This window comes from Anopheles coustani, chromosome 2 (genome assembly GCF_943734705.1).
Source record: "Anopheles coustani chromosome 2, idAnoCousDA_361_x.2, whole genome shotgun sequence".
Taxonomy (NCBI): Eukaryota; Metazoa; Arthropoda; class Insecta; order Diptera; family Culicidae; genus Anopheles; species Anopheles coustani.
In genome coordinates, this window is record NC_071289.1 from 15435104 (window position 1) to 15579282 (window position 144179).

Genomic DNA, 144179 nt, shown 5'->3' on the forward strand with positions numbered 1-144179 from the left:
TTACGGCTTATACAACTTTCATCGTGCAACGGGAGGGAAACATCCTAAATGTGTACCTGATATGAATTGCATTATCTCTTCTTTTTGACTTACACAGCATGGTGAATAAGGTGTATGAAAAAATACCGGCACAACTATATTCCGCTACAATTTGCTAATCCGTGGGGCTTGAAAGTTTATCTACGCCAAGCCGACGGCGGTTGCTACGGGTAACAATTATGGCTTCCAGTGCCTCCGTTGTACCGATGTGCAAATATCTACCGACTGCGAGCGAAAGCGGTAAACAACCCGAACCATTCGTAAAACACCGTACCGCGCTGCAACTGCAACATCGTAAACTTCCTCATACCCGTTTACATCGAATAAAGCAAGCTTAACAACCAATGCCCACTCGCCCGTTCGTTCCGTTTTGCTACTACTTTTTTTTCTCGCTCTACACACCTCACTGCAGATCCCATCAAGTGTACATCCACAGCGAATGATTACAAGCAACCACCGCCTAGTCCTAGGTCCAGCCAGCAAGTCAACAGTACGGCATCAAAGTAAGCCGTGTGAGGTTTCGAGCAAATGAGTGAGAGCGAGCGCGAGTGGTGAGAATGAACATGTCTTGGGCGAGTGAATGGGTGAATGAGAGGAGATTTAGCAGCACTGCAAGATCGTCAAGATCGTGTGGAAAATATCCACTGCATCGAAGGGGTTCCCTCGTAGTCGGAAAAATGAAACCGGTAAAATATGGTATCTCTGCAGTGTTTCCCGCAATTTTAGTAACCGCCAGATGCCATCCACAAGGCGGAAAGTAAGTACGCGTCATCCGAAAAGGGCTCATAAAGCAGACAAGGTGTGCACAGCGGGACGCACCACGACTGACGATGGACGACGACGACGACGACGACGATGTGGCGATGTGCTTGGAGTTGGGTTGCAGGAAGTGTATCTCGCATTAAGCACACCACTTTTAATCTCATCCCATACGAGCGCCGGAAGGAATAATTCGAGACACGGGTGGACTTTTTTCGACAGACTCGTTCCACGCGACTGCACTAACACCAAGCCACACACACACACACAGACACTTGTTCCGTTATGAAATCACCATCTTTATTACAAGCTCCATTCTCCATCCGGTCCGGCTTCGACCGTTGGTTGAAAACGGGTGAAATCCCATTTTCCAACACCATACCGAACACTTTCCGTTGGGTCTCGCTTCTTGAAATTTGCGACTGGAAGATTTAAACAAAATACAGAAAAAAGAGCCACACTGAACATCAAGTCAACTGTTGGATGTTTCATCGTGCTCAGGTAACACCCGGTAACGCATGTTTTCCCATCTGTTTTTCCAAACCACTTGCGACGTCCTCCCATTGGTAAGAAAAACAGATTGTGAGCATTTTGTGGACCTTTGAAAGGTTCACTTGCCAAGTATTTCACTCTTTTTTATTAATTTAAGTCCACTTCCAGCCAGGATCCTTCACGCGCGCATTTTAAGAGGATTATGAATTTGAAAGGATTTCTGCTTTTCAAATGCCGTTTTACGCTACACGACGCATATCCGAGGGAAGATCCAGCGCGATCCGCTCAGGCTAGGGCCCTTTCAAGTGGAAAACTGAAATGAATAAAAATTAGAGATTACTGCAGGCTGCAAGCGAGTATGAATTATCAACCACGAAGTCAAACTCGGGGCCAACATTTTAGAGATTAAAAACAACACTCGAGCAAATAGTAGTAAATTCCCTTTTCAATACTCCTGCAGCCCTTGTTAGTGAGAGACATCATGAAGAGAAGTTTACAAATGGTTTGTTTGACATTATTGCGTTTCAAAAAATGTATACTTTACCCAAACTTGTTTTTTGTTTATTCTCTTATCTAATGTAACGAAAAGGTCATGTAGATACGGTCCCTTTGGTTTGGGATCGTTTTTGAACACGTTTGGACTTACTCTTCCTACCGATGGGACATTTTTGGTGACCCTTTCCTGCGATAACCTTTCTCGGTGCAAAAATAGTTTCTTTATGACGTGGCAAGCCGAACAACAATTGGAGCTCCAATGCAGACGGTACAGTACAGATGAAAATCAGAGCAAAACAAAAAAAAACAGAACAACAGAACAACAGAGTCATAATGAAACATATTTTATTTTCAAGTGAACCTTCTCGCTTCGGATCGGCCTGTTGGATGGTAGTGTTTGCTCGGATTCGTACATTCACTCGCTCGTTCAGTGAAAAAAACGAGAAGCATTAAAACCGAAAAGTTTCTTATTTCATTAGAACCACTAACCCTTGACGGTTCACATTGAGGGTTGTTTTGGAAGCTAGCTTTTGCTTACGCTCGCCCCAGGCGATACCAATCGACGAACATTGTGTCCCTCTTTCTCCAGTGAAAAACGTACTTTCACATACTGACGAAAAATGGGGGAATAAAAACGAACCAGCGCACCAAAAAAGGTAAGGAAACACCACGGACCTCCATTAGAGTCACAATAGATACGACACCTTGGCGCTTAACATGCACAATGTAACGTGACATAAAAACCGGTTCCGCATCGTTCGGACGGTTTCCCAAACCCCCGTTTGCCACACTCGGTTAATGTCGAATAATATGGCATTGGCGGGGGCAGTAAAACAGAGGAAATTAATACACCACCCTCCGGATGGGGTTGCCGGAAACGTCGGAAACGAATCCGAAGATAAGACACGTCGTTATAGACGCGCCCGGTCGGATATATGAGGAAGTTCTATGGGGTTTGCTCTAAAACATTGTCAAACGCCCCAGGACACATCCTCTGGTTCTGCGTCTGTTCTAATGTGTTGTCTGTTGTTGCCAAATGACAATCACTTGTGTCCGAGAGGCGGACGAGCAAACACCGACACTCACTCGGCAAGCACTTTAACTCGCAATGCTGAATGTTTCCGTGACGTAAAGTCACCGTCTCCACCGTTATCGTTAGTTGCCCATCTCTTAGCGTAAGTGTTATGCGAGCGAGTCCACTTCACCTGGCACCGGCAGTGACTGTGGAAGTGGTTCGTTTTGTGGACAGGGGCTAAAAGGTCACATCCACCAATGCGGAAGGTGGGAAAAATAAAACCTCCCAAGCCCCACCCGGTCAATTCCGATTGCGTCCGTAATCGTCCGGTTCGCTTATCGGTTGGTTTGTTTGGGGGTGGAAAGAGGGGAGTGGATTTAGGAGGAGTAAAAGTCAGGAAACAAACACACCGTTACCTCCTTCTTCGACCACTTTCCTCTTCCCCCCCCCCCTCCCTGCCTCATTCAAACATGCTCGTTTGGGCACGAACATTCCTGACTCACCTGTTTGTCCAATGTTTCTTACCCTTTGGGGATGGGTAAGAGAGTAGGCTTGGGGAGGGTGGGCTAACGCCATCCTCCCATAAAAACCCATGTTGCCCATTTTTACGGTCCTCATTAAACGGTGATTAGTCGTGTGCGGGTGTATCGGTGTGAGAGAATCCAAATTTTCCCCCATCCGTGAGCTTTTCGGTGTTGATTCGAAGGGAAACATAAAAAAACAGAGGTGGAAAGAAAATTTCGAAATCACGGCCCCTTAACCACCCCCAACACTACAAAAAATACACAAGACCGACACAAGAGAACCATGGTCGGAAGAGGAAGACGGGGGACGATAAAAAGGCGCGGCGCGTATCGTATCCCTAATTCCTTCCGTTACACACTACGAAAAAAGAAAACCGGTGGTAAAAGATAATCCTTTTCTGTACTCCATCCCTTGGCGGGCTGTTGGGAGGATATCCCTATTTGCTGAACGGGGGTTTCATTTTGGAACCCTTCCCGTTTCGGGTGGGAAGCACCGTAAAAATGGAAAATCCAACCCAACAAGATCCCGCAGCAAATGTGATGTGATTTCATTAGTTTGTAAACGCTCCACGGACCACGGAAGCCGGCTACCCAACAATTTGCCACCTTCGTACACTGTTTTGTACCCTCCCCGTCCGGAGGCTAATGCCACTCCATCTCCCATTTTCCCGAACGGGGGGACAGTATTCCGGGCGAAGACACTCGACAGTCAAGTACAGATACAGTAACGTTGGTTTCACCGACCTCGGCGACGATGGGCAGAAAGGGAGGGGAGGAGCGGTAATTAAAATTGCATTTGCGCTTACGAAATCAGCACATGTTAATTAAAATTTCTCCTTCAATTATTCGATTGCAGCCCAAACACAATGCCGGTGCAACCAGGTACGGGACGTCCGTTCCTTCGTATGATTGCCGGAGGCTACCCGTGTCTTCCTTATCTTCCACGTGAAGACACCTCGTTGCTGTTGTTCGGTCGCACAGTAACACCGATTGTTGCACGTGCAGCAAGTGGAAACGAAACGCAAAAAGGAAAAGAAAAAGTGCCGTAGCTCCGGATTCTCAAGAAATCGAACAAGGTCAGGAACGTGGAGCTCACCCGGTAAGTGGGTGGCAATTAAAAGGAGCTGGAAGAAAAAGGACATGATGCGATGGCACTGCCGGAGTGGAGAAAAATCAATGCAACTACTATGTAACAAATGAATTCGAACACGTACCAGCCAGTATGGGTGTGGCAAGCGGAGTGCCCGAATGGCTCCAACCGTACGCCATGTAATCTCATCCAAGGAACTATGATTGGATTTTCCGTTTCATGTTCCGTTCGGCGGAAATGGGGTGGAAATGAGGTTCAATCAAACAAATAATTGCAGCAAGACGGGCACGTTGTGCAAAGTAGCTTTCACTGGCAGGATCTTTACACACATTTGTCAACATAATCTAAATTGCTTTCTTCAAAGATCGTTAGGTTTTCATCATGCTACTGACTTCTGCAGTTTTAAATATAAAGAGGAATTGAAGTTTTGAAACAGTCTGCATTTGTTGTTATTTTACACATTCACGAAACATTCTAGTTGTGTTAGTACAATCCATCTACTAAAAATAAGTTTATGTTTAGTATAGCCAGGGCAAACGCCAGTAAATAATATCCTATGAAACAATTCTGAAACAGTAATCAAACATGAATTAAAACAGTAATATTGCTGAATATCATGGTCTTTTTACTAAGAATGATGTGTCTAAATAAACCTTCCTAAGTTATGGTTAACACCCCAAACTAATGTTCAAATCACAAAATCAGTATCACACGATTACGATTCGTTTTTTGTACATAATAGCTTGACAAACTTAAAAGAAATTGTATAACTCGGCCATAGTCCTTTTTTTCTCCTTTCGCATTGCTGTTTTTATTATTTTATTGATTTTTTAAAAATGCACATTTCTGTAGCATACCTTATAGAATGATGATTCTATTGATGATCCGATTCCGGTTGATTTTATATATTCTCCTCTGGTTCCGATAAATATTTGAATATTCATTTCAAAGCTTATTTTCCATAACATAGATACCAAAACCAACGTTCTCCCAGAAATTATCTACCCTTTCCTTCGATTTCGATTCAGCCTCCGGTTCCTGTTCAAACGAAACGGATTGATCCTAAAATCTTAAACAATCATTGTGGGCCTCGGGATGCGAAAAACACGAAAACGTGGTTATACTTTCCGATACACTCCCGGACACGCCTTCTAGAAAAACGTGATGCTTTTCCAGAAATCATTAATTATTAAATAAATTAATTGCATTTGCCGACCAGGCCTCAGTAGAACACTTTCAACTTTAGGGCTTCGTTAGTAGCTAATTACATTCGCAAATTCTATCGCTTCCATTTATTAGCGTTCACCAGCGGAAAGACAGGGGCAGAGAGGGATGTAAATGAAGGGTTTCTTTAACCCGTCCAACGATTCCAATCCTATACCGAGGTACGACCGCGCGTTTGTCTTATCACAAAAGTTCTGTTTCCCGAAAAAAACGTAAACCATAAAGGCGCAACCAACAGTGGAACAATTTGTGGAAAACCAAAAAAACACCCATGACCAGCTTGTGCTTTGCCTTCTGGGAACGCTTCATCAGCACCGCGCATCAAAAGGAGCAAGCTGGCAAATCTTGAATATAAATGCAAATTTGCCTTCATAATGAAAGATAAATCGAAATACAACTGCACTAATTGCATCTTGCATACTAAACATCAGCAGCAGGTGTTGCTACGTTAAAGTGCACTAAATAGTGCACACCACACGCCATTCCATCCCGACCCCTCCGGCTGGTACCGTCTTTTCATTCCTCATGAACCCAGGAAAAAGAAACTGCAGCAAAACGTTACCCCAGTGGATGCAACACACACACACACAAGGGAAAAAATAAACCACCTTCTTGCACAGCGGGAAAACAGAAGAACCGGAAAAGAAAGCAACCTGACGGGAGAAACTTCGCTTCGCAAATGTGAAAATGAGACTGCCAGCAGAAGGCCAACTTATGGAACCGCGGTGCAACGATGCAACTGGAACTGCACCGAAACAGCAACGCATCAAGAAGAGGGAAACATAAAAGGACAACCTCGCCAACTGGAAGCATTCACGGCTAAGAACACACCTTGCCGAGGACTAGTGGTGGGGGGGTTGAGGGCGTATGGTACAATTTCAAATTAAACTTTCTCGTTTAATAATATAACAATTTTTATTCCGCATTCCCACACGCTTTGAGCCTTCCACGACACACTTTTCCACTTCAGTTTTGTTCTGGTTTGTTCCGTAGTTTTGGGTTTTTCCGTAACCTCTCGCCTTTGCACTAGATTCCCATTTTTCGTGCTTCAAAAACGTTGAAATGCTCCGTTGCTATTTGTTTGGCATTTCCTTTTTTTTCTTTCATGCATTTCACCAACCCCCTGATGTGTACCATTTATTTTCAGTAACTTTTGTTTTTAACTTTCCATCGCAAATGCCGACTCAGGTCCCGTGGCCAACCGTCGGCTGCCCCCATCGTCACCGTCATCGAGTGTTTGTTCTGCTAGTTGTTCTGCGTGCGTCCGGTACGTTTCAATTCATTACGCTTTCGCAAAACCCGAACTCTCTCCAGCCGTAGCATTCTTCCGGTGTGGCACGACGGAAGTGCAGCAGACTACGGGCTTCCTTCCCGATTGAATCACACGATCTGTACCCCCTAATAGACACAAACACACACCGAAACACTTCCACTCAGCTACGATCTCGGGTTTCACGTGAGATTTTCAATCTGATGATAATCATTTCATTACAACCAGCAGTTACGTCTCGTTCAGATCCTTTTGGTATAATCCGCTAAATAGGAGAAACCGGGGCTATATAAACCATAGTTTACAAAGATTGGTAGATTTCAAATTCCAGTTGTAGTAGGGAAATGTAGATAGGCAATTATATATTTTGTTTTAAACAATCAACAAAAGTTGAAAGTTGAAGGACACGTTAAAATTTATATTGTTGCCTTATATTTTTGTTTTATTATGAATTATTTGTTTTTCACTTTGAATCCGAAAAAATGCTAAGATTATTGACATAAAAAAAACAATACGTAAAAGTTTGCACACATCAAAGAGTTTGTTTTCACAAAGTGTACAGATCAAGTTGTGATTGAAATACAATTTTCATTAATCCTGTTAAATAATTGTAGTTGAGTAGAGTAAGAACAAATGATACACTAATCGGTTCATAAATTCTTCTCCAGTAGCTTTAATGTCAGATAATGTTTTGATCTGATTTTTTTTTTATTTTTATGAGATGATTTCAAATAATGTAATTTGGAAAAAAATAAAATTGATATCATGTTCTTAAAGTAACGTAGTTTTGTGATATATTTTTTAAATTAACAGTAGTGCTCGCATGACGGGATGCAAATAGACAACCTAGTACCTATTGCCCCTACTTTCTCTAACACCAACCGTATGTTGCATGTCCTAGCGTAGTTTCAACCAGTGCCGGTGTGTGTGTGCTATGCTGCAAAAGCATCGGTAGAAGGAGGAAACTTTTTCTTTTATTTTAACAATTCGTCCGAAGCGGAGATGCTCCTCGCGATGGTGGCATTAGCATCATTACTGTTATTATTATTATTATCTTTGTTTTTATTATTATTTCCACCATTATTGCCACCATTTGCAATGTGTTTTTATTTTGCCTTTGCACTCCACCCGGTTAAAAACCCTTCCGTGTTGCGTTATTACTTTTTACATTATGTGTTTGTGCTTTCAGCTCTCATGGTTCCAAGCGGTACCGTTGGTCTTCCTGCCCCAAACTTTATGCCCTGCTGCATATTGTTAGCATCCGCGGAACGCGAACGGAGCGGACAGAAAACTTTTCCTCGCCCGGCTGTAGTTGACTAAAACTTTGCAACCCTGTTGTTTTTTTTTCCTTTTTGCGCAACCCCTTTTTCCATTCCGATGCACCCTTGTGTCACTTTTGCATTGTCGGATTTCTTTCTCACCTAACAAAACACAGAAAAAGGAAAAAAGCAATGGCCCCGCGTCCTCTGCACGCGAACGACGTTCGATTCAATTACTATTTTATGCATTTCAATTTACTTAATTTTCCATTTTGACTCCTTTCGGTGCCCTGGTTTCAAATGTCACCGGACCGTCAGCCAGGACTGTTTTCCCACCTCAATTCGTTTTTTGTTTTTATATTTTTTCCTCGAAACACCATAGTTTGGATGGTTTTATTTTAAACTTTACAATGACAAACGACTCCCATTGCCCGATAGCTTCGTTCGTCTTGAGGATCCGTTGTTGGATGAAAGCTACTCGAGCTCACAGGTGGAGGAAGTTTTTACAAGCAAGTATTTTTGAAAAACAAAAAATGCAGCATTCATTTTGTTGGCAATGAGTTTCGTAATAAGTTTACCCTGGTGCTGTTTATTTTCCATTTTTCTGGCTTTACGCTGAATTTTTCATTCTTAATCTCTCGCCTGCAGAGCGAACGACGCGGACGGTTTATTGTGGCTGACTGGGAATGCGTTTTCCCGTTGGGTGCAGAAAATAAAATCCGCTTGCAGGACCGCGGTTTAAAGCGTAGCTAGAAGAAAAATAAATTAATAACCCCCTTCAGCCCAATTTCATCCCGACGACGGGGCAGGACCTTACCAGCGCCCGACCGGAGTGCTTACTAATTAGCCCAATTAGTTCGTTACTTAATTACGATTCCCGCCAATGTGACCTGCGAGCGTCAATTAATGTGCATCAATGGTTTGGAGTTCATGGGTTGCGCGCGGGGAAAGAAATCAAGTGGGAAAATGGCGATAAAATGAAACCTGTGAAGCATGAGCTTGCACTGTATGGTGCGGCCGCGGCCGATGCAACTGTAAGCCACTGTTGCATATAACTTTGTTTACTTTATTTTCACAGTTATTGTTATTTTCTGCGAATACCCTTTTTTGTCCACTACAGCTACAAGGGCCCTTGTCGATAAAATGTGGTTTATTTTACCGTCAAATTCAAATGCAATGCCTTTCAGAAGCGGTTATGGTCCAGTTCAAACTCAAATTCATACGTTATATGTTAATGAAAGTCAACAATGTTGGTTAGTTTTTATTCGAATGGTCGTACAAGTTTGAAAAAAAATATTTATTAAATGAATCATTCAACTAATTTTTTGCACAGGTTGTTAGACGCAAACGTGCTTTGATTTTTTTCATTTCAGAAACTTTTAAACTAATGTAAATGCGATACTAAAACGATATTTTGTTTTCATAATGTTCTTATTTTCTAACAATAAATTTAAAAAAATATGGTCAAGCATGAAAGTCACAAACAATTGAAATCCAAACTTGTGTTTTGGATTATTATCTTAATTTATCACTAAATATTTTGCTACTTGAATATTTATTCACGGACTTCCGATAATCTTTCAGGATTAGTATATTAACGTAACAGAATCCAAAAATTTTCGGAACAATCACACGTAGAATTTAAAGCGTCACAGTTACACCAGTCTCAAAACTCTTCTTACATAAAATTACCATAAAAATACCACCTGAAATATACCTATACTGTGACGTGTTGCAACAAATTACCGATAAACAAATGTCATTAGCTGATTGATGGAAGCGATTAGAACGCAAACGCAGACATGTCCACACAGTTTTCCAAATTGATATGGAATAACACGGTACTAAGACAAACCCCAAAGGAGCCTCCTACCACGTGGTGGCAAATGAAAAAAAGACGAACATAACAACGACCCAACCCGCAGTCGCTTCACTGCATCCCGGCACACAATTGGTTTGTGCTTGATTACTCGCACTTTGGTTGATTTATTGCGCCGACTTTATGACCGACGACAAAGATGATTCCGGTCGCCATCTTTAAAGCCGATCGCATCGGATAATCGATGCAATTCGATTTGATGTAATCCGACCGGGCTCGCCGTGGGCATTGATTTATGTTTGCTTAGAAACTGAACACTTTGAGGTAAATACTGGAGTTTTGTTTTTTTCTTTTTTGCTATCCTGCTTTCCTGATCTCGGTCGTTGATTTCTTTGCAAACAAACCGTAGTAACGAATTTTGTTCGAAAAGTAAATACGCTTTCGTTTACCTTCGACGGAAACACACGGAATGTCCTCGAATCGCAGTGAGGAATTGGAAAAAAACGTCCCCGATAAATTCTATCATCACAAACAATCGATGCCGGACACTTTTGCACCGGTCCGGCGACAATAGATCACTTCTTACGCCGCCCTTTGGGGGCGGATAAGCTACGGCCATCGATTTCGTTGCCAGCGGGTCGAACGGAACCGAGCAGGAAAAACAAAAACAAAAATAAAAGCTTAGGAAAAACTCGTCGCAATGTGTCGATTGTTGATTTTTATGATATTTTTATAACATCTCTTCGCCATTCGGTACCGGCCTACAAGAGACGACACTGATCCGTCAGGAAAGCCATCCTCTAATCAACGGGACCCAGGGCAGGAGGGTTTGGGAGAGGGAAGGAGGGGAGGGGAGATACGACGATCGCGACAAGAGGAACCAATTTTCTTTCACTGCCACTGGAAAACAAGCGTAGATATTCATGTGCCAAAGTCGCATCTCTTATGCCCACGAAAACCGAATTCGTACGACAAACTTTTCAGTGCCGCTTTCCGATCTCGGTTCGATTCGATAAAAAGAAAATGCGCAGCGTGTGGCAGCGGGTGGGGAAAACCTGTCAAACGGGGACGCAGGCGCTGGGCAGGAAAAAGGCAACAAATCAATTGGAATATTTTAGTGCGCTTTTTTATGATTTGTTTATTTAATTTGTAGCTTCCGGATTCTCGTTTCCCCCCACATTCTTCATATACTTCTTCGTCCCATTTTTCTCTCTCTCTCTCGCTCGCTCCCCCTCGGGGTGCCAGATGCTTTTCATAAGGACCACGGATGGTGTCAAGCTTTCATTCGTTCGGTTCTTGGGAAAACTGTTTTTTTTTCTCTGCTCATTTTCTGATCGTTGTGGAAACTCATTTGTCGACAAATCAGCATTCGTTCGAATGGTGGTCGCGGTAGTGGCGCTTATTGATTTGTTTTTAATTTGAGCTCCCGCGAACTGAACGGCGAAGGAAAAGTTTTACGAATCATTAGGAACGCAATGGGCGAAGGTTTCTTAAACTCCTTTTATGGTTTTCTTTTCTCGTTGCTAAACTGCTACTCGCCGTTTTTCATCTATCTACCGTGTCGGTCTTTTTCAACATTCAATTTAATTATAAAAGGTTTCCTGAAGCTTTCTTTTTGTTTCCATAACATCTTAAGATAGAAATGTGCCCAACTTTAATTGCATGAAGTAAAACAGCAACAGGTACTGGTGAAGTACTCGGTAAAGAATAAACTTATTAACAAATTGTTACAAAACCATGCATAATTGTATATTCGAATCATGAAAACCAACATTTTCATATTCGACCTCCCAGTTTAGTTGTAGAAATGAAAGCTTATAGGTATTGACAATAATATGAGAACTGTAATTTTACCGGAATGATGAAGATATTTCTGATTAGACATTCGAATAAGATCACTTTCCATTCCAAACAATTAAGGCATTATATTCCAAACATTCGTGACAAAAAAGGACGAAAAACAAGGCCAACCGTGAGTAAATTAAATAGTTCAACCGCAGATAACTGGGAGTCTACTGTATTTGAAAAATCGAATGATTCTACTGGGTGCAGTTCCTATCTAAGGAACGGCACGGTGGGTTCAACCTATGCATACCTTGGGATATTCCACATTTGGTAAAATTGATGAATTAAGTGAAATGTATATCCTTATCCTACTTATTCTAAATGATCTCATATTAATTGCTACAACCAATGGTACAGAATCCAAATATGAGCAGTCGTTTGCTTCGAAAAGATCTTGTTCGGCCACATCAAATATAAACGCAGTCGCAGAAAACGCTCATTCCTCGAAGAAGTGTCAAATGAAACGCATTGCGTTTTTTGGTACTGTTTTGTTTGGATCGTTTAATCTTATGAAAATTGTTTTGGTTTAAACAGTTCAAAATAACAAGTGGTCCCGGTTGCCCCGAATTGCGCTCGGCATTGCTGTGATACGATGCAGAAAATGAGCTTCTTCAACATGGCGGAAGCAACCAGTTCTGCGACAGCGCCGGAGACGCCGGGCAAGCGACAATTCGTTAAAGTAAACGAATCGGTGTTTGTCAGCGAAATCAAAAAGCGGCCAATCTTGTACAACGTTATGCACAAGGACTACAAGCGTATCACAGTGCGCAACGAAGCCTGGCATGCGGTGGCAATGGTGATGAAGCTGTCCGTGCCGGAGTGCAAGAAACGGTGGCGTAGCATGCGGGATGCTTTCCAGAAGAATATGCGCAACAAGGGCGAGGAGGAACGCAAATCCTGGGTACACTACAGGTTGCTCGAGTTTCTGCTTCCTTTCTACCAGACCGGGTTCCCAAAACGGTAAGGAAAACAATGGGCGAGAAGTGGCAAGAGTATACTGACCACCACGATTCCTCCTTTGCAGGCGGCACAAATCAAGCGTAGATTATAGCGAGTACAATGAGAACAGTAACGATTTCGATTACTTGGGACTGGACAACGAACTGGATCTGTACGGCGACGAGCCGGTAACGGTTTCCTACGTCACCGAAGATGGCAAAGAGCTGTTTCAGATCTTGCACAGGCCCAACGATTCGGAGCTTCCGGAAAGTGTCGTGGCTGAGGACGAGGAAGAGCAGGATGATTTGGATGAAATCGAATCTGAGGGCCTATTGCCTACCAGTTTATTGCGACCGCAGCACGGACCGTCGCTTACCGAGGAACACCAGCAGAACGGTGAGCTACCAGTACCTCCCAGCAGCGAAAGTTACCTGGTAACTAGCGAAGAAGAGGATGTGAGCGAATCGGAATCCATACTTTACGAGGAACGGCTCAATTCTACGATGCTTGACTTTTACAAGCCAGGAGAGGTTGAAAGCGTCGACGGTGAAATGTGGAAAAAAATATCCGACAACATCCAGGAGGCTCCAAAGGAGTGCTACGAATCGGCTGCGGAAACGATCGAGTGCACAGATCAATGTCTTTCAAGGCGCGCCCGAAAACGACCGAAACTGAAACCGGAAGTAAGTCGAAGCCTTGCGCTTGAGAAGTGCGAAGCATACTCTACGATGCATACTGTGGCGGAACCCAACCGGATAGAATCGACCGAATCCGTAGCAGCATCCCCTGCCCCACCAACACTACCTGCTGCACCTTCGCCTCCACAGCGCGAGGAGGAATCGCGCAGTCAGGGGAGCAAAGAAATGGACGCTCGGCTCGGCATCACCGATCCGGACGAGCGGTTTCTTATGTCCTGTGCGCCGATCTTGCGCCGGTTACCAAACAAGAAAAACCTAATCGCCCGACTCCGGATACAGCAACTCTTGTACGAGCTCGAATACGACGAGAAATACGACAGCGGAACGTAGGTGTATGATATATAGGATAATTGTTTCTGTTTCCCGGGAAATAAGAAAGCTCGGTAGCTTCTATGAGATTGATACGCTTAATATTCAAAAATCAATTTTTATCTAAATCTGTAACTATTTTTTAAGCTTTCAAATTAAAAACGAAAAACATAATCGCCCCAAAGTGAATCGTTCTCTTGTACATGATTGTAGTCCGAAGTAGAGAAGTGAGAGATTGGTGGCGGTTCTATCATTACACATACATTCCTCTTACATTGTGGCAATCTATTTAATGATAAAATTTGTAATAAAATTAGTAAAATGTTTAATGTGATACCAAAATTGAATATTTGCTTGAGTTCGTATTCGAATCTATCATAAATTTATTTCCCAACAGATCAGTTGGGTTGGAGTTTTCAGTGGGAGTGCTACAATGTTTCCAACGCCGGTTCATCAGTCACGCTTTCGATTTTATTTTATGAGTTATATTATTTTAGTATGAGTGCAATGAATTGAAAATACAAAACGATCGTCCGATCGAACATACGTTTGCTTATGGGATGGAGAAAGAAAGGACCTGTGATTATCGCAGATTCGCACCTTCCTTAAGACTGACTGGTAAGACTGGCCATCAGAAACTCCATTTTGTTGTGGAAGTTTTTACCCTCCATCTTGTCGAAGCGAACCTGCAAATGTAAAAAAATAAAATATGCGTAAGCAATCGTTTAAAGGTAGGATTGTTTCCCGTCTCTTACCTCCTTGAAATGTCCGCCGAGATGCTCCCAATGGCGTCCCTGGACGAGGGAGCCCGGGAAGAAGTCCTTCGCCGGACTTTGGGCAATGAAAACTTTCACATCGATCTGCGAATCACAGCGAACTTGGACCGCAATCAAACGGTCACTGTTCGGTGAAGCCAGCACGCAGGAGGATGCATTCCCGAGCGGTTCGACGGCGCCGATACCGAGGTGGCTGCTGCTGGAAAGGATCTGCCAGGCCATACACTTGGCCAGGTTCTGCAGGCACACGATCTGGTGCTGGCTGATCTGGCAGAGGATCAAATCGCGCAATTCCTGCGGCTCGTACGACATGTGCATGATGCGCCCATCGCGGCAGATACACTTGAGCGATCGTTCCTTCACGTGGATCACGAGCGAGGTGCGCAGGTTAGCGTCGTAGCCGTGCGAAGTGATGTTAATCTTGACGCACGACATCGTCGGGCTGTTCATTGCGTTCCAGTGGGAGGTGATCATCGGATCCTTCACATCCCGTGCCACCGTATCGAGCACGTACTGGGTGCGACGGCGCGTGAAAATGTGCTGCGCCTGAGCGATGATCTGCTCGAGCAGGGTTTGTGATTTCGTCATCTCTAGCAGCTCGTGCCGATCGAATGCGGACGGACCGGCAAGCATACGCTTTTTGCTTGGCCCCAGCGGCCCACTGGCCGGGTGGGGGAACGGGTGGTGCGTGTTTTTGTGGTGAAATTCCCGCAACAGCTGATGCAGACTGTGCTCGAGCACGTGATCGTGGTCCTTGATCGGGACGGAGCTGTTGTTGGAATCGGAAGACGTCGAGTGGCACAAGCTGATGATGAGCTGGATGCCGGGAAGCAGTGTCGCCCGTATCTGGTTACCAACGACAACGTGTGGAATTGGCGCCTGCAGCTGAACAGCTTCACGAGCCAACTGGTTGAACAGTTCCTTGCAGAACAGCACATTCTGGGCGTACTCGAGCGTTTGCTGCCATGCACCGGCCTGCGGTACGAGCTGCGTTGAACCCATCATATTCACGATGGCGGTACAGAGATCCTCCTGGTCCTTCTGGGTGATCACCTTAATGAACGCAACACCCTGCAGCTCGGTCGGGACGTTTACGCGCAGCGCGGAGTTGATCTTCGGGCACGCAACCGTACCGGCAGCTCCGGCACCGGAAGGACTCGCCGGCGGGGAACCCGACTCTTCATCTTCCGCCTTCGTTACCTCAAACATGCCCGGGTGCATAAATTTGGAACCCGCCGTCCGGTAGCTCAAATCTCCAATGATCGTATTGGAAACTTTCTTTAACCTCCAATTGCGGCGCAAACGGAGCAGCTCGATATGAAAGTCGGACGAGTTGCTCCGATTTACACCCTGGTCGCTTTGGGCCGCCTTCAGTCGCTCGACGCCGCTCTGCAGAATGTTTGCGGCACTTGCGAGCGCCTTTTTCCGTGCGTACACCAGTACCATCTGCTTCACCTCGGGTGGTTCCTGCGGGATCGGATCCAGCACCATGAAGCGTTTCTCCTTCGCGATGTTCAACACGTCAGATAGGACGCACACCTCGGTTAGGGCTTCCTTTAGCTTGTTGCGCACGGAATCCCACGGCCAAAGGCTCGACTGGAACTGTTCTTTCGGATCCTTCGATTCTTCCTCTTTTTTCTCGTCCTCTTTCTTGATCGACTGCTGGAGCAGATCGATATCGCTGGAGGTTTTGCTGAAGTCTATCTTGGTGGCACATTTGGCCAGATGCTCCGATAGCGTTGGTGGCCTGGGAAAGAGGAAGCTCGATAAGTCACAGTTTTCAACAGCGAAAGGTCAGCCGGCCGCAAGAAGCAGGGGCCTTCTACTTACAGCTGGTAAATCTCCGTGCCATCGTAGGCTATCTCCTGGATTTGGTTTTCTATCGGTGCCTCGACACTAATGTTCGCCGATAGCGACATTTTATGGGCTTTCCGGATGTTTTATTTCACTAAAAAGGATGATATTTTACGACCTATTGAAAACACTTTCAAACGACACGAAATTGTTTTGTGTACAGTAGAGTGGTAAACATTCACTCGACCAAGCTACTTACATATTTCTACAAATGATGTATAGACCTTGAACCCACCATTAGTTCCATCGGATAAAAATCCACCTAGTACAATTGTTATCCGATTAATGAAACATACAAAAATCATTTATAAAAATTGTGAATCTCATGCAATATATTTTAGAATAAAATAAAACGTTTAGTATGAACAAAATTGGCCCTAGGAGATCCATCTGTTAATGGCTTTTTAGATAGTTCCGGACCTCTGACATAATTCCTTTCTCATGAACGATGGATTCACCGCATCTTTTTTCAGCATTCTTGATCATTCCTGTTCGAACATTCGATGCTGTCGCAAGTGTCGTACGCAGTGCAAGAATTGGTTATTCAGTGTACCCCAAACGATAGCTCCCAGAAATAGGCTAATTATAGCCAGAAAATAGTGCCATTGCTTTGTGATCCAGCAAAAGTGAACTCATATTCATCGGTGATACGTAAAACTCCTACATCATTGCCGGCGCAGAGAAGACAGTGCGTGAAGAAATCATCTTGTACGCCGCTACCTTCCGCCATTTTTGTTGGCTGTGTGCATTATCGATTTTTCACATCCGTGCTCCGGTTACCGTTTGGCTGCTACTGCTGCTACCACCGAAAAGCATCCACTGTTTCATCGTCGGTCGGCGTTTTGCACGTATAAGTGCAGCAAAAATCTTTCGCCTCGAGAGCCCCGTTTTCTGTGCCGTTTCCGCATCTCCGACGACATCGAACGTTCGCTACCACTCCACACCAACCCTCCCCACAAGCCGCCTACGAGAATCGCCCACACACGACGTCGACGGTAACCATTTCCATCACCAAAAAGCAAAACTCTAGTTTTTGTCTTCGTTCGAAACGCCACTAAAAAACGAACCGTATCCAACCACCCCCGTATGATTTTCTACCTAAAATGACCCCGACCGTCCCCTCAAGAAAAGGCAGAAAAAAGTGCTCCTGCTGCAGCGCGATACAAGCGCTAGTTGATTTTTCAAACGGAAAACAGAGTATTTTATCAGCAACACCCTCAAAACGAGCGTGCCGCACACATGACCCAACATGAAACCGAGAGTCGTTGCAAAAGTGTGATCATGTAATATTTCACGCTATTATTTTCGACCGTTTTGGAGGAGGTCGCTCCCAATAATATCTATTTTTTAACCCGTACGTGATTTCTGGTGCGCAAGCGCCTTTGTTCAAGGAGGAAAATCAAATAGCTTTCATCTTCGCTATGCATCGCCACAGTGTGCAAACCTTTTTCATTTTTCTTACGTTAATCTTTCATGTGCTGCTCCTACAACTGCCACCGCTCTTTCCGTTTCTTTTATCGCGTTTTTTGTTGAACTTACACTTTTCTCGCACATCTGCGAGTTCGGAAAGAGAAACACTGCTTGCTTGGATGATGGATCAAAAATGGGCACGTTAGTCAACAACGAATGGGTCGTTAAAATCGTGACTAAATCTATCAACGACTTATGGTCGAAGGCTACCGACCCTAAACAGCTCTGATCGCGGTTTGGCCATTTTAAAAGACACACTCATGGTTCTTCGAACACAGCATGACGTCGGTGGGTTTCACTGAACACCCATATTCTGTTGCACATGCACATAATGAGTGTGCTGCTGCTTACAAATTGTATCTGAACAGACTTAGCTCCTTAAATGACTTTGATGTGCCGGCGTACGTCGTGTTAGCAGTTCATATCCATATTTGCTGAGCTGATATTCTGTTGCACAAGATTTCTTGATACATGACAAAATGGGCTGTGCGAAATAGAAAACAAAGTCACCAAATGCACCACATCACGATCCGTCACTACGCTGCGCTTTTTCTTCGAATGTTCGAATTCTTCCTACTACGCTACGCTTCAATGTTTTGCTTCAAATGCTTTCCCCGGACCCGGTCGATCCCACGGCTGGCAAGCAGGCTAGAAAGACCTTCTGCATCACTTCTCGACCACTGGCAGCAGCAGGATCGTTTTGAACTTCGAACAAAAAAACTACAGTTGCATCAAAGTAGACCACCATCCTCCTTCACTATCTCCGCATCCCAGCGCTACTTTGTTTCGTTTCTTCGTGTGTGGTTTTATACGATGTGTACATTTTTGATCGGTTTCTTCTTTTATTTGTTTTGTTCATCGAGTTTATTTCCGTATCTTTTTCGACCTTCTGGTCGAACGTCGCGACAGACACACTACCATCCCCACCTGCTGCTCTCCAACGACACACCAACGTTTACAAATTGCATGTGATATGTTCAGTTTGCACACAAAGTACATCTTCCCCCGTAGACCGAGCAAACGAGAATCATCGACATCTCACGGCTGAACTGAAATTCTTAAGCCAAGCGCAAAACATCTTCTCAGCATCACCAAATCCTGCTGCCTACAAAAAAAAACTCCTAATAATAATCACCTTCAGTCGCTGCTGGCGCTGCTGTTGTATCTCTCGCGCACTCTATCTTCTACCTGCCTGTCGCCCTGTACGAACGTATCGTCAAAAAGAAATCATCTAATCGATCGAATTAGATCGGCTGCAAGCAAGCAACAATTAGGACAAACATGATCAGCTTTTACCGTCCGACGAGAAGCTACAACAGCGGCTATTCACTACTAATGCGAACGCGCTCTATCTATCTCTCTCTTCAACGCATACTCTTCATTTTTGTTCCGACGTATTTTTCTTCGCATCCTAAAAAACGCATCCCGCTCAAGGACGAAAACAGTAGTAGCGCGTGTTTATAGTTCTACGCTTCAGTTCTTCGTATATTCTTCATCGTCCGTTGTTTGGATAATTCAACCCATCCCTTTACCTTCCCCTACGATTTCCAGCCTCCCTATTAAATGTTCACACGATTTTCGAATGCATCCGAGAGTATATTTGCATGCAAATTGAATTTCATCTTTCTTGATCTGTTGAAATTAAAATGTTTCGATTTGCAAAATTTCCTTTACCAAGGGATCAGTTATAGTAACAATGTAGATTCACTCGTGGAAAAAACATTCTGCATGTTTTGAAAAGAACAGGGTTGCAGTGTCTTATTCGTACAATCGTAGTTATTTCGCCGGCAGAGGACTATCAATCAACATTATCAATATCTTGCTGGATACTATAAAACTGACCATTTCGTAACTGAAAACATTTCATACAAGCATGCAATTTACAACATATAGAAAAGAAAAGGTTCTCCAATCCACATCAAAGTTTGTACGAATTTGACACAATCACAAAACCTTCTGAGTTTTTACACTCATTACTTTATTGTCAAGTCGTTGTGCACATGCGCAAAAGAACAACTCGTATTCCCAGTAAAGCTTTGCCGTTTATCTCTTCCTTTTTCCATGTCCTAGTTAGCAACTGCTTCGGATTTTGTTTATATTTGCCCATCTTTCCTCATCATCGTTCACCTTCTGGGCTCTATTCGAAACAGTAAGAATTGCAGCAACTGTAAATGCGTGTTCGTTTCTGTTTGCTGAGGTCCATTAGTCCCCATTTAACTTTACCCTCCCACCGTTGTTTGTGCCCCCTACGCGTCAGCGTCAGTAAGAGCCATTTTTTGAACATTTGACACATCTCCTCCACCACCACCAACCAACAAACCAAAACCAACTCTCAGCCCTTAGCATTGTTCTACAAGTAATCTATTTCGCTACGAACCACTATTCTGATCAATTTCACAGTCAAACACGTCGAAGAACTACTACTGCGCTACTACTCTCCTCCTACACATCCCACTCGTCGACGCATGGGGATTATTCGCACGCAACGACGACCGTAATCATCCCCGCCAACGCGGTCACCTGCGCCAACCGGTGACATTTTAGGGATTGAGAGCGAGCAAGAGCGTCCTCGAGCGGCTTCTCGACTACTACGACTCCTTCGACAACGCAACTGCTTCGAAAGCTGCACCAGCGCGCGCGCCTTCTTCGATCTGTGCGTAAGCAAATAGCGACACTCCTAGAGATCATATAGTGGGCAATCCTGTGTGTTTGTTGGGGTAAAAGAGAGAGATAGAGAGCGAGAGAGCGATAGTGGGCGAGGTGGTGTGATAAAAAACAATCCTGTTTGATTTGATTTGAGCAGCCACAACAACAACAACAACAACAGCGGTTACCACACAGACGACCTCTGCGCGAAAGCATAATGGGCGATCAGAAGGGTACACGTGTCTACGTCGGCAACCTCACCGATAAAGTGAAGAAGGAGGATCTCGAGGGCGAATTCACCAAGTACGGTAAATTGAACTCTGTCTGGGTAGCTTTCAATCCACCAGGTTTCGCATTCATCGAGTTCGAAAACAAGGATGAGGCGGAAACGGCCTGCGACAATCTGAACGGGCAGGATATCCTTGGCTCGAAGCTACGTGTCGAAATCTCGAAGGGACGCCGCAATCCGCGGGGTGCCACACGGGGCTTCCGTGGGCCGCCCGGTCGGAATGGTGGCAGCGGAAGCAGCGGAGCCGGCGGTAGTAGCGGTAGCTTCCGGAACGGCTCGCGTGGCGGTTTCCGTGATGGGGGAGGCTCGAGCTATCGCAGCGGCAGTGGAGGTGGTGGTAGCGGCGGTGGAGGCAGCTTCCGTGGGGGAAGCCGCAGCTCCGGCCGCTTCGACGGTGGTTACGGTAGCAGCGGTGGTGGTGGCGGCGGCGGCGGTCGCTCCACTGGCGGTGGCTACAGTCGTGATGGTGGTGGACGCGACGGAGGTTATGGCAGCAGCAGCGGAAGCTTTGGTGGTGGCGGCGGCGGTGGTAGCTACGGTGGTGGCCGCAGCAGTGGTGGTGGCGGTGGTGGTCGCTTCCGGTCGCGGTCACCGGTCGGTGCTCGCGGGCGATACTAAACTGTCGTATCGGATCGAACACGCGGCTGACCGAGCTCAAACGGCGAATGTGTAGAGCCGGAACCGTGTTCCCCCATACTTCTTCCTACGGTCAGTTTTGTAATGCAGAAACTGTGTCTGCAAACCGCGTGACGACGAGAGAGTAATGGCGAGTTTTTTGTCGATGAAAGTGTCTATTTCAGTGTAGCATTTAAGAAACAAATCAGACAACCAACAACCAAATGTAAATTTCTTGGTCATCGATAGCATCTCTCCCGTTCCTCTGAGGCACGGTATTTTCATTTTAGAGTGTAAGACAAAGGGTTTAATGCCCACCAAAACGATCAAACCGGTATCGTGCTTAATTTTAGGTCGGAAAACTTGATTATAATTATTTATGACGAGTGCGAATTCATATGAGCAGATAACCCAACCCAATCATCGATCAGAAAAGTCCCACACAAAACTCCATCACAAAAGAGGTCTGTGACCAACGATATCTTGTTTACCCTTATTTGGTAACGAGGAAAACATGCGCCCGATTTGGCCCGATGTAGGGAACTTTTCAATACCAGTCTCGAAATCTAATTCCTATTAATTTAGAACCCTGAGTAAAAGGAGGTCACATTTTCTAAAAATACATTAAAATAGCTTTTAAGTATCCAGTTCGAACTCCATTCATTTGTTTCGGGTTGAAAAGGTCGTTAAATCCCCTAGGAAAGGAATATCATTGTCACTCAGCGCTTGAAAAATTACATAATTATTAGTATATGATTCTGTTGAGGGATATTTTATCCGCAATCAGTCAACTTTTTTCCTACCAATGAATTAAATAGATTGATCGCGGGTGAGTGTTTCGTTTAAAGAAATCCTGTTGTGAACGAGAGCCAAAAATCGTTGTAGTAGTCGTTAAGGCACATTTAGGGAGAGAGAGATATTTGCAAACATCTAGGCACAAACAACCATACCCCAAAAGCAACGTATTTAAGCGATACAACGAGGTATCCCTTCCCACTTTACTTGAACTAGTTTGAGTTGCACTGTAAAGGGCCAATGAATTCATGAAATGTGTCTCGAATGCTTTTAAACCTCCTAGTGCTGGAGGTATTTTTTGTTTGATTTTCTTTCTTTACGATACAAACAAGCACACAAACCTGGCCAGCAATAATATGTGGTAATTAATAAAGTCCTTATGATGGGAAAATGTAGACAAGTGCTAGCTTTTACATTGATGACGCGGTCGGCGATCATCAAGGGCAGTTGTGTGTGTGTACGACGAAGATAGCATGCCCGACTGGTGATCTCATATGTAGGGTCGAAGGGAAAACAACCTGTTATCTGTGTCTCTAAACCAAAAGGGTATTTATGGCTTAAAACCCTGAATTGTATGAGGGTGGTCCTTCTTCCTTCTGCAGTATAATAAAATTTTAAATAACTCTGAAGAAAAATGAGTGGGCTTTTATTTACATATGTTTTATTTCTCTAGAATCGTATCCTGAATATCTAAACATGCTGCGCTACGATGCATAGCTATTTTTTGGCCAGCAAAAGGTTCTAAATTGAATGGAGTTCCATTCACATCCTCATTACTAATACTCAATATATTCAATGGTGTTTTTGGAAATTCTAAGATACAGCAGAGGCTTTGCATAACATTGCGGATATTTGTACACTTTACTTAAAGCGCCTCGACAATCAACTAATGTTGACTTCCTAAAATGTTTTCTACCTGTATTTGAGTGATGCCAACATTTTTTTAATTTTCTACGATTCTCTTAACACTTTTAACTTAAAATATTTTATCTTGTCCGAAACTACGAAAGAAACAGAACATTCAAAAAATGACTTGTAGTTCCCCAGTTATCACACAGATGGCGTTGCGGACATTTGAAAAGATTTTCGATGTTTAATTCAGTTGCACCTGAAACAGTTGGTCGTCACGTGGCTTCAACATATCGGAGTAGTAAAAGTTCGTTTATACTTTTTTCGTTTTTATAGAATTTTGTCTGTTAAGCTAAGTAACAAATTGATAGCAAGTGAACGTTGTGAATTTTCAGAAACACTTGGAATGAAGTGATGCAATTATGTATTCTACCGAGCTTGTTATATATTCATCAAATCACAAAGATATTTTTGTTCAACGAATTGCTACAATGCCATATTTCAAAAGGTGTTTTATAAAATATCGTTGAGAAACGAAATTTCATTTTCGTTTTCACTCGCCCTGTAATCGCACCTTAATGTCCTATTACAAGAAACCTGTTCTCCTACCAGAACCTTTGGCGTCACGGATGACCTCATTTGAACCTACCTGACGACCGACCGTGCCTTCCCGCCGCCGCCGTCATCATCCTCCTCGCCGTAGAAAAGGACACCGCACACATAATAAGTAAACAGGCGATGCGTTTCTCGCACTGATGCGCAGGCGGACAGACGACCCTCTGTTCCATTCTTAAGGGCTTTTCCCATTCCTTTCCAGTCGTTCGTTGTGTTTGTCTGGGGCCCCAAATAAAGGTATGCTTTCATTATAGTGACACATAAACGACCCGCGCGAGCTGCCGGTCAGCATCGTGTGGTTTATGCTTTCAATGCAATTAAGGAAAAATGAATGAGCAATCCCCCGTATTTGTTTCTTGCTCGCGCCTCACCGGAAATAAGATACGTTTAATTAGCTTGGCACCCAACAACTGCGGATCGTCAATTTGAAATATAAAAATGCGTTATCCGAAAATAAATGCTACCGCACTTAACCATTTTTTTTTTTTAATTTCAATCCATCCAATTTCGGTAAGTGTTTTAAATTTGCTTAATTTTTAAATAAGATCAATCCGTTATTTATATAAATTATTTGTGTGGGTCTATTTTTGTCCAGTACTATTGCACTTTACTATTGGATATTAGTAGAACAGTGACGTCACGGTGACGTGATCCATCGAAATCCCCATCGTGCTTCTCTCACATGTTCTCTCTCCTGACTCATTATCTCTCCGGTTCTCTCTTATGACCGGGCGCACAAAACGATCGTAAAGACAATGAAGGAAAAGGAAAAAGTATACTCCCTCCTATGCCACCCTCATGCGTGCAAAAGAGAAGCCCGAATCGAGAGAAAAGGGCCCAAAACTACCCCCGGCGGGACGGACCGGCGGGTTTGCGTACCCCATAAGGCGTAACGTTACGTTAGTTTGGTTACTTCAGCGACGTGGTTCGTACCTGTTGTGTGAGGACGTGAAAAACCCTTCTCCCCTGCGTAGCAGTCCGTGGCGCGTTTGTCCACGCGGGCTTCCCTTAGTTTGTTTCGTTAGTTTTTTTTTCTTCTTGTGCCCCAAACCGCACCCAAAACTTCCTGTGCTTTCTTCGACTTTTGGGCGGAGAAACTGTTTTCTTGTGGGTTTCAAACCATTCGGCGGCGGAATTTCGAAGGTAAATCTTAGTTGGCTGGACGGGATTGCAAAGTGATATTGTGGTGGAAAATTATGTTCTTTTTGGTGTGGAAAGAAAATTTCCCGCTGGTGATTTGTAACCGTTAAGCAAAACTCGTGCTACGTGGAGAAGTTAAAGTGTGAGTTAGCAAAAGGAAAAGCGTTATTCCAGTGCCTGAAAACCGAAAAGGGAGTGCATCCAAAGCATTGATCCACCATCTTTAATCGATGGGGATACGGAGATGGCTTCGCATCCCTCGTACCGGACGGAACGGGTTAAAGCTTGCAGTGTCCGGTGCTTCGTCTGTGTGTGTGTGTACACGTACGTGTGTTTCCCCAACCGTCGGTTACGGCCCGGATCGACCGTCCTGCTTTCACTCGTTCCCCAAGAGCGGGACAGTACCAGAACAGGTTTTCCTCCATCGTCGCCACCTTGGCGGCCCGCGGTGGAATGTAGACGCGCGTCTTGCATCGTGATGTGATCGTTGGATCTCCTTCGCCTTCCCAACGGGCAGCGGGCGAAGGGGAGCGTACCTTCTTGGGGAGTGGGGGGATGTAAAGAAAAGAAAAAAAATGGACAACAAAGTCCGTTGGCTAGAACCGGGTTTATGTGCAACACAGCGAGATAACTTGGGCCTACTTGTGTGCTTTGTGATCGAAACGACGGTGGAAGGTCTTCCAAGACGTTGTTTACGTTCTTGTGCAACGCTGTACCCTGGAGGTTCGTCGCCTATCAAGTAAACAACAACACGGCGCAGTTCACAGCATCACCAGCGGCCGCTCCATTCGGTACGGCCCTTATTCGGAGCCGACGTACAAGCCGCAGTAATTTACCCTTCGTTCCGACGCCTCAGGGACACACCCCACAACCATTGCAATTTAAGGTGTTGCAAGCCAACTCGGATCCAGCAGCGATTTATCCAGCGACCCACCAGTGACGACGCAATGTTCACTTCTTTGTGCTACAATAGATTGCTCTCTGACCTACGTGTGTCAGTGTGCATGTGTGTGTGTGTGTGTTTGTGCGAAGGGAACTGTAGTCCTGACCTTGGTGGCGCCAGTCTCGGAATCGATGTCGTCGCCATGACTCACCACATGACAATCTCCTCGTCTCTCCGATTCTCCAATGGGCTGCTGCGATTTGCTTAAGTTCAGAATGTCTTTTGTAAGGAACCGCAAAATCTAGGTCGATGCGCAACGTAACGGGTGGGGGGACAAGCAAAAGAAAAATCGATGGCGACGCTATGGCATTTGCGCCCGGCCTTACCCGTCGCTGTATTGCCGGGGAGGATTGGAACGTGTCCTTATGTGGAGGATTCTCTCCGTTGCTCGTCTGACAGCTGACGAACGTCCTTGTGGATGAAGAAATGCTCGAACCGCACCATCGTAACACTTCGTAGAACATTTTTCCATCAAGGCACTAATGTGTTTTGCTCAAGTAAACACACCCTCGGGGTGGGTTGCAGTGATGGAAAAATCTGATAGCGGTAAATTTACCCTGCGCCATATTTTTGTTTTGGTCATTACCACCGCCGCGCGGAGGGAAAACAGTTGCTTTTTTCCCCCGTTGGTGCAGCGTGTTTTCCACTTCTCTTTCGGAAGGGCCTCGGCAAGGGTTAGAGAAAACCACAACAAAAATAGAGAAAAGAAAAACCATAATGGACACGAACCGTCAAGGGTCCACGGGAAGTGGCTTTTGTTTTTGAAACGGAAATGTGTGTTATTGTTTTGGGGGTTCCATTGTTGTTGCTTTTTGTTGATGTGGTTGTTGGAGTGGGGGAAGGTTGATGTGGGGGTGGTTGGTCCATCGTTCGGGTGGGGTTAAGTTGGTGGCTACGAGCAGATTGTGTCAAAACAACCAAGTTTGCGCATAAATGCACGTGTGTGCATAATAGAAAACTGTTAGATATGTAATTACTTCATTCGAGCATTATTTATTACCTTTTCATAACATTTTTTTTTTTTAAGTGGCACGACATCCCCTAGTGGGACAAGGCCTCCCTCCGAAGAGAGTTTGTGTGACCGAAAGACGGTATATTATAGATCGGTGGTCAGCCGTCATAACATTTTGGGAGAGTTTAAAAACTATCGTTCTTTATTAGGATTTCTTCGTAGAAATTCTTAAACTTTCAAGGAGATTTTTATTCGTACTATTCGATTCTTATATCCTTATTTTAAATTGATTATTTGAAAAGATTAAATTTCATCAAGACAAAATCATTTTTAACGAGGAAAGTTATGTTTATAGCAATATTTGTAAAGCTATGATAAAAATTAGAAAAAGTTGCGGAAGCTCTTTGCCCAAAGAATGTAACAAACAATACATTAATTACTATTTTTCATGGTCAGAATCCAAACCGAAGAAACTCTAAAAACCCACATCTTTAAAAGGCAATTCAAATTTGAACGCCAAATACCTTAGGCACCAAATCGATCGCATCCCATTCGCGTCCCGCAATCCTTTACAAGACTCTAACGGCGTAATGACGAAGGCAATTTAAAACGAGTTTTGCCTCCTTCGGACCCGATAATTGCATGCAGTGGGTGCGATCCGCCGGTTCAGGCATGGCGCGTCTCGACCGAAACTTGGTATGTTCGTTGTGAACATCTGTGTGCTCTTGGCAGAATGACCGTCAAGAATGAGGTAGAGAGAGAGAGAGAAAGGGAAAATATCTTGTTGAAGGTACACCTCAAAACACGTTTCCAGACCCAAGCCATGAATTGCCATTCGCGGTGTGTATGGTCCCCTCGAACGATTCTTCCGTTTGTTGCCGGACGGTGTTCGCCCCAACCTACGGGAGGGAAAGCTTCTTGAGCGGTTCGAGCCAGCAAAGCGTAAAGGCCAGCCATAAGAACCTAGAGAAGAGGAAAAGTTCTTCCCCCAGCGACGCGATCGTCGTTTCCTTCGTTCTCGCTAGTTCCTTCGTTCTCCTTACGCGACTGGTGTGTAAACATGTTTCACGGTGCGTTTCGTCCGGGCTTTCTCTTCAAGATGTTGCTGGCGGAAAGAGGCCGTTGTGATCGTGTTCCATTTCCTTCGGGGAGGGATTCCGCCACAGGGTGGGCATATTTGAATATTCAAAACAACCGCCTTGCGAAGCCGTTGAAGCGAGGCTCAACGTTCGTTTTGGGATCGCCAATGTTTGATCGCAGGTTATTTTGGACGTTCCGCCCTCGTTTTAAAAATAGTTTTGTAAACTAACTACGAGGCACCATTTTAATGGATCTTTTCGAACTTGTGACTCCCTCTAAGTGTGCTAATGGGTAAAAAAAAAGTTCATCTCATCTCATCACACTACTACTGCACCTTGGAGCATTATTTCCAGTTACGAAAACGAAAACCTAACCATACTAATAGGCGTAAAAATGCCACACGATCACGGGGAGAAAGAAGGGAACGTAACGTGGCTACGATATTCGAGACGACGACAACTCTGTCATCGGTCCTAGGTCATTGGAGTCAGTTTTAAATTCCACCACGATACACGTACGGCTGATTCATCGCCACTTGGGGCTTCTCCGTCGTGCGGTGGAAGGTGCCCGAGATCCAGGGTGACTCGTGGAGATGGAAAAGATGGGCCTTGCCTACATGGGGAAGCGTAGTTACTCATACCAAAGGTAACTAACCACCGGGGATCGGTTTTTAGTTCGATGGAACCATAAAACCATCAACTTCAGAAGTCGATGATAGCGATGAGGCATAGAATGCGCGACAAGAATAAAGAAATGGTGATAAAATTCCATCACTGTGACCAACACCTCGGGAATCATTATCGTTCGTCGCTCGTCGTCGTGTGTCAGCGTGGCTTCCGTAGACATAACCCGGCCTATGAGGTGTGGTTTTGCGTTTCAGAGTAGTAGCAGCGAGAAGCTTGTGGACGGGAAAGAGTTCGTTACCGGATATCGGAGTTGTGCGTGAGAAGAAACTTGATATGGCGAAGGCATCCGTCTTCGGTTCGATAGAAAAATACGTTCAATTAATATAAGTGTTACGTGGATGGAATCTATTCTCCAAACTAACAAGTTCAGCACACAATTTTGTTAATTTCCTAACGTATTTTTGTATTAATTTATTCAGTATTTTTGTATTAATTTATTCACACGAACTTACTTATAACTAGCCCGATTTTAATACTACTAGCAATTTCCATGGAGCAAAAAGATTTTCTCTATTTCGCCTCGAAAAAAGAAAGCAAAATGCGTAAAATAGCTGCTCTAGGTGTTATTTACTTTTTTTTCTTGGTCTTACTACTATCTTTCTCATCTTTCCTTTCCCCTTTTTTTTAATTTATCCATTTCGCTGCTTGCCACGGTTGGAATTTTTCGCCATATCTTGTTTAATTGCAACCCTCAACCTTTTTCCGTCTCTATCGGTTTCATCTCGTGCCCACGAAAAACTTCCGTTTAAAATTTCCCGACCAATGCCAAGCAAACCTGGCTTTTCTATTTGATCTGAATGTTTGTACGCTATGTCTATCGCTCGGATTTTTTCGCTTTCCTCTGCTCGAGTTTCTTTTGTTTTAGCTAAGATAACTATAATCGGCAATGCGCTGCTACCGCCACTGGATGGCTTGTATGTTTACTTTCTTTCTTTTTGGGGCTAAAAAGCTTTCCCTCCCCCCCCCATCGAGCTGTTACATATACACATTTTCCTGCATTGCGTTTCGGGTTGCAATCGGGTAAAAGTTAGATGCAACCACGCTTTTCATGGAGAGAAGGAATGGAGAATGTGCGGGTTTTTTTTCATCAAGCAAAGCATTAAACTTTCCTTTGCCACCATGCACAGTGGTTTAGGAAGCGAACTTTTCGATTGATATTTAAAAATTTGTTTGTTTAAAATATGGTTCACCTTATTTTACTGAAGAAATAAGATTACTAAACTGTAACGTGTTACAATGCGTATTTAGCCTCTGGGTACCTTAAGTGAAGTGAAGAACGATATTTTTTTTTAATCTTATCTGAATTATAATATTTAATTTACTATGAGTATGAAGTATCCAAATGTTTACTTTATTATTTAAACAGTTTAAAATAGTAAATAAATGTTAAATCTTCTAGAGAATCTGCGAAGGCAACCTTATGCCTTGGAGTGAGCCACTGTGCCATGGCTGCGGTTTTCTTAAAGTTCACGATCGTTGCACGATTTTCCGGCGTTACGATTCATCTCCAATCTTCTTCGTAGGGGTTCGCTTAGACCCATCCCACCATCTTTGCGATCCCATTGTCTGTCGTCTTGGGGATACTTTGCGGCTTCGTGAGGTTGTGACCAACGGTTGAACCCACCCAAACCCGCTACAAGGGAAGCTTAGTGAGAGGCAGCACCGAACATGAGGCAAAAAATGCATAGCAAAAGGTTGTGGTTAGTCGCTTTCGTGGTGAAAATTGATTTACGGTGAAATGGCTAAAAAACGGGCGGACGTGGACTGAAGAAATTGCTGTCTCAAAGAAGGAAACCTTTCTGTGCACCTTCGAACAAGAGCCTCTGGACTGTCAAAACCACACATCAGAGATTGTCATAGCAGAAAACGTAAGCTACTTCGGTTGATGGTTTCACGACGAGATTGATCGAATGCGATTAATTTACAACCGTTTGTTAAATCAGTTCACATAGCGACATGTTTCCATTCCAGGGGGCCACGTGGGGAACCTCTTCGTCCAACGCCATGGAAAAGAAGAAAATTGTTCCCAGATTTCACAACCCACTAACGAAAAAGCTTCGGCGCCCGGCATTCCACAGTGTTTATCCATTCGCTTCACACCTCACATTTTCACTTCCAATCGCGCATTGCGGTTTCATCATCATCAACATCGCTTTGCGGTTGGCGGCTGCTGTGGGTCATCGTCTCCCACAGCATTTCCCGGGTGGAACTTCGGGTTTTTTTTTCTCCCCCGTTCAACCCAAGAGTGCTTTCGATGGAGTGATATTTCCGTGCCACTTCATCTCCGAGATTGAGTGCTGGAACGGCACGGGCATTATCAATTGTCCCGATTTTTACCGGCTTTCTTTCCCTCCGCCGTCTCCCTGCTCACTTTTCCATTACCTCTTCTACGCGATGAGTAAGCTTTTGGCTCCGGTTTCGTTTGGCGGAATCAGGTCAACGGCAACAGCATCTTCCCGTACCTTCTTTGCCCGCGTCTATGCACCGGGCTCGGTTCGGTTCCTTCATGATGCCGAACTCAGCGGAGTGCGCTCTAGAAGTGCACCCACTAAAAGCAGCTATAGAAGGAGCCCTCACCTAGAAATGATCACGATCTGAATATTCACTGCTTATGTTTGGTTTGCTCTCTATTTTACGCCACGGAGCTCATTAGCAGCGAGACCGAAACCAGTTCGTCGTCGCGCGCTTCGGGGGCAAAGGGGCGTTGTCAATCGTCGCCAATGATCACCGGCCCTGCAAGAAGCCCATCATTAGCAGTCGTGCCGCAATAAAGTGTGCGCAAGGCACACATCGGTAATGTGCTACGGGAGTGGAACGGAAGGGAACGGATGCCGTCGTAAAGTGCAGCCAAACCCGGTTTGACAAACAAGAATCAGCCAACTGCATCCGGTAAAGGGGGAAGATCATCAACGGGCGGGGATAACGGAAACTAGTGACGAGGTAGTGGAATTGTGGTGATTCGGCGATTGAAGGCATGTTATATACGATATTGCTCTTACTTTAGATCACTTGGAAGATTAAACTTGTGTTACTTAACTTTAGATCAGGGATAAATAATTAATTTCACAAATATGAATTCAAGTAGGCTTAGCTTAAATTAAATTAAAGTATGAGAGACTACCTCACAAAGGATACGCCAATACCGTAGTTGGGAATTAATCCAAAGGAGCAGAATGTTTTGTTTATAAGGCTTCCATATGTTTCAGTACAATACTTTATGTATTTCAACTGTTTTTCACACTGTTGAACAACCTTTTTACGTTCATTTTACACTTATTTTAATTTATAGTTGATTGCTGTAACAAGTCCTTTGAAGAACTAAAAGCCCTTGCAATCTATCTACGATTCTATTTTGGTTTTTCTAAATCGCTTCGTCTATATCAAATTTTAGTTTTTGTTTTTGTTAGTTCTATCATTATTTCACCTTTTTGTTATTCTATAACAATTTCAAATGGTTGTATGCTTTTTCTATCCATCCGTTTTGTTGGTTTACCTTTTTAAAAAAACATGCATTGGTAAAAATCGGTGTTGATTTTTTAAATATCGTTATTCTGTTACTTTTTTAGAACTTGATGAATATCTTTAAGGAATTTCAAATATTGGCATTCTTTTCGATTTAATTAAGTCGTGCAAATAATGATATTGAAATGTTGGTCGAATGATCGAGCTCTTTCGAGATAGAATATATGTTGTTGATCTACCTCTTACCTTAATAGTTGCGCTTGTTAGTTTGTTTAAATTTGTCTTAAAAACAGCCTGAACCGAAAGCGACAACACTTTTGTTTTCTTTACATACGCCCCATGGGCCGCGTCGGACCGTTTCCGTGTGAAGTAAACACGTGCGAAAACAAACTCCCTCCGATCGGGAAAAGGGCGGTTGGAGTAAGTGTCGAAATTACATCACCATTATTACCCCTTCGGCAGCCGGTGATGGAAAGGGGTGCTGCCGTCGTACCATTTTTAGTCCAGCATCATTCACTTTTCTCTCGCGCTACTTTTCCTTCTTTCCTCCTCGTGCGACCGACGAGTGGAAAACCGGTTTCATCTTTTCGTTTCGTTGCTCGCGCGATCGCCAAGATGTTTGATCCAAACGGCCTCAGCTCGCCGTATCAGTACGAGACGCGTGTATATTCGTGGAACCCTCCCGCGTGAGACGTTGTGAGTGTAGTGGGCCTTTCGATGGGCCTTGTTTCTACTCGCGTTATCGTGCACTTATCACGCGCTTTTCAGCGAACTGTCTGCTTTATCGATCTGGGCACGGTGCAGTGTGGTGGCGTTGTTATCAACCTGACTGCCGAGTCTAATGCCGAATCCCCGTTTCTCATTTATCTTCCCTCCCAGCGGATCGTCGAGCACCGGTTCGGTGGTGTACGTGCAAGCGCGCTTGCAGCCCTAGTGTTGGAGTGGCGCGGAATTCCGCGACGGAACCGTCAACCTCCCACCGTTTGGGGGAAATAGAGGAGACCAGCGTAGTGTGTGCCTGTTTGTTGTAGCGTGTGGTTCGGTGTCGTGTGCCTCTGGGAAAGAGTCATCCCAAATGGGAGGAAATGTGCCCGGTGCTAGTTGGTTTCCTTAACACGGGTGTTACCAAACCAGTGACGGCAAGCGATATAACAAGTGTCACAACAAGGTGAATCTGAGAAGAAAAAATTCATCAAACGAAGTGGGCGTGTGAGTCAGAGTGTGGTGTGTGTAGTTGAGGAAGTTTCAAAATGGTGAGCCATGGCCGCCATACGCGGGCCGTAAAGCAATGGAAGAATCGGCTAAAAGATCCGTCTCCCCGGGAAGCTGGCAGCCGGAAGTGGTTGTCCTTGCTGTTCACAGTGTTGGTGCTTTGCTGTGTTGCGTTCCGAACCGTTCAGTGCCAAGGGGAAGAGGTGGACGATTTCGGTGATGAGCTTCACCATCCAGATCGAGATTTCGAGCAAGTGCCAGCTCCAAGCAGTAAGGAGATCATCACCAATCACATCGTTTCCGGAGCGGCCGGTGACGACGGAGGCAACGTCGGTGACTCACACTATCAGTTCGATGGCGATACAAATGGTGGTGGTGGTGTGGGTGCTGGAGTGGCCGGCAGTGAGCGGTACACGGAGATCGGTGGCGATGTAGTCCTGGGCGAGAAGGTCCTGCGGGCTTCCGAGAGCCCTTACTCGCTCCGGACGGATCTGGAAGTGGAGCGAAGGGCACGCCTGATCATCGAGGCCGGCGTGACGATCCACTTCGCCCCAATGGTTGGCATTACGGTGCGCGGTTCCGTGGTAGCATTGGTAAGTTCCAAAACCAGGGCAGCTACTCCACTACCTTAACCCTTATCTTATCACCGTTCGATGGTGTTTGTTCGTGTCCGCCCGTTGAGCAACGTGTGATTAATAATTCCACCTGTTTCGTTTACCTTTCCACGCGGGGTTCCCTGATAGTGAGAGTGTTCCGCGGAGCGCCTTATCGCACCCTGGCAGGGTTTCAATCCGCTTATCACAACCCCGTTCCATGACGACACACGAGGGCGAGGATGAGTGCACCCAGACGGAACTTATCTTTGAGGCAGGGCCGGGGTCTAGAATGCCCTTCTTCTTGGGCTTTTGCCTTGTGGAGGGTTGTGTTGTGCGATGTTTGCCGAGCATCGAAACAGGTTGTAGGCAAATAAATGGCACCCGGTTCACGTGTGACTTATGATTCCGGGAAAGGCATAAGTCTTTCCGAAGAAAGAGTTCGATCCGGGGTGGATTATTTGACGTCCACAATGTATTATGCAAACGTAATTTGTATCGCGTACAGCATAATGTTATCAGTGATCATCAATGTTTGTTATTTGAATAACCCGTTAATAAGTTTGAGTTATTTTCTTTTCTATGTATTTAACGTTCTACTCAATAAGAAAATTAGATTTGAGTAACACGATTGTTTCCAAAGAAGTGACTCCAAAGCTGTTTATTTTACTTCGTGAATAATCAATAGAGCAAGAGAGAGCAATGCCTTTGACAAAAAACTATATTGTTAATGAAATCATACGCCTTTAAAAAAGATCGACAATACTTGTTTGAAGATCATATCCGTTGTATCCATCGCAAAAAAACCACCTGGCGTTTTGTTTCACTTAGGGCTCGCAGCAATACAAAGAAGATAAATGCAGCATAAATTGTTTTTAATGTCCCTCCACTGTCACGTGGACCAGAAACGAATACTCCAGCAACTTTGCTCCATTTTCTTAGCGTAGTTAATCAACTCCGTCACGCGTCGCAATCTCTTTCAGATGCAACAACACACGTTTTCTCGAACTCCAGTACCAATAAATTCACCTTCTAGATTTTATATCCTCTCCGGTTCTTCTCCGCGGTTTCGCTTGGGGTAGCGTTCAAGAAACTCCCGGCAAGAGCCATTGAACGACGCTGCAGTGGAGACCATCGTTTCGGGCAACGTTCCATGAACGATTTTCATGACGTGGAACGATCTTTCGTGCTCAGGATTCCAGGTGGCTTTGGATTGGGAAGTTTTCCTTCGGTTCAGTTCCGTTCCGGCGTGAACTAAAGCATGAAATTATTCACACACCGTGATCATCATGCGCGGAGTTCGGCTGAGGTGTGGGATGGGTCCATTGGCCACCAAATTGCCAGCCAAGAGAGGGCACTGGCCGACGATCGGGCTAGAGACGATCACGCGGGTCTGATAAATTTGAAATTATAAAATTAATTCATTAGCCGCAGAGTGCGCGCATCGCGAGTGCGGGTGTAATAGGGTTTGCTGGAGCTGGAGCTTTAAGTGATCGCCAAGAGAAGGCGGCTAAGAAAAGAAGATCAGCCACATCGCGTTCGAGGTTGTTTGGAAGCAGCAAATGGGCTGAGCTGCGGAAGCATACATCATTTGCAGGTCACGTCGTGTTGGACCTTTGGTTGCGAAACGAATTCTCTAGCCAATTCCTGCGCAAGTCTTCAGGCAATGTATTTTCTTTAAGGGGAAAACAAGGCGTTTGTCCAGCACACCGATTATTAGATTAAAGTGTCGCGTGGTTAACCCCCGAGGGTCAATTGGGAAGATCAAAAACGATCCTCACTGAAATGTGTTGTCTTTTGGACACTAGAAGATATCGGTTGGGTTTGAACTAATTAGATAGAACTAGCAAATAAATTTGGAACATTCTTTAATACTCTTAAAATTGAAAAACCGTTGTTCGTTTCGTTCATTGAAACTTCGTTACATATGCGGTTTTGAGCTAGAAATGCCGCTTATAGGTTTTCACGGAACAAAAAATGTCCATTGTGTGGAAAAACGGCTTCAAAAGGTGTGAATTGGATCCAATTTTCCCACCATCGCCATCGCCGTACCTTCGTTCCATCCATTGGCGATCGCTGCTCGGCGATCATTATGTTCCACGCCCTGAACTAACGCCTCACGTGTTAGTACCCCAGCTTGATAGGAAAGATGACGGAGCTCAGAAGATGAGAAACTATTTACGTTCACTTTCAGTTGCGTGGTCTGGTTTGGTAACGGTGTTTTTATTTTGCTTCAAATAATTTCACATTGGTTATACCTACTTTAAAGGGCGGAGCAATGAAAGATAAATGGTTATTTTTATTATGCAAGGAAAGGAAATCGACGATTTCGTTTTCTACCCTCCGATGTGGGATTTTTTCGTTAGTTTTAAAATGTAAAATTTTTTGCAAATAGTTCTTGTTTATGTGAGAAACAAAAATATACATTTTTCTTGGTCTTAAATCGAAACTCAAAACTGTTGATGAATTTTTTAACGATCGTAGTTCTCATAAAGCCATAAACCATTCCTTGGTACAATTCCGCCCTACCGAATGTTTAATGTGGGACTTTTGTCCCTTCAATTTTTTTTTGTTTATTGTAAGCGTGCCATTTCACGCCTGAGTAACGAACGTTCGCCTCGGATGATTCGTCAAGCGGCCACGCGATCTTTGCTTCTTCCGTGGCCCATGAAGCAATGCTTTCATTCATAAACTGCTCCACTTCGCGAGTCGTACGTCTTGTTGATGATGGGGATCGTAACGGCTGGCGGGCGTCGTTAATCAATTAACCCCGACCTTTGCAATACTTGCCATGGTACCGAGCGGCACAGGAATACAAGGCATGGCAGAAAGGAAAGATCCCGCGGGAAGATGTCTTCGAGCGTGCGTGGATCGGATCCGGAGGTCAGATTCTACGATGGACACACAAAAAGGGGAGCAGCGTTTGAAGGGTTAATAAAACGAAACGAAACGACTCTTTAGCTAACGCAGCCCTGCGTAGGGTCCGGGGTCACGGTGGGGTCGCCTGGTGATCCAATAAAATCATCAACTAATTAAACCTCTCTCTGGCACTGTTCCGGAACGGACGCGTTGTGAAGCGGTGCGGTCAAAAGTCATTAATTAATACAAAACCCAACCCAAGCTCTCCGTGGGGAAATGGTCTGTCATTTGAATTCCGTTTTCCGAATGTTTCCGCAAACACTCGAATGAAAATTCGCCATCAGATGGACCCTTGCTGCACAACGGGAGTTGGTTGCCATTTTCTCTCATTGCCATTGTTTTCCATTGCATCCTCTCCCCTCTTGGGGTGGGCAGAAAAGTGGACAGGGTTTATTCACCTGCTGCTGCATCGTCACAACATTTGATGGTAATGCGCATGGAAAAACAACGCCCATACTCACCGGTGCGTTACTGGCGAACCTCCCAGTGGGTTCCCGTTTTGGCGCACAGCGCCAGACGTACCATAAACACATCATCATCCGGACGGAAAATTGACAATAGTCTGACAAGTGCTGGTGCCCGTTTTTCGCCCCGACGCGACCAGTTTTCTTTTATGGAGACCACCGGGGACAGCTGATTTCCCGTGCACCCGATACCGGCGTTTTTTTTATATGATCAATATAAAATAGTGAATGGAGTCATTAGTAGGAGGGAATACCTCGCACGCGATCATTATCGTCATCCGGTGTTAGTCATCCGCGACCAGAGACGAGAATGAATCATAGTCCCCGTTGAAGCTGCTACCGTATCGGGGAGGCTTTGGAGAGATCCATGCAACGGAATTCAAGCACATGTTATTTCACGAAGCCCTTAAAAGGTGCATAAGGTTTTTTTATCGGTCGGTGAATCATCTTCTGTTTCTCAGAAGCAATAGATTTGTTTACGGAGTATATGAAGGTTTCTAGATGCTATTGTGATGCAAATGATTTTTTAGATTATGATGCCGTCAACTTTCTCACCTGTTTACCAAGAATTTCGATATGAAATCAAGCCCGCACTGTATCTAACTATAGTCGATTTACTAAAACACAACAAACAAGATTTTTAACCAACTTTAGAAATTAAATTAGAAAATACAAGCGCAAAGCGAAAAATAATTCATAATAATTAGTTGCCAAATATAAAATTGGCATATAAATATGAACTAGCAATGTTGGAAACCAGAGTTCATTAAATGCATTTGATGAAAATCGATTAATATCAAAGTTAACAAGTTTGTAATGTTGAGGTCTTCTCGAAAGCATATTAACAAAAATTATCTTTAAAAAATTTACAACAGAAGAATACATTCTGCAAGCACAAAACATGTGTTGTTGTTAATTAAATCGCATGTTTTCACATCCTCTCAACTCTACCGTTCAAATGCACTCGACTCTAACAGATGCTACTGCTAATGCAACTGTGCAAACGTTTGCAGCCATCTCTTTGGCGCCATATGGTTGAATGCACATTTATGAGAGGCACCATAGTGTTGGTGGCAGTATGTGGAATTATGGGTAGCATAATTGCAGCACTGAGAACCGGTTTTGTTGCATGCATAAACTCACCATGTCGTAAATACTAGTTGCACCGGATATGGCACCTGTTGTACCTTGTGTTTGGCGCCCTTTTATGGTTGGTTGCAAGTCAACGAACATACGTTTAATTCAAGGTACAGTAAAAATAGCATCCATAACGAGATGGAAATAGGAGAAAAACACGAAGCTGCTTATAAATAATGGGGTTCAAATTTCTTTTTCTGATGATACATCAAGGTTCTGATTTATGGTATTGGATTTATCACCCACCCGCAGATAAATGATCCCACAATTTATCACATTGTTTGTTTCAAGTGGGGCCCGTCTTACCAATATTTCCTTCACATAGGATTTGCTATGTTATTATGCTTGTTGACCAGTCACAAAAAAAAAGATAGCGTGCTTTTTTTCTTATACATTAGTCAAAAATAATCTAAAAAAAAACATCTGTTGCAAATCGTTTGAGGCAAAACAATTGCACACTTTCTTTTACCCTTTTCTTGGTTTTTTTTGGTTGTAAACATGTTGTGTGTATTCAATTGGGCTCCGATTTTCCAACCAGTTGAGCGATAGTGCAATTTAACCGCGTTTGGGGCACTCCGGTGGCCAGGTTTATGCTTGCCTCCACCACTTGACCCACGGTTCGCTTAGCGGTAAAGCAGAAAATTATTTCCCAAAAAACAGTTACCCAATTGGTTTGGTGGGAAGTGGTGGTTCCCGGCGTGCAATTTGCCTCATCTTTCCGGGTTGCCTGTTGCCTTTTTTTGTGCCCAGTTCATGATCAGAGCATTATGATGTAGCAAAAAAAATATAAAAATGAGTTGAAGTAAAATCTCAGTCAACAATTTAAGGGGGAACATCGTGCCGACGATACGTTTATGGTATCGGTTTACATCGTTCTCCACTGACCTACATTAACAAACGCAATGGCTGTCGGATCGGCGGCACCCCCATCGCGTTGCCTCCCGAGCGACGCCGTTGTTGGCGAAGGGTGGTAGTAATAGAATTGTTGGAATGTCCCCCACACCCCGTCGTCTATTGCATTTTCACTTGTTTTTCCTTGCGCCATCGTGCGCTCGCATTTGCCTCACTCTCGGAAACCCTTCGCGAACGCGTGTGAAAAGTTGATTCAGATTGGCAACGGGAGGAAAAGGGGTCGGGCGTTGGAGGGAAACATAAAAGTGACCTGGAGAAAATATGCGAGACACGCAAAACAAACGTTGCACCTTGGAGGAAAAAAATGCCGCATACAAGATAAATGTGTACCACTACAAGGGCGGGTGGCATCGTGTTTCTCGACTTTCTTTCCGGACTTCTTTCGGTTTGATAGCTTAACTATGAGAATGTTTTAAATTACTACCTTTTTCATCTACTGATAGTGTTAAATTTATTTTAAAATGCAAGTTTATCTCACTTGTCACGTTTAATAGAAATGGGTGAATGTAATGTTTACTTGGTTTTATTTTAATACTTTTTGTATATTTTTTTAAATTTTTCTGGATTATTTATGGTCCTTTTCATCTACAATAAGAAACAATTTGGCCATAAACGGTCCGGTACATTTTATCCACTTTTGCCGTCACGACTTTCAAGTGAAGTTCCGTTTGTTTTACTGACCAACCTGTTTTCTTTCTCAAGCCGGTAGTGCAAGGGTGTTGGCGCAAGAACCGCCTTTTTAAACGGCCCCCCACCCCTCGACGATGTCCGATGTTTACTAAACAACGGGGGGGTTTTCCTTCGCAAACGGCGGCGCATTTTAATTGCCGTTTTTTTATTACGCAACCACCGCCACCCGAACCCGCGTAATGATGTGTTTTGCGTCGAAGAAGGCTGGTGCAATTTCAATGCGCGTGCGAAAAAAAAAAAAATTGGAAGTGAGTCATAGGAAAAAAAGAGAAGGAAAAAATTAATGGCATTGAAGTTGAAAGGTCTGGTAAAAAATGAAAAGAGAGGCACATGAGCATAAATCATGTCGCATTTACAATGCAAACGGAAGCTATTGTTTATGTTCGGTTTGCAATTTAGTATGCATTTGGGTTAGATGAAACATTGATAGTATAATAAACTCTATTTGGTTTAATTGATACTAAGTTTTTTTTTCTATTTTCAACAGGGAAATGCGGAGAATAAAATCACTTTAACCACGCTTCCAAATACTGGATACAATGACATCCCTTCCGATCCTCGAGAAGCCGGTGCCCGCTTGGTGGACGGTCCGAATCCGCTGGCCGGGCGTCTGCAACTCCTCAACCATGGCAAGTGGCGTTCGGTTTGTTCCAACTCGAAGAAGTAAGTATGCCAACCTTCAACCAAGGTGCACGAACCATTTGGCTAACTTTTGGAATGCTTTCCACGGTTCTAGCTGGACGATCGCTGACTACGAAACAACCTGCCGGCAGATGGGCTACAAGGGTGGCCGGTTTTGGAACTGGATGGATCGGCTGCAGAACTACGAGCCCCGGCTGCTGTACGAGGAACCGCGCTGCCTGGGGACGGAGGGTTCGCTGTTCGATTGCGCCTGGAGCTCGAAGCAGGTCGGATCGGGTGTGTGCGACTACCACAGCGACATCGGGGTGCAGTGTTTGCCGCTGTTCGACCAGGTGACGCCCCACTGGCGCGGGCTGAGGTTCGAGAATGCCGAAAGCAAGGAGACGCTGTCGTACAACCACGTGCTGTACGACTCGATATCGTTGTCCCAGCTGAGGTACGTCGATATAGTGCGGGCCGGAACGGGGCGCGGTGGATCGGCCGAGGCGGCCATCGCGGTGCTGGGAGTTCCACCCGTGCTGGACTACGTGACGGTCGACCATTCGTCGTACACCGGCATCAACGTGACGCGGCACGACGCCGCGTTCAGCTTTCGCAACGTGGTCGTCCGAAGGAGTCGCGGGTTTGGAATTTTTATGAACTCCAGCTACGGTGCGGCCCACCTGGAGGGGGTTACGGTGAGCGAGAACGGGGCCGATGGGATCCGCTACGTCGGACACGATCTGCGCGCGGACGAGCGAACCGACCGGAGCAAGGTGTTCGACTTTTGCACCCTCACCTCGACGGCCTGGCAGATCTACCCGCTGCAGCTGTCCTTCGAGCAGTCGTCGTTCGCGCTGTCACCGAAGGAGTGTGCCCGATCGTTTGAAACGGCCTTCGGGTACGTCCTGACGATGCACTTTGTGTACTTCGAGGTGGCCCGGAACGAGACGGCACAGCTTTCCGTGTACGACGGGATGTCGGAGAACGATCGGCTGCTGGCGACGTGGGACGTGCGCAACTTCACCCGACCGCAGACCCTCACCAGCACGCGGGAGAAGCTCTATATCAAGCTGCGTGCCGAGGCACGGTCCGCCGTGTTGGCGCACTTCCGCGTGACGTCGGGCATCACGAAGGCGTTCGATCTGAACGTCACCCAGAGCACGGTCGTGGACAATGGTGGCCGGGGGATCGCGGTGGACAACCTCCGATCGCAGGTGCACGTGCACGAGACCACGATCGCCAACAATCGACACGCGGCTGGACTGCACGTGACAAGCGGTGCTGGGGATGTGAACGTGACACAATCGAGGATAAACTTCAACCAGGGCGACGGTATCAACATAACGTACTTCGGTGGAAATAGGAATGTGTCCCGTAGCTCCATCGACTCCAACCGGGGCTACGGGTTTGCCGTTTGGCTTAACCAGACGACGAAGGATCGTCGGGAGTTCCTCGAGTTCAACCAAACCACTACGATCGAGTACTCGAACTTCGTAAAGAATCTCGAAATCGGAGTACTGCACGGGAACTTCTGCGGGGACTCGTGGGTCAACGTTACCGGAAACCTGTTCAACGATAGCACGAGTGACGCGGTGGACATACAATCGTGCTGGTTCGAGACGCGTGACCAACGTCGACTTCGGTTACAGATCGGACACAACAGTTTCGAGCACTCGCGGCGAATCGGGATCGTCATCAGTCCGATACTCAATCTTGACGGACGGATCGAGCATAATCACTTCTCCCGCGGGTACTACGGAGCGTTGTTGACCCGCAACAAACCGTTGGAGGAGTTCCGACCGTTGCCCGTGCGGATGATCGTGCAGCACAACCACTTCATGAACAACGAGGGAATTTATGTGGCCTCGCTGGGTCTCTCGCCGAACACGGATAGCAAAACGCAGTCGATGCTTTTTACCAGGAACTTTGTGAAAGGGAATCGAATCAAGGAAGCGTTCGGGCCGCTCGAGGACGAAGGTGAAGGACTCGGTGGCGAAGGTCGGTTGAATCCACGGTCGCGTGTTGCCGCACCGGTTGTGATCTCGTCGAACAATGTCGACGTGTTCCGGAACATCATCTCCAACCAAGAGTCGCGGTATGAAGTTGGTTCGCAACTGTCCGACCAGAGCAAGGCACTGAACGTCACGTACAACTGGCTCGGCAATCAGGACGAGGAGAAAATCTACGACCGACTGTTCCATCGCAAGGATCGGTTCGATCTGGCGAAGATCGAGTACTTCCCGTACCTGCTGCATCACTCGAACCCGGGCACGCAAACGATCGCGCAGTATCAGAAGTTTGTGCCGTTCTTCCACAAGGAGGGCAGCGAGCGCATCGGTGGCGAAGTGGATGGACAGGAGATCCTTCCGGCGGGTAGCTACACGGTCGAGCGGGACATTAACGTGCGCCCGGGAGGAAAGTTGATCCTGAACTCGGGTGTTATCCTTAACTTCGCACCCAGCGTTGGGATGATGGTGACCGGGAAGCTGGAGGCGCGGGGACGCGCCCCGGACGATATTCTGTTCACGCTGAAGCGGGAAGCGGTTATGCTCGAGAACGATACCACCGAAGCGATCGTCGAGGATCCCGACTTTGCGATGGACATCGAAACGGAATCGATCGTGGAGAAGGCTCCTCATGAGCCGCAAATTCCGAAGATCCCGGTCCGACTCGTCGGTGGTGCGAACGACCACGAGGGTCGGCTGCAGGTGTACACGGAGGGTGTTTGGGGTACGGTGTGTGATTACGGTTGGACCATCACCAATGCGGCGCTGGTTTGTCATCAGCTTGGGTTGGCACTGAACCCGATGGATTGGCGCTTGCAACGGTCCGAGGTCCCGGGGGCTGGCACCACAGAGGACGTGCTTCTTTCGAACGTTCGCTGTACCGAGCACGATATCGACATCACGAAGTGCCGGGCGGAACGAGCCTCTCAGGGAGATTTTCAAAATTCCTGCGGACACGAGAACGACGTCGGTGTCCGGTGCTACGAGGGAGCTTGGGCGGGACTGCGCTTTGGGGTGCTTGCCGAACGGGCCGATCTGCAGTACGTGACGATCGAAAAGGCCGGCCTGTTTGATTACGTAACGAACACGTTCAAGCCGGCGTTGCAGATGGATTTCGCCCGCCACAACCTGGACAGTGTGCGGGTGGTGGAGAACCTGCACGATGGGCTGGGCATCATCTACTCGGACATCTACGCCGGGTCGTCGGTGAACAACGTGAAAAACTCGGAGTTCGCCGGGAATCGGGGCAACGGAATCAGCATTAAGCAGCTGGGCTTGAAGGTGCAAGGAAGTATCGTGAAGGACAACCGTGGATCGGGCATCAACCACGATCAGGTGGTTTCTTCGCTTGAGCAGCGTGAAATAACGGGTTGGTTCAACATGGTTCCGGATTTCAACGTGGACGACTCAGACTACCGGCCGATCATGCTTCCCGACAGCCGCGTCGCCAACATCGACATCGATCAGTGGCAGATAAAGCACATCATAACGACGCCCGTCCGGAGCGATCCAGTGGAGCAGAAGGTTATAATCCAATGCCAGCCAGGGTACGTGATTGGAATTCAGCTGTTGAACCCGATAGAAAATCGTTCCACGGAAGATATCTGGGTGTACGATTCGCTGACCGGAAGTACGGAGTCGGATGTTTGGCAGGTAAAGCGTGATCTTTCCGTGTTTCCCCTGACAACGAGCAGCTACGGAGCGATCTTGCAATATCGCAGTGGTGCGGGTGCACTCGGTGGGGCGGTTCTGGTGCTACGATCGATCCAAGCTCCCATACAGAACATGTACAACCGAATCGTGCGTGGACCGGTACCGACGCTTCACGTCACGTCCACCAAAATTCAGCGGAACTTCCGTGGAATCACCGGGACGTACTACAACCGCTACTTGGGCGAATCGAGCGAGCTGTACCTGCGGAAGGCAAACGAATCGATTAAACTGGTCAACTGCGAGATAAGCCACAACCGCGAGGAGGCACTGTTCATACACTCTCCGTTTTGGGATGTGCACGTGAGCAACATCTCGGAGGTTACGATCCACATCAACAACAGTCTCATCCGGGACAATGGACGGGGTGTGCGGCAGTTTTCGAAAGATCTTAGGTCATCGAACAACTTGTTCCACTACGTCCTGCAAGACACGACGGTGGAAAGCAACTCGAACGGAGGCTTGGAGCTGAGCCTTCCGTACGTGTGGCAGTACAACGAAAACTTCACCCACTCGGTGTTCCTCGGCAACGATACGTGGGCTCGAAACAGGAAGTTTGGCATCCTGATCGACGGACACTACGCGGCGATCAACATTTCGTCGAACATTTTCACCGAAAACGTGTGCGCGCAGGGTCTGATAGGGTTCCGAGGCATGGAGAAGAAGATGCGCATCGACAACAATCGGATCACGCGCAACTACGGTAGTTACATGGTGGAGTTCCGGTCGGACAGTCAGAGCGAGATACTGGGCGAAATTCCGGCCATGCTGGCTTTCAATCAGATCGAAAGCAACGAGGAGCTGAAGGACACGCGCTCCTCGATGCGTAACTTCATCCGGGGCGAGCGTAGTAACGCGAACGATCCGACGTGTGTGATCGGGTTCGGCGGTGTGCAGAAGGTCCAGATTCATCGGAACGTTATTTCCAACAATCAGCAAGATTACGATCTGATTGCGGGTGTGAAATCGGCCCGGTTGCGTAACTATTTGGACGCACGCGAGAACTGGTGGGGAAGCAGCGACGAGCTGCACATCCGGAAGCGTATTTTCGACTTTGACGATTGGAACAATCACGCCGAGGCGCTTTATCGGCCGTATCTGGTCGAGGATATGATCGATGGCAGTATTTCGGGACGCGAAGGATCAAGTCCACCGGTCGATCTAGCTGCCCTGGGTGGACGTATACAGGAGAACTTGGAAATCTTCCGGCGGGAGGCACCGTACGTGATACGCGCGGACATTACCGTCATGCCGGGGGTTACGTTAAGCATCCAGCCGGGCGTGGTGATGGAGTTCGCGCCAAATGTGGGCATTTTGGTGCTCGGGACGCTGGTCGCGCGAGGAACCAGCGACGCGCTGGTGGTAATGAGGCCGATGGCGAGTGCTTCCGAGGCGTTGAATCGTGTGGAGCGGTCGCTGGAGAACATGGTCAACTACGATTCGATCCGCCTGTGTACGACTCGGAACTGTACCCAAGGGGACGGCGAGAACGAGCGGGCGCGGGAAGGTTTCCTCGAGTACTACAACCACACGACACTGCAGTGGATACCGATTTGCGATCGACGGTTTACGGAGCGCAACGCGCAGGTTGTCTGCCGCGAGCTTGGATACGATCCGTTGGACGTTTTCTTCGGGCACGATCGTCGGATTGAGTTTCACACAAACTCGCTGACGCGCATCTGGAGCTGGGTCGAACCGATGGAGTGTCACGGGGACGAGCTGCGGTTGGAGGAGTGTCCGGAGCGTTTGAACGGTCAGCTGTACGGGCGGAGACACGAGTGCCAGTGGGACTCGGAGTTCGTGTTCATCAGCTGCAACGGAGAGCCGGACCGGCGCAATTACTGGGGCGGTGTACGCTTCGCCAATCCGGACTTTGAGGCCAGTATCTACGAGGACCGACTGCACGATACCGTGACGCATTCGAGCACGCGTCCACAGCAGAGCATAATGGACTTTGTGCGCATCGACCGAGCGGGCATGTTGCACGGGGAAAAATCTCCGGCGATCCAAACGATCGCCAAAACCCCCACCATCAGCTCGGTGACGATCAGGGATAGTGCGCACCATGGTGTTAATCTGATCTCGCCGACGAATGCAATCCATCTGAACCATCTGCAGATTTTGCGCACGCTCGGACAGGGCATCAATGCGATCTCGCTGACCGGCGAAGGTCGCGAAAGCGACGAATCGAGCTACACCCCGCTGAAAGATCTCGATCTGCCGTACAATCTGTTTTCGATGATCGACATCTGCGACACGAACAAGGAGATCACGCTGGAGGAGCGTGTCCTCGTGTACTACAAGTACGACAACAATCCGGTCAACTGTGTGAAGATTTTCAAGAGCGCGTACCGCGTGAAACCGCTCGGATTCCGGCTGCTGCAGTCGAACCTGTTCAATCACTCGAAGGAGTACGGGCGGCGGGACATGATTCAGCTGTTGGACGGTGACATCTATAACATTTCGGCACGCGTCATCGGTACGGTCGATGCCGACTCGGACAATCAGAAACGGTTGTTCCGTACGATCGAGCCGGCGCTCAGTGTGAGGTTGATTGCTAGTGGCGCTCCGGCTAGGCACGGTTTCATTGCCGAGGTTGTCACATTGCCCATCTCGGCGATTGGATTTAGTAAGTTTTTTTGTAAAGCTATCGTTTCTTCTCAGGTCTACTAAAAGCGTTTCTTTTTCCTTGTATAGACCGGGATGCACAGCACAATATATCGAACACGGAGATTATGGGATGTGTTGGGGGAGCGCTGCAATACACCTCGGTCGGGGAGGTATCCCCGATACTGACGCTGGAGAGGAACCGCATCGTGCAAAACTGTCGGCAGCTGTACGGGAATTTCTCCTCCTGCGAGTCGGCGCTTCGAATCGATGTGCAGAATATGCAATCGTTGCATTTTAGGGTAAGGTTTAAAACAAAACGTCATGCGCTTTCGGTTTGTCTAACAACGTTTGTTTGTCTTTAGAATAATCTCATCGAGGCCAACCAAGGAGGTCTCTCGATTCGGGCGGACTCCCGTGGTTCTGCTACATCGCTCCGTGGATGGATTCACCACAATCTGTTCGTACGCAATCGCAATCGGCCCGCGATTTACGTCGAAGGACGCCAGTCTTCCCCGTACCAGGAGGTGATCATGCACAACAATTACATCACCCAGAACCGTGCCACTTTCCGGGATGTGGTCGTCCTGCGGCAGGTTGTTTCCAACTTTACCTACAACTATGTGCACCGTAACCGAGGCCAGCGAATCGTGCAGGTGTCCGGTTTCGATCGGGTACGGCTACCGATCTATCAAACAACAACACACAATGGATTCTACGAGTAAGTGGATGGCGAGTGTGGATGGTTTTTATTCATTGCCTCCAGTATTGGCCATAATTGAATATGTGTTTTCTTTGTAGCAACGTTGCAACGGATTGGGAAGGTCGAGCTACCATCGTCGCCGGTACGGCCGGGCAGCATTATATCGATAATATTTTTGCCAATCCCGACAACGACTATGAAATCATTACCGTCAACCGTTCGATGTAAGTACCTGTGGGTCGGGTTTGTAGATGTTATTTTTATTCTCTTTAGTAGCTCGTCTAAAATATTCCTACTAACCGAAAGAATGCAACGGAGTAGTAAGTCGAAAGGGAAAATTTTCTACCGTCACTTTTATTTATTTCGTTTTTGGGTTCAAAAGTGTATAAAATATGTACGTGTTGATTGTTTGGCCAAATTTGCATGTTATTTGTATGTATTTTATTTCTCTTATTACTCCTCCACAACAAATATTCGAAACACACACACAACCGCGCCACCCTGGGTCGCTGTATGAATGTGCCAACATTTATTACGCCCTGGCAGAATCGATTTCCAGTACTGGAATAGGTAGGTGAAGCCAATTCACAAATTATTAAACGCAATCGGTGATGGTTCGCTTATTATGGTTCCGTTGTTGTATAGATACGCTCAGGGAAACCCTAGAGCATGCGCTTCCCTAATATCGCTCCGTTTTGATTTTCATCCTCCTCTTCCTCCTCCTCCAAAACAGCACCCTGGACGTGTGGAAGACAAAAATCGACGCCCGCCACAACTACTGGAGCTACAACGAAACGCTGGCCGTGAGCTCGCGTATTCGCGATCGTTTCGACGATCCGCAGCTGCTGGAAGTTTCCTTTCTCCCACTGCACATGAACAACCTGACGGTGCTGGATGGGAAATGTCCGCCCGGTTGGACACTGCTGATCGACACCTGCTACATGTACGTCGGCGCACCGATGAGCTTCCGGGAGGCGCGTGACTTCTGTCGTTCGGACAACGCTTCACTGCCGTTCATCCACGGCGATGCGAACGCACTGTACACGTTCATCGAGCAGCAGTCCCGGTATCTGAGGAGCTACGAACGCGTTTGGGTGCAGGATGCCAACTACATCGATCGGTGCACGTCGTTCCTGTATCAAAACGTTGAGGTGGAAGAATGCCACAATCGGCATGCGTTTTTGTGTGAAATAGATCCGAAGGTAGGTCGGAAGACATTTAACTACTCTCTTCCGGAAAGGATTACTTATTTCCATCACCACTTACCGCTTGCAGGTTGAAATTGATCCACTCCATTGGACGGCGAGCATTGAGGTGATCGGTATCATCGTAGCACTGGCCCTGGTTGTTGTCCTGATTTGCATAGTGTGTGTGTGCTGGTGCGCCAAATCTCGCTATCGGCAGGATCAACGGTTGCAACGACGCAACAGCATTCGCCAGAGTATGCGCAGTTTGAACAGTATCGATCAAGGATCGCTTCGCAGAAGAAATTATGTAAGTATCGGTCGATCGGTCGTTGTTCGTTGCAAAACGTTCCAAAAAGAAGGAGGAGGTTTTTTTCAAACGAATTGAAACGCTTTCAAAAAGTGATTTCCATAAAGCAACATTGTTCCGAAGCGATGAAAGCTGTTCAACGTGTTCCTCTATGCAAAGTTTCTATGAAAGTGTGTAACTTTTGTTGATATTTTTTTTGCATTTTCTCAATATTAAAGGAAATAATTCAGCCAACAGATGTTTAAAGATTGTCGTAAGTGTTTGTTTGTTCCGATGGTTAGTTTGGACTTGTTTGTGGTTTTGCTACGTGAACGTGCGTTTTTCTCTTGTTGCGCTTGTGATGCCTGTTGTTGATAGATTTTACACTTTTTATACATTTTTATTTTCCAATTTTAAAATATGTTGTTTCACTTTTTCAGGCAATTTCACGTTCCACGGATACACTGCGAACGGCCACTACGAACGACTATAAGCGAATGGCGTCGAACGGATCGATAGAATCCGTCGACAAGAGCGTCCTGAGCACCGAAACGAGTTACGATATGTACGATCACAAGCAGAAACAACAGTACAGCAACGAGTACGCCGAACAGCTTAAAAGTCAACTCGGGTACAGCGAAAGTAATGGTGCCGCGTCGGAGTACGTGCAGAGCGCAACCGAGGCCAGTCCGGTGAAGACGAAAGTGTACGGTTTGCCCGAGTACAGTAACCACGGGGGTAGCATCGCACTGGAGCTGGCGTTCCGTAACGAAGGCTTCCGCGATACGTCCACGACGTACTCGGGGGTGACGCGCAATAACTCAATCAGCACTGCCATCAACGAGGACACGCCGATCATACACGCACCTGGCGGGGGTGAAGATCTCGAGGAAACCGGCTCGGATTACTACGGTAACTCGAGCACGCTTCCGATACGTGTGCAGGACAAGCTGTCCTTCCTGCACGAGCTCAAACAACACCTACCAGAGTACGAGCCACCGTCGGCTTCGATAAGTCACAGCAGTTTTCAACCGGCGCGAACCAGCCAAACGGAATCGCTATCCGGTGTGACCAACGGAGGCTCTTCCTACGGCGGTGCTCAGAGAGCAGCACCACCAAGACCGGCCCTACCGGTACTACCACCTCCCCAGAGTCACGTGTATCAGCAGCCTTCGATACAGGTGCGTCGACCAGCACCACCACCCGAACCGGAGCAGATGCGCCGACCCGACTCGTACATCAAGGCTGTGAAGAAGTACGCCACACCGGGGCGGGAGAGGGACTCAATACTGCCACCACCCCGCAGCGATAGCCAACCGCGGCCCAAGACAGTTTACGAGTCGTCCGAGGAGCATTCGCCGACAACGGACGCCACGATGACGCTGCCTTCCAGCTCGTCGTCAAGGGCAAACTATGCGCGCTCGAAATCGGAAGCCCTGCTGGAGACAAACTTTGACGATGGAAGTGCGGCTCCACCAATGCTTAGCTACGACAGCCGCAGCTACTCGCAGCCACTGGAAACTGCAATGTGAAAACCCGAAATACCCTTTGGTGTTCAGAGGTGTGAGACTTAGATACGAATAGTGCTACACCGTTTTGTGTTGTAAACGTATTGTACAGTTAGAACTAAGGAAGACGAACGAACAAACGAAAATGTTGAACAGGTAGCGCTTTAAAGGGAATATTTGACCATTTTCTGTGCCTTTTATGGTGCTTTCTGCGTGTCTGTGGGAGGGAAAAATATTCCACCTTCAATGCAAGCGGTATTTTCACCTGAGAAGTCACAAATAGTAGTACTCTCAGTAGGATAATAGTGTAAAGTGTTCATTTGCATTGCCACAATTGAAAGTTGTGATCAAGTGGAACGATTTAGCGGTATAAAATTTTTTTTTAAAGCAGTTACAAGGGGCCTTTTTCATCAGCACAACAAGCGAATACCTGAAGGTGCCTTTGAGAAACACGTTTATTTTATTTCCAAACTGTGTTTCATTTTTTAATGATTTTATTATAATGCCCCACTCCTTAGCGCGACAAGCAAACGGCAAAAAGTTTCCATGACCAATGCAAAACCCGTTGCATCACATAAGGGGTTGGATCAGTGAGAAAAGATTTTGGCATGCGATTTATTTATGCGCGTAACTTACGTGAAAGCAAACTAGTGGTTAGTAGGTAAATTTATTGATTAAACATTGTTTTAAAAGCCTGAACTCGAGACATCATCCTTAATGCCAATAAGTTTACAGTGACCAGACAATTGGACAAAGAACCTACGGTTAAACATATACAATCGTGCTTAGGTAAGAAAATTTAAGAAAAGCGTTACAATGTTGTATTTCTTTTATGGTCGATAAAGAAAAGTATTAGCGTTTAATTCTTACGATGGTGCGTTGTTGCGCGGCGAAATAAAGCATTAAGCATTGTGATCGACTTTACGAATGAAAAGTAACAAACATCTGAACAATTGTGTTTCATTCCGTGTGCTGTAAAGCATACATATTTTGTTTGTGTTGCCGAAATAAAATTGTATAATATTCGTAAAGATGTACATTTTGCAAATGGCAAAGAAAAACAAATCAAATGCATCCGGCATCGAACAGTGTTCAATCAGGTTTCCGATTTTGCATACAAATGATTCGACAGCTGGTCGAAGTCGACGCAGCCAACTCCTTGAATTAGATCATCGAACCGCGATCGTCGAGCGCGTGTTTACGAGTTTGTTTTTGCTCTGGTGATGAAACTGTTTCGGTTTTGGGTGGTTTGCTTTGGCCACTTTTTGGCCGAACCGATCGTCGGATGAATCTGGAATCGGCAAGGATGGACTGGTATTTTGTTGACTATTTCGCGAGTGGTACAGTCAGCGTGGCATTTGAGGCGAATGTTGCTCGACAAGGTCACGAATAATCACAACTTTAAGGTTGCCATGTGTGTTGGATTGTGGAATAAAGTTGTTTTTAATTTTGCCAATCCTCTGTTAGGTAGATATCGTTTCGATATGGAAATGTAGCATGACTGCTTATTTGAATAGCGTTTTAGCAAATCCAATATGAATATGCAGCTGGGAAAGTAACTGTATGAAAATTGTATTTGTATAGCATGTTCCATTCTGCTAACGAGCAATGCAAAACTTTGATCTGAATGCAAGTGGCACGTGCAGGTGGTACTTGCCGAACTAGTGAATGCAAAAATCAAGGAAAACATGTTTACGTCAAGAATAAACGCATTTTCACATGCTTATTTGTCTCTGTGAATGTTTTAGTTCACCAGCAAACGCAAACAACGTTTTGGTTGTACAATGCTAATGAATTGTGTAAACATTCGAAGCATTAAGCAACGGTTTTGATCTGTTTGCGTACGCGTACTCAAGATGAATGTTGAACGAAACGATTCACGGTAACAAACTAAATCGTTTAATACAGATCTATTGACCCCTGTTTTTCTGAGGTAGATAAATTTGTAAACAACATGCGACTTATGATGGAGGGATTTAAATGTTATCCTTTATGTTTTATTTATTGTTTTGAATATTTAAAGATCGCCGAAGAGCCCATTTAAATCTGAATCATGAAATATGCATCGAATATTCCTTCTAGCGCAAACGAGAAGGCAGTAGCATGATAGAGTGAGAACACTATCTCTGCGATAATTTACTTTAGCTAACGCGAATGAAAGAGAAAAAGATTCAGTCTCGCTCCCACGCAGTGCGTAGTGTCAAGATGGGCAAAATTGGTCAGGTAGGTTTATGTCCAACGTAATTTTGACAATTTTGTTTAACGTCATGTGCGCTTGCTTCAAGGGAAAGCAAGATGCATATAATAAATGAGGGGGAATCATAGCTCCGTCGTGGCTGCCATATTCAATAGATATGTGACATCGATGAGAAAAATTCACCATTACCATAAGCAACAACAATTTACACCGACATGGCGTGTCTAGGATGGTCAAAATGTTGTTTATTATTCTGAAGTAACAAAACAAATCATTTGTAATCAACTTACCTCGCATTTTATATTCATTTGATATGGAAGAAGACTTCCTTCATCTCGCTAATTGTTCAAAAAGGCTGCCACGGCTGGGCTTTGATTATACCTGCTGTATTTTATCAATCTTGGTATTCTGTGGCAGCAGGTTTTTTGGTCGAGTAAAGTGCTGGGGGTGATGGGGGTGATGGGGACTGTGCGAGATTAGGTCGGAACAAGCAGAAGTTGCCAACATAAATTCAGTGTTTTGACGGCGCGGTGACTGCTCTGGCGTTTTTTGGCGCAAGTAGTCGTTTGTAGGCGATTGTGGTGGTCATGTTTCTGGCTTTTGGTAATAGGTTTGCTTATGGTTTTCTTTGCCACCTTTCTTTCCGTAGTAGTGCAGCACTGGGACACCCATTTCCGCTAGATGAAAATTTTGTTTTGGGCTGTAGAATTTTTGGTGCAAATAGTGAACCTGGTCGGGTTTCATTGTGGAATTGTGTATGTGGTTTGTCAATTTGTTTTGGCTGTAGCTGGACGAGAGTGACGGATCGCCAGGCATTTGCTAGAAAATCGAGAAGCAATTCTCTATGAAATTGTTGGCGAAGGAGCTTGAAAATGTTTTTTCGCAACTCCACTTGGCTGTCGGTGCTGTAAAATTATTCTACTAGTAAAAAGTTTTTCCTTCAATGCTCTTTCGCACGAGCGAATTGCAGTGCAGTGGAGCTTCGCCGTATCTCGCCTCGCAGTGCAGTGAAGTGCAGCGCCCTTTAACGGGAGGTGGATGAAAATTGAAAAATCGATAACATTTTATTGCAACTCGCCTGCTCTCGCCGTATTTCCAGCGCATTGCTATATTATAGGACCGGCTTGAAATGTAGTTGACTTGTCGTGGGGGTAGGGGGAGCAGGTGGAAGGTAGGGAGGCATGTGCGCGAGAAAGAGACACCAAACGGGAGAGAGAAATAATGCAGTGAGAGAGCGAGAGAGGGCGGACAGAAAATACCACATCGAAAGTGGTGTTCTCGTTCTTGTTGGATTAGGAAACGTGCGTCCTGTGCAATCTTTTTGGCCATTATTTTAGTAATTCCAAGGACCTCGTTTTTGGGGAAAAATTTGTGCGTTTGATTTCCCACCCCACGCCTCCCCCCTTCGGTCGGTTTGGTCGTTGTTATGGTGCCAGCGCTTTGTATGGCGACAGGTCCTTCCGGCGGGGCAGCCGACGTAGGGTGAGGTCGATGTCAGGGACTTTCGTTTCAACAGGCACGTCCCCTGCAGGATAGGTGGGGATAGGGTGCAGGGTGAGTTTCAAAAGGGTTTGGGTGTTCCGGAATAGTTTGTTACACTCCGCCACTTGACGACAGAGTTGGCGAAAGGCTTGTTGAAAATTACCATCGCAACGCTGAGCAGAGTAACTTTGGAAAACCATCCGAGCAATCATTTGGGCATGGTTGTTGGGTTGTTTTAAAAAGTAGCTGCTCTGTTGCTGTACATTCTTGCTTGGCTTTTTCGCTGATTTCCCCCTTCTGTTTCCGGCGTAGTGCGGCGAAGAAGCACTGCCCAGCGGTAGAGAAGAGCGTTCGCCCGGAAAATGCAGGTAGCCTCCGGATGAGCCAAACGCAGAGCCACCAGCAACTTAGTGTTTAGTGTTGTGTCGTGCGATCCGGTGCGAGTGAGCTGTTCCGGTCGGTGCGTGTGGATACCGGTTTGGTGCGGGCACAACAACTGGTGTAAGTGTTTCCGGTTCGAGCCAGCAGCCGCCGCCGCCGAGGCCGCACGTCGAAGTACGGGGGCCGCCGTGGAAAGCGTACGGGAGCAGTTGCGGGCGGGCAGGAAGCAGTTTCGCAGAGATCGTCGCACCCGCAGCGGGGCCGAAGGACTTCCAAAGTGTATCATCACCGTGCAGGACACCAGCGTCGACGTCGGCGTCGGGGCAGGAGGAGAGGACACGGCAGTGGCAACGGCAACGCAGGAAGGCGGCGCCGGAAGTGGCAACCGACCCCGGAGAAGGTGGAGACGGTGCAAGCTGGCGACGGGGGCGAGACGCGGTGCGAACCAAACTACTATGCTCAAGTATCTGACGCACAAGCTTCGCACGCAATCAATCAACGATGAGAATCATGCCAACGAGAAGGTAAGTGTGTAGTCAATAGGGTTTCGGGCCAACCCCTGGTGGCAAAATCAGCATGCTTTCTCGTTCTGGCGGCATCAATTGTCAATTGGAGAGAATGAGAAAGCATGCTGATTTTGCCACCGGGGACGTATCCCAAATGTCTTACGATTACGGCAGGCAGCTGGACAAAGAAACATTCAAAGATTAGCGGCCATGAGCTGATCGAGAGGGAGATAAGTTCGGTGAGGGGAAATATTCCAATCCGACACAATTCAGCTTACCCTGTTGAATATGTTCTGATGAATTATGATTGGAAAACTTTTAAATGGCTTGCCTAAAAGTCCTACCTTCGCTTGTTCGTTCACGTTTTAAAAAAGAATATGTAAAAAGTTCACCCTCAATGTACAATTTAGAATTAGGTTAGGGTCGTTGTCTACCCGACGACTTCCACGCGATAAAAACGGGACTAGTGGGGGAGGGCGCGATGGAAAGAGACGCACTGTTGCCAGAGAGGTAGACAAAGAAATTAGGTGGTGAAAATTACACCATTAATGTGGTGGTAACGCGTTTCTTGAATGTGTTTCTTTATGAACTCTCCCCCTTCACCCTCCTCACTCCCCACGACAAGAGGGGTGGCCTTCCGGTGGGTTCCTTCTGGAGGTTTCGTTCAACCGACCCCCAAACCGGGCACAGCCGGAAAAATCGGCAACCTTTCACGGACGCCATTTTTCTTTTTCTTCCCTGGCAAACGCACGTACGGCGCGTCACAACGACACTCACTCATCGGTTTGTTGCAGCGGAAAACCCGTGCCCTCCGCCCCTCCTCCTCTTCCTCCTCCTCGGTACGAGGACCGGGAGCGGAAAGGGGGCTCGTTCCGTCATAAAGCCTGTAGTAGTGGAGGCTGATTTTTGCTTTATCCTTGGGCTCGCACGGGAAGCCGCTCACTAAAATCCGCTGCTCCATTGCACTCACACACACGGAATCACTTCGTAGTGATGATCCGTCGTGTCCTTGCCAAACATGCGCTCGCTCTCTCGCCCCCTCTCTTTCTCTCTGTCTGCTGCCCGGTCCATTAGGCGTATGTGGTCATGGTCCCGACGTCGTCCTGACCTATGTATGTGAGTTATGAGAACGAACTCGACCCAATATAGTAAGTATACGGTACTATCGTGCCGTACGCGACCCAGCAGCAGCAGTAGTAGTAGTAGTAGTAGTAGTAGTAGTACTAGTAGCAGTAGCAGTAGTAGTACTAGTAGTGGTGTGTCGTAGTAGGAAGTCTGTGAGACGCGGCGGCGATTCTTTCGTCCTTCCGTCGGCTCACTCAGGTGAGCTGGTGAATTTTCCTGTGAGATGGAAATTAGCACCCGCTCATGGATCATTTGAGTTGCTTCAAGCTGCACCCCCCCCCCCTCCTCCTCCTCCTCCTCATCCTCCTCCCCCCTCTTTTTGCTTTTGATTATCCTAGTGGATGGACACTGTTCTGTCTCACCTTTACTTCCTGGCGAGTTATGTCGGCTCGGTGTTTGTACAATGACAACAAATCTAATTCGTTCTAACGCTTTGCACGAAGATTGCAATTCCTAGAATTCCTCGTAAGCAGTGTTACTATTACTACATGTTAGTAAGCGATTTTGTAACTGACGCTACCGCTCGGCTGTCATGGGGACTCCCTTTTAATCCATATTTGATGAAAATTACTTTTTACTTCGCCAGTTGTTCACTGGGATGAAAGCATAAGTGGTTATGATATCAGCCTAGAGCAGGGATGTCAAACATGCGGCCCGCGGGCCACATGCGGCCCGCAAGAACATTGGGTGCGGCCCGCGACCCCTTTGAAACATTACATCGAAAGTTTGGATCCTTGAGTATTGGCTTATAGAAAATAGCAAAATATTTAATGTAAATTTTTTCACGAATTACGAATTGCAAGAGAACTGAACAAATGTCAATTTAAACAATTTCAATAAGAAAGTGATATGCAACTTTGCAGCAAAGGTTTTACACAGATTTTTCTAGACAAGTGGATAAATAGTGTTTATAGAAAACAAACGTGATGAACTACAAGACCATTCCAAACAAAATAACAGATGCGGAGCAATAAGTTAGCTATTGTAATTATATACCTTTACTTTTCTAAAATCTTTACCAAAATACACAATAGTGTTGAACTGCAACATATATTTCAATAAACTTGATTTGAATTCGTTAAAATCTGGAAAACGATTGAGCAACAAACCCTCTCTTTTACTCAAAATTTGTAAATTTTATAGGAAGTAATATAATATGAAAAAATGTAAAAATATAAAACATGATTGACTGTTAAGATAAAACCACATTGATAAGAACATATTTTCATCACTCCAATCAATTATATGGTTTGGCCCGCGAGCCTATTTTGGGAGAAAATGCGGCCCGCGAACCTATTTTGGGAGGAAATGCGGCCCGCGAACCTATTTTGGGAGGAAATGCGGCCCGCGAGGTGAAACGAGTTTGACATCACTGGCCTAGAGTTTATGTTTCATGTTTCATTAAAATCCCAAATTGAATTAGTCTTCCGTTGCCGTTACCATTGCTCGTTGTACAATCGTTGCATACGCTATTGTTTTTCTATTCATTATTGGCAATATTGTTATTTGACTTACCTGCTAAGCCTGTTTCTGGTTTCGTGTCTTAGTTTTTACCTTAAAGTTAAACTTTTTTACATCTTTTTGGTGGAATATGCACGTGATAAAATAACGTTGCTCATGTAAATAAAAAAAATAACTTGTACGTTGATAAAGTGTTTCATTTTGAAACGCCAGCAATAATATCATGAAGCACATTATGGGGTTTTTGGTAATTAGTCTAACTAGAACATGTTCGAATGCTTTCGTAATGACTACATTTTCCGAATGTCAAAAGTAACGAGCGGACCGAGGTTGATTTTGCAAAACCATCCCCAAAACTGTCTCGCATTAGGCAGAAAGGTAAAGGTACCTCACTGTTGCTGAAAGTCAAATTAGGAAAGGTTGTTTGCCATACGACAGGACATTGAACATTCTAGGCAAGTGAAAATTCCTTCTTCAAACCACTGTTTCCTCTCACCCTTCGCCCCCCAAATCGAAGGGCATCCAATAACTTCCGACCGGGCTGGCAACCTTCGGCGTGAAAAACAGCACCAATACTGGCGCAACCCCAACCGTACGCCATTGTTGCTTCGTTCGGTCGTGCACCCAGTGCCTTTGCCCAAGGACAGCCCTGTCTGGGCTATGGCTCTGCAGCACCGACCGACTCTATTACACAATATCTACGATGGGAGTGCGTCCCCCATCCTGCCTCCATCGTCGCTGCATTCCCGGAGTTTCGGGAGGTTTGTTTTTAGAAGTGAAGCTAAAACTTCCTTTTCTTTGTGCGCACCAAATGATGGTGTCCTGTGAGTGACTTTGCTTACTACACTCCATTGCCCTGCTTTCCACACACTCTCTCTTGGTGGGTGTGTGTGTTTGTGTGCTCGGCTGCATGGAGCTGTACGTGTGCACCCTCCTCCCCCCCCGGGCGAGTGAAAGTTGAGGGAAAGCTTTGCGCTTCGGATTCATTCAACCACGCGTTACGCGAAGGGACGCCGCGCGGTGGTTGACACGACACGCGCATGACACTCCAAGCAGGAAGGTCCTTCGAGGCGAGGGTGGGTGGGTGGCAAACACGGAAAAAAGGATCATTGCACCGACAGTAGTAGTACGACGACAACGACCACTACTCTACGCTCTGGCGGGTTTCCTCTTTTCGTCCTTCCCCCCTTCCAAGCTTGAGTGTTACAATGTTCTCTGGTGTTGGTGATGTCCTTAGCATGATGCTGGCTCTCGTTTGCACCAATGTGCTTCAGGTGCAATCGCTCCCTGATGTAATGGCGTTACAGCTTTTCCAGGAAGCACCCTACAGTATGTCGACAATGAAGTGAGAAAACCCCCGTGTGGGAACTATTGAGGGGGAGAGAACCTGACGAGTGCTGGCAGGGATATGAGTTTCCCTTGTCCGCTGGCTCTGGTGGGCTAAGCTTTCCAAGCTTTCGAAAATCGCGATGACACGCTGAGCGACGGATTCGAAGTCATTGACCACTCACAGGACCAAAACGGCGAGCTCTCGGCTGACTCCTCCGGTGAGTGACCGGGAAATGTTGAATGAGCAAGGACAATCGCAAAACACGGCGGAGCAAATGAAGTCCTTGGATGGATGCGAAGCAAAAACAAAAAAAAAGAAGGACCTCAACCCATAACACCCGAACACTACAGAATGAGAGCTTCCAAGCTTGGCACCGGAGCGAATGTTTGTGTGTTGGGTGGCCCGTGGTTACAAGGGGGAGAGGAGGTCGGAAAAAGCGTACGTTTCGGTGGAGTAATGGACGAAATTTTGGGATCCGTCCTGCCAGTACGGTTTCGACCGTTCCACGCGAAACAACAAGGTTGCAGGCTTGGCGAAACGCGCTTTCCTGGGGGCTTTCAGTTGAAACAAAATGGAAGACCGTCGTACCGGTTGTCAGAGTTGTGGCATTTAGGAGGGACGCTCCTTCGATCGGGTGGGACAATCTTTGCTAGAGCATCCCTCCTCGGATCAAGATCCTTTCGTTTTTGGATCGGGGGAAAAACAAACCATCACCGAGGGAACGGTCAATAGGCGGACGACTTTTAGTTCTCGTCGGAACTTCGCGGCGCACTCTCCTTCAGTCCTCGAAGAAAACGTGAAGAGCAAACGGGGCGAAATCGGTAAAACGGACGGGCAAAAATCGACCAACAGCAGCAAACGCTCCGGACGAAGAGGGCACCCAATGAAATCCGGTTGCCAGAACATCGCGGTACCGATGGCATCCACCGTGCTGCTGCCACCGCACCCCCCCATGCACGGTGGGTATCGTCCCGTCTTCGCCTTCACCTTCGACGTCGTCGTCGTCTTCGTTGTGTAGCCATCGTTGCGTTGTGGGCTCGTGCAGCTCGGCGCAGTAGTGTGCCGAGAACAGCTCGTGCAGTGTGCCGTGGAATCTCGCTCGGGTCACTTGCTCGCCGCTGTTCCAACGACGGAGAACGAAGCACGGTTCCTTTCAATCGCAATCCAAGAAAAGCGGAGGTTTTTCTTCGAAGCACCAGTGGCATAGACTTTCCGTCCGCCCAGCATCCGGTTTCCGCGCGCGTGTGTGTGTGTGTGTGTGTGTGTTTGAAGAGGAACCACTTTGCGTGGACACCTTCCCGTCGTCGTCCAACGTCGTCCATTTTCCAACGCGAAGAAAAGAAGCTGTCTCCAGTGTGAATCGATCCCATTTTCTCAATCCTTGTTACGCGCACACACCAGCAAGGAGGAGGAGGAGAAGGGTGGGAGGGAGTATAAAAATACTAAACCGGCCAGTGGTAGTGAACTGATGGAAAGCGAAAGTGTCAAATCATTCGAGAGATTCATAGTTCCTAGATCGAAGGAGTACAAAAAAGCATAAGAGCAGGAGAGAGAGAGGGAGAGAGCGAAAACGAGAGACTGAACGAAAGAGCGAGGGAGAGAATGTGTCAGAGAGTGTAGGCGTGAAGGGGAAAAACGTACAACAAACAACAAGAAAACATACACACGTCTCGCAGAATGGAGAGCTGAAATTTTCTTATCGCAAGTCGCAAAGGCGCTCCTCAGAAGCGCAAGATAGTTCTTGAATTGAAGGATTGCTCGTAAATTGGAAACTGCTTCCCAAGAAACCCAAGCTGCTGCTATCGGGAAAACCGGGAAAGACCGGTCGTGGGTGTGTGTTGTGTGTTTGTGTGTGTCGGTATGTCAGCTGTGTCAGCACCTTTTATTTTTTGTTTTCCACCGTTGCGTACACTCTCCGCGTCGTTTGTGCTCTCGGGCGGTGGACGTGGTGTGTAAAAGATTACTTTGCACAAGACTCAGCAGCGACTGACTCCCCCGGTTTGCAGCAAGGGATCGACAACACGGAGATAGGAATCGCCAAAGCGATAGAGCCAAAAGCTTTCGAGCGAAGGTACGTGCCAGGACAAAACGGCCAGAATACAATGACGTGGAAAAAACGCTAGGAAAATAGCGAGCTAGAACTGGGAAAAAGCAGGCGAGAGGAGCGAATAGCGTAGAGGGGGGGGGAGAGGAGCGGCCGGGGAAGAGAACAATCCCATTAAAGGACCCGCGCAAGGTATACGGCAAGGCTTTATAGCACCGGAAACAAAACGAAGAAAACTCTCGCCATTCTTTGTTGTTTGCCGAAGGTGACTTTGGGAAGTGTCGAGTGTGTAGTGTGTGTGTGTGTACGTGTCCGTGCTTGAACTGGTGTGCTTTGGTGTGCTTTTTTGTTCCTTCCTTGGTGTCCTGTTTGGGGCGCACGAGACGTTTTTTCGAAATGCCAGGCCTGTTTCCAACGATCGTAAGTAGCATTTTTCGACGTTTTACAAACTTTCTTACTTACTGCGAGTAAGCATTTTCCTTCGGAAAAGCCGAATTTTCCACCCTCAACGAAGGTTTGGTTGGTTCCGTGAAGATTCTCACAAGAACTATCCCTTCGCGTGTAATGGCCGGGAAGAGAGAGTGGAAGCGGAAAGGGAGAGTCTGGGAGTGTACGCACGTACGATACGATTGGTAGTATGCCCTTGAAAAAATACCAAACCTCTCCTTGGCCTTCCTATCCCCTGGCTTCGTGTTGGAGTACTATTCCATCTCAAGTGTTATAATCACGCAAACGTCTTTAGTTCACTCCAACATCAGTGACATTTTGAGTTAAATTGTCTTTCCTTACCTTTGGAAAAATGGTTTCCCACCGAAACGATTCCACCGTTTTCAGATGAAGTTGTGTCTTTATGTGATCCAACTGTGTAAAAAGGTCTTCTACAAAGGAGATAATTTCCAAGAGTGTAAGATATTGGAGAGGACAACGCATTTGATCAATAGCCGCTGGAAGAAAAACGGAGGCTCCGACATTCAAGATAGCTTTTCTTCTCCTCTCCTCTCCGATCATCGCTTCCGAACAACGTCACTGCAGTAAATCTTCCCCATCGATGACGTTCGCGGACGCTGGTGGACGCTGGCTGGCAGAAATAAATCACTTGCGATGTGTCAAAGTCTGCGAACGCGTGCACCTAATCAATTCCCAGCTAAAAAGCTTTCCCCAATCAGGGGCAGGGAACGGAGTAAACCCCCTCCCGTTCCGGGCACATCATCCCCTTTGCACTACTGTGTGACCTTGTAGTATACCCCCGGTACGGGTGTAGTAGTAGTGTACGGTCTTTGCGCCGGGCAACCCGAAACGACGGTCCTAGGCGGCGGTGGTGGTGCTTCAGCTTTATGCTGACGTCGGGCGGAACTTGCCTCGACGCTGGCGAGAATGGAACCATCGTGTGATCGTCTTCTCGACCCTTGGGCACGTTTCGGTGCCTGCTCCCATGACCGGTGGAGCTTGGAGCGAGGATAAGAACGATCCACCGTCGTCGTCCTTTACATTGGAAACTTGGAGCCAGCAGCATGACGATGCTGTATATACCACTTACTCCCAGCACATTACGAATAGACGCAAGACGTGTGGCTTGTCTTCCGGAGAGCAAATCCGAGCGGCGTTACCGTGTTCCGCAATATGGCGAGAGAAATCCTCCGGAATTGGCACGGTAACCACCAACCGCCCTCCACCCAAGGTGGCAAATTCCAAGACCGTACGGAGCAAACGACGACGTAGCGTAGAGAACGTTCCACGTCTCGTTCTTTGGCGCAGGGAAAAGCAACCAACAAACCAACCAACCAACCTTTCCCGGAGACTTCAAAGTCATCATCCCACCCGAGCGCGTCGGGTCGGTGGTGGTGGTGGTGGTGGTGGCGCCTCTCGGGGTGGCTCGGGTTCTCGCGTTCGTGCCGAAGACACACACGGTTGCTGCTGCGCTTTGCGCATACTACGCGATTGGCGTAGAAAATGTTATTTCAGCAGTAGCCGCGCGTCCGGTCGGGGGTGAGCAAAAAAAAGAAGAGGGTAGAGGGTGGGTGGGGTGGGGGCTGGTTGGTCTTTTTACAACCTCTACTCCGCAGCGACCGCACCATCCCAGTCCCGGAAAGGGCGAAGGCTCCCATTTCATTCACAGCGTCGCGTTACCACTCCAGTTCCGAACAGCAGGGCTGCCGTAGTTTTTCCTTTTTTGAATGAATCGACCGCCACTCACACTCCGGGCGGCGCCGGAATGCCATTGGCATGGCATCTCGCTCGTTCGCAGGAAGTATCCGACGCTTGCGTTTTCGGGGAGGGGAAACACACACACTGCCGGTTCCTACTTCCAACAATAATGCTGCCCGTCGTCAGGAAGTAGTAATATTTTTCGGAATAGATCCGTTTCCACTCGCGCCGTCCGCGTTTTCCCCATACCGAACGATCCGCTTTTCCGGAGTGCTTTTCTCGGGCTTCTTGTTGTACTTGCTATTTTAGCGCTGTTATTTTACAGCACACCCCCGCCGAGAACTCTCTCAACCATTTGCTAGTTGACCGTTTCTTTTTTTTTCCTGTCAGTGGTTTTCCCTCACAAACCTTCCGGTTGGTCGTGGGTGGAAGATTAAGCTCGAACATTTATTGATGGGTTTTGGGGCCCTGCCACTACTGCTGATAGTCATCGTTGACGTTGATCCTTTCCTGGTGCTCGCTTGCTTGCATGCTCTCGATATGCGAATTTTAATGGACGCGCTGTAACTGAAATGGTATTTAAAAAAAAGGAATTATCGGAATAAATTTCTTGAGCTTTCTTTGCAAAAGCCATTGAACCATGGAAGGTGACTGCATTCAGTGAACGTGCGGTAGTTTAAGGACCTTTTTGCGCTTTCCCTTCGCGTAAAGGATTTCCACCGAAGCGAGGGGTTTTTTTTTGGGAAACACTGTGTCAAACGGGGATTTTGTGGTTTATGTTGAGGGAAGAGGTGAGAAGAAGAAGAAGAATAACAACGAATGAAATGCAATGAAATTCGTAAAATTAATCACGTTTCCCCTGTTAAGCTGTGTCGGAATGTCTCGGTTTATCCGGTTTTCGGAAATTGTGCATGCGATCCGGATGCGGGAACGGGATCGTCAAACTGTTCCGGAGCCGGGACCGTTTTTCATGCGATGTAACATTACACGCCACTCCTTGTTCCCGCCCCCCACCCCCACTTGCCCCCCTTGGCTCCAGCAGGAGCCCGGATGGTTCCGGGGGCTTTGCGCGCAGTTTCATGTCATGCGACATTTAAGGTAATCCCCGTTCGGAGAGAGAATATTAGGAAAACGGGATAATCCCTTTTTGGTAGTGGGGGGGAGGAGGGGCTTGGAGCCGGCTTAACGCTACCGTGGCCGGATATGTGGATACGGATGGGCCAAACCGCACACATACACATGACTCCACACACACACATACAAACAACAAATAGACGGCAAAAGAGTGCGAGGCCAGTTTGGACGGACAATTTCTCAGCCTCCTCGGCTCGTGATAACCGTACCGTGAATGTCACGGCATGGAATTTGGGCGTTTTTGGTTCGTACTTGCTGGTGCTTGTGAAAGGTTTTTCTCCTCCTCACCACTCGCCCGTTCTCGACCCCTTCCGAATATCGGGGCTCGGGAACGGTCAACCGGGTTATTGGCAATGTTCACCGAATCGGTTGTTTCGGGCGTGGGAGGAAAACGGTTCGTTACTCTACATGCGCCCCATTATCGTGGGCCCACCCCCCCCCTGGGCACGTAGACGCGGGCTGGACGGGTATTACTGTCAATGTTGTCCAACCCAAACCCGGGCTGGGGATCGATTTTCCACCAGGATACTGGCCGTTTACGTTGGTTCTTTTTTCTGACGACGCGATATATCCGCAAAAGGAACGAAGCGAAAGGAATGTAATGAAGCAAAGGAGAAGTAAAAACGGAACGGCAAAAGAAAATCACTGCTCCACGTGTCTCCGGCACGAAACACTTTACAACGCTGAATGGGACACTCGAAGGCAGCGAGGCTTAAAATTCGATCGAACGGGCAGCAACTCCTACGCGCGCCCTCGAAACGGTGTAAAAAGACACCCGTGTGCCAGTTTGCTCTAAGATCCCTTTCGGAGAGCCTATCTCTCATTACGGTTAATTAATTTTAATAACCGACCCTTTGCGACTTCTTCTCGCAGAGTAAGCTGTACTACTTTGTTGCGAAAAACGATCGATTTCCTTTGATGTTTTTGGGGGGGCAGCGAATGTGTGTTTGTGGACATAGAATGACGAGAAAAAACTTATTTGTTCCGCAGATGCCTTATCGATTATTATGTTCACTGTAATTAATGACACTTGGGTGAAAAGCGTTACATTCAAGAAGTCGGAGGATGCGAGAAAAAAGACCGCCACACATCACCATTTTATTGTCCCGCTTGTGCGGAATTACTTTGTGGTCAGCGTTTGATGATGCCTCTCATCATCAGAGGGCCAGTGTGCCGACGTTCGGTACTGCGTGTATCGTAAAATTAATAAGCCAATAAATGGCATTAAATCATTTTCGAACGAGCGGCTCCCTTCCATCGGTACATCATGTGGATATGTTTTGTTGTTTATGCGCATTCGTTCGCTTTCGTTACCTTCGCACGATCGATCGTATCGGTGACCGCATAAGAAAGAACAAAAAAAAAACACAGGGAAGCGGGCCAGCGTGCAGAAATTTATGAAGCCTTTTTCCGCCCATGGTGCATGGAAGATGTATTACCGCATGCGGAAAGGCCATTGAGTTGAAAAAGAAAAAAACGGTGGTGGTTTGGGGGGACTGGGAAGGAGTTACTACAGAGTCGTTGTGGCACCCCTGCACCCCTAAGAACAATCGCCCCGAGAGAGGGAGGGCAGGCCGAGATTCTTCGGCTCGAACGAACAGAGACGGACGTACAGAGAATATGGCGTTGGAGCTGGAAAACCCGTAGCGAAATCCATAAAATGCACTGCATCTGTGGCGCTTTAGTGTGTGTGTGTGTATGTGGTGAAGGTAATAAATTTCGCTGGTGTTCTGCCGTTCGAGTCGGCCCCCGCCACACACCCCCATTCCCGTTCTCCAACGGCGCGACGGAGAAAGGTGATACGAAACAATTTGGAATAACGAAAACTGCACAAAAGCGGACCAGGCCTACAGGGGCGGAGGTGGTGAAGGGGCGGAAGGATGATGAGGGTTGCCGTTGCGTTGTGGCGAAACCAAACCGAAATTCCGCTCTCGTTGGGTGCCGAAAAATTCAACGGACCTGAACCGCCGACTCTCCTTGGCCACTTCCTGCGAGACCCTCTATTGATCATAACCACCCCGGGATGAGGGATGAGGGCGGGGATTAACAAAACCTGGGGGACGAGGAGCTGGGGGTAAACAAGTCACGCCGGAAAGGCAGCATATCGGCAGCGGGCCTACGCCATCGGCTTTGCACCCGCTGTTGGCCCCACGAAGGACGAAGAGAGGTTAAACAGAAACTCAATCATATCAAACGAAAAGCTCTCCTGGGGTGTAGATGGGGTAAGTGGTGGAGGGGAGTTACGTGGTCTTTAAAGGGTTCATGATTACGTTAAGAAACGCGTCCTTAGGTGCGCGATCAGCCTCTTTTTCCCTCTTTGTCCACCTTTAGGTACCGAAGATATAAACCCTTCCACCTCGGAGACTCCGGAACGAGGAGAGTTTCTAGAGGTGGCGATACCCTTTTTACCCATTTTCGCCCGTTCTCTTCCACGGCCGATTCGATATCGTAAAGCCTGATTACTACACCAGCACAACCCAGTTGTGGAGCGGCGCAAGAACCGGTTACGCGAATAAGTTCTCTTCCCTTCTATGGCGTGACCTGCTGCCTCTAACGTGAGTTCGTGAGTTCGCGCCGGTGTCTAGCGTAAGCTATCGAACTCGAGGTGTAAATATTCTAAAGCCCGAGCTCGAACTACTCTCCACCTTGTTGTACACCTTGTGCCCTTGTGGTACACTTCTGGGTACTGGGTTGGTTTTGGTTTTTTCTTACAACCGAATCCGTTCCTCTACAACCGCGTCCCACACGGAAAGGCGTGCCGGAGAACCACGGCTGAGCTTGGGCAACGTTCTTTCGCCAACGTTGTTCGTTTTACACTTAATCGGCTCTGTGGGTCCCGAGACAGAGATCTCTCTCTCTTTCACTGCCCTCCGGGGTCCCTGCCTTGAATGGTTACATTGCGTGTCGTTTAATCGTGATCGCGTACGCGCACCTCCAACATAACGCTCTGTAAGAAGGAATGGAAGCGGTGGAGTCTGCGTGGGTTTTGGTTGGAAGGCGCAGCACTAGAGCCCACCATTGACCGTCCGTGCGGGTCTCTGAATTGTCGAACAAGTTAAACCTGAAAATCCACCCCATCCTCCGGTGTCTCCGGACGTTTCTGTTCGTTCGTTTGGTTTTGGTCCTGGGGAGAAGTTCTTTGTGTCGGGAAGTTGGTTCCCGGGGCTTGGTGTGTACACGAGAGAGATTGAGTTCATGATTTATGCCTCACTCCATCGTTCTCCGTTCGTTGCTTCTTGCACCGACGGCGCGATCGGCGCGGTACGGCAAAGAAGTAGTCTTCTTGCGCGGCCGTCAATTGGCATTCCTTCTATGGTTTGCACACGAATTCGACCTGCGTCGGTACGACGGGTTTCGCTTCCTCCAACCACTACCTCGGGGGTACTCTCTTCGGGTTCGGGACACCTTTCAGTCCCAGCGGTCTGCGGTTGTCGCCAGAACTTGGGCGGTACACGATTCACTTTGGAAACACAATACTGTTAACTCGGCCCCATGCACCACGATCTGGGCGTTTGCGAGCGGATAATAGGCTGTTGCACCTTCATCTAGTGATCGACTGCGATGGCGGCCCCTAAGGATTGGCTTTGGAGCGAAACTGGTTTCGAACCTGAAGCGACGCAACTGGGAGGCTATAGACTAGATTTGCAAAGGTCGCCGTTACCGTCGGTGAGAGTATGGAAGGAACTCTTGTGGGCCAAGTTCTGCTTGCAGCTGAGTTCTGTGTCGATCCATTTTATTTGGGCGATCATGTTTCAGAAAGTCGGGAAGGTGTAAATGTTTCCTTTTCACTTAGAAAGTCTCCGAATACTTGAATTAAATGTTGACTTTGACCTATTTTCCGATGTGCGTTTTATAAAATTTGTCGGAATATGACCTCTTTAGACACGATCTCATTTAACATACAATAACATTCGCTTCAAGTAAAAATTAATTCGACGAGGAAATGATTCCTATGGTGGAAGTTGTGGATGATCCCGTGGCAAAGTGATTTTTAATTTTCGCATCTTTACACGTCTATTACACATCCGTTAAATATTCATAAAAGCCAACGGTCAATAGTCATACACCGAAAAGGTAGCCGTGTTCTCCAAGCACTTATCCCTATGCATAGTCAAACTTTCGCAAGATTTTGAAGTTGATGGATTATTCATTTGGTTGTGGAAGAACCGCACTTACACGGTCTTTGACGGTTTCGATCGTTGCGATTTCGTGTTTGGTCACGGTGAATATATAAACAACCGTCGGGGGTGATGGTTGCAGACTTACATTAATAGCAACATATGCGTTCCAAAATCGCACCCTTTACTAGTTCTGGTTTTTTGTTGAAGCTTTCTAGAATCGTACACCGATTAGTCCCGCATCATATCTTATCTCTCACACTTGATGGCAGATCGTCGTCATCGTCGTCGTCGTCGTTTGTCATAAATCAACATAAGCATCATATCAGCCATTGGTCGATCGTAAAAATCACGCTGTTATTGGGTGGAACAAAGGCAGAGCAGCAAGAACCTCGGATGGTTCCCGTGTTCGTAGGATTAATTTTTATTTTGCCTCACGATCGTCGTCTTCGTCGTCATCATTTAACATCGGCTCAACATATGTTTCTTGCTGCCTCCATGGGTGGGTAATTCCGACGGCGGAATTGTGAATGGGACCGTGAAGGCAATAATTAAACGAAATCGCAAACGTACGACGCCGAAAAGTTGTTTATATGTTGGACCATTCTCGAGGAGATAACAGTGACGTGCGGCGGCGACCGTGTGTTGTTGATTGAAACGTTGCTGACGCTGCTGGGTGGACGTGCCTTAACACGCCTGATAAGTGCCTTCGCTCTAAGAACTCAACTCGCAGGCTTCAAATTATGTCGCACTCTTTTGTTGGTCGTACAACCTCTGTCCAGCCTAAAAATAGCTCCCGCTCCCTCAGATTCACTTAAAGATAGCATTTTGGGCTAACAAACGCGGGATGGTTGCTTTACTTATCAAATTCAAGTGACGTGTAATGTGCAGTACAGTGCACTTCCGTCGAATAACGATGCTATCGCAGCGAGGAAGAGTGCTACGGCAAAGGAGAGGGAGAGGCATTAAAACAAATCTGTATGATGGAACAAAAAGACCACGTCTTCAGAAAATCACACTTGAACAGCAACGAAAAAACACACAAGACAATCTTCCTGCTTCTCCGATGCCGTTAACCGTGTTGCCGTTTGTTTGCACCGTATTTGGATTGGCGTGTAAACGATCAGAGCGAGTGTGCGACCGAAGTTTGGTATGCTCCACCACACGCACCGTGTCCCCTTCGCCTTCCCTTTGCGTTAGTGTGTAGTTCGATGGGGTTGGTGGGGAAAATGAAGAAAAGTCTGCCTTCTCGACGAGCTGCTGTCGGGGTAAAGCAAAGCCGACGCAAAAATCTCACCCATTATGAGATCGCTGTCTTTCGCGATCAAGTGTGTGTGTGCGTGTGTGTGTGCAGAATGATGTACCTTCCCGTCGTCATCAGGGAAACGGGGGAGCGAGTTAAACTGGGAAGAAAGTAAACACGAGGCCCATCGGCGGGACACACATATGTTTCTGCGTGTGTGTGTGTGTTTGCCACCAATAAGAATGGAATGAAAATATGCGATAGCATAAAATGAGAGTCGAACGTCGTAAGCTCGGGCCTGGGGGGACGGTGGAGGAAAGGTAGTGAATTAATTACAGTTTAAAAAATATTTACCACAAAAAAAACACAGACATCCCGGGAAGAGGCCACTGGGTGGAACGAACGAGCCGGGGGCATAACCCGGGGGGTGGGACATGGGAGGAAAACTTGATGTTTAGTAAGGGATCGCCTCGTGAGAAGGAAAGAAGGCACAGCGATGGCAGTGACCACTGCTAAGATCTGAATGGGAAATAAAACAGAATGCAGCTGAAGCGGTGACACGGGGCGCGCGGGGGTCGTTAATGGGAAGCAAAAGCAAAGAAAAACTCACTCATCGTCACTTGGGATGTCAGTTGGAAGGCCCCGACGGTGCTGCTAGAGGTGCGCGCCGGTGCTGTTGGTCGTGTGTGTATTTTAAGACGAAATGCCAGAAGAAGCGTATGTTTATTTTCTTACTTTACACTTCGGGGCGACGCTGAACGACGTGGCCGTCGTAACCGCCGTTTTTTTTTTGTTTTTTGGTTGAGCTCCGGGGGAACAAATCCGCTCCGAGGGAGGGGCGCCACGGTTCGGTGTGACAGTTGAATGGAGTTGACAAACGGTGGATCCCCCGTCCGCCGATCCGTTGGTCGACGCGGAAATGCGCCGATGCGCCGTACCTCCGATCCCGAGCTCGAAGGGGGGAGTGGGTGAAGGTTGGAGTGGGGACAGGGTGGTTCTTCTTCTTTCGGGATCGCGTAATGTCTTGTAGTGTCCCACCATCGTCCACGTCGTCGTCGTCTTCGATGCTTTCTTATCGTCGTGTCATCATCAACGCTGCAGTCAAGCGCAGACACGTCGTTAGAGTATCTGTGGGAGGGTGAGAGGGGACCCGAAAGGGGGGAGTGGGGGTTCTCTTGGTTGCGATGTGTGCATTGATTAGTATGGTCGGTACATTCTTGGTGCATCCTTCACTCGCTTGCAACACACACACACACACACCGTGGTTGCATTCTTCGCCGGCCGCGAAGGGGAAAACAGCGAAGTGCGTGATACATCATCATTAGAGGTGATACACATTGGCAAAACGGGCTAGAAGAAAATGGTCCTACCCGAGCGAGAGATGGACTGCAGTACGGGAGGGAACTGCATTGTGTAATAATGCAATTGTGAATGCAATTCAATTGACGTGCGCACACTATAGCGGAATCATCGCGTTCCGTTGTGGCGTCGTTCCTCCTTCGTCCCGTTGTTACCATTTTCCATGGAAAGAAGATAAAATAACAATATACATATAGAAAAGGCGCTCGGTTTTCTTTTTTCTGATGTTGTTTTCCCAATCCACCGTTGGAAGGTGTCCTTCAATGGAGGAAAAACGAATGCACCGAGTTATGCTTGGTTGCGATCGGCGAAACGGACATGAAAGTGAACATGCACACACAATGTTCGCTCCATTTATGGAAAACACTTTCTGGGGCTTGGAATTGGATGGCGAAAATAATGAATGATCGACGGTTGAAGCAAAAAACGGAGGGTTTTTTTTTTGGAGAAACGTGAAGCAAATGCAACCGTTTCGTTAATCGTCAATCAAGTGTAAATGTACTCTGTAAAATAGAACGAACAGTAATCTAATATGCGTTATGGGGGAGTAGGTTGTATGTTTACGCAATAAGCGGTTCATAAATAGAAAAAAAAGAATTCTAAACATAGATTTGACGACCATAAATCGAACTTTAGTGTCTGAACAAGATGTAAACTAAACTTATGAAACTAAATATTTAAAATGAAAAATAATTAAAAAATTAAATAATATAGTTTGAAATGTGTGTAAAAAATAATCATTGTTTAACCCCTTGACATTTTTGCCCGAGCCTGGCTCGGATTTTATTTAATCAATAAAATCCCAACGACAATTGAAAAATTTAATTTTTTTCTTCGGTTCTAGACCAAAAACTATACAGAAATGTAAAAAAAAACAGTGTGACAATTTTTTGAGCCAATTTCTCAACTTGGCAGGACTGTGAAGGCGTTAAAATTAAAATCAAAATTAAAATTTGAAAGTCTAAAAGGAACTTGAGAACATTAATTCATTTATCTTTCGTGAAAACTCGTTTTTTAGTGCCAACTTGACCTTTTAGTCGCAAAATTTCCACCATGGTTTGAATTTCAGCTGTTGTTATGGAAAATATGATGTATCTTACTTCGTTCGTACTTACCGCAAAAACAACATCATCCCATTGTTGGGAGGCAGCATAATTAGCTTTTCGGTGGGTTGGCCACCTTCTACCGCTTCCTGGTATATGGCGTCGTATGTTGTGTGTGTGCGTTTGTGTGGCCGCGATTTGCGTGAGCGTTGATCGTTAGATGAGGGCTTGCAAGAGATTGACCCGACACACAACAAAAGAATGATTACAGAGCAACGGGCACGGAGATTGAGGAAGACATTCAGCTCGAAGGGGCTCGAAGACGTGGCATTCCGATCAAATGACTATAATACACGATCCATCGACCTCGGGGAGAAGTATGGTTGCTCACTGGCACTATGCTCCCCCACCCCGCAGGGAAACTGAACCACGCATCGTATGATTCAAACAGCCGGTGTGCGTGTGTGTATGTGGTGCAGGTCCCAAGCTCGCGGAAGATGTGAGCGATGTAATGGGAGCAAACATGTAAAAAAGAAAGAACACCGAATCTTCCGTACAATAGGCCTAGCCACACCCACCCGTGTCCATTGTTGTTCATTTACATGACCCATCGAAAGCCGGTGGTGTGTTTGTTCTCAGTGTCTGGTTTGCAAGTAAACCGATGCAGAACAAGAAGAAAACGGAAAATGGATAAATTGTGGCGAAAATCAGCGACTCACCATCGGCCGGTGCACGAATGCCGTCACGGTGTTTTGGTCGAGAAAAATGACCGATTTTTCCGCGCAACGAAGGGGGGAGGTTGATGGGGGTTGGGTTGGTTAGGAAAGTGCGTATGAGACTCTCCCTGCCTCCCCCGTGGGGAGGAGCATAACGGATCGAACGCTATTGTTTTCTGCGCTCTCGTTGGGGGTTTATGTGAGTACTTGGTGTAAACGTTCCCCGGGGGTTGTAACCTGTGTGGAAAATGTGACCCAATGGAGGGAAAGTCAGCAGGAAGTTGGCAGGAAGAAGCCCATTAACCTTGACCTCCCCCACCCCCCTCCTCGTTAGTGAACGGGGGTGTATGGTACAATGCGCATGTCAAACCGGTCCGTTACATTAAAGCTTTTTCGAATGCAAACTGCGGGAGTTGGGAGTGCATTCCCTCGAGTGGCCAAAAGTGTCATGTTAAGTGTCGAGTTGGGATCGCAAATTCAACGTTTTCTGGGCAACGATCCATCGGTAATGGAATCGCTTAACAGAAAACCAGTCGGTGTTGGGAAGGCTAACGCGGTGCGTTAATAACGATTTACCGTTTTATTTAATTTCTTTGTTTATTTCATGTTTTTTTTCCTTCGTAGTTTTTAAAGGATACACACATTTAACTGTTGTTCGGCCTTTCTGCTTCGTTATCCGGTCCGGTTGAAGGAATGCTGCAACTGATTTTTGGACAACGGACTGCTTGCTACCTTCGGTCGGACCGGTTTCGCCAAGTGCAACAACTGCATGCTCGTGGAATTCATTATGTCGTCGAGAGTTGCGTACTCCGCCCCTCCGCGTGCCCAACGCCCTAAAATCTCCATAATGGGCAATGTGATAAACATTCCCAAAAACGCTCGTACAATTGTAAGCTGGACCTCTGGTACCGGTTTACTAGCTAGACGGTTTTATGGTTTCGTTTCGTCAGGGACGACGTGTGTGAGAGATCAAAAGGGTTCCCCTGAAATGTTTCTTTATGTTGGGCGAATGTAAGGGTAGGGAGCAAGCGAAGGGCTACGTGAGAAAAAATGTATTATAAACAGTTAAAAGTAAGCTTATAACAGTAAAATGGTCAATCCAATGTAGCTTCGAATCAAACAATTCATCTTTTTATCATTATATTGCATCGCTCGATGTATATTATGACATCAGAATTTTTAAATACGACAACCTGATTTTTTTTTTCTTTGTATCCTAATATTTAAAAATATCCTCTATAACGTTCGATTTGGTATAAATATGGTTATAGTAGATACATTTTGAACTTTACTTAGGCTCAATGTTTCGTTTCTTTGACTCTAGTACGAATTTGTCTTTCAGTTTCAGTTTTTAATACGTTGACTGCCACGTCACCCAAAAGTGGATGACATCAGTGATTAGTTCTAAAAAGTTTTAGACCATAAATAAATTAAAACTATAGTAATATTAAAAACAAGTTCTTCGGGAAGCTAAGTCTTTGCTTGGCTTTCAAAAGCCATCTGTTTGACAAATGTTATAAACAAATTTTGTTAAAAAGATTGTACTAAAAAGGTGTGCAGTCAACGTGTCAACGTACCAAGCGTTTTAGCACAGTTTTAGTACAATTTTTCAAATTACAATTTGTTTATAATATTTGTTAAACCGATTGTTTTCGAAAGCCAAGCAAAAATTTAGCTTCCCAAAAATTTATATAAAATATTACAATAATGTTTATGTTGCATTTTCATTTATTTATGGGTCAAAAACTTTTTAGAACTAGAACTGCTGTCACCCATATTTGGGTAACGCGGTACGGAACGTGTTAAATGATATAATGCGTTACACAATGAGCTTTACATGGTAGTAAATTTTATAAAAGACAATTGTCTGGTCCATTGGGCCTCTTGTCAACCTAACTACGAACCATCATCAACAACAATCGTTCATCTATATTGTGATTCCGAGGTAAGAAAACGGGCATGAACAACAAGGTGTCGCATTCTAGTCGAACGTGTGTAGGCAACTCGCGGAAACGGAACGGTTTATAGTAACGCTTTTCAACGTGTGTCTACGAACACTCTGTCATCGGTTCTATTAGTTTTCCGTTCTGTCTGCGTGCTCAATCCGACGGACGTCATTCGCGTTTACAATCGCTACCCTGTGACGTGGTCAAGGGGAAAGGGGGGGTAGGGGAAGGGTGGTTGACGCAAATACTATCACGACTGCAATGGGACCGTCCGAGAAGAAGAGGGAAAAGCAGGAGTAAGGAAGCGAAGGGAGAATGCCGGGAAGTGAAGGAACACGAACAGATGACGGGTCGCTAGCTTTTGGATGCGAGTGGAAGGGTTGTCGTCTTGACGGAGAGACCTTTGCCCTACACCCCAAACACCCCCTGGCCTATGAAGTAATGGACCACAAACAATAAGCTGTCAAGCGGGCGCGAATAAAAGCATGCCAAAGTTTTGTTGTAGCATGCCCGGAAAGTGCTGATGCTGTACTAGCGCCACCGCACGATTGGCACCCTAGACGCTGGGCTCCGAAAAGGTCGTGTCGCGGCTGGGCTATGCTGAGCGGTACGAAGCAATTGCGAAGTGCAAATTACAACCTCCGAATCACAGAGCCGAGCGGCCGGGCAACGCTCAAGTCACGAGCGAAAGGAAGGTGAAATAGAAGTCAACCACCGTCGATGGGAGGACGAGATAGCTTGGCCGGCCCGGCCCAGCCCAACCCGGTCCAGAAGACAGAACCGCGGAAAGGAACGGAGAGAATTAGGTGAAAACGCTAACGCGGTTGGAGGAGGAAACAAAAGCGAACGTGTTCCTTCGTGCCTCGGTTGGCTTGCGCAAACGAAATCGTTGTTACGCGCCAGTTACGCGAAGGAGAACGGCGAAGAATAAAAGAGGCAAGCATCAGAAGAGTGCGCCAAGAAGAGGATAATCTGCTGGCGAGAGGAAAGAATCGACCGGGAACTGGTTCTTGCAAGAGATTCCCCGGCTTTTTGCGCCTCGGTAGTCAGGACGGTGGTGGTGGTGGTGGTGGTGGTGGACTACGAAAGCAACGACACAACCGATCGCCATGCCGAATGCCGGCCCGAGGCCGAGGGAGTAAATAAACTGTGGCTCCCAAAATGAAATATAAATATACGAGTAATATAATGTATTCCGCACCGCATCGGGGAATGATAGTCAAACACTTAGCAGGAATGTGTAATCGGTTGCCCCGCGGGACCCTCCACCCTCCCCCGGCCGGATACCAAATTTGCTCATCTGCAAATGGACGAACGCGGTTCGTCGAACGGGGTCTCCCTTTGCTTGCGGTGGAAAGTTTGCCTGCTTCCTACCGGCGTGTTCTTCTGACCTGAAGAAGAAAGTCTTCGCAGGGCTAGGAGAAGGTTGTAGCTTGCACAACGGCACAGGCCGAGGAAGGATTGGGAATTTCGCCAACCAAGAATGAATTATGGAATTATTCGATTAGGCCGATCTTCTTCTTGGTGGATGGACGTTTCGTGCTTCGGTCGGTTGTCGTTTTTCACTTCGAAAGATCGCGGGTTTTGTTTCTTTGACAAAGGTATTAGCGACGAGTGCGTTGTGTTCATCCGTGTCCACCATAAAGCCGGATCTAGATGGAGTAGTCCGACTAAGCAATGATCCCTACTTTAAACATCGAAAAGGGTTCACTTGAAAGGTAGATCAATTGAACGCTTTAATGTTCTTATAAATATTACATAATTCGGAATTTGCTTTAGGTTGTATAAAAATATTGACAAGTTGAGAGAATGAACCTGGTTGGTAAAAAAAGTAAACGAAAGCTCCTGCCTCACAGAAATAGTTTGCACGAAAAATGTGCCATTGTCCATGATTAAAACGCTTCTGGCCGGCATCCAAGGATATCCCAGGGAGGAGCCTTGAAACGAACGAAGCCATCCCCCATCGCGCTAGCGGACGTACTGCAGTAAGAGCAACGGACCGGTGGACCATAAGTAATGCTTTTTCTCTGCCTTTCTGTCTCCTTTTTTCCCCGCAGATTGACGGCCATGACTCGGGCACCGAGTCGGACGGCGACCTGGAGCAGGAGGACGACCTGATACAGGAGCACGAGATGGAGCTAAGTAAGTAGCGAGTTGCACCGGTTTTACTTTTTCGTTTTCCCTTCCGCCGTCCCGTACTCCTCTCTCTTCGCGCGTTGTTCGCCTGCTTTGCACCGGCGGCGGGTGCCGAAAAGTAAGGTTATGCTTTCGGCAGCGGCCAAAACGCTCACCCTACATACACTACGTACGCGGACACGCGGTTCCTCGCGGGCCCACATCGAATAATCCCCCGGTGTTGGTAAGGGCTTTCCGGGGCGGAGGCCTTTTATGTGTCTCCTTGTGTTTCTTCTTCCTCTTAGGGTGCGCTGTTGTTTTGTTTGCCCGCTGCTCCTTCGAATTTGCTTCAGTTTTACGATACTGCAACGTTTCGTCGTAGTACGCGAAGGAAAGCATAAGGCACGGCCCCCCCTCCATTTCCCCGTGCCGGCCACGGTCGCTATATATTATGCTGTCTGGTCGGTCTGGTGTCCCTCCCTCCCTCAGGTCAGGTTGTACTTTTTGGCGTAACTTTTTGAGCCGGCATTTTTATGGCACGTGCTTGGGAATACAATTTGGACGGATATAATCTGGGGAGGGCGCATGAATTGTATTTTTAATAAAGCACCGGCCCGGGGTTTTGATAGGAATTTTCGCTGCTCCACCGAGAACACTCCCCCCCCCGCCCTCCCCTTCCCCCTCCCTTTCACGGTGGCCAAAAGGTGTGGCCCGTGTGCGCTCCGCTGCGAAACGGATGTAATTTTGAAGTTTATGTTAATAGAACAGCGCTTCTTTTCTTCCACGCCACGCCGGGTGGGCCACCTAAACATCCTCCCCTCACCTCAGGAGCCTGCTTAGGAAGCAGCCTGCGTGACTATCAAATGACGGCGAATTGGGACGTGTTTTGCGCCGTTTGGAAATCACTTTATTACCAGCTTTTCAGCGGGTGATAATTGGTGTATTTTGATGGAGGGCGTTCAGCAAAACAGGACGAATTTCCGGTTACGACCGTTCGGTTGGAACTTGCGCTTTACTAATTTGCTTAATCTATAAGACATGGTTGGATGTTTAGAAGTCTATTTGGAACCAAAAAAAAAAATTGAGCAAAACTAATCCCCTATCTTTTACTCATGGATTGGTTTGTGCGACAGATGACGACCCAGTTTGTACACCAGCTCATGTCGTGACTGAGGGTTTAAGCTCGAAAATTAACCAGCCCCGATTAATTAGGATTGATTACAGCACGTTTTACAACGATGTTAAAAATAAATGTTTGGCAGTCGGCAAACCATTTGACAAAAACCGGGTAGTCACTGTCCAATGGTCAAGCCTTTTCGCGTGACACTAAATAGTAGGAAAATTTAAGCCTATGTGAAGAAATCGCCGCTAAAAACAATCGAATGAGCTGACGAAAACGGAAACGAGCAAATCATCCGTGTCAGCAGCGCCATCGGATCTCGTCCGAATGCGCCGCCAAACAAGCACTTTTCCCAAGATTCGCTTACACCAACCAAACACGTCACGATCAAATGGTTCATTTCACACGCAAGCGCCGTGGGGGGATCAATTGGAAAAGAGAGAAGAGGAGAGAGAGAAGAGAGGAACGACAACAATAACAAACAAACCGAAACTCCAACCCCAAAACGTTTCCAACTACGCGCGGGGTGAAGGAGAGTGTCAATTACTCGCTGAAGTCCAGCCAAAAGCAAATGCGGAAAGTATTGGCCACGGTTTGTGTTGCTCCCCTAAACATATAGACAGAGGAAACAAGAAAACAAAACATAAAAGTATCGCAAATGTGTGTGTGTGTGTGTGGCGCGCGTGAATTGAGCTGAATTGGAAGAAATAGATATTACTCGCGCAATCATTTGCAGTTATTTTTTAAAGCCTGCAATGGGGCGTGTGTTAATGTTGGCGCGCCGCGCGAGGAGTAAATTTAATGGGGGGCCCATTTTGGCCCGTCCTCGCCCGTCCCACTTCCGCCACCACCCACCCGCGTGGACGATTAAAAGACATTAAAAATAATATACCGACCGAAGAGTTAATTTCCCAGCTGCGCAAACTAACGCGAATCTCGGACAAGTCACCCATTTAGCCTTTTATTTTGTCCTTTCCGTTCGCCTGTTTCGTTCCACAGCGTCCGCTAATTTTGCTGCAGCCGATATTTACTGGGCCAACGGTTTTGTGCCATTCGCTGCAAAAAGTGATTAGACTTTAGCGTTTGTATGGTCGATGGTTCGTTGGCTTGTTAGGGGGGTCAATTTGTTGTTTTGTTCACGAATGCTCCTACTTGTCCGATCAGTTTATGAGAAGCGGTACCGAGGAAAACCATTTCGGTGACATTGAACGAGTTTGTTGGGGGTTTTTATGTGGTTTTGCTTGTCACTTTTTCGATTGCATCCATTCGCTTGTTGAGAGTTGGTGGTTAAATTGTCCGTTGGTGGTTAAAATTAATAAACTAACCGCGTGTTTGTTCATTTCATTAGGAAGGGGATGCAGGCGACGAACGGCATAATGCATAAAATAAATACAACCAACCAGTAGCAGTTTATTGATTTTTGAAAAAAAGAATTACAATTTGTTTATTTTTTATCAGATCAGAACTGTCCGATTGGAGGACCCTGAACTTACTTTTCAATTAGCAACATACTTTTCTTTTTTACTTTTGGGTTTAAACTTACTTTTCAATTAGCAATTGCGATACCCTTTAGAAAAGGGGTTTGCTGGCCAAGAAACCGCGATGAAAATGAGGCTTCATAGCCTCTCAAAGTTTATGGTACATAACGTTTTCACTACTTAAAGGCCCGAATTAAATGCCACGAGTTGGGATTTATAATACTCCACTTGTTTTTATTATCAAATAATAGATTTTCCCGTTTTTCGTCATGCATAAATTGGATGTAAACATAAAAACCCTCGATCTTTGCGATTGCTATTTCTGCGAAATTAATTTGTTATCCTCCAGCTTCGATCAACGGTTTTCGCAACTGAAAAGTATTACCATCTTCTGCATGTTCTCCTTTCTCGGAAACGATATTGCCCCTTCCCCAGTGGCTTCCGAAGGACTAGATTTCTTCGAATAATTGATTACTTGGCAAAGGCCTGACTGACTGGTTGCTGGCACCGGCACGTGGCCGTCCTAGCTTCGCAAAACATTTTCCGCTGGTTGGGCATCGGAAAAGTTTTCCACTCCACCGTTATCCTCCCCCTCCCTCCGCGCGGACGCAAACGCTCGCAAACCGCCGGCCAAACTAACTTCGTTTGTGTCCAGTGTGTCTCAAAAATTATGCTCGTTTCCACGAGAAATAAAAAAAGCCTCCCACGATCCGACCCAACAGGGCTCAACCCACCCCCATCCCCCGGGGGCCCATCATCGTAACCCAACTCTTCGGTCGCTTCAATAAACAAAATTCATCTTGGCGTAATTGTTGCTAATGGCTGCTGTCCTGCCGAACTTCATGGCTGCTGCACGGAAGCGTGAACATTTTGTGCTGCTTTTGAGTAGTTCCTAGTACCGGGGGGAGGCAGGGATGATGGGAGTGATGACCACCGAAAGCCTCGCTCAGCATCCGGCCTTGTGTGTTTGACATTCAGCGGAAAATCGCATTGCATTTAACCCAAGAGGAAACTGACCGTCGTCGTCGTCGACGGCTCCGTTCTAGTCGTCCATCGTTTGCGTGTGTGTGTGTGTGTGTGTAGGAGAGAGTGGCAAGCCTGAACGGAGAGCCCTGCAGATATCACCCCGCACCCGGGGGTTTTGCTGATTTGCTGCAATTAAAGCAAACGTCCGAAACAGACCATGGGTATGCGACGACTTGGTCATACTTTTAGATTATTACAACGGGCGAGTTGAAGTACCGGCTGGCTGTGGGTGGCTCCGAAGAGACAAGGGTGCCAAATTGACCAACCCCCCTCCCCCAGCAGCGTCCACTTCCGGAGGGAGGGAGGGGGAAGAAAAGTCAAACGGGGTTTGATCCGAGAAGAGACTTCTTCCCCAAAAGCACCCCAAAATGGAAAGGGTGGAGGGTCAAAGTTTGCTTCCCCATTTCGAACCCCACCACCCACCCCGAGAGCGCCCACGCCAGTGTCCTTGCGTGTCCTTGTGCTGGCGCTTTGCCCTCAAACCCGGCCCCGGTCCGTAACTCTTTCGCCGGCCGTCTTGTCGTGACGTTTGTGCCCCCCCCGGGAAAGCGAGTATGGTCGTAATTAAGATTTGTGTGCGACTTGGAAAGTGTCCCAACGTCACCACCATCACCCTCTAGCATCATCGGCGTGTACCGGCAGAGGCTGAAGGCTTAAGGTGCCATCGTTTCACTCGGAGTGTTGGGTGTTTGTTGGGCTTTCCGCAGAAGAATCTTCGGCGAAGAGGTCCCGGTTTTTCCCCCGTTTTTCCCCCCCTCCCCATGGCTGGCTGATGCTGAGTTGCACACATTCTTCATCTACGAGCAACGGAAACTGGCTTTAATTATGATTTATTTTCCCCTTTTACGGCCGAGAAGGTGTACCCATAAAAATAAGCACCGTCTTGAGGAACCACCATCTCTTCAGAACGGGCAAGGAGGCAGGTTAAGAGATGGTTAAGCGGGTCTTTTCTCGCGCCGTCGACAATCCCCCGGCCCAGTTCATCAGTTCCCCTCCCCCTCCCCGCCAAAGTGTATTGCTGCATGCATCGGAGCCGGTGGTGGTGGAACGAATTGTATCGTATATTTTTTACGAGCCATCGCTGACAGGTTAAAGGTTAAGTGAATTCTTTCAGCTTTCTTTAATTTCACTGCCCTTTTCTTTATGCGGCTGGGGAGAATGTTTGCCCCGATCGTGCCGTGTATTGATAGTTTTGTTTTTCCATGGCCATTGTTCGCTTGAAGTGCAGGGATTTTCGGATTAAACGTCGCTCCGGTACCGTAAATGATTATGGTCTTTGTTTTACAACGTTGCCATTTTGGGGAAAATGCCTTTGAAACTCCTCTCCGGTACGTCATGGATTCGGCAAGTGTTTTGCACTTTTTCTTCGTCCTTCGGCCGTACGTACAGGGTTTTTTTTTTGCTGGTCCACGGAGGAAGGACACTCCAAGGGCGCCCGAAAAACCGAACGACCGATGTGACCGCTTCTGTTGAGGTGATGGGGGTGAATGGGGGAGCAGGGTATGGGACACTACCGAAAGGGTTGTTGTGCCGTCGGTAATGAAAGGTCCAAATCATACTCCGCTGTAGGGGGCGGTCGACCCGAACCCCCCGACCCTGCCCGGTTTTGTGCCTTCGGTGATTTGCTATTAATGTTGCTGGTTCCATAATCCGCATTGCAATATAGTTGAAATTAATGGGTGGGCACTGTCACTTTCTTGGTTCTTCTTCTTTTTCGGTCTGTCATTTTCTTGCCTAATGGGGGGGTGTTCAAATCGGACTGCATTTTTACGAGTTTTAGCTTTTTATGTAATGCGAAGGTTTCATTTTGTAAAATTAGTTAACGAGAGTAGCTTTTGTCCTTTTATGATTATTCAATAACATCGGCTTGGTAGATTTTAATTTAAATTTTTTACTATTTCCTAGACAAGGCAAAGATGATAAAATATGATCTACTTTGACAGGAGATAGATTATTCATTCAATTTGTTTCATTTTCACTGGGCGACAATTCATCCATCATTCGTCAATAAATTTACGAGTATTCTTTCTGTGAAAAAGTATCACTTTGGCCCGAAAATATAGGCATGCCATTCACGGACCCGCTGACGACGACGCTCGATATTGATTCGCACGCAGCATGTTTTCCCCTTTTCCCTTGCAAAACCAAATCGGTGCTGTTTGGGAAAAGGAAAAAAACCTAGTCTCCGCTACGCGAAAACGGTTGTGCGTGAAAAGTGGAATGAGGCGCGGTACGTGAGTTAAGTGATCGAACGCCGATTTGGCGAAGATATTAATAGAACTAACTGGCATGAATTTGGCACCATTTTTTTTCCTTTTTGGCGCAACAACGACCGCGGCTCATTTGCGAGATGTTCGAAAATCAATCCTAGTTTTGCTTGAGTTTTTGGGGGGTAAAAGTACCACAATTTGACAAATGATTCACGGTTCGCCGACTGTGGGGTGTTTTACTTTGAAACATGGGCGAGAGTAGGCAACCATTAGACATTACAGCATAATGATTAATAGAGAGGAAGAGAGACAGGATGCAAAAGGTGTCTTAACGAAAGAAGGCATTCATATCCGAATGGTGTCGATGATCGGTGATGTGATGTAAATCGAAAAGCGAAACAACGCGTTTACGCTACTGTGTGTTCGTCTAGGAAACGCTGAACTTCACATTCTTGGCCACCATTTGCTGCGTGAAGGAAGAAAAAGGTGCACAGAAAAGAGGAAAAAAAAACACTACACTATCGTAGACGTCGTTCGTAAGACATTCGAGAGCCAGTCAGTCCACGACCGAATGGCGCTGTCTTCAAGAGCACGAGAGAGAAAAAAGCTTCGGGAAAACCCGTTTTCCTTCTCTCGTTCGTTGAAGGTGGTTGGGGAGAGGGGTCGTCCAAGGGATAGCGGCCTTTGGGAAAGCGGCGGGACGCGCTTTTACGCTAAGAAAAACACAACACACATTGCGCTCTGACGCACGGGGCATCCTTTCGTAGTGTATCGTAAAACGGCGCTCATTTCGTTTGTAGTATGTTTCCGCCCCCTCCCACTCCTTCCCCCTTTCCTTACTTTCCGTTTATACTACCATTTCGAGTCCTGCCGAAACCACGCTCCGCGGTGAGCATCTTAGCAGCGTCGACCGGGTGAGCTCCTTCATCGGCGGTGAGTACCGCGGCGTCAAAGTTCATTGATGATGCTGCTGTGGATGAGATGAGGAGGCGGCGGGTGGATGGGGTGGATGGGGTGTCGTATGGCGCTGAGAAAGGCATTCGCTCCCGCGCGAGCAGAAACGTGCCGCGTTGAGATGCAGGCTGAGATGCGAGAGTCGCGAGTTCGAGAGCGACTACTATGCAATCGGGTGTGTGTACTACGGCCTGGGGGTGGTTGGTTGGATGGGTGAGAGTGGTCGGAAGGGTGGCAGGGAGGGGGTGGTAGTTTGCGATATCGTAAAATTCCGCCGTAGCTCGTAGCGACTCGCGAACGGCGCATGCGTCCGCTCGTTCATTCACATTTCTCCGCCGGCATTAGAGATATAGGGGATGATGATGGCGAACGATGGCTTTGGCTTCACACAGCACAGCGCGACGTTGTTGGTCGATGGTTGTTGGCCCAACACACGACCGATCGTTTGGCGAATCGGACCCATTGTGTGCATGCGCCGACTTGGTCGCCGATGTGTGTAGATTGGAATGTTGTGTGCTCCTCGTTGTCCGCGGGTTGGGGGGGAAGGGTTGGAGGAATGGGAAACTGGCGGGGGGAATTCCCGAAAACTCTCCCCAGCCCCAGCAAATCGTACAACCAAAACCGTACTTCCATCTTCGTCTTACGACTGCCAGAGGTCGAACTGCTGTGTGTACGCGCAACGATTGTTGGTTGGTTGGTTTTCTTTTTGCCACACACACACACACACACACACTCGCAACTCTCATCTTCCTCTCTCTCTCCCTCTCTCGTTGCGGGAAGAAATCGTACTGTTATTGGTATTTTCGGTGTATTATATCGTAAACACATTCCTCCGCGCAAGAGCCAAACAAACGAGCCCAGGGCATCGTGCATATTTTTCGATTTGGCACGTCCTCTCCTAACTCGTTTTTTTCCGTCCGAAATAGAGCGGTTCGCCGGGAAGACGACGGATGGAGGGAATTGCTACTGGGAATCGGATTGTTTGCTTTATCGTTTTCCACGCGATAACACACACAAGAGCACCCCCACCCCTCCCCCTCAGCATCGTGGAGATTCCGTTTGCTGTGAAGAACGCTCACGCTCCTTGGCTGTTGCTCGGGGCGGGCGCTGGTTTTGGATGGAAAGTCGTCAATTTGTCGAACGAATTTTCCACCCCGAAGGGGGGCGGGGTGGGAAGGACAAGGACCGTTCGGTTGGTTCAGGTCCAAAAATAGACTCAATATTCCGGGTACCGTGACGATAAAACCCCGCAGTGGAAGCGTGATGCCGTTCTGCGTTGACTCACCTTGTTGGCGTGTCCCGTCGCTTAAGGTGCCGGGATGAGGTAAACGAGATGATTACGGTGTGGTTTGATGATTTCCGTGGTTGAACCCCCGTGTGGTGCTCGTGAAGTTGAACGAACGGACAGATGCCGCTGGGTAATATACGAGCGGCATCATCGTTAGCGTACGGAGTAATGTTCCCTTTGCGCGCAGTCCTTGACACAATATACGTCCTGGACTGTCTAATCCGTACCTTTGAATGTGATTTAAAGAAAAGACGAATCCAACCAAGTACTAAGATTGTCCAATTTTCAAAAAATGTTTCCAATGACCTGGCGCCTCCATCGAGTGTCGGTCCTTTGAAGATTTGCTTGAAAACGTGTTAAAAGTGTCTTATTCAGTTTAAATTCCATTATCCATTAGTTTTTACTACTCAATAAACAAAACGTAAATTAAAAATAGGTAAATTTTTTTAAATGTAAATTCCAAACATTAATTTTTATTTGCAAATTTTCACACATTGTACACCCTCTAACGAGTATCGATTTAGTCTGTGCTTGATTTTCCGTATCCTAAAATTTTTTTTCTTCGTAAAGTAAACTGTTTCCACCGATTCGTTGGGTGGAATGACAACGTGGCGGCACTAAATTATTCAATTAATATCAATTACATCCCTTCGGCTGTTTCGAGCCACGGCGGACCGACGGCCGAAGGAGCATATCCCTGCCGGATTTTCTATCCGGCTCCGAATCGCGTGGCAAGCGAGGGGGGGGGGGGGGGGGCTTAGTCACGAAATTGCATTTTTTTTTCTCTCTTTGTCTTTTCACTACAAACAACCGGTTCGCTTTGATCTTCACACGTTTCCTGTCGTTACGGGTCGTTTTTTTGTTTTTGGTATTCGTTTTCCTGTGTTTTTTTTTCTTCGGTTCACTTTGGACGAACGCTTCCTCTCGCCGAAGACACAATGTGCCATGAATGTTGAAAGAATGTGGGAAAACGATGTTAAATGAACATTTGCTGTTGAATAATTAAAAGAGATGGTTGTTTACTTCGCCGTTCGTTCTGTTTTTTTTTTCTCTTCTCTCCTATTATCGTTCCAAGCAGTCATTCGACGATGCTTTGATTCATGCTTAATTGATTCAATTTTTCTCCCTTTTCCAGTCGGTTGTTTTAATTTTCCTACCCAACCGCTGTTCGGTTGTGAGTCGCGTTAGGTGAGGTCTCGATGCCGATAATTACAAAAAGAAGGAAACCTCAAAAAGAAAATTTGCCTTACACAGAAACCACGCGGGCATTTTCCAGCGGCCCAACACTCTATCGATTGTCCCGCCGGGAATCCGAACAGATGTGCAGGAAACAGCCGGGATGGGTGGGCCGAGATGGTCAAGGACTTAACCAAAAGTTAATTAAATTTCCCCATACTACTGGCGCACGCCACCACGATGCGGCTCAATACATATATATGTGAACTCTGTGCGCGCTTTCGGTGGAGTGGTTTGTTTTTTCTTCTTCTTTTGGTTCATTCCCCACGGTTCCGGATCCCGGAGACTTCCGGTGCTTCGATTCGTTTGATACCAGTTATACAGGCTCTCATTTCCTTTCCTTCCCCTCACACATGTCTTTTCCACTTTTCTCGCCATAAGACCGGCTTTTCTTTCGTCGAAGCAAACGCTGGAGTGGCAGAACGACCCTCGGAATTTCGATCGTAAAATGTGCAAACTTTTGCGTTTTGTAAAAGCCGTTGTTTTCGCAGGCCGAAGGTCAGAGCATGTTCTCGCCGGAAAACTTCCCCAATTTCCCACCTCCCCTCCTCCTACTGTCAAGGGGAGCGAATGGTCGAAAACTACAGCCGTTTCCCTGTCGCTGGCGTTCCTCCGCTAAGCGGGGTAAGGGCGGAAAAGTTTTTGTGTGAAAATTTGAGCCCCAGTGCTGAAGAAAAACAAAACTCACCCAACATATAAACCTCGCGTAGGCCTCGTAGTCCCTGCCCCGTCGTTCGGGATGGCTTTTCGACTTTCGGAAAGACACAAAATGCAACATTTTCCACCACCTTTTGGGCTACGGGCTCGCTCGGGCTGGCGATCGTGTGGTGGTAGTAAAAAAGTTTATGGTTTAATTTTTATCGCTCCACCGGCACGGTGAAAATGGCGCCCGGGTCCTCTGCCGGGAACACCGTTCGGCACCGATGGCGACGATGCCCGAACGGAACCGCAGCGCGTACACGCCGAAAAGAAAGAAACTCCTAAATGGATGGTGTGTGTGTTTGTGCGGGGATAAGTTAAATAAATTTGTCGAGGATTACGGAAGAAAAGCGCAACATTCACTGCTCATAAACATTCCCCAGAAGGCTCGATGTTTCCATCTAACAAATACAAAAAGCTCAAAACAGAAGAAAGCCACACGGGACTCGGAAACCTCGCAGCAGTTTCTTCGGCCAAAGGGAAAGTTAACGGCCCGCTACAACTTAATAGCCGATGGTTTGAAATGTAAGACATACCTCCTTCTAGCCGGACCCGAATGCAAGGCCATTTTGGGCTAAGCGAACGTCTGTCTGACTGGATTGACTGACTGGGCTGAATGACTGACGGGTTGATGGTTGATTACGGTTTGAATGTTTGATGAGCAAATCAAACGGGGAAATTTTTGCCGGCTAATGACAATTTTCGAATCGTTCGGTTTGCCTGCCCACACACCCACCCACCCACAGGACGCTTTTCCTCCGCGCGGTGCAACATTGTATCGAAATATTTCATCGCCCGAAACAGAGGCGCATACGCAATCGTTTAGTGTTTCGCCCCAATTGGCGTCCATGGAGTGGTTTGCCATCAAAAGGGTAAATTGATGCAACTATGTTCGTACTCCCGCACCCGTTTTTTATTCGCAGTAAAGTGTGCTGCGAGACTCTAAATGTGCGCTTAATTCGTTGTCTATGAGAAGGTCATTGACAGAAGAGAAAATGAAATTTTAATTTGTTAGACGTTCATATGGTTCAAAGTTAGTGAGGTTTGTCCGAAGTAATCGATACTGAAACTGTTGATTAGATAATTCCCTCGTGCCCCTTTTTCTGGATGAGCAAAGAAATTGTATCTTTTCTCAACATTTTATTTAAATCGTATATGATTTTTTCCGCTTATCAAACCTCTCCTGAATTATTGTAGTTGTTTCAGATTAACAAACTTCTAGTTTCCCGTCTGGTGGATCGAAACAAATAATTTACTCTCCTGGACACCCAACATCCGTTCGTGATGTCCTATGAACCGAAGCCTGGCGATGGATTGCTTTATTTTATGATTAATTTCCATGCACATTAGCACATTCTGACGAGCGAGTGTGCTGCCGCAGGATTATGCAAAACGGGATGTCCGTCTCCCTCCGGATCGATCGGACGGAGTGTGTACCTCCTTTCCGTAGCACACTCTGCAGATTGCAGACGTTCGGGTAAGCCACCCAGAACTGTCTAGCGGTTGTAATAAAATCGAATGCTGATGAAATATGTATGCGCCACCCGTCGATGTCGATGTCCATCGAACGTCTGCCCGATGCGCCCGGGTGAGGCTAACTTTTTCCGCGTATCGACGGACGAGACTCTGGGCGAGACAAAGTGTGGCCTCCACGGAGGCACAGCTCGGGAGTGATGCAACCGGTGTTCGATGGTCCCTCGATGAGCTGCAAATACAATGTTGCCACGATTCGGTCATAGGAGGACGATATGAGTTGGCGTGCTCCTGCCAGCAAAGTCAGCGGTGTCCCTTCGGTGATAGACTTCCGGTTGGTTGGATTCTTTCGTAATTTCCGGTTCAGCGGGCGAGTGCAATGGTTGGGTTAATTTTTCCGAGTGCAATGAACGCGTTTTACCAGCTTGCAAGGACGAACACATTATGCTGATGTTGATGATTGATCGAATGTTTAAGAAATACCATTTAGCTTGAGGGCTTTAATCGTTAGATTGTTTCCCTGTCATGTATAAACTTTATTTTATTTTTTAATGCATTCTCTTTGTGTGACGTTTGCGACCATTGATAAAAGTTTATCGTTTAATGGATTCGCCAACAACCGGAAGAGCAAATGTCATTAAACGATTTCGGGCTTTCGAATGAGACTCGCCCCGTTCAATCCCTATACACATTAATGTGAAAAATTATGTCCATTCAAATTAACCTCATGCAAATTGTTCCGAACAACGGTTTGTGTGCTCCCCTTGTCTCGGGAGGAACAAGGGGTTGCATTATTCAAATTCCGAGTCCAAACTTCGAATATTTTCACCCTCCCCTCTTCAACGATGCACACTGCAACTGCAACACTTATCATAATGAATGTCGAAATCGTGGATTAATCACTTATACGCGCGCATAATCGGATAAACCTTCGGGTCGGGTCGGTAAATCAGCGGAAATTGCTTGCGTGATATTGATGGGCCCCCCGAAAAGAAACAAAAGCCAAATGAGAAGTGAAAAATAAACCGTCGTCCCATACTCGCAACGATAAAAATCCTTTAAGGATGCTCAATTTTCATTGCAGCCCGCAGTTTAAAAAAAAAACTGCGGCACATCATTTCCATCCATCGTCATTACGGTGCGAGCTGCGAAAAGCTGGACGAAAGAGAGTGTACCCCATTTCGTGCGTCTCAAGTCCCGTCGGCCGCCGCAACGGCTGGAAGTCCGGAACAATTTCCGGGCGCCAATGAAATTACCGTCGATGGGTCAGCGGTCAAACCCGGCGGTGATGGTTGCATTAATTTCGCGACCATTTCCCAAAGGCAACCTCCCCCCCCCACCCATCCATCCTGTAGCGAAGTATCCTTTTTGTCATGAAATGCACAACACACAGTTGCAGCCGTTTTCATCAAACGGACAATTTATATTCCATTTTCCGATTCCGACCGACGCTGTTCAATTGTCGTTTTGTGTCGTTTTACCATTTTGTTACTGTGCCAAGGATGGTGAGGGTTTTTTTTTGTCGCGTCCAACATTATCCCAAGGAAAAAGTCAAATCAGTTCCCCTAACTGTTCTTTATTGCGAAAGTTATCGTAAGGGCAGGCTCCACCCAACCGGCCAGCGACAAAGAAGGGTCGTTGTAATGCAACAAAATTGAACAGTTTGTATCATGCAAGGGACGCTATTCTAGGTTCCACTCGTTCCGATTTTGTGTTTGCTCCGTTTCAGCGGAAATTGTTGCACACGCGAACAACAATGAAGCAGTTTGATTGGGAGCGGATTGATGTGGCGCTCGATTGAACGGTATGCAAATAATGTTACATGCATATGCTACCCGATTAGCACCACCGTTTGCTCCAGTGAGCACATGTTTTCCCGGTGGTTTTGATGGGCGATGAGTAACGCTAACGTGCGTGAGTGAATTGGTCAATATTTGACGAACCACTTCAGCGCTACGATTCGCGTAGCGGTGACGCAAATTCAATATTTTGCTGTTGCGTTGTTGTGAATTTTATGGGACATAAAATATTATTTTCTCAATTGATCAGTTGATTGTCAATAGAGAAATCCGAATATGTTAGCTTCAGTTTATTTTTGTTGTTGAAACACATTTATACTTACAACTTTGATGAAAAAGAGTGCACTTAATTAATTATCTTCATAAATATTCAATGAGTTCTCTTGTTCTATGATGTATTTAATGTTATTAAATCCGAATATGTTAGCTTCAGTTTAGTTTAGTTGTTGAAACTCATTTATACTTACAACTTTTAAGAAAAAAGTGCATTTAATTTATGTATTTATCTTCATAAATATTCAATAAGTTCACTTGTTCTTTGATGTATTTAATGTTAGAGTAAAAATTTCTACTAGATTTGTCTTTAACTTTTTCGCAAAGGATTCTTTCATTTTTCCACGTTCACCTTTCGGCTTAAATTCTACGTTAAATAATCCGCTGCCAGAGGTTGTTGGTCTATAAATACACATTTATGACGCTACGGCTTTACGACACTTACGCCGGTCTGGCAGGAAGTGGACCGCGGTGCTAACTCGTACGCTAACATCACACCCTCTCTCCCCTATTTCCCTTCTTGCCACCCATGCGTTCGGCTTTAGAGCTTCCGAGTGTGCACGCAAAATCAGCTGTTTTGTGATAAGGCGTGTGGGGACAGAAAAATAGCGGTCCTCTGGGGCAGAACTCGCCCGCCTCGTCTAGCAATTTCCTGAACAAGAAATGTCTTGTGTCCCTGAACGCACATCAACAGCTGGTCAACACAAGACTTTCTCGATCGTGGTAGAAACAACCTCGCCGTTTGGCAAACATGTCAAGTTGATTGTGGCCCTTGGGGGAATGTGGTTTCGTAACGCGCGATGCGGGAACATTAACGATTTAATATTTTGAGATCGTGTCATCAGTATATTTCAAACATGGAACTTCATAGACTGCTGTTGTTGTTTTGAAAGAAGGAGCAATAAGTTCTATCAGCAATTATACTGTACAATTTTTGAAAGTTGCATCATTCATTTTTCACACTGTAATGTAAAAAAGTGCACTAAAAACGGTCGAGAACTCGTATGGATGAGTTTCATAGCCTTTTTTATAATCAGCGGCACGAAACGCTGACTCTGGAAGGCATTACACAAGCCGGTGTCACGATCGTGATCGCGATCAGCACGCGTTGCGATAATGGTTTGGCATCGTTTGTTTTGTTGTCCGCGGCCGTCCCATTGAACATGACGTATGGTTGTTTTTCTCGCATTGAGTAATATTGCTGTGCGCTGACAGCTGTTTTCGCGAGCCTTCGAGCCAGAGTCGAGAAGTATATGGCATGTTTGCGGTAGACGTTGTTTGTGTCTCTTGCATGAATTTGCTATAAAGCCCTTCATAAACTTCTTCCCACCCCCCCGTTGGCGGAGGGTGGGTGTTGTGGAGGGTCACTTGAATATGTAATCCCTCGCTCCTCCGTTCGGAGTTGGCGATAACCTACCGGTGCGGGTGCTGCTGATCTGATCGTCGGTGGAGGAGTAATGTGTTTGTTTAAATCCAACACAGTCTTATGCATTGCAGGTAGAGTTGTCTAACTCAGATTTAGATTCATGAAAACAGATTCCTGTATCAATACGGAGTCTCGTGAATCTTTTGCGAATCATCAATCTTCAAAGATTCATGAATCACAAATGAATCTTGATTCTTTCAAGGTTATAAAATAAAAAAAATCGATGCCTTTCTCGACGCAGGTTGTCAAAATCCGTTTCAAAAAGTTAATAACAACATTGTTTCATATCCGTGCAGGCTTTCGTAGCGTGGGTAGAATATTTCTAGAGGGATTCACATGTCGAAAGATTCATAAATCCCCTAACATTCGTGATTCACTCTCAATGATTCTTACATAAAAGATTCATAGGTATTAATCTCGCCCAAAGCTTCATAAGACACAACTCTAATTGCAGAGCCTTTCCCACACCCCGGCATCAATAACTGTTCGAGATAAGAAGCTGACAAACATGTTATGACTCGTCTATCAATTAACACTGTCAACGTGCTGTGCACGCACCGGGGGCCAAATGTGTGTTGTTGTCTGGTCCACCAGAACGCATACACAGGTTGCATGTGAACAGTGTTCCAAGTTTCGCTCTTTGACCGATTCGTTTTCTGTTGTAGGAAATTGGGCTTCCAAAGGGAAATGCCCATCCATGTTCATAGATGTGGCCTGATATCTCCGCAGCTACCTCATGCCATCCTTTCAGTGCCTTTTGGTACCCTCGAGCTCCACAAATGAGCTAAGCCCGGCGCACCAACACGGACGGGCCCCTCAAGCGTGAAGAGCGCTTGGCACAAAAAAGTTGTGCTAGGCCAGGTTCAAGGAAGCGGACCACACGCCACCCCTTGCGAGGCAAGTCGGGCGAGTTACGCGCGCTGTTTACTCCTAGCCTAGGAAAACCTCGTAAACAGCGGGTCATATAGCGGGGTAAACATAGCCCAATCAGCACCGTTTTCTTCTGCCCGCGCGAGCATCTTAGTATTCTTCGACGGGGCTCTCGGAGGCTACTGATAAGATTGCCGGGTCCGATTAGACTCGAACCATCGTATCATCACCGTAAATCTGCAAGCGGTCACCAACGTTTTGTGCGGGTTGTTTTTCGCTCTGTTTTGAGCGAGTGCGAAAACAAAATGACACGGGAAAGGAGTTTGAGCTATTCGTTCCGCCGAAACATGCTTGTTTTGAATGATTCCATGGACAATCCCCATCCGTAGCCGAGATCAAATGCTTGCGAAAACCCGAGCTAGAGAACGAACGGGGCGAATTGGTGGACAATCGGTTGGTTGGTTGGCTTGTCGGTGGACGACTTTACAGATAAGACGCACACACGGGCGCACAGCACACAACCCGGCCGGTTGTTGTTTTGGCGATAGCGCTCGTCCGAGAACAGCTGATGAAATTTCGAGCTACAGTTTCAGCAACGAATCCCAGGGCAAGGAGGGTCCAATGTAGCACGGGAGCGGACCGCGTTCGGAGCCAAAGCCGATAAGGAATGTGTACCAAAATATGAAAGGAAATTTCCATCGTCCCCGTCGTTCGTGGTCCGAAGTCGGCGGCACTCAATCGTGCATGGATGATGGTGGTCACGGAGCGGGAGGGTGGGAACATAAATTCGGGTATGGACCAGTTAGGGCCAGTTGTGCCGTTTGGGGCTGGGTGATGAAGTCATAAGAAAGAACCGAACAAGAAAAAGAGCCCTGTTGTGTACGGAAACTGTTTCTAGCGCCGCCGCGCGCGTTGTTTACTGAAGAGGACGCTCCGCAGCCTGTTAGATAATCGTTGGTTCGTTGCGCGCGGTACGGCACGTTTTCCTGAGCCGCCGGGTTCTGGAAGCTTCCCGGAACTCAGTTCCTGGAACACACCCCCCAGAGGAACACACCAACTCTGGTGCTGGTAGTTCGTACGGGGTGAGATGTGGTAGTACCAAATCAAGCCACACGCTCTCACACATCTGTCATCTGTTGGGCACTACTAACTTGGTCACAACTATCGCTTGTGTGTTGCACTACGATCACCATCCGTTTAGTGCGCACACTACTTACTACGAGCGTATTCGCCTGTGTGTTTGTGTGTTTAGTAACTAGTAGTGTACCCGCCACCTGCACAACCCCCCTCGAAACCCTCCACGGTACCACCACCGCGCGCCCTCCGCGCTAGACGAGATAGTTTCGCGAAAAGTTAACCTTGAACGCGTACATAAACCTCGGGCCGGACGGCGCCGCCGGTGATGTTTGTAGGCGAAAGGGACGAGATTTGGAGCGCGCGGGAGAGGGGATCGACGCCGTCGTATCTCGCGCAAAAATTTACATACATCGATAAACAAGATTCCAGCGTTGTAGAGGCGACTAAAAGCAGTGGAGGACAAGTGGGGTGGGAGGCGATGGGAGGCTGCAATATTTGCATTCCGACTGTCGGACGACTTTGCTGCGGCCGACTGTTGCTGTTAGCTCTGTGCGGTCGATAGTTTGGCAAGGCAAAAGCGTTGAAGGGAAAGAGTGTGCCCTGTTGCACCAACTGTCGACGCCTTCGGAGAGAAAGTTTCCTCTAGTCAAGAATATGATGCTTTTAGAAGAGCGGGCGCATCAGCAGTCTATTTCTGGGGGGTCTCGGTGGGTCGATCTTCGATTGGAAAACATTCCCAGACTCTCGACCGTTACCAAAGGAACCTCAAAACACGCCAAACAATGCCAGTGGATGCCGGCATCGCTGGGAGCTTTCCTTCTTTTTCCAGCTCACTAATCCGATGTTGTGGGATAAGTCTGCAATTCCAAGAATGTGTTTGTACCAACCTGCAGAGCTCCAGAGAACCGTGGGGAGGAATTGAACTTTTGGGAAGGGGCCGAAAATACTTCCCTTACAAGGCAACTCGAGCGTCTCGAGCATTGCGAGGCAGCAAGCATAAACGAGCCAGAAATGCAAAACATTTAACGAGAATAAAAAAAAGTTCGACCCTAACCGAAGACTTACCGACACTTTCACTGTCGTTACCGGTTCAGGTTCTTTTTTTTGCCCAGGAAAATCTGCGTGGGAAGAAAAATGAAAATTTTCGGTTCCAGTCTGCGGAATTCTGGAGATCAGCAAAATGAAAGTGAAAGAAGCCACCAAGTGGTACCATACCTCCATCGGCATTTGGCCGGTGTTAGTTAATTTGTATTTTTCCATCGCCGATAACCTTCAGGGAAATATCCTCTGCCTTTCTACATCGTTGTTTTTTTTTTTATTTTGGGTGGCTCTGCCAATAATATTCTCTTCGTTGTAGCGAAGAATTGATCTCGTCACGTATCAAAACCCACCGAAGCACGATATAAATACTTTGACATTTGAATACGATTGCTATTTTGTTCGGGGGTTTGCCTGCCAACCGGCTCTCCCTCCTCCTCCACTCCTCCACTCCACCTGTTTATCGTTTCATTGTGGCAAAAGTCTAGTTCCATGTTCGGGCCCGTGCTGCTTCCGTCGTCGCCCACTCGCGTGCTGGCCGGAATTATGCACGAAAAAGCGCTTCCCGTCGCTCCGGCAACGGTTTTATGGTCCGCTGGCTGGTGTACGTTGTTTGGATCTGCACCCTGAACGCCGAGGCACTGTCGAGGAGCGTTCCCCGGGCCGGGTCGAAGGCGCTTGTTATGGGCCTGTGTCGAAAAAGTGAGGATAAATAAAAAGCAAGTCCCCGGGCATTCGGGCTTTTTCGAAGGTCGAACGAAGACGCGTGCGTACCGTTCGGAAGCGATGTTTTGTTTGTTGTATGTTCCTTACCTTCGGATGGCTAGAAATGTTAGAAAATAGCAGCAAAGCATCGAGCTGAGACACATCATACTTTCGTTGCCAGGTCTCTTTGCTTTGCCCTGCCAGTTCCAATGGCGGAAGTCTGTTCATTATAGCAACAGGTGTAGCTAGATTTATTCCAATTGTTAACTCCACTTCTCGTCGGAGCTTAAATAACTGCGACATCAAAGCTTTGGCTTTTGTGTTTTTTTCTTTTTCGGCGTTCTGACTTCGATGGTGAACGGTATTTTTGAAACGATTTCTATTTCGCTCGCCAATTGTACACGTTTCGCAAACTTAATGATGTTACCTATGCAGACGTGACCCTGGGAGGGTGCTCCCAAATCATCCCCCCCAACGAAAACGGCACGGTGCGGGGTTTTACTGCACATTCGCTTTACGACCCAGGCCCTAGCCCCCTCCTGCCCCACCCCGGGCCATGGAGCACCAAATAATGGCTGTAAAATAACGATTATGGGCCGTCTCTTCACTTTTTTTCGCCCATTCCCCCCCCCCCCCCCCCCCCCCCCCCCCCCCGCCTTTCGAGGGCAACAATCGGTGGGATGAAGGGAAGTTGGAAGGTGCGGCCGGCCGGCCAACAACTATTTTTAGCGTGTTCGACCATTCCTTACCTAACAGTTTGGAAAATTACCCCGCAATTGACTTTCATCGCCGTCGATCATTTGCGGCCATTAAGTGCACTTTATGAGCGGAAAACCGAACTATCCAAACTTCGTGCAGGGTGAGGGTTGGAGGATTGCTGTGACGGGGGCTGAAGTGAGGGGGTGAGGAAGGAGGGTGAAGCTTTGGTACACAACAGTACCTTACAGCGTTTTATTACAATGATGATGATCTCATCGAATCGAGAACAGATCGGAAGAAAGTGTGCGAAGGTGTTCGGAGTCGAAGCAACACGGAGGAAGCAGCTGTGAAACTTGTGGATGAATTATGAAACAGTGCACTCAACATGCTGCACGTTGTTTTACTCTTTTGCTGGGTAGTACGAGGGCTCAGGACTTGTGACGAGGGAGGGGGGACCAGGTTCGATTACCGATTATTTCATCCCCCAGTTGGAGTATATGAGTAAGAGTGTTTTTAATCGGCTTTGGATGGTACAGCTTAAATCTTTCGATGAAGTAACCATGTTGTTTTCCGGGATTGTCAAGTAGGGAACTCGTCAATATCAGTCATTGATCGGGGGACCATAAAGTATAAAAAAGCACGTAAACAAAATGCCTGCCTGAAATACGAACTACTTTTTACGGTTCGGGTAGATCTTTTTGCGGTTAAGTTTAGCTTTGGTTGAAGGCGCGGCTGCACGTGAGACACGGTGGACTGCAGGCATGACATCCTCCGAGGAAATGGATCCGCCGTCACGATGTAGCGTCCACTAACAAGCTGCCCTAGAGGGTGTTGATTTTTTCCCTTCTCATCCGTTAGTGTTGAGTATTCGAGTACTGCACCTTCTAGCAAATTGTATGGCTGTGTGAGTTATCCCGTGGGAGAAAAAAGGGTAGGGATCGCCTTTTTTTGCCACATCGGGCGAGCTAGACTATTTATAATCGACCGTTCGACGACAGCAACAACTACCACCATCAACATTGTTCGTCGGGAAGCGAGGAGGAGGGAGGGAGGGTGGCTAAGTAAACTAATCGTCTAAACTTACACACACGCCCCGACGTCGACCATTAGAGTGTAGCTCACGTTGACATGGCGTTGGCCCGTTGCGTCAGCCCCAAGTTGCAACAAAGTTGGGCTGCGGTGCACTGCACTCGTTCAAGGTCGGGTTGCAGGGAAGCGCATCCGATCGGGGGAAACGGACAAGTGCATACGATGGAAGGGAAAGTGACTTCACAGGTGCCGGATGGACGGTCGGTTTTGGGACGGGCGGGGTCGCGATCTGGTGCTAGTCTAGTGCCTTATATGGGCCGAGCCCCACTGATAAATGTGACTGCGGGGGGGAATAATGTGCACATCGCGCGATCTATTGCAAGTAATTAATTTGTTGAGGGAAAATGGCAAACGCATGTTTGCGCTAATCTCTGTAACACGGGAGCGTCTATTTGTGTACGAACATGCGTTAGAGTTAATTTAATTGTTCATTTAGAAGTGGAGCTACAGCTTGTGAGCTGTGCTATTTTTCACGTTTTTAATTTTCTTTAAATGATGCTCAAGCAAAATTAAACACTTTTGCTTATTGTCTTACTGCAATGATAAAACTTAAAGTATACAAATTACTGCGGATAATCCATTGAAAATATACTCGGAAATATAGATTCTATCTGACTTGGGAGAGTTTGATACACAAAGCAAAAAATATTAAAGAAATTACACAAAACTGTAGTTCCTTAAAGGTGAATATCTTCTTCTATCTAAATATCTATATCTATATATATAAAATTCTTGTTTCACGGTGTTAATGTTTAAACGGCTGAACCATTTTTAATAAAACTTTGCAAACATGTTTATCAGGAATGATAATGGATTTTTTACTATATATCAGACCTGGAAACTACATACTTTTTTCGTTAAATACGCATTTCTATCTTCATATGTTGGTTTGTTTGTTTACATTCAGCAATGACATGAGAAGTGTAATATCAACTCGGAAGTACAAACGTGATACCAGTATGCCTTTTGATTCTTAAAAATAAAAGAATGCATACTTCCTAACATACAAAAAAAATATGTACATCATACGTAGTTTAATGAAAAGGCCTTTTTCATCGTGTTTGCAACTCCAACGAAGCTGTAAATTTTCCAACATAGTTTGTTAGCTCATTTGTTTTTACATATTTTCAATAGCTGTATGTCGTAAAAACTGCTTACCGAGCCAGCTAGGAAAATTTATAGATTCTAGAAAAGCTACATTTGTTTTTGGACAAAGTTAGGCAAATTTTACCTTTTTAAACACTTCCTCGAATACTATTAGCAGGTATGCGAAACTTAATCAAAACATATTTGTTCATTCGAGTATTGTTTCTATTCTTATATAATGGAACTCCAAATGACACCTATCCAGCACGTTCAGCTACTGCAAATGGCACGCGGTTTTTCGGAATGCTGCGGTTTAAGCCTGGCTTAATTGGGTGCCATACGTTCTGTCAGCTGGAAGAGATTTGCGCCGCGGTAGCAGTGCAAATGCTGTGCCATCGCTTGCGTGCGGTTCGGCTGGCAATGAGGCCACTATTAATTTACTGTCAGAGAGCGAGCCCGGAAAGCAGAAGGACCCAGGACGGGTCCGGTTTAGGAATGCGCATACAATGTGTGCTTGACATTTGCCTCTGCGTGGCGGGGTCGGTACGCCGAAGTAGGATCCTAAAACCGAAACCCATGCTGTTACTGGCATTTGTTTGCAAAGTTAACATAGTGTGCCCGGGACATGGAGCTTGGAAAGGAAGTTAAAAAAAACGAGGTAGCGTTTGTCCTAGGGAATTACTATCACCACCGGGAACCACCGGCAGCTCCTCCGGGAGTAGGTTGGTTCGCTCGGGTTGCTGGGGAAGGATGGTCTGGCGTCAATTGGCAACCGAACCGCCAGCACTGGAACTGACTGGCACATTACTAGGCTCGGGCAATCGGGCGAGGAAAACAGTGCGCCAGCGAAACCGTTTGTAGATGTCACGGAACGCGCGCTTACTGTTCCGCATCGTCGGGAATTGGCTGCAGGGAACCCTTGGCAGCCGTTGCTTGGCTGCCACAAAGCACGTGCATCGAAACGCAAAGTAACGCACCAAAACGCATCCCGAGTGGTGCCCGCGCTCGTGTCCTGTTCGTAGTGGAACCTCAAAAACCAAGCGAAGGCATTACTGGAACCATTGGACGTCGTTACTGACGGCCCACGAGCGGGAGGAGGGATTGGGCAGGGGGATGTGACTGTGGGAATGGCCACGCAGTAAACGACACGCATCGCCGGCCAACAGAGCGTGCGACAGACAGACAGACAGTCAGTCAGCCAGTCGGCTAGCTCCCTGCAACATTGTTGCCATTCGCTACATTATGGCGTTTACAACGCTCTTCCCGGGACTACTTCCCCCGGTTTCCGGGCGGGAACGCTAGAAGGAGGACGATTTTGTGCATTACTGCAGCAGGCCATTCGGGTGAAATGCAGCCGCAGTAAGTGGAAAATCGGAAGGCGGAACCGCGTTTGGGAGTATCACCCCGCGCCAGTCGTTTGTTTGTTGGGAATCTTGTCCCGGTGTCACGCGAACGGGCCAGGGAAAATTGAGCCCCATTGGATGGATGTCCTCGCGGGTGGGGGAAGGGAAAGGGAAAAGCTAGTACCCAAGCAACCGGCGATCCCATTTTTTTGTTGCTAGCGAATTGTTCATGGTGGGAGTTCCGTTCCAGTGTTTTCAACGAACCATTCCCTGTGGAGGTCTGCCACATTCATCCCCCTCTAGCAGTGATTGTTGCAACAAAGTATGACTTCTTACAGCTGGGAAAATTTACTGCTGCCCTTCCGTTCCACCACAACCCCTCGCCGTGGCACGTTTCGCTGCACGCGGTAGTCGCACTGGCATGACGGAGTGTCTTTCATTTGTTTGTTCCCTCCGCTTGCTCCCGAAAATTACAAATGCGCGCACCTAGACGAATTCTCAGTGGCACATTCCACCATCAGGCATAAGGCCAACAAAGGGAAATGGCGGTGAGACGGACGGCCGGACGGACGGTGGGTTTTATATTTTCCGCGAGTGATGTGTAATAAAGTAAGTGCCAATGGTTTGAGTTTTCACTCCGAAGGAGGAGATGTCTCCTGGTGGCACGCGATTTTTTCGCCTGTGACATACCGGCGAATCCTCATTTTCCCGCAGTTTTCTTTCCTCTCTTGCCGTTCCAGCCGGTCTACCCGGCATAGGAAAGACAACGATGCAGCCGACCGAAAATGGTAACGAATTTTGGGTGAACACGTTTTTCCACGCAGGACGGGGCACTGTTTTATGTGAAGCACCTTCCCAAACGCGGAGGTGACGATGGAGGTCAGGAGGATGACCATAGACCGTGGCGTTTTGTAATGCTAACATACACAGGACGGTCTCGTCTATTTGCTGTAAGCGGATGCAACGGTACTGCGCTAATTGGACAAGGGAGTCCATGGATATATTGCTCGGAAAGTGCACGCTTTTTCGCGCAACATTGTTGCAGAGTGGAAGTTCTTGTTTGAGTTTTCGGTTCCCGCCGAGACCACTCAAACGGGCTCCGATGAACGTACCCCCAAAACACGAATTCCGTAAAGAGCAAATATTGTTCTTCGCTGGCGCAAACACGTGTTATGGCCAGCTCAAGTATGGTTTTTTGAGTCTTTTTTTCTATCGTGTGCAGACTTTTGTAAAGAATATTTGGCTCTTACAAAAAAGGGGACACCTTTCGATTGATTACACACACACACCGCGCCTTATCGCTATCGAAGACCCGTGTCGAACGGTGGAAGCCGTCCGCGGACCCCCTTTGTTCCGGGGTTCTCCGGTATCGCCTTAACCTCTGCCGGCTGATAAATCGCTCGCGATGGTGATAAAGATAGCGGCGCCGATGGACTGGCAAACATTGATCGATAATACTTCTGGGAGGAAGAGAAAGGAATCTTGACAAAATGACAACAAAATCGGTGGAGGAGACCCTTTGGTGGCAAGGGAAAATACCATCACGGGGGGTTCGTTCTTTTCTTGAATGGCAAGCCAGACGGCGGATATGGGCCATTGACGTTCGTCCGGGAGCTGGATCAATATTAACAGTGTGTTAAATACAATGTCGTTTGGTTGGTGGCCTATGCTTGTGGTTCTAATGTACCTCAGCGGCTGCACAAACACCTCACGTTCACAACAGTGGAAGTACGATTCTCTGGTCAATGGAATGCCATAAATTCGCAATTTATTATTCGACCGTCGTTCATCCGTCGCCTGTATTGAAATAAGGTGCATTTCGGCGTTTGAATGAATGTGGTACACCGCACGACCACCTTCGGCAGACGGGGGGGATATGTGTGGGACGACACGCATATGTCCCAGATGATGCCAATGTCGTTGGAGAGTGTGTGGTGGCCCCGGTTGGATGATGCGGGCGGTTGCTGCGCGAGAAGTTGTCAGCTGTTCCGCGAGGTCGCTCTGCTGCAGTTGCACCAACACACGCAGGCAGGTGCCGGCACGACGGGACCGGCATCTACTAAACCTCCTCGCGGTTTATGACATCCAACACCAGCGGAACCCGTCCGCGCGAGATGCCCCGTATTCACGCGTGCCGCGATGCGCGCATGTCGTTGTTGGCGCTCGCGTTCGACCCTGCGCTGGTGGTCGTCGGCGTGCCGTTGTGATGGCCCCGTCGGTTGAAGTCGCGGCCCCAACCAGTTTGTGTGTTGGTTAAGTGTTCGAACGGGCCCCATCCGCGAGAGCGGGGTGTGTATTCGTGCGCTCGGATCCGCGGCACGACCGCCATACAGATGAGATGTAGTTCATCTATAAAAGCAGTGCGGCAGAAGGTTCTGAAGGCGACAAATGGTCTGAACACGATACCGGTAACGCAACGCTCGCACTCCCGGTAGAGAGGCAGCACAGGACATACGCACCGTCGGTCGATCGGTCGGTCTGTCGGTCGGTACCTTTTGCAAGGCCCTTTTAGTCTTTGGGTTGGCAGCGCGCGGTTTGGTTCCGGAAGATCTCGATCTCAACCAGCGAGAGTAGTGTACGATCAAAGTGTGCTGTGTGTTGTGCCGTGCACGGATGGGGAAGAAGGAACAGTATTAAGAAAACCCAGATAAGACAGCGAAGGGGCTCCCCGGGGGAGATAATCAGTTGGGACCGTCGTGGTGTCGCACAAAGAAATCAAGAAACGTGCACACAAACGGAAGGTGTTTGACGTGATCGATCGTGTTGTGAAAAGTTCGCACGAAAAAGAGGGATAGCGAAGAAGAAGGATCAGCATGTGGGACGAGATGTTATCAAGTAAATGATCTTTCTATATGAAACCAATCCGAGCCCTTCACTTCAAAACGGTCTGCGAACGGTTCTTGGTGTTTTTCTATATGACACGAAAAATGCTTGGTTGACGTGATTGTGTGAGATAAAATGTACACTTTGGTGGGATTTAATCAGTGGCATTTGGAGGAGTTTTTTTTAATATGTTCAGAGCAAGTTGTTCTCACAGTCTGTGTAGTTCCAACTTTTTTCTTTTTTTAATACAAATTCAAAGTTTTTTCCTTTCATCCTTCTCATAAAAGATACTGTCAATGAAATTATCGTTAAACTGACCGTTTAAGTGAGGGTTTTCTGAGGGCCTCGTTCTGAAGTTGAAACTCATGCGGTTCCTACCTTTTCTTCGCTACTTTTAGGCTTAAGCTCCCGGCAGGACACCGCCTCGCCGACCGATACGGCCTGTTCCTCCGAATCGCCCGCCTTTCTGGGACCCTCCTCGTCGCACCTGCTGTTGTACGACCAGAACAGCTCCGAGGAGGAGCTGGAAGTGATCAACGGTGGAGCGGGCAGTTGTGATATCGAAGTTGGCAGTGTCAGCGGAGTGCCCAGCCGGATAGGAGACGCAAATGGGGGCGGTGTGATCCACGGTGGTATCGGTATCGCGGTCATCGATCCACACGGCGGAACCGGTGTGGACGAGGATGATGACGAAGACGATCGGACCGAGGAGATCCTCGCGGATGGTGACGATGACGAGGAGCCAGATGAAGAGGAGGAGGAGGAAGATGATGAAGAAGAGGAGGACGACTACCGAGAGGCACCAGGGACGGCGAGCAGGAGCACACCGACGGCGATGGCAACGGCAACGACAATCATCGGAAGTGCCGTCGGTGCCATGGACACGAGCAGCAGCAACAGTAGCAGCACCATTCGCGGCCAGTTTGTGCCGGTGGGTGGCGGTGCGGCGGGTGACGAGGTGTCACAGGAAGGAATGTTTGACCGCAGCGAGTCGGTGGATGATTTCTCCGACGAGCTGTCCGCTTTGACGGGGAAGGTTTCGAGTGTACCGGCAGCGGTGAGCAAGTTGAATTCGGCCACCGGCAAACGGTTCACCAGTGTGGGCAGTTTGCTTGAGAAACGGAAACGCTCACTGGCGCACAATTCGGATGATGAGGTAGGATGGATCCGTTACAAACAGAATCCGATGGATGGCTAACATTTAACTTCGTCCATTTTAGGTTCGCTACCTTCTCGAGCAGCAACAGCAGCTGCAGACTCCACTGCAAGCCCATCATCAGCATTCACATCAACATCACCACCATCATCATCATCATACGGCGCTGCGGCAACAGCACCCGCACCAGCCGGAACAGCACCCGGAGGATGCGCTACTCTCAGCGCCAGTCAATTTCCGCACGTCACCACCTCTAGAAGCTTTAAAACCACACCGTGGCCATATTATACAACGCTCGACGACTCCGCTAGTACTGATCGAGGGTGGCGGAGCAACGGGTGTTAGTACCACCGGCGGAACCGGACTGCTGCTGTCGGCCGGCGCCGGTAACAGTGGATTCTACGGAACCGGCAGTGGCGTTGGTGGTGGTGGTATCGGCGGCGTCGGTGGCCTTCGATTCGGTCTCGGCCGACGCCCCATTGGCTGTGATAGTCCTTTGTCCGCTGCTGCTGCGGGCCACCGGAACAGCACCAATCAACCAACACACGGTGGCTGCAGCGGCTCGGCGGGATCCGGTCTTAGTACAACCACATCCGCACAACATCGCACATCATCATCCTCGACGGCGTCGTCATCCCTGTCATCATCGTCGTCGCTGGCACGGCTCGGTGGAGGCGCTGGTGGAACCACCGGTAGTCCCTCGCTTGACGTGTGCAGCTCTTCCTCCCTCGTAACCAACATGGACGTCAGCCGATCCGTGAGTCCGCCGGCCAAAATGTTCCACTGTGCCGTTTCACCCCGGCGGCGACAACCTCGCCACCACCAGCAGCATCAGCGACTGCAGCGACCCCACAGGCCGTGTTTAGATTTCGATAAAATGCAACAGGTAAGTGCCAATTGCCCTTTCCAATTGCGAGCGGGTTTAAAAGGGGTTTAATTTTCGTTTTAGCTCAAAGCCCGTTCCGTGACAACCTGGCGCCACAGTAACGAACATTCGGGTGAGCTGTCCGTTTTCTGCTGGTGATGATGAGTAAACCTGGCGCCGTCGTATGGTGGCTATCGTCATCCATTATTGCGTAGGGCGCCCCTCGAGCAACAACTTCGAGCGTCGTTAGTGTTGATGGCGGATGCATTTTTTAGACAAAAAGCCATCGTCACCAAAACTACGTGCATCACCGCTGCAGCATCAGTGGAGTACTGCTTCTCGAGGGAAGGGCCCACCAGAGCCCGCAGACGCGCGCGATGGCTGTGCGTGGCATTTTAATGATTTGCCATTGAAACAAAAAAGAATCAGGAGAGGGATGAAGTTACGACTGCAGGGTCGCATTTTTTCGAAGTTTGTTCGTTAGTGATCAGTGAGATCGTTGCACTGGAAGCAGCACGGAGACATAGTACAAGAGTTTGTTCGTAGGCCACAGACAACCAGCTTTGGGCAGGAGACCGACAAATGGGTGAGGCAGGGCGAGGGAACGTTATCATCTTCATGGCGCGTTCCATACTACGCGACACGCTGCCTCTCCTGGGGGTTTGCGTGGCCGAATAGTTTTGTTAGCGGAGGGCGCGGGACGGACGCCCTCGCAGTTTACGGTTAATCCAATCCAATATGTGTGTTTGTGTGTTTCGTTTTTGATTTTAATTTTTAGTTTTATTATTATCCTACTCTTAATGACATTTTCAAAGCAATTTTGTGATTTAATCGTTAGCAATGGTACCATGTATTAAGTTTGAAGTTTGAACGTTTGTTTTCTCAACATAACAACCTCCTCCCTCCTCCTCCGGGGATCAATCTGGAGTGTATGTTTTTTGGGCCGCATGGTATGCGACCTGCATAGAGTTGCATATGTGTCCGTTTGTGGAGGGGTGGAGGAACGAGGGGCGCAATTTGTTGACCGCCACATTTTGGTGGATGTGTTAATGTGTGTGTTAGGACTGGAAGGAATAAAATTTCACCAGAGCGAATGACGATGTTTTTCGATGCTAGTTCTTCTCAGGGACAACACAAACAAACACGAGCGCGTGCAAGCGCGCGTACAGACAAACACACACACACGCACACATAACAAACTTAAAGGGAAAATCCTTAGCGGAGTGGCAATAATAAGGCGGGCAAAAACAATGGCAAGTTGTTAAGCGGGTGATGTTAGCTATCACAGCAGCTACCAAAGAGATCCGCGGAGAATGAGGCGGTACCGAACAGAGCACCTGGTTTGGACACGAAGCAGAATCATAGTTCAACTAAGACTGGCGAGATGGGATGGGAAATAATTTCCGATTTTGGCTCGCCATTGGAAATCCAAAAAACAACTCAAGCTCTGCCATGTCACATCCAACTACCATTAGGAAACTGCAGGTCTTAAGTAGGTCCAACATCAATCAATAGTGAGGTGAGGGAATATAAATAATACCGAATAACATAAAAGCATCAATCAACTAACGCTAAGAAACGGTCAAACGGTCGGCACCCTTTAGGACAAATCTTACTGAAACAAACAAATTGTGTTCGCCGATCTGTCACTGACTGTCTGCTAGATGCAAATGAACCTGAAACAAACAAACAAAACTCCACACTCTCGGCCAGCTCTCAGTAAGTGCGTAGCGAATGTGTGTAGGGTTAACTGTAGAACGTTTAAGCAAACCGAGAAGAATAAACCAACACACAGGAGTACTAAAGAAAAAAACTGAACAACACTTAAAACGCAGTTAAACCACGTCAATAATAATCACCAGCATTTAATAACTTACACGACAACAACAACAAGCCATATTACTGCCGTGAAAGAACGCAAAAAAACAACTAACACCTAGGATCGTCGGGTTGCCCCGAGCAACCAGGTCCTGTAGGGAACCGTCATGGGCCGTACATTCGTTTGTATACATATGTGTGTGTGTGTGTGTTGTTATTTAAGTAATTATGATAATCGTTGTGTTTCCTGTTTCCGTTTGCTAGCGAACAAATTCGATTACAAAAACAAAATCACGTCGAATAAGCAGAGAAAGAGAGAGAAAGAGAAAATGAAAAAGAGATGAAATGACACTGTTTAAGGAAAGCCAATTTGAAATGCGTGTCTGTTGGAACCACAAATCGTAGTAGACATGGCCAGAAGAGGTGACGTAATAGTACAGATTGCCTGACAACCACACACACACACGACAGTTAGCGAAAGGATATCAAATTAGCATTTTACAATAAGTACTACGTACCCATAAACAACAGTAGAAAATATGTTTTACCGACATTAAGAGAAAAGAAAAGAAAAAAAGTACTAAAGCCGAATACAAAAACACAACACTCTAGCAATATACAAAATAGACAACACAATTGGTAATGAAGCAAACCGAAAGCGAAGACGTTTGGGATAACGGAAAGAAAATGGAAAATGTTTCTTGTGTGACCTCTTGTGTTGATTAAAAGGGAGCGAAACAGTGTGGTTTAGAGGATGCGTGGCGTAGGAAAAGTACACGATTTTTTGGGGGAATATTGCATTCCCCGAGTAGCGCGGGACGTAAACGATCCGATACATGCAGAATCATTCATATCGATTGAAGGTTTGGAATCTTATTTAATTTTCTTCATTTTCTCCAAAAGCGACCACCGGGAACAAAATAGAAAAGCGGCAAGCAGAAGGAAATTTCCCAATTTTCTCATATGATGATTAGTGCCAACCGAGGAGTAGTGGGACAAAAATGTTTGCGATGTGTACGATGTAACGTTTGGTAGGGAACATTTGGGTACTGATATGTGTGTCATTGGTTTTTAGCGGTTGTGTAGCAGCGGAAGAATAAACCAATTTGATTTATTGTACAATGAATAGGTCGTTTGAGACTTCCGCCACAAGACTCAGTGTAAAATCGATGGAGATGGAAAAGGGTATACAGATAGAGGGGATTGCGAACGGTTATAGTTTCTCTGAACTTTTAACCTCCTGGAGAATGTCAAGCGAAAGCAAACCCTTACATACGACAGCATAATCATAGCGAAAGCATTGTGATGGAACTCGTACCTTGTGCGAAGTAACCAGAACCTGATTAGAGGGACAATGATTATAAGCTGGGTGGTAGTGCTGACAGCAAATGGTAGACAGTCTGTGTGGTTTTACAAATTTGTATCATATAAGTAACGGATAATGCAAACAAGCAAACAAGCAAACAAACAAACAAACAAACAAATAACAAAATAATTATAAAAAATCTAGGAAAGCATAGAATACCGAATACTTCACGACGACGCAGACGTAAACGAAAACGATGATCGTTAAACGAGGGAGAGCTTTGTCGGCCATCAACCCCGACGTAACATGGTAAAGGTGTAAAAGAACGAGAAGATATAAGCTATGTATCCTTGATGCACGGGAAATGTAAACACTAGCAGAAGAAATGGGAAACACCTACAGAGGACACAGGACGGAACATTATGGACATATACAGTGGTGAAATCATGATAGAAAAAAAACACACAGACACACACACACAAATACACTCATACTTACGAAACATATACAGACACTCTCACCGGAAACCAACACATGAAAATAACAAATTAAGCGTAAGTAAGTTAAGTAGAGAACAAATAATTAATTATTGATAGTAAGAGGGGATGATAGCCTCGAAGGCGCGAGCTCCTCTCCACGGTGGTCGTCAATGCATGGAAGGGAACGAACGAGAAGATCATATTGATGAAAGGGAAAATGGTACAGTGGAAAATGCTAATCAAATCGAATACAAACAGAAACACAATCGCACACATTAGCCTGTTTAGGTGCAGGACGTTATAAGTGGGAGATCATGTAGACCGGATGTATCTTTGTCCGTTGGATTCATTTTCCCAGTTTTGCTCCAGAGGGAATTTGGGGAAAAGTAAGAGATTAAATTCTAACAAACCAACCGGAATGAATCGTGCAACAGTAAACGACCGGTGGGGGAAGTTGGGCACGATTCACCTTGGTGGTAACTTTCAACAATGAACTGAAACCCGTCTCTCGATTAGAAAAAGCCCCAAAGGGTGGAATGGAAAAGGGTACGTTAGAAAATCATTCTTCGGAGCGCTGTGTAAATATATAAAATTGAGAGGATAAAAGTAGTTGTGGGAGCCGTATCCGCAACGTTGGACGGTGGAAACAAAAAAAAACAATGTGCATTTTGAAATGAATTTTTGTAGTTTTTCACACGAAGCAGAAAAGGGAAAAATAAACACACGCACGCCCAGGGCTAACCCGGGAGGGTTCTACGTGGCATATATATAAATGTGTGTGTGTGTATAATACAAACTAAAGTAAAGTAAACAGTCACTAAAAATTGGACAATTTGAAATGATTGGTTCCGCTGTCCGAAGAGCCAATTTAGAGTGTGTAATAATGAAAAGAAGACACACGATTATTGTTTGCGTGCTCCATTCGGTTTGGTTTGACTCGGTTTGGGCAACGGATTAGGCGTGATTAGCCAAACGGTTTTGGTAGTTGGTAGCTTGTGGTAAAATGTGCAAAAATAATACCGGTGACAAAAACTCAACACTCGAGGTCGGTACCTACTCTGTGGCACAGCACACACACAAAATATGCGAATTTAATTGGTATCCTCATCTCAAAGGAATAGTGATATAAATATGTTTTTTTGTTTGTTAAGAATCGTGCATTGGAAATGATGCAATTTAAGTTTTTCAAAATTTAGTTACGAGTAATTTGCTGATGAACGTTATCTCTCTCTCCATCTCGGTTTAAAAGACACAATCCAACGTAGAGGATGTGAGGCAAGTAAAATGTGCCCCACACAATACGAGGTCACATAAGTCGAGCATAGACCAACCCCGTGCGGAAAAGTGGAACTGCATGTCAAGGATTGAAGTAAAATAAGAAAAATCGAAAGAGAGAAAGTAAAAGCGGGAGAGAATTGGAGAACCATCTGCAACAAATAGTAGCGCAACAAAAATGAAGCAAAAACAAAAATAAAACAAACATAAAAAAAACCATTAAAAGAGAACCGCCTTGTTGTCCTGTTGTTTTGCGTGGTTGCAAAAATGGCGTAAACATCCGAATCCGTACATGAATGATGACAACCGCTGCGTAGAAGATTGCAATGACATCGAGCGTCGGCTTGTTGTGATCCTTGACCTTTTCCTTATCGCATTGCGAAAGGCAAAAAAGCCATCTTCCACTTAACGTGTTCCGTGGCGGGATCCATCGCGTACTGGACATAGTTCGCATCCGACGTAGAACAGTTAGGTCACGTAAATCGACTTCTCAAAATGAATGGAAAATTTGTAGTGTGCATTGCGTTAGTTTGTCTACTGGCTGCCGTTTGCGTGTCCGGCCGCGGAGCAATGACCAGACAGAATGGCTCAAACAAGGCTCAAATAAGAAAACTTATCGAACAGAGTCGAAGAAACGTGGCGTTCAATTTGCATGCCTCCGGTGCACAGTGTTTTGTCTTCGTGGCCATCTTGCAAACATTCGTGCTTGCGTATCGCTGGTGGACCCCTGGAATGGACCTGCGGCCATAAAATAACCCGATACATCCATTAAACTTCTTAGAATGTTAAGTGTGCAAGGATAGAACTAGGTTTACCTACCTAAACTAAAGCTACCCAACATGTCTTTATCATGTTCTTTGTTGTTGTTAATTACCCTTAAAGACAGTTCGATTTATAAGCTTCCTGTTTCACCCACACTGAATCAGTTAAAAATAAATATCGCCCCATTTTGATAGACGTAACGTAGATCAGGTCCTTATCAAGGAATTGTCTGTAGCATGCTGACTTCCAATTCAATATTCTTCAGTGTGGTTCTACCGTTCGAACGGAGCGAGAGTTAAAACAGTGTTGCTGCAACCATGAAGCTTCATATTGCCGCATTGTGTGCAGCATTTGTCTTAACGCTCGCGACAAGTGTCCCACCACGCCATCAACACTATGTACCAAGGCATCAACAACCCTTGCGGCTTGATCTGAGCCCCCGAAATTGTGTTTTGTATACGAGAAAAATTCAAGTCCTCCACCCCGCTGGCGTACGTGTGACTCGAAGAGCCGGAGTTGTAAGCACATTCGGAATTAGGCTGTACATCAACGGGTCGGAAACGTGTGCCTTCTGTGCCAACACAACGTTGGTCGACCCAACGAGCAACCATTTTGTCTTTTACGAACCGACGGCCGTCATCCGCCCAGGAGATGTTCTACGCTTCACCGCCCTGGAGGGGTATAGGTTTGGGGGTATTACTGAGTACAATTGCGCTGACATTCCAGTGGTTGGTAGGTGCTTTACGCTTCGGAGTGTTTCCTTTTTTAAACCGATTTATCTTATATTTGTAGAATCCCGTACCACACAGAAGTGTCCAACTCGACGAGGAGAGCCAATCATTCCTCCGAAGGCAGAAATTGTATATAGCACACAAGCGACCCTTCACAACAACAGTCGAACCATCCTTGAGGACGATATAAATAATCTTGCAGTGAACTGTAAAAACGCTACCGTTACGAACAAGTTTGTCTTGGCGAAAACGCGAGCGTTAGGACGGAATCAGCATTAAGACCATTTATTGTTTCTCGTCTCACTGCGCTGCTTTCGACAGTTGAGTGGAACAGTATGGTAAAAATTGTTTCCCGGTTGAATGGAAAGTATTCGTTCGAGGAGAACACGGCGATCGATAAGCAGAGAATCCTACGTCTTATCAAACGAATCAAACGGAAAACGGCGAAAGTTATATTGGATTTCGATAAATATGAAGCAAGTGCATGAACAAGTTGATTGTAGTTGAAATATTTTGATCACAGAAGTACGAAATCTGTCGTACATACAAAAAAAAAACACACACACACACACACACACACACTCAGAGTGGTGAAGAAGTTTAGAATAAGCTAAAGCGTACTGCTAGTACGATAAAAGAAATATTTACTTATCCTTTTCCACATTTCAAGGATTAAAGAATGTGGACATTAGGTAGAGTATATCATATTACGTATAAGATAAAAATAAATATATGTTTGATACAAATTAGTGAAAGCGGAAAATAAGGAATCGTATAAAACGAATTTGTTTTCCAAAACTCGGGATTTGACTAATTGCTAGCAGCTTTTTAGATGATGGAAGAAATGGACATACAGACTAAATAAATAGAATGACTATACTTGTAAGTATCTTTTCGTTATAAAGGGTACGGGAAACGAAGCGTAATCGCTGGCGTAATCGTGTCATTCCACTGCTCCATCTGTCAAAAAGAATTTTGGCTTACCTACCCTATAATCGCATGCGTAATCTTGTTAGAACGTAAACAATCGAATCAAAAGTTCATTCGATTGTGATTTTTATTGAAATTCTATGATTATTTAGCGTAGTTTTTGTATTTCCAACAATACCCAACAAAATAATAGCTGTGGCTTCATGGAATGTTGCAACTTTTACCAAATTGCAAAACATAAACAAAGCACAGACGACGCTTGGCCCGAATATCGACGATACACGAGAGACCAGCGATTACGCTTCGTTTACCGCGCCCTTAAGAACACTTTCTTATCGCTTCACTGCGTTGGGTCTCGTCAGTTCTAAACGTTTCTCATTACCGAGTGCGATCGTCTATGAACCTTCGCCACATGTTTAGCTCTTAGTTTAGTCCCCTTGGTCAGCAACGAACAAGACAAGGCAAGCGTAGCAGGCGCTGATCGTAATGGCTGCGAAACCGGCGTGGGCGACGAAGCACTTGGAGCGTACGACCGTGCTGGATGGTAGCTGCTGTAAGTTCTTCAAACGTCCTTATCACCAGTTTTACTCATGAAATAAAGCCGGTTTATGTTTCATCTGTCCTGATCACTGCTAAGTATGCATTTTGTGTTTGAACAAGAAACATTTCGCTTCGCTTGACAATGAGTATTAAGGGCTCAATTTTCGTCGCATTAGTGGCTATCGTTTCTGTGCCGGGTGGTTCAACTATAGATTATAAAGGTTGTGGCAGTTTCAAATCGAAAGATCAAATTGAAATATATAGCCCAATGGGACTGAGAGTGACTCAGCAGCAGACCGCGGATTTGGAGGGTTTTGGAATAGAGGTTTTCATCAATAAGTCACAAAGTGCACCACGGGAGTCCGACATTAAGCTGAACACTACGGAGGTGGATCCAATTAGTAATAATTTTATTTTATACGCACCAATGGCTGTGATTCGTGAAGGGGATATGTTTGACTACGCTATAATGAAAAAATATAGAAACGGTTTTACTCATTGGTATGATTGTGCAACTTTTCGCGTGAATGGTAAGTAATAATCAGTACTTTGAATAGTACGTTTCGGTAGTGTTTTAAAATTTCATTGCACATCTTTTTCAAACCTGTAGCAAATGCAATAAAACCAGCATCAGGAGCTCAAATTGAACCATCTAATAGTGCTCAAGCAAAGTAACTTTTCCAACAATATGGAGAATCCTGCAGGTTTGAGGTCCTGGAAAATCTGGAGATACACAATGCTGAAATCATCGCAAATGTTTGTACAGCGGCAGCAGAAAAATCATAGTTTACGTTTTAACTGTTCTAGAAGGAAGGAAATAATAAAAAAAAGTTTCAAAACATTGGTAGAACAAATAAAATGAGCATTCAAATGTATTACAGCAAAACATAATTGGGTTTTAATTGGGTTATGTACTGGTGTTAGAACGAATGTGGAAACGTTTAAATTATTTTATTTTCCCAATACATGGGGTTTCTGGCTTATCATTGGGATAGATTGTAATGTGCTGGAAAATCGCGAAGTACCGCGAACTGTCTTATCAGCTGATTCATAAAGTTACGTTGGGTTGTATTTCATCTGCTCTGGTGATTACTCAGTACAGATTGTGTGTTCGAACAAGAAACATTTGTCAAAAGTGTTAAAGAAAAATGGGATTTAGAGTACCCATGCTTGTCGTATTAGTTGTGATGGTTGTTGTTTCTGTATCAGGTGGATCGATTAGACGTTATAAAGCTTGTGGCAGTTTCAAACCGAAAGACCAAATACAAATATACAGCCCCAATGGACTGAGAGTCTTTCAGAAGAAGACACGTAAAATTGTGGGGTTTGGTATAAAGGTGTACATTAATAAGCCGCAAAACAAACCGCGCGTGTATGACTTTTCTCTGAACACTACGGTTATGGAGCCGATTAGCAAAAATTTTACTTTATATGAACCTACGGCTGTGATTCGTGAAGGGGATGTGTTTGATTACGCCATTATGAAGCAGTATAAAAGTGGTTCTACTCACTGGTATCATTGTAGAGGTTTTCGCGTAAAAGGTTTGTACAATTATAATTTTTTAAACCTATCAGCTATCAATAATGCTTAATTTTGCTAATGCAATAATTTTTATTTGTAGGATCGTTAATAAAAGAAGTCCCACAGGGTCAGAATGAGATCCACAATTCCCATGCCGTTGAAGAAAAACTCAAGAAATCACAAACTGCTCCCCAGAATAATACCACTGTAAACGACAACGCACTGGCCACAAATACGTTTGTCTTGGCGGAAAACACGGATGTTACAACGGAATCGAAACTAAGAGAATTCATCGTTTCTCGACTCACGGCGCTGCTTCCGTCAGTTGATTGGAATAATACGATAACAGAAGTTTTTCGATGGAATAGTAAATTTTCCTTTGACGTGAAAACAGCAGAAGAGAAAAGGAAAATACTGCGTTTGCTAGAGAAGAACAAGAACGCTGCGGAAGTGGTTCTAGATTTCGACAATTTGGAAACCTTAGATAATAACGTAGACTACGACTATGATGAAGAATAAAGTTTAATGTTTTAAAAATAATAAAGAATTCTTTTACAAACACGTCTGAAGCTCAGGCAGAAAAAAGAACAAACAACAGAAAAGAATTACAGTCAATTATACCTACCTAACTCGAGTGACGAAGATAATTCAATAAAAAAGTAAAGAAATAATTTACTAATACGTAAAACGATCATTAAAATTAATAAAATGTATTTCTTTTGATTTGGTGCATGCACAAGTTTGGAAGAACGCTTATATATGCTGGGCTCCATAGCACCTTATCTGTAACTGGGAGAATTTACACTACAGAGAAAACATCGTTTCGCTACAAGTTCCGCTGATTTTGTTATCATCACTTTATGAATCTCTCTGTTTGATTTTTCCTCAGTATAGATTGTGTGTTCGATCAAGAAACATTTGCGTAGAACATCGTGCAAATATGCGGATCGAGAGTTCAATTCTGATCTCGTTGGTTTTGATTGTTTTGATGGCCTCTGTGTTTGGTCAGCCTGTTGAACATGAAATAGTAAGAACACATCTAGAACCAAAGGGTGTGATTCGAACAGGTCGTAAATATTATGTAGGTTGTGAAACTTTTAAATCACAAGATCAGATTCAGATATTTCGTCCAACGGGACTGAGCGTGACCCAGAACAGTGAGAATTTGTTGGGGTTTGGAATAAAAGTATACCTAATTCCGAAGAATAGGAAATATTGCACGTATTCGCTCACTACTACAGAAGTAGACCCGGTTAGCAATAATTTTACCTTTAATGAACCGACGGCTGTAATTCGTGAAGGAGATAGATTTGAATACAGCATTCAGAAACAGTATAAAAATGGTTCTACTCATTGGTATGAATGTAGAGCTTTTTACGTGAATGGTAAGTAAGAATTTTAATATTCTTGTCTAACCTTTTAGTTGTTTCTAGAGTTTATTATTCATCTTTTGTAGAATCGTCGATAAAAGAAGTCCCACAGGGTCAAATTGGATCTTACAATCCCCGTTCCGATGGTGACACAAATAATGAATCACAAACAACGCCTTCAAACCATACCAATATTAACAACACAACGGAAATCACGAAGACCTTTGTATTGGCTGAAAACACGGATGTTACGACCGAATCTGCATTAAGAGAATTCATCATACACCGGCTTACGGCGCTGCTCCCGTCAGTTGATTGGAACAATACGATAACAGAAGTTTTTCGATGGAATAGTAAATTTTCCTTTGACGTGAAAACAGCAGAAGAGAAGAGAAAAGTACTGCGTTTGCTAGAGAAGAACAAGAAAGCCGCGGAAGTGGTTCTAGATTTCGACAATTTGGAAATTACAGATAATGACGAAGACTACGACTCTGCTACTGATACTAGTTGGTAAACCAGAATTGTGAATGCAAAATGCTTTTTGAATTTTGAACTTTGTCAATTGAGGATGACGAACATGATGATGGAAAATCAAATGTTAATAAAATATCACTACCTATGTGGAAAATTACATGATTGTTTTTTTATACTAGCTGCTTTGGTCAACAATCAATGCTTAAGATTCTGTGAAAAAATCCTTTTTTTGCAAAATTTCAGAGGGTGTCGCATTGGCTAAAGAATTAAAAAAAGAATGTCTAGCTTATACACATTCAACAGAATATAAGTTTTAAGACCAGCGTCGGATTGACATGAATCCAACGTTATACTAAATTTCAGGATTTTCCAGCGCCTTATCACTGTTTGCTCCAATTTCACTCAAATACAATACGAACATGGTGGCCATCACACATGTAAATCACATTCCGCTGGATTTCTTATCACCGCAGGCATGCGTATTTATAAATTTGCGCCTTACTGGGTGTAGTCGGTTCCTGCCATTGGGCAGTATCATCATTGGGTTCGAACAAGAAACATTTGCGTTAACCATTCGTGTAAAAATGCAGCTTAAAGGATTCATGTTTCTCGCTTTGGTTGTTGTGGGCATTGCTTATGTATCAGGGGATCTAATTAGGCATTATAAAGGCTGTGGCAGATTCAAACCGAAAGACCAAATACAAATATACAGCCCCAATGGACTGAGTGTGACTCAGAGGAAGACCGAGCAAATGGTGGCTTTTGGAATAGAAGTGTACATCAATAAGCCGCAAAACAAACCGCGCGTGTATGATTTTTGGCTGAACACTACGGTTGTGGATCCGATTAGCAAAAACTTTACTTTATATGAACCGACGGCTGTAATTCGTGAAGGGGATTACTTTGACTATGCCATAAGAAAACAATATAAAAGCGGCACCATTGATTGGAATGATTGTAGAGCATTTCGTGTAAATGGTAAGTAATATTGTGTCCGTGATGTTATTTAAATTTACTTTATTTCATAATTTCCTTGCCAATCCTTTTCATAACTGTAGCAAAATACATAAAGACCGCATCAAAAGCTCACACTGAGACAACAACGCGTGGAGCAAAGTCTTTTGATAACGAAAAATGGAGTCAAACCCACAACGAGCAGGATCCTGGCAGTGTTACATCCCTGAGCAACGAAGACAACGACTACGAAGCTACCAGTTTTTTATACGAAGACTAGGGCAGTAGGACCAGTACAGCTTGTGGGTTTTAGAAAAGAAAAAAGTTATAAGTAGTAAAGCAATAAGAAATTGTTTGTAACATGGCAAAGAGAATATCCTTTTTTTCTCGTCTGATTCAAAAATTAAATATCCTTCTTCATTCACAATCAACTGGTTTTTGTCTTCGCTAAGGCACAAAAATTACACAAACTATTTATTGTAGCTGTTCGAAATTAATATACGAAGCGATTGTGGAATTTTTAAGAATGTCATAAATTCATAGTTGTAAAATATTCCAAAATATCGCAATATTTATCAACATCATTATTTCAGCCATTTACGGATTTATTTTAATACGCCGGAAAGTATGCAATGGTAGTTACACCGAACATAGGATTTAATTTCAGTTGGTAAGGGGGTTACCTACATTGTATTCACTATGTATTCGACAGATTTTTGTTCTTTCTGACTGATTAACTCAACCAAGTTATTTGGAACGATTCCTATGTAATGTAAAGTGAAACCACGGTGCTGATTACCGCCATTTTGTAGCATAACAATATTTAAGTCAGTGATTTTATACGAGATATGTTTTTGAATGAGAGGAATATAAATCTGAACATCCTTTTACGCTTAAAAAAGGATGTTCAATTTAAATTTACTCTTATTGAACATGCAATTTTTGCTTGTTGACTACGCATGATTCAACATTCGCATGACTCATTTCTTCGGAGACTGAATCTGACACAAACAAAATCGTTTGTCCATTGCATCTCGATTATTTTGTTGACTTATACTAGTTCAATCATGTCTACCGTGCGGCACTTTCCTTTGCACCATTACATCAAAGATCAAGTCTTATCAGCTCGAGAAAGTGACCAATACCAACAATGCTGATAGCATTAATTGTCCAGAATCTTCGCCTGTCGTCCGACAACCGTCAGTACTAGTGATCACTTTGAACCGCAAACATGTTGAATCGCCAACGCCTAATCCTGGCCGCGCTCGTCCTGCTCATCGTGGCGAGCTGCTTGTTCGATGGGGCCAGCGCTCGGAAGCATCGCTCTCGGAAGTCCAGCCGTCCAAAGGGCGTTAATATTGAAATCTACCATCCGAAGGGCGTTCTGATCTGGTATCCGTATCGATCGGGAATCGAGATGTTTGGTATCGAAATCTTCATTAATCAGGCAAACCCGAACCGGGACGGGTCGAGTTCGAGCGAAGAAGTATCGGCGACCTGTGACATCTGCCTCAACACGACGGAGGTTTCGTACGGAAAGTTTATTCTACGCAGCAATGACGCGATCATTCGTAGCCGCGATCATGTTTACTACAATGCGATCGTGAAGAAGACGTCCGGCAAGGCTTACGTTGCACGTTCGAACGAGTTTTACGTTTCAGGTGCGTCATAGTTTCCACCATGTTTTTTCCCCATCCTGTAAGTAATGCCATTTTGTTTGTCATCTCACACAATCACAGAAAGTCGCATTCTGATAGCGGACATCACCGGCGGTGCGAGCAACTCGCGTGATGAGAGCTCGTCCGTGGTTCAGGCCCAATCGGGAAATCTGGCCGACAAAACCCCAAACGCACTCCAGCAAGAGGTGAAGCTGCTCGAGGAAATTCTGGACGAGCTGAACCAACAGTGTAATCTGGCGCAGAATCAATCGAGGGAGCTGCTGCTGAGCGTATCGACCGAAACCCGGCTCGATGCTAAAGATTTACATCAGTTCATGACCCGACAGCTCTCCGCTAAGCTGCCCTCGATCGACTGGAACCGGGTGCTGGTGGACACGTATTACACGACCAACGGAATCATCTTCGAAGTACCGACCATCGTCGAAAAGTTGAAGATCCTTAAACTGGCCAAAAAGCTGCCCGATCAACCGATCGTGGATGTGGATGTGTTTGAAACGGAGGACGTAACAAACGATATCGAGGCATGGCTGGTGGAGTGAATGTTGAGTGTTGTTTGGTTTAAACCTCCTTGGAAGCTTGACATATTGTGTTGCTTTACGTTAGAGTGATTTGTTTAGTTTTATTGTAATCTGACGGAATTGAAAATAAAAATGTTCATGTGTGCGTTAAACTTGAGTTTCTACGGTGGAAGTTCCATTTCAACGCGGGTCCATCGTTTACTCAATTATCAATTCTTATCAGTTCTGACATTTTCCCTGGCCTGCTTGGTCGGAACAGAATGCTGTGTGTATAGGTAAAATAAAAATACAATAATATTTGTCAGAAGCTTAGACCTTTTAACTACCCATTTTAACCTTCTAATACAGCATTTATTTCTATTTCATATTTCTTGATTACATTTTAGATCATGCTGTATAAATAAACAATTGCAATTCCAATAAACTTTCATGCATTACAAACTCCTCCAAGGTCACGATAAGGCAAGCAAAACAACTGGAATGTATGTGTTTTTGTTGAATGTAAAAACAAGGGTACTTAACACAACTATTTAAATTGTTTTATTCGTTTATTCTTTTTTGTTGTTATTTTTTCTTGTGACTTAAGGTGTTACTATTAATTCTAAATATTTATTCCAAAAAGTCTAAAATGAAGCATTCATAAATTTATTAAAATTCCTACTGCATTTTCGGATTTGATCGATTTACCTTTGTTTATGTTAGCTAATATGATAAGTCAATGCATGATGAATTAAACCCAAGATCTATTTCAATGTCGCAAATGAAACTGTTTACATGAAAGATTGAATGCTGCAAAAGAATATAGAGTACCTACGAACTCGACCACTCTCCCACTCCTCGACTTTAGACTAAAGACTTCATGAAATGCATCTACCCAAAAGTTAGAAATATCCCTCAACCTGCTTCACACTGACCTAATGGGTTCATCTTCATCGCCTAAATGGTATTAGCAGCTTTGGCTTCGAGTTCTTAACCCGATCGCACCCAAAGTCGCCAAAACCTTTCGTCCTGGCCCGGGATCCCCTTAGCAATTGTCAAAGCCCATTCCCATTCGTGGTGACTTGAGGTTCGATAAGGAGACCCTTTTGTTCACCGTCCTTGTCGTCACCTGCCCGTGCAAGCTATCTTAGCTTTGAAGAATGTACAGGTCTGTTTCTACGTACACGAAAGTAATATTTAAATATTTTGATCTCATTAAAATTAAAGAGCCCGGTTTAACCGTCCCTCCGGGGCCTATTGTACGGCGACTTATGTGTGTCGACGAATGGACGCAGAAGACAATCGCCTCGCAAAGCTTTGGTACTGTTTGTTCTTCATTAAGGTCTTAAGGATAATTCCTTTAACCTCAATTTTGCTTCAGAGGGGAGCTTTCGGGCGTACGAGCGTCGTCGTAGGATTAAAAGACGATCGATGGGCGGCAGAAGAAAGGAAGCCAGCTCAGGCGAAACGTTAAGGGCCTTAGTGGCAGCGAGTGGACCGCTTCGTGGATGCGCTCCGACCCGGTTGGCATTTGTCGGACGGTGTTTGTCGAAGGTAGAATCTGTTTATTATTTTTGGGACGCAGAAGAAACGCAGGCTGCCGAGATGCCCTTTTTGGGGTACACGATAATGCGGTAAGGAAGGGTTCTTTCCTTTCTTCGGAGTTTTTGGCTGCCGAGTAAAAAGGATTAACGTTGATTCTTTCCCTCCAGAGGTGAGAGGTAAGTGGCTGAACCGGCAAAAGGTCAGCCGTGCATGGTGCAAAGTGCATTAGTGCTCGTCTTGGCTGATAGGATTCAATTATTTGTGAAGAATAGAGCAACACTTTCGGTGAATTATCGTGGAATGGAGCTTTGAAACGAACCATCTTGAAGAAGGAACCAGTTGAATAAATATTCAAGCCGATGCAAGATAAGACGTTTGTATTGAGGAAGATTGTTTCTTATCATTTTCATCAAATAGGTTGGGAATTTGGAACAAAATAATCATTCATGAAAATCTTATAGTTTTTAATGAATGAATCTTTTTGATGTTTGTTTTAGGATAAATTCAACACACACTATAACAATCTATTGAATCAGCATATTTGTGTGAGGATCACATCTTTAAAATGTGTGCATAAAAATATGTTTCAAAAGAAAAAAAAACTTATTATTTGCACTGCACTGAATGAGGAATACAATTAACCGTGTGCTTGCATTCTTTCATTCACAAACTTAACATCTTTAACAAAAAGGGCTAATAAAAAAATAATTACTATTTTCAAAACTTCATCTAAATTTATCTTTTTAGGCAGGAAGTTTTTTCAAGAAGCTATTGGGAACTTGCAAATCATAACTGTGTCTTAAGTAATTCCAAAAAACTCATTAATCAAGCAAATGTGCTCCAAGAATTGAATAATCATAATAATATATAATATATTTTATTTAGTAGTAAACTTTTTATTGAATTTTGGTAAAATATCACTTGTAGGAGTGCATTTTACCAATGTTTAACACTATTTTTTATACCATTTAGGAAGGGCTCTGCCCCTTGTCTTTCTTTCGGGGAAACATAACTCACTTGAAATTTTATTACTTCTCATTACCAACTCCGGCTTCTCATTCTACTCAATAGATTCCACCCCAAAACGGACGGGATCGGACGTCACTTTGCTTCCCATGACTGCGTAAATCACGCCAACAGTCTCGGCAACCGGCCCCCGAACATATGTTTCTTGTCAACGAGTCCAACCGTAGGCCGCGCTTCGTCACGATTTAATCCTCCACCTTCCGAGACGTTCGGATCACCTTGCCGTGCCTTTCTTATCGCACTTCCTTTCCCGCGGAAACCGGGACGCGCCGTTCGGTCCCCTTCGGAACTGCATCCGCGCACTGCTGGTCGCTATTGAGCCAACAAATTTCCCAAATATTTTCCAACTCATCGCCTTAATCCTCCGTCGACAGGCGCGGCATTTTCCTCTCCCTCGTGGAAGCCGTTCGGTGTCTCGAAGGAAACCGAGCCCGCGGGATGGGAAACAAATGACTATTTATGTTTGTGTGGCAAAGTTTATGCATCACCGTTGGTGTAAAGTTGGCCAATGTGGCGTTGAATGTGCAGAGAGTCTTTTTTCTCGTATTTTAAAACTAGAGCCGAAGATGGAGGGAGAGGATCGTGCGTTGCATCGGAGCTAATCCTTGTCATAATTAGGATCTTAGGTAGGAACATCCGGGAGTGCTTAAATTGACAAGATGCATAAGGTGGATATTTTTGGAAGCTTGGAAGTTATTCGAAAACAAGTAAATGCTGCCAACTATGAACTATTTATCGTTTTAATTTACTAACTATTTACCTTTTTCTTGCGTATTTGATTATCTGGCTTTGGCTTTATTTTAAGTTTAATGTGCTGTGTAATTTAAAACCTCATTCAATCATGACATATTTTTATATCGCTCAGTCACGTCCTTATGTCCGGGCAAAACGGACCGGACGTTATCCAAAAACCTTTCACTCCGTCCTCTCTAATCTTTGAATTAGTAACCTAGGATACCTTGCACCAGGTAGCCATGTTCTTTTCTCATCAATCTATTGCTCACCATGGTAACCTTGAGGACCTCCCCAGCCAGCTCAGTTTCAAATGAGACGGATGCGGTTGGATTTTAACATGTTACATTTGTGTCCTTCTTCAAGACCATTTTGTTTTCCTCACTTCTTTCAGTTTTCAAACCTCTCCATACCAATATGCTGACCGATTAAGACGTTCTAATATTTTTATTGCACCCCTTCGATCCGTTTTGCGACCACCTCAAGCGTTAATGATTGAAAAGAGTGCTTTTATGCTTGATTCCATACTTTTGATTCCGAAATCGATTGGAAGATGAGGAAACCCTGTTCCGCTTGATGGATTTAGGGAAATGTTAACAATCCAACAGCTACGTTTCACATTTGTCCCTTCGCTCGCTCGCCATGGAAACGGGAACCTTAGAGTATTGGAGAGCAAGAAGCTAGCAGCGAACAACCTTCAATGGAAGACATGGAAACCGGGTGAGGTTTCGGTTGAGCACGTTGTCAAGGGCGATGGAAAGAAATATCTCTATTTAACAAGTGATCTTATTACGTTCGTCACGTAGCCGTCTTTTCCCAACTTGAGAGGTAGAAAAGAAGACAAAAATCGAGCATAACAATCACATTTGCTTTCCCTGTCCCGATTTCTGGTTCCCGAGCACACGCTGACACACGACCGAACGTTCGGAAAAATCACAATTTGTTTTATGTTATTTTTCCACAAGTATGTTTCCACTTTTCCCCCTACAGCAGAGGAATGCAAGCGAACAAGAAACGGAGTGGTTTGGTGCGGGAAAACCTGAGTGAGGGCGATGCTGACAACCCTCTGGGAAAATTCTGCTGAGTTGCCACATACACCATTACGGTACACTTTGCTCCGTGCCGGTGTCCCAGCCGGTGTCGGGCGGAAGGGGAAGAGCGTGGAAAACTGGGAAATGTTGGAAAATGTTGTCAGACAGTTAGGAAACAGTTTGTGCTAACATTGAGCATAACAACAACAACGAACGGAGCGAGCGAGGGAGGAAGGCGTCGTCGATCCTCGTCCTCATTAGAGGCCCTTCCGTTCGCGAGTAGGTCACGTAGTCGCTTCTGGCGGAAAATTGTGCATAACGAGCAGTTTTTCCGAACGCTCTGTGGTGAAACTGTGTACGAAGCGAATGCTTTGTGGAAGTGCCGATTGTGTTTTACCCTCAACTGAGTGTAATCGAGTATAATATCTTAAGTACTCTACCCGACGTTCTTTCATAAAAGACAGAATATAACTTAGTAAAGTTATTTGAATATTTGTCATCAACACAATAATTGCATAATAAACTAACAATATTTTTTTTAATATTTAAGATCATTTTCGTGACATGTTTTTTTAATCTATTGTGAGCAGATAAGAATAATGTTATTAAACTCATTTTGTTCATCAAGTTTTGCCATGACTTTAGTATGATTCAAGATACATTTTTCATATTATTATATTCAGGGCACATCAATAATCTCTCTAAAATTTTACAGTTTTTTTTTTCAAACCCACAGACATAAATTTGGCCATCGGCTATCTACCATGCTGCCCACTGTGCCCAATCAAACTCAGGCACCCGAAGTGTGTTTCTGTTGATACTGCGCTGGAAAACTGTTTCTATAACGCTGCTGTAAGTGTTGGGAAACAGAATTTCGTTCGCCTCTCCCAATCCAAGCCATCGTTTTCCGCGATAACAATTTCCCATTCCGTTCGACGAGGGTTGTTGGACGCCCATCGATAAGGGGTTTTCCTATCTCCACCAACAATGGAGAGTCTGTTGCCCCCGCTTTTCACTGATGAATTTTCTCGACAAGCTCCACCCATCCGGTTTGGAAGGGGAGGTTTGTCGGTTGGAAAAGAAATGATAGCACCATCTCCCTTCGGCGGGCTTGCGTGGTGGCTTTTCCAACGATGAGTGTAACGGGCCAGCACCGAGGGGTTGGGAAAATAACACTCCCGAGAGCAACGGGAAGGACAATGGTAAATATTTTTGCATCCGCGATAAGCGTACAACTCTTTCACTTTTTTTTTTATCAACACTCGCAGCAAATGGGAAAGGACTTCGATCCAACGCAGTGCACCGGGGTTGGAAAAATCCTTGCACCTTCTAGGACGTGACTTGCGCCGTTCGGATGACGGAAAGTTAGTGCGTGTTTCTGCGTCAATTGAAGCAATTACCGTGTCTTGGTACGCGTGCACGTTTTCCGACGGTGGAGGTGTGGTCGAACGTAACCGAAGCCGTTTTGGAAATAATCATCAACATTCGCTGGATGGACATTTTCGGGGGCGAAAAAAGCCAAACACATTGAGCCCACACCATCGAAGGGATGGTGGAATTTTAATTGAAAATGTCCCTTCGAGCACCGAATTTAACATTTTTCCATCGTGGAATTGTTTGCTGTTTTGTATCGAGAAAGTTTACGGTGACAAAGAAGCAAAGTACCGTAACAACGGATTGGAAAGTAGATAACAAATGAAGCTGCCGAGCATCACTTGTCTCTTTCGTCGTCCCAATGTTCAAGAATCCTTATGTTGTTATTTATTTTCAATTCTCATCGCTATGTTTTGGCTAGTTTCTTTTTTATGGTATGGGAAAGCAATGAAATTCTTTGAATATTATATTCAATGGGGTAATTTAAAATAGTCCAACAAAATCAGCCTTTATTGGACACTTCTATGAAACCTGTGATAAAAATGAAAGTAAGTAAAGCAGAGCAAAATAATATACAGTTGAATCCATAAACCAATAAAGAAAACACGTAACAAGAAAGCAAAACAGCACAGATTCTTTTACTGTCCTTTCGTTAGAATGAAAAAAGGGGTTTCTTTATTTTCGACTTCCTTTCTTCTGCCCGTAAGACATTACAAAAATAACAAACTTTGCATTTTACTTTATGGCATTCGAATTCACTTGAGCAGGAATAAGGATTTTTTACCTTCCAAAAAGAAAACGAGAGCAAGAAAAAGGTTCAATCGTTGGCCATAAAAACCTGAACCAGATTAGCTTGACTCGGGCAAGACGTTTTACCTACAATTTCCATTCATTCCCGGCACAATGGAAAACAAAAGTTTCGCTGGCAAAATCGATCCTCGGGTAAGGGTTGAAGGGTGATGGAAATTCGAAAGGAAAGCTCAAACTGACGCTCCAGCGGCGGGCAAAAAAAAAAAGGACTCGCCAAGGACCAGCTCCATAAACCACTAAATACATAAAACAATCTTCTCGAACTCGACCAATTTTTATTGCGCACGACGATCGGCGCACGTGAGATCGCACGACGAGGAGGAAAAACACAACAGTGCAACACGCGAATGCAAAGCACGAGGCTTGGATTCAATCGTTGCTAAAGGCCACGGACAAGAGGTGCAAGTTAGATTATTTTATGAAATTATGATTTATTTTGAACTCACTTTCCGGTTGGAAGAATACGTACGTTCGACGTTCGATCGTGTGTTACCAGACTTTTCCTTTTTCGTCTCTTTCCAGTAAAAATACCAACTGACACAACTATAATTTCTGGACAGGCTTCACACCAAATCATCTGCATTGATTTAGCATGCAACGGTACTCTGTTCTCTAGAAAAAGGACGATTCGAGAAAATCCTTGAAGAATATTTTTTGCGCCTTTTCCTCCTCTCGACGAAGGTTTATGACCCCAATAATCGTCATCATCGGTACCGAGGGATATCCTTCGGATCCTTTTTTTCCCCGGATTCCGGGCCAAGGACGTGAATCCTTGAAGGTTTCAGCTACGAACGATCGGCCTGCAATTAGTGATCGGCCCTGTTAATGGTTTGTTTTCATTGTAAATCGATAAAAACATTATGGTATCCTGGCGGGGCGACAATGGCTGGTTTGGACGCGTTGGGTTCCGGGGGCCGTGCTGCAATGCGCATCCGGGAAAATGCCTCGAGACATCGCCATGGCAGATTTATTGTCACTGCTCAGTTGGAGCGAGGGCCCCGAGAGTGCGATGATCGATCGAAGGACGTGCCGAACGGGGGGAGTCCGGTTAGGTGGTGCTCTTCTTTGGCCAATTCGATGGGCACATTCTTTCCCATGGGGCCTTGGACACTTTTCTTTAGAAGAACGATTCGTTTCACAACCTCGACCAACTCGGTGGTGGTTTGCGGAGAATCGATTACCATCTTTATCTGCACTCCGGGTGCTGAACCTCAAACTTTTGGCCAGAAATCTGGCTGCATTTCGCTACGGAAAGAACATTTTGTTTTCTTTCGGATGCACATGAAGGGAGAAGTCAGTTTTTAAAGAACACATTGGCACATTCAATCGCTGACAGCGGGAAGCATTAGTTGCTTCATGTTTCATGGAAACAGTTTTGCACAATTTAAATATTCTAGGAAAATGTGCAGTTTAAGCTCCTTTTACTAGGTGTTTGTATTTAAATACGTTGGGTATATTCTAGAACATAGCTGCTCTTTTGTAAGCTATTCGTTAACTGAAACATATGAAAAATTATGATTAATTTTCTTTACTTGAGTTTTAGTTGAGCAAGAGCAGAGTTTTTTGTGAAAACTTTATTTAAAATTTAAGAAAACATAGCTGTGACATCTCTTTAATATCTAAGCATTAAAATATGAAATGGTCTTAAATGTCAACAAAATAAATGTTTCGAAAATAATTCAACATTGAATTCGGGGTGAAATATGTTTTAAATTATTTTTATTCATGGAATGGTCTTTAACTCTATAATATAATACAGTCAAAATATTTAAATTAAACTAATAACTATTTTATTCACCATGGTTTCGATTTTCATAGTATGGCGAATATTGCTGGGGTATAAACAATTATAAAATGAGTAAAACCCTAACCAATTCTGTGGTTGTGAAGTTTAAACCAACCTGATAAGATTTTTTGCACAGAAAAAACTCTTCCCTGAAGTTAAAACGATGTTGTCGTATTACCATTAACGCGACAGTGAAGGCCGTTATAATGCAAACCCCGCAAACGTTGGCTTAGACCGGAAATAGTATTAATAACAAATCGATTGTGTTTGTGTGCTTTTTTCGCGCGGTATCACACCACTCGACCCGCCACTCCTGGTGGTCCGGTTTTGGGCGCGTTCCGGCGTGCAAACAAACGGCCCGTTTTTTTTTAAATTCGCCCTCCATTGGCCACAGCCCGGGGTGGAACGCCGAAGCTGCTGCAGACGGATTGTTTTAGACCCAACATAGAAGCCAAATTGAACTCACCAAACTGTGGGCAGAAGGAGAATTGGGCGGAAGAAACCCGATCACTAAAAGGGCGCGAACCTAAACACAATGCGACCAACCGTTGGAAACCGCGAAAATGCTTCCGCTGGGAAATTAAACGGGGGAAAAACAATGCTCTCGGGACTGATCGCCAGCAGGCCAAAGGATGCCTTTGGTGGTACCACATTGTTCATTTGTTTTCTCGCATGCTCGCCTCGTCCGAAGTCGTTAGCAATAGGACGAGACGAAGGGATGGGGTAATTAACTCCGTTCACCCATTTGTTCCAATCGGCATGCCAGGGTTTTCTTCGTCCCCTGACGGCGAGACCACAAAGGGAGACCGCACCGCGTTGCGAAGGGAAATCGCAATTGTTCGATTGTTTTGTCGTCAGTTGGTGTTTTTTTCCGTCGTCAAACTTTTCCACCATTTGTGGAAAACAATCAATAAAGGAAAACCACCAGATGCGGTCGCAGAGGGTTTCCTTGGTGGTTCACATAGCAAAGGGATCCTTCAGGCTCAATGTTTAATTAATTGACAAAATATTGGCCAGCACTTCAGCTGAGTTGTCGAAGGAAACGTTAAGGCATAAATTTGGCGCACTTCGCGGAGGACGAAGTCGAAAAGTCTGACTGTGAGCGCTTTGCATTTAATTTCCGAAGGGGAACACTAATCCGAGCTGTCAATGAGGCTTCAAAGTAAATTTTCTTTACCGAACACTGTTTTCCCAACCGGTGTCAAACGAGCTGCAGCTAGGAAAACATCAATAACTGCCGCCAACTTGTGGCTTTCCCATTTCGATGAGAAGACCCTAGTAAGGATTCGATTTTTTCTGCCTTTCCCATTCCATGATAACCGTTTCCGCTCGACACAGTTCCCGTTGAGGGAAATCAAATTTTTGGTGAAACGTTCCATCTTTCACAACATCCACATTCACTCCGGTGCGCTGCGTTGTGTTGATGTGTGATTGGTGTGATTCTTTGTGTAGGGCTGAAGCATAAATAAACACCCTGATACACAGCACATGGGCCTAGTGGTTACTTTCTCGGATGGGTATCAGTTTACCAAAAGCGGCGAAAGGGAATCCACCGCAAGCTGCAATAGCTTTGCGAGGATCAACTTCCGCAAGCGATCGGAAACTCAAGTGTTTACTTCTTTCAACGTTGTGTGAATTTAAGAGAAAAAATCCCTTGACGTTTGGCTTAAGTTTAGAAACTTATGGAAATATGCAAGAAACTTATGCAAATGTTGTGATTAACGTAAAATCGAATAGTCGAAGCTTTTGCAAAAGAAGTGTTACTTTTAATTCGCTTATCAACTGATCTAAAATGACAATCAATAAAATAGAAAATTTGAAATGATCATAATTGCGATCATATGTTATTTTAATATTGGAACATAATTTAGTGCTTATTTTACTTATTTGTAGTTTTAGTTATTCTTTTTCATAGGTATGTTGACAAATTTACATTTCTCCTAAACCATAAATGCGAATTTATTTATATGGAAAGGTCGTTTTTATATACATTTTGAATTATTATGTGATTTTTGGTATTGATTGTAACCATATTTAATAGTAGCAAATTTTCTTTGAAAATCCCTGGCTATCTAATTATTTTGTCGGGATAGAATCAGACTAAAATATAAAGAATAATGAAATTTGTTACAACGCATCACAATATTTATAAAAATCAATGGCACACCCCTACCCTTGAGCACATCATGAAAATCCTCCCTCATGTGCGATGAGTTGCTTAATTCATAAACTCCCGAAGGCAAACAAAAAAGGGCATCATTGAAACACTCGAAAGATAATGTGCCGGATGAGGCAAGCGCCTCATTGAGCGTGAATTGCTCCAACTAAACCACGTTCCGATCCCGAAGAGGCGCACTATTGCACTTATGATTGGTTTTACTTCCCCGTGGGCGCAAATTATGATGGTACTGTGTAGTGGTTATGTTTTATTTTCCATCCCACCAACCACCTATGCCATCCATCCTTCGGCCCAGTGCACTCCCGCTGTAAAGTTTGTAAATGTTGTTCCATACACACCGGTGTTGGGCCCAAAAAAGGGAAACGATAGATGTACCGGAACAGGAATGCATGCACTTCAAACCATCGGAAAAGCCATATCCTCGTTTTGGGGTGGCTGCGAGTGCCAGATTTCCCGTGGTCGCATATTAGTGGTTCGTTACTGTGAATGTGTTCGTTTCTTTTTTTCGACCACTTCTAACTGCCTCAACCGTGCCTTCCATGCCGCCCGCATTATTTGCGCCCACCACGAGCACGTGGAAAAAGCGACTCGACCCGACTGAAGCACGTGCAGCGCGCGGAAAAAGCGAAGCATCGAGGACACTTTGCGGTGGCGGGAAAAACGCGCATTGTTCGGAGGGAAAGGTTTTCGGTGAAAGAATTTACATCGTTGAGCACGAACTGCTGCAGTAGTTTTGCAACCCCCCACCTGGTCACTTCCTCTCCCCGCGAGGAAGGGGCGAGGAAAAATGGGCCATCTCACGGGTGCATTTTCCTTCAGCATTTTTCACCATGGAATCGATGTTGCCTTATTTTTCCTTCAACGTTACGGGGTACAGAATCCAGAAAACGGAAAACTCCAAAAAGCCATTGACTCTTCTTCAACGGAAAGGAACCCTCGAAATGAAAGCCACCAAACATCACCGAGTGATGCTTAGCAGTGCAGTTTCCATCCGATGTTCGACACAAACTTTTCCTCTTGTTTGTTTCCAATATTATTTTCATGGTGTGCCAGTAAAAGGGTACTTTGGCGTTCGCCTTCGGTCGTCGTGAGCCAAAGCAGTAGATCTCGAATCAATCGACCGCCAATAAGACACGTTCCTTCTTTAATTTTATTTTTGTTTTCTAAGAATTCACGATGTTCGATTTTTTCAAGACCAACAGAACTGTTTCTTATCACCTCAGCCGGAAAATTCGGTGGTCCACCGTAGCAGAACTCAAGACTCTCGGATGAAGATCAAACGAGTTTTCTAAGCTAATGAAATCAATCCACTTTCTCACCTGCTGTCACGCGGAATAAACACGATTAATAAAAAGGCACCTCAAAGCGGATCGGCGTTTGCATTCCCAGCATAAAGACGATTTATCTTCGTAGCCGAAGGAGGAACACGGGAAGTGAATGGCGAGGGCTAGATGATCATTGAGGATCACATTGAGGGCTGCTACTACCGGCTCGATTCCCGTGTTGTTTGTTTAACCTTCAACATGCCACTTCGGATTTTCCTGGAAGAAAGCAGCACACGGTTTGTCGGTGCTCAATCCGTACTGGAAACAAATTCGGAAGATCAATCCGATCATCGTCTCGTCGTCTCGGTTCCGTGCTTCCTTCCTTCCTTCCTTCCGATAGATTGGGAATTTTCTTCTAGTTTCGATAGGTGGCTTCAAACAGTACAGTTCCGAGTGGAGAAGGAGAATACGTTGGTAATTTGTTTGATTGGAATGTTAAAATAAATCATTTGTAACCAGTGTTCGGTCTCCCACTTTCCCACTTTTCCGCCTGGAGTCGGAAGTATTCGGCGTGTGTATTTCAAAAACGTACAAAACAACAAATAAAAATATCCTTCCCGCAGCCGGAACCAGCGATGGTTTATGTTTCAGGGAAAACCCCTCTTCGCCAGAGGGGAACGGGAAAAGTTTTCCACTACCACACGTGGGACAGAGTTGTTTGTTTAAACGCGGACACGGAAAACGGCAAGCGCTCCCGGGCCCGTACTGTGGCTGTTGAATGTTAACTGTCGATCAAGTTGATGGGATTTAGTGGGCACTTCAAACGATCTCGATCTCGATGGCCTTTGGTGTGTGGGAGAGAGGGCCCGGGGAAAATGGGGGCTTTAAAGCGAAAGTGAACGATGATTAATCATCCCCGAGAAAGGCATCGATACAAATATTGAGTCCTTTCGGAGAAAAACGAAGACGTGCGAGTGAAACGTACGGTCGTTTGATTATTTCGTGACACGAAGCGTAATGTTGGGAGTGTGTAGGGGAGTTCAAAGTCTCCCTGGGACGGAGATCAAAGAACATCAATCGGGAAGAAAAAAGGTTTGTTTAAAAGTATCTGAAAAATAATCAAAATTCAATTAAACAATATTATTTCTCTTGATACAAACAACTGAAATCCTAAAATATACTTATTGGAATGTTAATGTATTATTAATGTGCTAAATAATAGAAACATTTGTGGATACAACATTTCGCTCTTTCCAGTAAGTAATATATGTAGTAATTTTATATTTTAAAAAACTTAAAATTCTAATTTTTATCAACGAAATAAGGACTTGAGCACATTAATATACCTGTTTACTTTCTCAAAAGCACATTTTGGATAATATGTTTAAACTAAAATGCTATCTATCCTGTCCATGCACAAACATACAATTGTAGACATATTATTGCTCTTAACGATAATTATTTGTGTTCATAAAAAAAACACACACACACACACACAAATGTATGCGCGTATCGAAACAATGAGCTCATAATTTGTACGTTCGAAACAAAATTGACGCATGTTTGTTTCGATTGTAGCGTTACATGGGTTTATGCATTTTTACTGATGTCTTTCAAAATGGCTATAACTTTAGCTCCGGACACCCCGCGTTGATGCGAGCTGTAACTGTAACAAGCCATAAACGGATCGGTACATACATTCCCTTTTGCCTTTGGGGTCCCGGTTTGTCGCGGTTTGCGTTTGAAACAAATAAAACTAACGATGTGACCACTTTCGGTGCAATGCGTTTTCCCATAGTTTTCCGTGGCGCACACACACTTTACTCGCTTGCAAAGGGAAACATTGTACCGACTGTTGTCGACGTGTAGTGGGTTTAGTAAATTTAACGATTTTCTCTTTTCTCGGGTTTTATGAGGCTCACGCAAAGCAAAATAAAATACGAAGCGCCTGTTGAATGCCGAACTCATAATTCCCTCGTGCAGCGAGAAACAAAGGGTCAAAAAAGTGAAGAGAAATAATTAAATGATCGTAGCCCTTTCGGGGAGGATCTGGAGCGTTGGAAAATTTCCCAACCCATCACCGATGCACACCGGGCCGGAATTGACACGGTAACGGCAATCATCAAACACAACAATAACAAGCGCGGCCCAATTAATCCCACCGTAGGGAAAATCGAATATCATTTTTCATGGTTCTATTTTCTTTCTGTTGCGATCACAGAAAAAAGGTGGCGTCAGGCCACCGGCAACTCCAAAGCGCAGGGCCTAGTTTTTAATAGAGCTATTAACTGTCGAAGTCGGTTTTCGGGTCCTAACTGGTTCACCCTTTTTTCGCCACTTTTCCAACCCCGAGGTGATAACTCCTCACTACTCCAGATCGAATCATCCGCGGGAATCCTGGACACGGCACCTCAAAACGCCACATGCCTTGCCGGAGAGGTAAAAAGAAATTAATGCCCATTAATGCTCGTAATAAAACATTATTTTTACGAGATCGCGGCGAAAAGTGTCTTTTTTTTATTCGGTACCTTCGCGGGTTCGTGTGAGTTCGATCGGTTTTACGAGTTTTTAACGAGCCTCACAGGGAAAGAGTTGGCATGGGCGCTTTTCGGGACAGTTTTGATGACCATGTCGGCGCCTCAACCGAATCCAAAAAAGGAACTGGCGTGTGAGAAAAGTTGTTCCAGTTCCGTCGTAAAACGCGAACTCAAAGCTCACCGAAAACGTTTAATAACTAAAACTGACACTCATTTTCCACCGGCAGAAGGTAAAAAAGAAAAGATCCGGCGCAGATGGAAGCGGTTAACCTAGGCAAGGTGTATTTCAAACATGGAAAGGTTGACAGCCGGCCGGGGAGAGAACTTCATTAACCTCTTCGGCGGAATGTTTCCCGCTGGTTGCGCTGGAACACGAACAAGGGAATCCATTAAAAACCGCCCAGGATCACGCCGTTTGATTGGCAATCGCTCCGTCCTTTGATGTCCTTGTCGATGTCGACGGAAAAGAGTGGTTAGGGAAAAACAGGAAGCCTCGAAGGATGCAGACCCCGAGAACAAAGCGCGCTGTTACCAAACTCGGCGCAAAGTGTCGGAGTCAAACTGTCCGAATGTTTTCGCTCCGACCGTCCGACGCTACTACCTTTTGCTACTAAGAACGAAGGGACGGTGAAGGACGGCCAGGATAATAGAAAGCCAACCGACAACCCGGTGCTCCACGGGAATGCTCCCGGTGTCCGAGCAACGGGGACGAATCCATGCTGACTCGGGAGCGAAAAAGGGCACGGAATTCCAAGGGTTTGAAGTAAGGAAAGCTGCACGCCTCCTGCCAGGATACCTCAAGGTGTCCTCACCAGCAAAGAAGCATCCCGATGAGCTGAGCAACCTTAATTCCCGTTAAATTAACTATTCATTTGCCGTCAACGTGCAAATGAACTGCTTACCGACAGAGAGCCCGGTTTTTCATTTGTTTGCTGCTTTGTTTGAAACAAACCTACCTCACCTTCGCTTGGCTTTTCCTGCCAGCACCGGTTGCACAAAAGCCTGCCAGTCGGCGGGTGGAAAAAAGGACAACCGCTCCGTTCGCTCAAGGAGTTGGAACAATTGTTTCCGATGCTACCAACCGATGTTCCAACAAATCTTTGGCATGTGCGCCACCGACACAATCGGATGTTTTTCCCCCGACGAGAAGAGAGAGAAAAAAAGGACACCAAAAAAGGACATGCACACCGCACGCCCCGGCCCTCCATGGGGTGGGTTTGATTGTTCTTTAACGATTGTTTAAACGACGTGTTTGATGGTAGGATTTTTTTTCCCGAAATCCTCCTTTCGGTCGTTTGCGCAAAACCAACGATTTGTTTCCAAATGTCGTTTTGCGTCCCGCGTCCGGACAACGGCAATCGCATAAACACGTGCGCCCTCGGGGGCAAACATAGTCGCCGGTAACAATGATCCCTGGGTCGGGAATTGTTTCTGCCCGGTCGCATTGTTCCGGGTCGCAATCAACGCTCGGAAAATGGCTCGCTGGATGTAATCCAAATGGCAAATGCTATCGTTCCTCGAAGGTGAAAACGGTTCGCCCATGATCCGCAAATTGGGTCGGTAAATGAAGCCGTTTCTGGTGGTACTGTTTGGTTGTTTAGCTTCGATTGTGTCGGTATCCTTCCGGGATTTGTTATGCCATTCACCGGGCATCGATGACAGCGGGGGCTATAAGAGGAAATTTGTTCTGCATCCTGCGGCTACAAAGGCGACATAATTGGATCCCGAAAACCTGCGCAGGTGATGGATTCGAGTGTTCGGAAGGAGGCAGAGAAGCACAGCTGGTGCTTATCAAGAAGTGATGAAAAGTGTGTCCTACCTTTAAATTGCACCTTGCGATTAAATGGTTCCACATCTACTTTCCAACAAATTCTCACAACGAATGAAAGAATTGAAGAAATGTAATTGTCCTCCAGATGAGAAAGCAAGACTCTAACTGCTTAACAACTTGCTGACCTCAATATGCACAGCACACATTTACTGTAACGACTCCGGTCGTTGTTTTGTATGTTTGGGTTGATCATCATGCATCCTCCCCATTATCAGCGTCGTCATCTCCCGGAAGACACTTTTTCCCACCCGAAATGTGAAGGAACTTAGGAAGACAACGCTTGAACGAAATGAATAATTATAACGCATGTGTATCCCCCTCCGCCATCCAATAAAGGTCGTTGAAGTCGCTGTCAACGTCTCGCCATATGAGAGCGAGTTGAAGTACTCATATGAATTACCCGAATTAAGATTCCCGGGCCAAGATAAAAGAGGCTTGAGGGTTCAAAATTCCCTCCCACCACCAAGAAAAAGGGAATCATTCACGCCTCAAGCGAATCATGTGAAGTTTCCACCGACAAAGTAGACCCTGGAAGAGTTTACGAAGTGTCCTTTCGAGTAGCCGGGAGCGTCATCTAGCTAACTAGCTCCCCATTAACCTACACATGGATCAGAACGGGAAAGATCTATTACCGACCACTTGTAAACTAATCTTTCAAAGCCGCAAGTCTCTGTCCTCAAGCCCGCACAAGAATGGTTTCGGTGTCTTGAACCGTGTCGAAGATCCAACACTCAACGCTCTTCCCGCGTGGAACTATGGATATGGAGGAAGATTACCACACACTTCCCGGGGGCCCGAGCAGTGGCGTAAGTGCTGTAAAACAACCGATTAAACTTATTTATAGTTTTATGAAAGCTAATAAGGAAAAGACATTTGTTTCCTCCCGCCACCCATCGGGACCCTCCTTGAAGCGACCAAGACATCACGAGTGCGGCGTTCATATGCTCGAAAAGGGAAACTCCACGTTCACGTCCGAAAAGGGGAGCCATCTTCAGACATCGGGTCGGCGAATGAAGAAGTTAATTATTTTCGTACCAGCTTCTTCCCGGCGTTCGTCGCGTTCCCTGCCCTGCGGCGCTTGATTTAATTTGGGAAAACAATAACATAAATATGTTTTATCATTCGGGCTGCCGAAAAACATAGGAGCCAGCGTTTGGTGTGGTGGAAAAGGCCACGCGACTGAACACCAGAACGATGGCACTATCTTGTTGATGCCACGGTTTTGTTTCTTTCTCCCTGCCCAACGGTCCCCCCCTCCTCAGTGTCGCGCGGGGCCTTTGGTTCATTTATCAAACTGTTTACGATGGTGTTAATTGGATGTTAATTAGTTGCGTACAGCGTTGGCCACCGCGTTCCACCATCGGTTTTGGGTGGTTCTGGTTGTTGACAAGATGTTCCCGGGCATCGGAGCTGTTTCCTGGTGGGGTTGGAGTTTTGCGATGGTCGGAAAGCCCCTTGCGTTGGGAAAAGATGTTGCATGATGTATTCGACGGATCATTAGGCGAGGTGACAAGCAGAAAAATGGTACACACCACCATCAGCCATAAGTGGTTTGATACACGATCTTATTAATTAACGCATCAGGCAGAGGGAGGGTTACAACGTAGTTGGATGTTGTAAAGTTGGTTGTAAAGCGATTTGTAAGTTATAAAGAACCTTTTCTCCAATTTTGAACAACGAAAGAGAGAACTCAAATGATTCTTGAGAATTCGTAGAAGATGCATGAAAAATGATTCTTTTGTAAGGAAAATTTCTCTCGATTCAGTTCTCACCAGGAATCAGTTGTCAGACTCCTTTAACCATGATCGGACAGTGTATAATCCTTCCTAGGAAAGCAGCTCCTTTTTCGTGAGATCGCGTTCGAGATCATAAATCGTTCCGTGCAACATCGTTTCCATAGGAGCCAACGTGTCTAGCACGGCCTGCTGGGAAAGGCAAACCGAAACCCCGTGGAATACATTGCATGCGCAACATCCTGCCACTTCTGGGAAAGGCGTACAGCAAGTGCATGGAAAACATATGGCTTCGGCTTTCACGATCTCGCGACGCGCTGTCTGCCACGGCCGTAACGCGTTGCCCCCGAAGGATCCTTTTATGTTCTGAGATAAATTATGAGATTGTAAAATTTTGAGGTGTCGATCGTTTGGTTTACGATTGTGAAAAACATCGCACAGCATTTTCCTACGCATTTTAAGAACTTGCTGTATTTCCAACTCCATGTGGAAGGGTGGGTAATAAATTAATTAAAACTGTATCACTGTTCGCGGGTTGCAGGAGAAGGGTCTATAAAATCCAATGAATCGATAGTCGTTGAGATTTGTGGGAAAATCGTTTAGCCGCGCGCAGTGCATTCGAAAAGATTTCCCACTCAAAGAGACCCCGTTTATGATGCCACACCATAAAGGTTGCAGCGGGTCAAGGCGTTGAGAACTAATAAAAACACATTTCCCTCTGAAATCGAGTTTCTCAAGGAAGATGGAGTTGTTTTTTGTGTACGTTGGAGAAGAAGCGGGCAACCACTTGAAGCAATCAATCTCGCGGGCGGTTTCAAATAAACTTGCGTTCCGCGTCTGGCTTACGTCAAGAGCCCGGGTAGGCATGGTAAGGAAAATAATCAATGAAATCGATTGTGCTGGGGATCGGCTCGTCGATGTTGGATATTTGTGTTACGGAGAGTCACCAACGGTTTTATTCATGCCGTACAATGTTGGGTGAAATGTTTATTTAAGAACGAAGGGTATCCTCCAACGTCTTGGAACAACATTGTCTGTGTTAAGTATTATTTTACATAATTTATTATGCAAACAAGCTACCGGTAACTACATTCAATTGGTTATATTATCTCTTTTAGTTGATGAAAATTAAAATTATGTGCTATTCTATGATCCATTCGGAAAACACTAACTCCCTCCCGTTTCTTTCTGTTTGCCGCCAAAGTTTTTGTTTATCACCCCCGTACGCGATCTGTTTACCAATGTTGTTCACAAATCAAAATGTGCCGGGGGAGCGGGAGCTAGCCAGCAGTTTCCATCGACACGTCTTAAGAAGTTCTCGCCGAAACCGCACATGGATCGCGTGGTACCAAATAAAGCGTATGATCTTCCTTTCGGGGAAGCGAAAAACCTAACCATGTATCGAAAACCGAACCTCAAACGAATCAAACTTCTACGGAATGTCCAGCCCGATCGGGCTTTGATCGTCTTACACTTCCCGGCGGCACTTTGGAGTCGATCCGGCGGCGCGATTTATGAGTGCGCACACATGGACGCCGTGGAGTGATCCCGAGCGCGGGGAAAACATTGCCGGGATTGTTTGTTGATCAATCAAGGGTGGTAGTTTTCTTTCTCGTTCTGTAGTTTTTTTTTTCTTTCGTGAAGATGCCCAGCGTCTTCTTTTTTTTCCCTTGGATCCCCGTTGGGTGAAAGCCGAAGTCGCGAGCTCGTTAAGCGTGACGCAAATGAGACAGAATAATTGGGCTGTTAAAGTCATTTCGACCGTTTTGGAATCAATTTCACCGACCGTTTGGAGGATCCCGGGTGTTGGTTTTTTTCTCCGAGTGTTTCTAATCATTGTTGGTTTCTCTTTGTATCTGGAACAACCACCACCGGGAAGCCTTGATTGGTGAGAATTTTTTACCGCGGGCATAAAACTGTCACCAGCTGAGCGCATTATGCGTCGATTGTGGCGCTAAGAAATTAATTCTTTTCGTGAGAACGATGGAGTAGACCACTTTCTTTCGAACCACTTCATTGCCGTGAGATTGTACGTTGGAGTTGTGCAAGGCCCGCAGGGTTCCGAGGAAAGTAGAAAGGAGTCCATCAGCCCGGATCAAGCGGTTCCTTCTCCAAAGGGAAAGGATTCTCGGGCGATATCGAATAACGAACGACTTATCCGTCCAATGTCGGCAATCAAACAAGGGCTTCATGTCGTACGCACTTGAACCTCCGTTGGCCAGCAGAATCAGTGCCGTACTGGACCGAGTAACCCCTTGCCGAGATTCTCCGGGCACCGGGCGGTCAGCCTTACCCCGCACGAAGCCCGACTTGATTACTTCTCAATTAAAAATCTGTAATTCGATCGCCCGGCTGTGACCATCGGCGATCGTGCGCTGGTGGCTGCTGGTGGCGGTTTGCGGTAGTGTTGCTTCATTCTTGGTTAATGACCAGCAAACGGGGTGCTTCCTGGCTTCCCTAAGCTTAAGGAAGGCTTCCTTCCTTCCTTCATTCGTTGCTTCCACACGCACCCAGCCCTTTGGAAGGAATCGTGTGAAGTAATAATTGTAATTGGGAAAATAAACACCACTTCGTGCGGCCACCAAAATGGACCGCTAATGAACCCGCATCATTAGCGCCGGGAGTAATTGATGATCCCCGCTTCGAGTCGGGTCTCACTCTATTTTTTTTTCGTTTTTGGAAAGCCACAGAAATACAAAGTGATTTACGGAGAGTTGGAAGCGTCCCTTCGGACATGCTGGACATTCCCTCGCCCTGATCCGGGAAACCTGATGCCACTTTTCGGACGCTTCGGGTTTGACGTTATTTAGTTTGTTGTTATTGTAGTTTAATTCATATTGATGTGTTCAAATCTTGGCCGGGTTTGTTTTGCGGTCCACATCAGCTCGACGTCGCTCGATCGCCGTTCGGGTTTCAGAAATGTGGGCAAGCCCACAGTCTTGGTGAGGTCTTATGAGGGCGTCGTTGGAAGGATACTTTCTGCTGGCTAAACAAAGTGATGACTCTCACTTCCTTTCAATCATTATTTGTTCAACAGAATTCTTTCCATTAGAATAAAAGCAACATCATTCCTCGTCCCGTCGAACGGAACGTTTTAAAATGTTTGCGGTTTAACATTCTCGTTAGGCATTAATCGGTTGCTGTCAGCGTCTAATGGATTGATGGAAACAATTGGTCGAAAATGGTGCGATCAATTAATGCTAGAAATAAGATTATACAAATTATATGATCGTTGTTTAAATATCTTTTTCCAGACGTGGAAAAAACTTAGGAGTTAACGCTTCTTGTTTTCGATGCTGTTGCTTGTTTTTGCATTTTTTTTAATAAAGTTACATTCCCGGAAGGCTCTTAAACCCTTGGCCTACATCTTTCTGTTGACATTTGAGTTCCGTTCGAGTTGTCTAGGATGGCTCCATAAAACAAACATTATCAAAGCAATTCCGAACTAATGATTTTTCAATGTTTAGCTCGTCGGCAACCCCTTTGATCATACGACTTCATGGGTAAGTGGACAAAATATATCTTCCGGAAAACAATCGGCGGTCGCGTATATTCATCGACAGAACACTCCGTGGTGCGTGAAATAAGAAATTCAATTCGTTTCACATTTCAAGCCAAAAATGGCATTAATGGCATGAGCACGAGGGAATTCCTTACGGCGGCAGTTCAAGACCATACCATTGGAATTTGTCCACCGTATCATGTTTTGATGATCCTTCGGAGCATACCGATCCAATCACGCCAACCAAATGGTTTCCCTGTTTTGACCTGAAGCGCGTTCCAACAGAAGGACGATGCAATCTATCAACCGCGAAGCAGCGAACGCAGAACAAAATCCCATACAGATGAAAGGTTCGAAAGTTGTCTAGCCGAAAGCGACGCGAGTTGTTTCTTCGCCACCATAGAACCACATTTGTCACCAACGGCTCGAATTTCCAACGCTCGGGATCCTTTCGTGGAAGTCGCATCTCTTGGGTTGGTCAGATGCCGGGGACGTCTTCTCCAACTCCAAACCAGAAGCAAAATGTAATTAATATCGCCTTTCGTTACGATGGCCAGCCGAGCTGCTTTCACCCGGGATTACCGGCCGCTTCCAATGTTGCGCTTGGAAAAACTTGACACGTTATTAGTGCAGCATTGAACACGCATTTCTTCTACGCAGTCTCGTTCAGCCGTTCGGAAAATATGTCCCCGCCGTTCCCGGGAGGAGCAGCGCGTGTTTGTAATTCGACCGCCATTGGAAACAAGTTTGCTCAACATGGCAATGCTCGTAAGGATTGTGTATGTCGTACGTCGGACGATGCGAAACGAGCTCGAAACAGGTCCTGGTACGATAATTTAGCGTCCCAGTGCGCCCAATCAGACAGTATCCTGATCGCAAATGGGAGTAATCGAACAAAATAAGTCGAAAGACGGGGGACAAAGGTCTTCAGAAACACAGTGTCGTCCTTGTTCGTAGGTTTATTGAGGTTTATTTTCTTCAAACGAACAGGTTTTCATTGAAATATGCAGTTTTAAACAATATCCTGGGTATCTAAAAATAATCGTCCGAAGGACAGTGACGGTAAAATTGTCATCAAGCATAATAAAACCCATCGTAAAGCAATCGGAAATGGTAATAAAGAGCATAATGAAGTACATAAATAACGTTTACTCATGACATATTTAAACCACTGTCACCAGACTTGCAAATGGAACGTATAACAATTCTCGAAACGTGTGGCCCTGATGAATTGCTTTACGAGAAAGTGCGCCAAAAATAACATTTCTCACAGACAATCTGGTAAAATATTTCTTTCCTCGTATTTCCTCCGGCTTGTTTTGTGCATTTCTGAGTATTGTACATTTTATAACTTTATTGGGTCCAATTACTTTTCGCAAATTAAAGTCTTTACGTACAACCCACAACAAATCATAAATGCCAACGATTAATATTTGGTTTTTGTTGTGTTTATTAAAAGTAAAAAAGCTGTTGGCTCAGGTGTGAAGTACTTCCAACAAATTATTTTTACAAAGTACACCCCTGCAAAGTCTACAAAATAGACACGAAAGAAGATTTTCTTTCATACTTTCACACCTGCTCCCAGAACCCACAATACTGTGTATGCAAAATAAATGTGGCCAAAATTAATTCAATTTTACACCTATTCTTGTCATATTTTTCTTCTATCAAGTCATCAAAGCGACAAGTGTTTGCTTTTAATCTACACGTACCTTTTCAATTATCAAATAGTCTATTTGATTTGCAAAAACCGTTACACACATGAACAAACAAACGAGAATAAGAAAAGAAACTATGCAAATGTTTGTTTGTGGGTTGGTGGAAAAGGGAAAACCTCTGAGGGTCCAAGAGTGAAACAAACTGTCAATACCGTACCTTGCTATAACAGAGAAACATGAAGCAACCGAAAAACGGAAGGAAGCAATTTGCGATAAAAGTTCGAACTTCCGAAAAAAATGCTTTTTCCTTTGCAAAAATAACATGAATAAGGATAATCCACCCAGAAGGAGAGGAGATGATTGCATCGGTGTTTTTGGGTCAAATTTCAATTAAAATTCGGCTTGCAGGTCCTTTTTCCCCGTAGACAGGTGAGAATAAGGCATAACGTTAGGGTTAGTGTGCTGATTGTTTCCATTTTTTCGTTGTTCGATCTATATTGAATGTTTCCTTTCTATTTCCACAATCCGTTTTGCAAACAGTGGTCGATTTTCTTCCAGCCGTTTTTCAGTAGCTGTGAGATCCGGTGGAGAGTCGGCTTTGAGTTAGAAGACTTCATTAAAGTGCAAAATAAAAGACGATGTCTCGAGAACCACAAGCATTAATTAATCTGTTCCGGTTCAATTGAATTACATCACCGCTCGGGATCCGACCGGTTGCCGTTCGCGTGGAGTTCCATTTGTGCGCAAAGTTGTCACTTTAAGATTGCCGGCATCCATGGAGAAGGAAACGTGTGTCGTGAGTCGTCCGTGTACGGTTGGTACAATTACTTTTAATTGAGATTAATAAGAAACTATTGCAAGCAGTCACTTCGCTTTCCGTTCGAGCGTAAACACCCGGCATGCGAGAAGATCGAATGGCAGCCGGGAAAGTGTATGCTAGCAAAAGACAACAACAACAAAAGCAGTAAGATGCCTCCAATCTAATGCACAACCGGCAGACGTCGTCGACGATCGGAGGGAAAGATTTGCGTAAGACAAACAGACGCCCAACGTCCGGGACCGGCAACAAAAGGCGAGTAGCGGGCAGAAAACAAAACGACCGCATCTCCACTGGAGTGTGGAAAATTGATGACATTTACGACGATAACTCGGTTGACTTCTCAACTTCCCGTCCAATTGACCGCGGGGTCAGCGGGAATCGGCCACACCGCTGGGAGGCTCGGTTTTCGCGTTTTTCATTCATTTAGCATTCATTCATTCATTGCTCCGGCCAGATCGTGAGCGAAGCTTGTGTGTTCGTATGTCTCGGTAAGTAAATCGTAATTTATGAATGAAAAGAGGAGCATAATTTAAATTATCATTAAGACCTGGGTGAAGCCTTTACTGCGTGTAAAGAACATAAAGAGCGGAGCATGAGAGAATGTTTCCAAAGAGAAAGAAAAAAGATCATCCTCATGTGAAGTAAAACTTTTTTAACTCATAAAATAGAGGCATAATAAATTAACACCCCTTCCTCAAAAACCCGCTTAAAGTAATGCTTAGAAGTTTCTTTTCTTTCTGCGAAACATTACCGACAAATTACGTGAAAAATTACTCAATTTATCGACACATGGTATACGTCTTTCTTTTAAACAAATCGGTTTTCAACGCTGTTGAATCGGTTTTCGGAAGCATTAAAAATACAAGAACATGCAAAAAAGTTACTCGAGGTATTTACTTTTCATCTCGTGTTTCTTTCGCCCTAGTTTTGTGGCATTGAAGATCGATGCATTTTTTCCCCGGAGCGTACATTAATAGTTCGTAGAAAATCACGCGAAGAAAAGTGTGACTCTATTATCCTGCGACGAGCTCTAAATCGCCAGTAAAACATTGCCAAGAAGACAAGTGAAAGTGTTCAATCTTGTCGTTTTCCATATGGTATTTGGTACTTTTGGGATTTTTTCATCTTTAACCTTTTCTCTTTATGCCTTTGTGTTAGCGCGTAGGAAGGAAAAACAGGACTCGTCTCGACTTCGGCTTGAACCGGGCGATCGAATTACAACGCCAAAACACATCTACGCACTGCGTATGTTATGTGTTTCCATTTTTTCGGCCGCCCGATTACAGCTCTGGTCAAATTACACGACCCTGTTAGTTGGCTTTCTCCGAGAAGAAAGTGGACGATGGGAAAAAAAGGACACCGATCGAACGGCCAACCAAAGGAGGAAAGTGAAATCCAAACCGTCTCCCACTAACGGAGGCGATTCGT

At 45.7% G+C, this 144179-nt stretch overlaps 6 protein-coding genes across 9 annotated transcripts; 5 read left to right on the forward strand and 1 right to left on the reverse strand.

The window, feature by feature from the left end:
- Nucleotides 1–12299: 12299 nt before the first annotated feature.
- LOC131263345 (uncharacterized) lies at nt 12300–14095 on the forward strand. The gene is made up of 2 exons (XM_058265531.1): nt 12300–12791; nt 12856–14095. The coding sequence occupies exons 1-2, from the start codon at nt 12424–12426 to the stop codon at nt 13796–13798; spliced, it is 1311 nt and encodes a 436-aa protein (XP_058121514.1). The 5' UTR covers nt 12300–12423; the 3' UTR covers nt 13799–14095.
- A 55-nt stretch (nt 14096–14150) lies between these two features.
- Nucleotides 14151–16551, reverse strand: LOC131263290 (mediator of RNA polymerase II transcription subunit 17). The gene is made up of 3 exons (XM_058265466.1): nt 16384–16551; nt 14533–16300; nt 14151–14463 (listed from the first exon to the last, which is right to left on the reverse strand). Exons 1-3 carry the CDS (start codon nt 16470–16472, stop codon nt 14383–14385), a joined length of 1938 nt encoding a protein of 645 aa, XP_058121449.1. The 5' UTR covers nt 16473–16551; the 3' UTR covers nt 14151–14382.
- Nucleotides 16552–16923: 372 nt separating this feature from the next.
- Nucleotides 16924–22845, forward strand: LOC131261985 (RNA-binding protein Rsf1). Its single transcript, XM_058263871.1, has 2 exons — nt 16924–17402; nt 20278–22845. The coding sequence occupies exon 2, from the start codon at nt 20741–20743 to the stop codon at nt 21428–21430; it is 690 nt and encodes a 229-aa protein (XP_058119854.1). The 5' UTR covers nt 16924–17402; nt 20278–20740; the 3' UTR covers nt 21431–22845.
- A 10354-nt stretch (nt 22846–33199) lies between these two features.
- On the forward strand, nt 33200–51444 carry LOC131263259 (protein bark beetle). Its single transcript, XM_058265425.1, has 10 exons — nt 33200–33754; nt 40364–40539; nt 40613–46845; nt 46914–47125; nt 47189–47544; nt 47625–47750; nt 48073–48096; nt 48260–48728; nt 48802–49020; nt 49440–51444. The coding sequence occupies exons 1-10, from the start codon at nt 33200–33202 to the stop codon at nt 50529–50531; spliced, it is 9462 nt and encodes a 3153-aa protein (XP_058121408.1). The 3' UTR covers nt 50532–51444.
- A 1720-nt stretch (nt 51445–53164) lies between these two features.
- On the forward strand, nt 53165–109674 carry LOC131267591 (uncharacterized). 4 transcript variants are annotated; one of them, XM_058270504.1, is made up of 6 exons: nt 53165–53184; nt 54499–55091; nt 76795–76879; nt 102963–103720; nt 103785–104606; nt 104670–109674. In XM_058270504.1, exons 2-6 carry the CDS (start codon nt 55023–55025, stop codon nt 104742–104744), a joined length of 1809 nt encoding a protein of 602 aa, XP_058126487.1. In that variant the 5' UTR covers nt 53165–53184; nt 54499–55022; the 3' UTR covers nt 104745–109674. The 4 variants fall into 4 exon arrangements, with proteins under 4 accessions (XP_058126487.1, XP_058126489.1, XP_058126486.1 ...); XM_058270503.1 differs by lacking the exon at nt 53165–53184 and adding an exon at nt 53232–53307; XM_058270506.1 differs by lacking the exons at nt 53165–53184; nt 54499–55091; nt 76795–76879 and adding an exon at nt 53201–53307.
- Nucleotides 109675–117942: 8268 nt separating this feature from the next.
- Nucleotides 117943–119095, forward strand: LOC131262346 (uncharacterized). The gene is made up of 2 exons (XM_058264328.1): nt 117943–118407; nt 118486–119095. Exons 1-2 carry the CDS (start codon nt 117978–117980, stop codon nt 118962–118964), a joined length of 909 nt encoding a protein of 302 aa, XP_058120311.1. The 5' UTR covers nt 117943–117977; the 3' UTR covers nt 118965–119095.
- The last annotated feature ends 25084 nt before the right edge of the window (nt 119096–144179 follow it).

Coding starts and splice junctions, on each gene's coding strand:
- LOC131261985 (XM_058263871.1), top strand. CDS start 20,741: ATGGGCGATCAGAAGGGTACACGTGTCTACGTCGGCAACCTCACCGAT.
- LOC131262346 (XM_058264328.1), top strand. CDS start 117,978: ATGTTGAATCGCCAACGCCTAATCCTGGCCGCGCTCGTCCTGCTCATC. Junction 118,408..118,485: donor GAACGAGTTTTACGTTTCAG/GTGCGTCATAGT, acceptor ACACAATCACAG/AAAGTCGCATTCTGATAGCG.
- LOC131263290 (XM_058265466.1), bottom strand. CDS start 16,472: ATGTCGCTATCGGCGAACATTAGTGTCGAGGCACCGATAGAAAACCAA. Junction 16,301..16,383: donor GGCACGGAGATTTACCAGCT/GTAAGTAGAAGG, acceptor CCTCTTTCCCAG/GCCACCAACGCTATCGGAGC. Junction 14,464..14,532: donor TCGGCGGACATTTCAAGGAG/GTAAGAGACGGG, acceptor TTACATTTGCAG/GTTCGCTTCGACAAGATGGA.
- LOC131263345 (XM_058265531.1), top strand. CDS start 12,424: ATGCAGAAAATGAGCTTCTTCAACATGGCGGAAGCAACCAGTTCTGCG. Junction 12,792..12,855: donor CAGACCGGGTTCCCAAAACG/GTAAGGAAAACA, acceptor CCTCCTTTGCAG/GCGGCACAAATCAAGCGTAG.
- LOC131267591 (XM_058270504.1), top strand. CDS start 55,023: ATGCTCAAGTATCTGACGCACAAGCTTCGCACGCAATCAATCAACGAT. Junction 55,092..76,794: donor AGAATCATGCCAACGAGAAG/GTAAGTGTGTAG, acceptor TTTTCCCCGCAG/ATTGACGGCCATGACTCGGG. Junction 104,607..104,669: donor ATTTCGATAAAATGCAACAG/GTAAGTGCCAAT, acceptor TTTTCGTTTTAG/CTCAAAGCCCGTTCCGTGAC.
- LOC131263259 (XM_058265425.1), top strand. CDS start 33,200: ATGGTGAGCCATGGCCGCCATACGCGGGCCGTAAAGCAATGGAAGAAT. Junction 47,751..48,072: donor ATTACCGTCAACCGTTCGAT/GTAAGTACCTGT, acceptor ACGCCCTGGCAG/AATCGATTTCCAGTACTGGA. Junction 48,729..48,801: donor TGTGTGAAATAGATCCGAAG/GTAGGTCGGAAG, acceptor TACCGCTTGCAG/GTTGAAATTGATCCACTCCA.